Raw genomic sequence first — 144,179 nt, forward strand, 5'->3', positions numbered from 1 at the left:
GGATTAGGTTTCGCCATATGAATTTTGGGGGACACAAACATTCTGTTTATAGCAGTAAATAAAGTACAATGTGTAGATGTGAAAAAAATTTTTAAGATAATAATCCCAGCCCCAGGAGAGAATTTTGTTTATCTCTGACTTTTTCATGTATTTTCATATTTTTATGTTTTGACTATTTAGTTACGTGGTATAAAATAAAGTCAAATTAAATATTTAAATGAGGGGGTAAAACGTCATTGAAAAATATTTGTTTTTTAGCAAGAGGGTCCCTTCCAACCCTAGTGCTTATACTACAAGTTTTGTAAGACTGGTATCAATGTATGTACATTGTTTATTTGTTTTACTTAACATTATTTTATATATCATTTCCACATATTTATATGCTCCTAATATTTGTCATTTCTAATGGGAATATTAATCCATTGCCTAAACATATCACAGTTTGCCTAGCAATTTCTCCACAGTGATATTTCAGGTACTTTCCAGTTTTGACTGGAATACGATATGCAATTGTGTCTTTGTACAAGTGGGTCTTTTTCTTTTCTTTTCTTTTCTTTTTTTTTGAGGAAGATTAGCCCTGAGCTAACATCTGCTGCCAATCCTCCTCTTTTTTGCTGAGGAAGACTGGCTCTGAGCTAACATCCGTACCCCTCTTCCTTTACTTTATATGTGGGACGCCTACCACAGCATGGCTTGCCAAGCAGTGTCACATCCACACCCGGGATCCGAACCGGTGAACCCTGGGCAGCCAAAGCAGAACATGTGCACTTAACCACTGAGCCACTGGGCCAGCCCCTTTTCTTTTCTTTTGAAGTATTTCCTTGGTAAAGGATGCCCACATTCTATCAGCAACATATAAGAATATTTTTTTCCCACAACCCTGTCAATAATAACCTATTCAAATTGATTTATTTTTACTAATTAAATATAGTTAAGATCACACCTCATAGTTGCTCTAATTCACAAAATTTAAAATTCTTCTGGCAGCTTAACTTTTGAGTAAAATTTAATTATTCCATATATTTCTTCTTATATAACTGTACATTCACATTCTTTGACCATGCTTCTTAGAAAGTAGTTATTGCCTTTACAAGCCAGTATCTCTTTTGCTTACTTATTTTGGGGCTAAAATTTCTGTTCCTACATATCAATTACAAATATCTTTCTCACTCAGTGGTTTTCACTTTATTATCCATTGTTGTGGGAAAACATTTCGTTTCTTATTATATCCATTTTACCACAGATATTTTTTTAATATATTCATTTATTTATTTATTTATTTATTTTGAGGAAGATTAGCCCTGAGCTAACTGCCGCCAATCCTCCTCTTTTTGCTGAGGAAGACTGGCCCTGAGCTAACATCCGTGCCCATCTTCCTCCACTTTATACGTGTGACGCCTACCACAGCATGGCTTGCCAAGCGGTGCCACGTCCGCACCCGGGATCCGAACCAGCAAACCCCGGGCTGCCGAAGGGGACCGTGCGCACTTAACCACTGTGCCACCGGGCCGGCCCCAACCACAGATATTTTTACTACTTCAGGTATCAAGAAATTATCTCCCTTCCACAACCGATTTAAGATCTGTGATTCCATTTTCTTCTGGCTTTGTTTGTAGGTGGCTTTCTAATATTTAACTCTTTAACTAATTTGAAAAATATTTTGGATGTGATACAAGATATTGCTGTAAATTTATTTTTCTCCATATTCATATCCATTTTTAACACATTTATTAATGATTTCTTTTTATTCCTTTAGGTCACCTGATTTGCCATATATTGACATCTTAAAATATTATTTGTCTACTTTTTATTCTACTTCCTCCTTCTGTTTTCTCTACTTGAGATACTACCAGAAAATTGTGACAATCGTTTAGAACTTTGGCAGAGTAAATCCCAGGCTGTCATTTTTTTTCCTAAAAATATTGCTTGGTGGCATGGTTTACCATAAAAAGTTGACTGCAGATACTCAAGTTCTGTTAAGCGCTCCGTTGGGATTTTAATTGGTAATGTATTGAGTCCATAAATGAACTTCTAAAATACCTTCTTTATTATATTGTCTTCTCAGACAAGAGCACATAGATTTCTTCTTGTGTTCAGAGTTACCATTTCTGCTGTTAAAGCTGTTGAATCCTCCTTTATAAGTTCCAGATGTCCTTCATGAGACAAGTACCTAAACAGTTAATGTTCTTTTCTCCTCTACATTTCTAAAGCATGGGTCGTCCAGAATGTGTTTTCACCATATGATCACTTAACATTTCGTTGTTTACACAGTGCTTTCCCATTCATTATCTCATTTGAGCCTCACATTAACCCTGCAAGACAGGTTTGTGACTTCAGAGATGAACACATGTAGGAAGGTAGCCCAAGGTCACTCAGCCAATAACTGCTGGAAATAAGTTTTAAGCTCCAATCTAGAACCCTTTCCACCTCCTTATTGGACTGCATAAGAAAACAGTGAAATGCTAAGTTCTTTCTTCGTTTTTATTATTCCTTACTATCATTTTCTTCAGGTCAATAAAAAGTCTTGAAAGGTCACGTGGTACAGTAAAAAGCACAAAAATCCTGGCACAGTCATTTATTACTCTTGTGCTAATAAGCAAGGGCTAAACTCTTTGAACTTGGTTTTCTTATCTGTAAAATCAGAACACCACCTGTCATGTCTACTTTGCAAGGTTTCAAAGATAAAATGACATCATGTACATGGAAATCCCAAAAAAATGTTACCCGGCTAAGTCACCCAATTTTTCTTTATCTAATTTTAATGTAGAAAAAGGAGTGATCTCCAAGAGTTTTTCCAACACCAATAGTCCATCATTCAAGGCTGTTAATTAGGGGAGCAATTTGCATTTCATTTAAGGATACTGTATTCTTACTTGATAATTGCAATTTCCACCTTTTACTGAGGGTGGCAGTGCTGGTCTCTGTAGAGACCAGAAGTTTTGGAGTTACAGCAATCTTACTTGTTAGATTTTGCCAAACCCTTATTACCTCTCCTCAATGTTGTATATAGCACATGTATTTTTAAGTGGAAATGAAGTGAAACTTTGTTTTGAGTTAGAATATAGTGATATCCTATTATTTTTTTTAAAAAAAGGCATACCCCTGGTACTGAGGTTAGAATTTCAGTCAGATGATTTGTGCGACTCCAAGCCAATTCTGCACACTTGAATGTTATGACATTCTTGTTGGCTACCATCACTGTAACCACGCCAGTTCTTTAAGTAGGTTAGAGGTCATCCTACACTCACCCCGCCCCCTTTTTATTACCTATGCCAATAGCAGTGTCAACCATTGAAAGTAGAGAAGAGTCCACGGGAAGGGACTAAGGCACTCTGGTTTACCTGCTACACATTGGATTTTTGATACTGTATTGAGCAGAGTTAGTCCTGGGCAAAAACTGTGAGGGTTATGTCATTCATCCTCCAACTCCTAACATTTCTCCTGTAGCCTCTCCTTGACCTTTCGCCCAGTTCTCTCCTATCTGGAGGAGCCAGACCTGAGAGGCAGAATCTAGAGGAAAGAGCATGGCTTTGGCATCAGAAAACCTATGTTGTCATCCTTACTTTGCTACTTTGAATCTGATAGACTCTAAATTAATCACCCTGAGCATGGTTTCCTCATTTGTAAATTGGGATGAATAATAGCTTATTGAAGGTTGCCAGAAGATACAACAAATAGGAAAATATTAATGTAATTTATACATTTAGGTTAACTTACCAAGATCTAAACAAAAGTTTTTAATGTATTGCTCCTTACAGCAGCTTGTGAATAACCCCAGGGTCTTTCCATGTGCTGCTGGTTCTGCTGGAATGACTTCTGCCCTTTACCCTTAGGATTCTGACTCTAGCAGCTGATTAGAGTTCCTTTCTTAGAGGCTCCCATAGCACTTACGCTTACTTTTGTTTAGTCTTTATCACATGTTGCAATTCCCGTTTACCGGTCTGCGTCTTCCTCTAGACCAACTAGAGCCTTTTGAGAGAAGAGATTTTGAGGACATGCGTCTTAATAGGACCAGACAAAATATAGGACATCCAACAGATAACTAATACAGAGAGAAGAAGAAGGAAAAGATGGATAAAACAAGTACAGGTCAAATGACAATTCAAGGCACATTAGGAGTTGTACTACGGGAGTTCAAGTAGAAACAGGTCATATTTGCTTGAGGAATCCACCTCGTGAAAGAAGTGGAATTAGAGATAGGCCTTGAAGGATGAGAATAATTCGATAGGCAAAAACTGGAAAGACAGCATCCTAGATGGAGGAAACGGCACAAAGGCATAGAACAGGAAAAGAGCAGGATGTCTTTGGAGAACGGAAAGCACGCTCGTTGGCAGTAAGTAGAGTACAGATGGGGAAGTTGTGGGGAATGAGGCTAGAAAGGTAAACAGGAGCTTACTCTGAATTCAGAGATGAGGAAGTTTGAAGAGTTCCTATTGCTGCTTGGCCTTGGTCCATTTCTTCCCCTAAGTGCTTGGAGGAAGCTCCTCCCCCACTTCTCCTAACACACTCAGGCCACAGCCTCCTTTCGGCCCTTAGCAACTAGCTTGCATTAGGAGCCTCTTCTGGGACTATCACAGCAAACCCCTGCTAATGGTTTACCTTTATTGCCTCTTCCTCCTACCACCAGTTTCACTTACTGGGTCTCTGGACTTCATTACCCTGATTTCTACTCCTTGAACAATCAGAATCAACTATATGGGCATAGGCCTGCTCTGAATTTTATTTTTAAAAATAGTTTTATGATTTTTCACATGATCCACACATGACAAATTAAATAAACAGGTAAAGTGGGACATGATAAATTGCCAAATGAGTCATTTAGACAACAAGTTGTACGGTGGGTTGGGGGTGGGGGATGGTGGTTTTACAAGACAGAAAAAGCACTGTGAGCTAGCAGGATCTGGCCATATGTTGCATATGTTGGCCAGATATATGAGTACATATATGTATCTGTGTTGCTTTCTTTTTTTTTTTTTTTGAGGAAGATTAGCCCTGAGCTAACATCTGATGCCAATCCTCCTCTTGTTGCTGAGGAAGACTGGCCCTGAGCTAACATCCATGCCCATCTTCCTCTATTTTATATGTGGGACGCCTACCAGAGCATGGCTTGCCAAGTGGTGCTATGTCCACACCCGGGATTCGAACCGGTGAACCCTGGGACGCCGAAGTGGAACTGCACACTTTGCTGCGCCACTGGGCTGGCCCCTGTGTTGCTTTCTCGATGTGCACAGCAGTTTTCTCATTCCAGGGAGACTATCTCCACCCTGAACAACCTAACTGGCCCCTCTCCACTGTAGGGCCATGTCATGGCCAAGAGATTGCAGCTATAGCACCATATTGGATCTCCTGGAATAATAGTATTGATCCCGAGTAGGCCCATATCTAGGGTATCCCTTTAAACTCTGTCATTTTGACTGCTGATGATCTTAGAAGCCATTCCTATAGACATGTTTGTTCCTCTAGCCCCTGGACCCATCTCTTCTGGCTCTTCACCATTAGTCACCACCACTACCATCTCTGCTCGTCCAAAGATGGGCATACCAAGATATGAAAAAGGGAACATGTCCTAGGTTGTATTGCTGGCCCTAATTCTTCAGCCCTATTTCTCTGACCCTAATTCTCATCTTGGATGGAGTGGATTTCCCTGCCCCTTGAATTGGGCTTGGCCATGTAACTTGCTTTGGTGAATGATATCTGGATGGAAGTGCCAGTGTGACAATTTCGAGCCTTAATAGGCCTTGTACATTTCTGTTCATTCTCTTGCACTTTTATCATCACCATTAGATGAACATGACCAAGAACAAGCTATCTCATTGGTCTAAGAAAGAAGAGAACACAAATGGAACAGAGCCACCCTATCTAGTATACAACCTGCAGTGAGAAAAAGGGCCACCCTAGCAGTCACAGCCTGAGGCAGTGACACCCAGCTGAGCCCAGCCTAGATCGAGAACTCCAGCCAACCAGCAGATGCACAAAGTCTTCTTGCCCATCCTATCTGTCCCATGTCACCACTGCTGACCAAATCAGGGTGACCACTTGATTAAAGGGAAGCTTACTCATAGGCAACAGGCAAATGAGTTGAGCCAATCAGATCTTCTTTTTGAGAGTTTGTATTTGGAAAGAGATTGTAATCAAATGACACCTCAGTCTCTCCTAGACTTGTGCAACTTGTGCAACTCGATGACTCAACGGAGAAAGCCAGTCTTCAGAGCGAAATTGGAAAACAGAACATACGTTCAAAGAGTTTCAGAGAAGAATCCCAGAGAGAGAAAAAAAAGATGGAAAGAATAGACTCAGTTCTCAGAGGCTTTCCAGCACCAGCAAACATGAAGCCTGGCTGAGCTGCAGGTCTTGAGCCTAAGAAGTTGTCTTAAAACCAATTCTTACCTCCCACTCAGCACGTGTGCATGCACATATACACACACATATATACATACACAGAGTGTGGTTTTTAGCAAACTTAAATGGATTTTGTTCCTTGTAACTAAAGAACCGGGCTAAGATATTTTCCATAAGGGAAGAAGAGGAAAGATGAGCAACCAGTTGAGTGATTGATATTCCCTCACACGGTAGAAAACTGAACTGACCAGATGTGGGTCTGTGTATCATACAGTTTTTGCTGTATAACAAACCATCTTGAAATTTAGGGGCTTGGAACAATAAAATAATTTTTTTAAACTTCTTATTGAGATTATGATAGTTTACAACCTTGTGAAATTTCAGTTGAACATTACTGTTAGTCATGTTGTAGGTGCACCACTTCACCCTTTGTGTCCTCCCCCCACCCCCCCTTTCCCCTGGTAACCACCAATCGGTTCTCTTTGTCTATATGTTTAACTTCCACTTATGAGTGGAATCATACAGAGTTCGTCTTTATCTGGCTTATTTCACTTAACATAATACCCTCAAGGTCCATCCATGTTGTTGTGAATGGGATGATTTTATCCTTTTTTATAGCTGAGTAGTATTCCATTGTGTATATATACCATATCTTCTTTATCCAATCATCAGTCGATGGGCACTTAGGTTGCTTCCATGTCTTGGCTATTGTAAATAATGCTGCGATGAACATAGGGGTGCATGGGACTTTTGGAATTGCTGAATTCAAGTTCTTTGGATAGATACCCAGTAGTGGGATGGCTGGGTCATATGGTATTTCTATTTTTAATTTTTTGAAAAATCTCCATACTGTTTTCCATAGTGGCTGCACCAGTTTGCATTCCCACCAACAGTGTATGAGGGTTCCTTTTTCTCCACAACCTCTCCAACATTTGTCACTTTGTGCTTTGGTTATTTTTCCCATTCTAACAGGTGTAAGGTGATATCTTAGTGTAGTTTTGATTTGTATTTCCCTGATGATTTGTGATGATGAGCATCTTTTCATGTGTCTATTGGCCATCCGTATATCTTCTTTGGAAAAATGTCTGTTCATGTCCTCTGCCCATTTTTTGATCGGGTTGTAATAAAATAATATTTTATTCAGCTCACATTTCTGTGGATTGTCTGTGCTGGCTGGGATATTTCTGCTGGCTCTTCTGGTCTTGGCTGGCTGGGTTGAGGCTAGATGTTCTAGCATGGCCTCACTCATATGTCTGGTGATTATCAAACTGGTTTTTCTAGTAGGTCCTCAGTGGCAATGAGTTGTGTCTGCTCCGTGGGGTCTCTCATCCTCCAACAGGTTAGCCCAGGCTTCTCCACATGGTGGTTTAAGGATTGGCAAAGGAGCTCTAGCCCAAACGAAGAAGCTAGTTTTAAGTCTTTGCTCATGTCATAGTTACTATTGCCCCCTTAGCCAAAAGAAATCACCAGGTCAAGTGTGGAGCCAGGATGATGGAGACTAAGCAGGGGTTGGGTACAGGGAGGAGTGAACACATTGGAAGCCATTATTGCAACAATATACCACAAACTGCAATAGATAGGCAGGGAGAAAGGGATACTGCTAAAAAAGGGCCTGGAAGCAAAGGCCAAAGGTCAGGGGAGTGAAATTTTTAAGGGAATGAGTCTAAGAAAACCTCCAGTTTGCTATAACTTGACCTACATACCTTTGGAAGAGTACAAGATTTTAACTCAGGGTCTTGTGACTCTAAAGCCATAAAAACACTGGTCTAAACTGTTGTAAAATATAAGTATCTGGAGTATTTTCACTCTCATTGGAATATAGAATCTGCCTTTCCTCCTTTAGAAAAAAGAATTTCGGTAGAATTAACAGGAGGAAAAATATCAAAAGATTGAAAATAAAGTCTTTCCTGAATACAGGCCACGTAACAAGCTCTGTTATACTTGACAGCAGAGAAATTTCTCAAATAATAAACATAATCATAGGGGAAAAAACTATTCTGCTGCAAAACACTTCACTGAGGGCGAAGGCACAAGAAGAAGGCACCAGAGAAGGCACCAAACCCTTACTTGAAATGGACTTTTTCCTTTAAGCTTCATAACCACAAAGCTGTGAATCATGAATTGAAAGTAGTCACTGTTCCCTATTTCTGAACACATATGCCAGTCTGGGTGTCCATATCTGTGAGACTGGCAGACCGGAGATCGGAGATCTCCAAACTCTGAAGCAATATGGACTCTCTCACCTGTGGAATATGCAGGCATCCCAAAGTGTCTACACATAGGCACTACATCAAAGCAAGTTCTCTTTAATAGGCAGAGATGTCACATCACCCCATCCAGAAGAAGAGGGAGTCATGAGAGGAGAGTCATATAAATATGTGGTTTCCTCATTGTACAAATACTAGTTTACAAATAGAAGTTATTTCCCCTTTAACCAGGTTCCTCTTACTATGTTGCCTAACTGCAAACCGACGATTGTGACATCACCATCATTTCCAGGCAGCAAGACACAAACTACATAGCGGAAATTTCCATTTGGAGACTGTAGTGTCATTAAACAGCAATTAGAGAAAAGGGCATGAAGGCAAGTGGAGAAGTTAAAGTATATTTGAAAATGTAAGTACAAAGTGGACTTGAAATCTTCCTGAAGAGCAATTATTTGGGGACCAACTGTTTTTAAAAGGAGAAAAAATATCTCTATTCTCCATAAGTTACTGATTTCATGTTGTGCCAATATTTTACAAAATTTTAAAATAGTTTAGCTTTAAAAAATTATTAAATTCATAAGCTTAAGTACAACTAAAAGGAATTCTAATAAAATTTATTTTATCATAAGCAAAGAAATACACCAGTGCAAGCAATGTGGTGAAAAGTAAAGGAGGTTGAGAGCAGGGAATCAAAATGGCAATGGGAGAGAAAGAGTGGGGAGTTCTCAACCAAGGTAACGAATGCCCAGTGGTGTGCAGTCAGCCGAGGAGGACGAGCAGGGGACAGAACTATCCAAATCCATCAAAACTATCTCTACAGTTTTAAAAATAGATTTCATGGTTTTAGAGTAGTTTTAGGTTCCCAGCAAAACTGAGTGGAAAGGACAGAGAAATTCCCATATGACCCCTGCCCCCATTCCCACAGCTCCCCCTCCATTATCAACATCCCCCAGCAAAGTGGTGCATTTCTTACAACTGATGAGCCTACATTGACCCATCTTTGCGACCCAAAGTTCATGATTTACATTAGAGTTCATTCTTAGTGTTTACATTCTACGGGTTTAGATAAATGTATAATGACATGTATCCGCCATTATCGTATCAATATAGAGTAGTTTCACTGCCCTAAAAATCCTCTGTGCTCCGCCTATTCACACCGCCTGCCACACTGCGAGCCCTGGCAAGCTCTAATCTTTTTTTCCCCCAGTTTTATTGAAAAATAATGGGAATACATCACTGTATAAGTTTAAGGCGCACAGCATGATGGTGTGATTTACATATATTGTGAAATGATTACCACAAAAGTTTCAGCTAGCATATATCTTCCATATAGATACAATAAAAAGAAAAGAAAAAAAGGAAAAAAAATTCTCCTTATGATGAGAACTCTTAGGATTCACTCTCTTAACAACTTTCCCATGTATCATACAGCAGCATTAACTAGAGTCATCATATAGTACATTACATCCCTAGTACTTATTTATCTTATAACTGGAGGTTTGTACCTTTTGACCATTTTCCCCCAATTCCCCACATCCCCACCCTCCATCTCGGGTAACCATAAGTCTGATCTCTTTCAAGTCTGATCTCTTTTTCCAGGAGTTTGGGGGGTTTTTTGGTTTTCTTTAGATTCCACTTATAAGTGAGATTATACAGTATTTGTCTTTGTCTGACATATTCCCCTTAGCATAATGCCTTCGGTCTCCATCCATGTTGTTGCAAATGGTAGGATTTCCTTGTTTTTGGTGGCTGAATAAATATATATTCCATTGTCTATATATGTATATATATATACATATATATACCACAACTTCTTTATCCATTCATCCATCAATGGACACTTAGGTTGTTTCCATGTCTTGACTGGTATAAATAATGCTGCAATGAACATGGGGATGCAGATATCTTTTCAAGTTAGTCTTTTTGTTTTGTTTGGATATATTCCCAGAAGTGGAATTGCTAGATCATATGGTAGTTCTATTTTTAATTTTTTGAGCATCCTCCATACTGTTTGCCATAGTGGCTGTACCAATTTACGATCCCACCAACAGTGCACAAGGGTTCTCTTTTCTCTACATTCATGCCAGCATTTGTTGTCTCTTGTCTTTTTGGTGATGGCAAATCTAACAGGCATGTTAGGTGATCACTGTAGTTTTAATTTGCAGTCAAATTTCATTTGTAGTTTAATTTGTTTAATTTGCAGTTTTAATTTAATTTCCCTAATGACTAGTGATATTGAACATCTTTTCATGTGCCTGTTAGGCTTTTGTATATCCTCTTTGAATAAATGTCTATTCAGGTCCTTTGCTCATTTTTTAATTGTTTTTGTTTTGTTTTGTTTTTGCTATTGTGTTGTATGAGTTCTTTATCTATTTTGGACATTAACTTCTTGTCTGATGTATGGTATGCAAATATCTTCTCTCATTCTGTAGGTTGCCTCTTCATTTTATTGATTGTTTCTTTGCTGTGTGGAAGCTTTTTTAATTTGATGTAGTCCCACTTGTTTATTTTTTATTTTGTTGCTTGTGCTTTAGGTGCCATATCCAAAAAAATCATTACCAAGACCCATGTCAAGAAGGTGTATTCCTATTTTTTTCTTCTAGGAGTTTCATGGTTTCAGGTCTTATGTTTAAGTCTTTAATCCATTTTGAGTTAATTTTTGTGAGTGGTGTAAGACATGGGATCAGTTTCATTCTTTTACATGTGAATACCCAATTTTCCCAGCACCATTTATTGAAATGATTGCCTTTTCCCCACTGAGTATTCTTGGCTCCCTTGTCAAATATTAGTTGACCATGTATTTCTGGGCTCTTGATTCTGTTCCGTTGGTCTACTTCTCTGTTTTTATGCTTGTACCATACTTTTTCGATGACTATAGCTTTATAGTATAGCTAAAAATCAGGAAGTGTGATGCCTCCTGCCTAGTTCTTCTTTCTCAGGCTTTCTTTGACTATTCAGAGTCTTTTATGGTTCCATATAAATTTTAAAATGTTATTTCTACTTCTGTAAAAAATGTTATTGGAATCTTGATAGGGATTGCATTGAATCTATGGACTGCTCTTGATAGAATTAACATTTTAACGACATTTATTCTTCCAATTCATGGACACGGAATACTTCTCCATTTTTTTGTGTCTTCTTTGATTTCTTTCATCAATGTCTTGTAGCTTTCAGAATAGAAGTCCTGGGGCCGGCCTGGTGGCGCTGCAGGTAAGTGCACACATTCTGCTTCGGCGGTCCAGGGTTCGCCAGTTCGGATCCCGGGTGCGGACATGGCACCACTTGGCAGGCCATGCCGTGGGAGGCGTCCCACATATAAAGTAGAGGAAGATGGGCACAGATGTTAGCTCAGGGCCAGTCTTCCTCCGCACAAAGAGGAGGATTGGCAGCAGATATCAGCTCCGGGCTAATCTTCCTCAACAACAACAACAACAAAGAATAGAAGTCCTTCACCTCCTTCGTTAAATTTATTCATAAGTATTTTGGTTTTGATGGTATTGTAAATGGGATCAATTTCTTTATTTCTTTTTGAGTATACCTTCGAGTATGATGTTAGCTGTGGGCTTCTCATACATGGCCTTTATTATGTTATGTTCCATCCATGCCTAATTTGTTGAGTTTTTATTATGAATCGATACTGAATTTTGTCAGATGCTTTTTCTGCATCTATTTAGACGGTCATATGATTCTTTTATTTCATTCTATTAATGTGATGTATCACATTGATTGATTTGTTGATGTTGAACCATCCTTGCATCCCAGGGATAAATCCCACCTGATCATGGTGAATGATCCTTTTAATGTGCTGCTGAATTCAGTTTGTTAGTATTTTATTGAGAATTTTTGCATCTACATTCATCAGGGATATTGGCCTGTAGTTTCTTTTCTAGCAGTGTCCTTTTTTTGGTTTTTGTTTCAGCATAATGCTGGCCTCATAAAATGAGTTTGCGAGTGATCCCCTCCTTTTTGATTTTTTGGAGGGTTTGAGAAGGATTGGTGTTAATTCTTAAGTGTTTGGTAAAATTCACCAGTGGAGCATTCTGGTCCCAGGCTTTTCTTCATTGGGAAGCACTGATCTTTTTATTATCTCCACAGTTTTGCCTTTTCCAGAATGTCGTATACTTGGAATCATACAGTGTGTAGCCTTTTCAGATTGCTTTCTTCCACTTAGAGTATACATTTAAGGTTCCTCCATGTCTTTTCATGGCTTGATAGCTCATTTCTTTTTAGTACTGAATAATATTCCATTGTCTGGATGTACCACAGTTTACTTATCTATTCACCTACTGAAGGACATCTTGGTTGCTTCCAAGTTTGGCAATTATGAATAAAGCTGCTATAAACATCTGGTGCAGGATTTTGTGTGGAATTAAATTTTCAACTTACTTGAGTAAATACCAAGGAGTATGATTACTGGATCGTATGATAACAGTATGTTTAGTTTTGTAAGAAACTGCCAAAGTGTCTTCCAGAGTGGCTATACAATTTGCATTCCCACCAGCAATGAATGAGTTCCTGTTGCTCCACATCCTTGCCAGCATTTGGTGTTTCTCTACAGTTTTTATTTCTTCATTCTCTAACGTAGAGAGATTGATGACAGAGAAGAAGACCTAGGTTTTGTGTACAGAGGTGAGGAATCGGGCTTTGTGAGAATGGAATGTAAAAAATATAGTAGAAAAACTCTCTGGAAAAAGGCCACAATTTTTTTCAGTGATGGCTCAATTATTTATACATAGAATGTTTATATGTTTACAGTATCTTTGGGAAAATAGTACTGTTTGTTGACTTGTAGGTTGGCTTATACTCTGAGCTCTTTTTCTCATGAATAGTGATAAATTCCTAAGACACACCTGTGCATCTTACCACTTAGTGACCAATTTCGTACATTTCAGTGACCTTGGACAAGTTACCCAGACTCTTGCCTTTATTATCTTCAGCTCTAATACGTGCAGTTGAGCTAGGAAATCTGAAAAGTTCTTTCCAATCCTTTAATTTAAAAAATTAAATCCATATGTTCCGTCACAAATAAGACGTGCCCCCCAAAGACACATGTGATTTCAGTGGAATGTTTCAAAAAGGAGTAGAGTTTCCCATTAAGAAGACAATGAATATACTTCAATTAAGATGATCATTCCTCTTTCCTTACATGTCATTACTGAGTGATCAATGAATGATACATTTTCTTCCAATTTTTTTCCTAATCAAGCTTAAATAGGGAGCCTAAAAAATAAGCTGTAAACTTACCTTTTCTTTCAAGAGGTCACATTCTTTTTTTTTTTTTTTTTAAGATTTTATTTTTTTCCTTTTTCTCCCCAAAGCCCCCCGGTACACAGTTGTATATTCTTCATTGTGGGTCCTTCTAGTTGTGGCATGTGGGACGCTGCCTCAGCGTGGTTTGATGAGCAGTGCCATGTCCATGCCCAGGATTCGAACCAACAAAACACTAGGCCATCTGCAGCGGAGCGCATGAACTTAACCACTCGGCCATGGGGCCAGCCCCAAGAGGTCACATTCTTTTAGAGAATCAGCAAATGAGTGATTGTAATCTCATTGACATTAGTAAATTCTTTTTATGCATTCAACATATATTTTGTGCCTACTATGTGACTTGTCAGATAAGGCACTGAATAAATTTTCTTTTCTTTGTATAACATGAATGTGTGAATGGAGCACTTGAAAAGTCAGTGCCTATGATTATAAATGTAATACATAATTTATAATTAGATGTAATTTAATAATTATATGTAATAATTATATGTAATTTATAATTATTAACATAATTGAACATAATTTTGATTACTTTGTCTTCATTTTTTGTCAGTATCCATATTTTGTACATCTCTATATAAAATAATAAAAGGCAGAAAGTAAAAAGGAACATACATCTTTGTCTCTCTTCTGTTAGTTCCTGGAGGCTTGGAGGTAGGCATATAAGAAGGGAAAGACAAAACGAACAAGCACACAAAAGAGAAAGCATGAGGAAAATAAGGAATCCGAGGCTGGAAAGCCAAACAAATGCTGGGGGAAGGAAATAAAACCTGCCCAAGTGACAATGGTCCCACCTTACACACCACCTTATCCTTAACAGATCCAACCAAGACCTCAAGGGCCTTCCAGGTACCATCCCTGGCCCAGAACCTTCTCAGGATCAGGTTTTCAAATTGAAAACCCCTCAACTTGCACCAGTTGCAAGTTTTCCAAACATGTTTGGAAAATGAGAAAACTTCTGGATGTTGATACTTCGATTTTTCCAAAAGACCCAGTGTCCTGTTTGTGACCAAATATGATCAAGAATTAAATTCTGTGAGGAACAGACATCACATCAAAATGTGCTCATTGTGTCATTTATTGTCGCTGCATAACAAATGACTCCAAAACCAAGTGGCTAAAAACAGCAGCCATTTATTATTTCTCACGACTCTGCAGACAAGCTAGGCTCAACTGGGTGGTTTCCCTCCTCTAGGTGATATTGGCTCAGGTCACTCATTCAACTGGGTCACTCATTCAGCAGCCGCAATCAGTTGGGAGCTCTGCTGGGGCTGAAATATTCAAGATGGTTTCATTCACATATCTGGAAGTTGGTATTGGTCAACTAGAGTGCCACCCTTCTCCTTCACATGGCTTCTCATCAGCTAGTAGGAGCAGGTTAGGTTGGCTTTCTTATGGTGTGGCCAGTGGGTTCCACGCAGGAAAGGTCCACTTTTGTACAAGCACTTATTAAGTCTGCTTGCATCATGTTTGCCAATGTCCCACTGGCCATGCAAGTCACATGGCCCAAGCCCAACCTCCTCTGTGCCTATGAATGAACAGAAGTGAGTTGTGACTAATAAGAGTGAGACTGGACTAGGTAGAGTAGTTACACGGAGATAGAAAAGTGTAAGGTAATGGATGGCTTTTGTGTGCTTGTCAAGGGAAACGTTACCCTTTTATACCAAAGGAATTAACATGGGCGGCCCTTGACACAATGCCTTCCAAAAACACAAGTTTATGGGCCAGCCCAGTGGCATAGCAGTTAAGTTTGCACATTCTGCTTTGGCAGCCCAGGGTTCACCGGTTTGGATCCCGGGTGTGGACATGGCACCACTTGGCAAACCATGCAGTGGTAGGCGTCCCACATATAAAGTAGAGGAAGATGGGCACGGATGTTAGCTCAGGGCCAGGCTTCCTCAGCAAAAAGAGGAGGATTGGCAGCACGTGTTAGCTCAGGGCTAACCTCCCCCCCCAAACAAAACAAAACAAAACAAAAAAACACGAGTTTATATTTTGAAATGGTTTTTATAGCTTAGACTTTGTATGTACAGCCTGTCATACTTGTGACAGTTGTTATGACTTTATTTTATATCCAGCAGCCAAGCCTACAATAAAACTTTAAACCATCGGAAAAAAAATGTGGGAGTGTACAACACAAGGACATTATTACCAGAAGGCACGATTCATTGGGAGCCACCTATCTAACAGTCTATCACACTGACCCATTCATTCATTCAGCAACCTCTTATAGAACACCCAGGCCCCTAGGGATATAATAATGATCAGGACAAAATCCTTGGCATCGAGGAGACTACCTCATGCATTTGAGGGGTCTGGGTAGGGAGAAGGTGGCAGGAATCTGCATCCTTAACAAGCGCACTAGGTAATTCTGACACGCCTAATGTTTGAGAACTTCTGCCTTAAGCCTTTATCTACTAATATTCTAACTGGATTACTTGACTATAAGCAGAGAACTAAGATTTGGGAGAAAAGGGCACTAACAAGTCACAAGCCAGATTTCTCTGCTTTCAGTTTTGCCACAGTTTTGTCAAGTCCTAGAAAGATAGAGATTCCAGCATCCCCATAGCCTAGAGGTTCTCAAAGTGTGGTCCCCACCAGCAGTATCAGCATCACCTGAGAACTTATTAGAAATGCAAATCCTCAGACCTCATCTACTAAACCAGAAATTCTGGGGTGGGGGCCTGGCAACCGGGGTTTTAACAAGTCCTCTAGGTGGTTCTGATGTAGGTAAAGTTTGAGAATCACTATGATGAGGATTTTTAGGCTGCTTAATTTTAAAACGGTTTATGATGAGGATTTTTAGGCTGGTTACTTTTAAAACTACAGATGAGAAGCAGGCTCCAAGGAGTGGAATTTGCTTGTCCCTTTGTTGGGAAAGATTTACATTTCTAAGGGAAACCTCTATCTGTGAAGATGCCTCCCTCTCTGTGCAAGGAAGAAGGGGGATGGCCTTATCTCTAGAAACTCAATGCCAGAGGCAAGAACTTAAGTTGGTTACTGTCTGGCAACCTAATGTAACTGACCCCGCCCCCCCCAATCCTCCTTTGTCTTTAGCTGAGGGTAATATTCAAGCGGTGACTTCTGCCATTTACTCAATCCGGTTTGATTCTTATCTAAAAGTTGTGGGACCGCCAAATGGCCGGACCCTATGGGCACTGATACCATTTTAACTTTTTTACGTATTCCTTTGTCTTGTAAAGAGATAACTCACATACCTATGCCTTAAATTTAGCCTTACTCTCCACCCAACTTTGCAGCAGAAGCAGCAGCAGCAACATGCCGGCAGCAGCTCTGCCTGCCCATGGTTCCTGTCCCCATGCCAGCGGTGGCAGCAGCAGCTCCCCATGCCAGCAGCATCTCTGACTGCCCGTGGGCCCTGTCCCCACGCAGCAGCCTGACTGCCCATGGGTCCTGTCCCCATGGCGGCAGCAGAAGCTCTGACTGCCCATGGGTCCTGTCCCCATGCTATTCTATTCTCTAAATAAAAGAGCATTACTGCCAGATCTTAAGAGTCTAAGAAATCTTTCTTTTGACTCCTTGGCTCACCGACCCGGCATCAGCTATATCTGTTACAAGTGCCACACTACATAAGGTGATACATAATTTTAGGTGGTTACACTTAGATTATTAACACATATGAGTGGATTCTCCAGGTTGCATGGGGAGGGGGGAAGGCTCCCCGTTTGGCTATTTTTATCAAGTATACTTAAATTCTTAATCTGTCTTTAACTCCCTCTGCTACTTTACGCAAATCACTACGCAAATCACTACGTTTGTCTGCCTAAATCATCCCAGTCCTGTAAAATAAAGTGCTGATGCTATTTATTGTAATCCTTTCCAGCACTAACTTTCCATTGTATGCGTTCCATATGCATATCAATCCATACCCACGCAATCATTACGATAGCAAGGAGAGATTAAGGAAAGGCTGGTTTTCCACATAGACTAGGCTAGAAACAAATTAGTCAGGCAAATATGAGAAAACCAAGAAGCATTACAGGACAAAAAACGATTTTCTAGGGAAACGTAGCCTTTCCGCTTACATAAATTCTCTGTAAATTAACAGGAAAAACTGGAGGAGGAATAAGGGAAACACCCACAGACTCTCCAAGGGTTGACTTCTTGCTCTACCAGTCAGAAATCATCACAGTGAGCTTTAGATGAGTCAAGCTACTTAAATCATTTGCATGAAGGACTTTGGTCTTTACCTCTGGGTTTCTTTGGTGCAAACAGACTTGTCGGTGAGACTGTGTCTCGCCTTTCAGGAACCATGCTGCTTGTAGAGCGCTTTCACAGGCATTACATCGTTTATGTCTCACATTAACCTGTCCACGTCAGTGACGTTTCCCGTTTTACAAACGAGCAAAAGGAAGCCGTGGAAGGAAACGAGTTACTCAAGGTGAGGAAGATGAAGTGTTGAAGGGCAGGGCCAAGATCAGATCAAGGTCCTCAGCTTTCCAATCTGGTGTTTCCTCCACTGCTTTGCCTTCAAATCTGGGATGAGCAGCAGGGAGATCAGCGTGCACCAGTATCCTACCTTCTTCCTTTTTATCCATTTTCCTTCCTAATTTTCCTCAGCTTCCATTCCCTCAGGCTGCTGTAAAAGGGCACTAGGCTTGATATCAAGAGATGGAAATTCGAGTTCTAGTTCTACCACAGAAGGCTGGCTGGTCCAGACAAGTCACTTACGAGCTCTGGGCCTCAGGGTATCCCATTGTTATTTCCAACTCTGCCTCAATTACAGTCTGAACAGTGGAATCAGCATATCTGTTGATTGATTTTTACATTTGTATAGATTTGAGTTTGCAGACTGTAGCTGAGGCTTAAAGAGATGATAAAGGGCAGGCAAACTGGAGCAATTCCAAAAGGATAAGAGAAAATAGATCTACAAGAGTGCGAGTAAATATTTAGGGTGTGGAGTTGAGGTGGCCTGAGCGGGACTCTTTCATTTAAAACCTTTCCCTTTGACCTTTCCAGATCTCTATGAGAGAGCTTAGATATGTGTGACTTCTGAAAGCTCAAATAATATCTTGACCTTTCCATTTTGTTTTTGGTGAAAGGAATGAGGATTTGGAATACAGACTGTTGTGGGAACCACAGAATCAATGCATTTTAAGAATCTCTCATGTACATCTAACCCTACTTATTCTGAAATGTCTGAATTCTGATCCCACTATACTGCGAAACAAATAATCTGCTGTCCTGTTGCAATCTGAGTCAAAAATATGCGAAAGTTCGAACGTGATCAGGGATTTTTTTTTAATGGATCAGTGTGGCAGGTGTGGTGGCTTTCTTTACTGCCTGCTAGAGTCAAGGAAATCCTTATCTATATGATTCAATTAACATCTTTCACTGTATTTACAGGCAAATTAGCCTAGATCTTTTACATTTGCCTGTATGCCTGTCTGTGTCTTTTCCTCTTCCAAGAAATTCAGAAATACTGATTATCTGCACTCCAATCCTAAAGCAAACCAGTTGCTTAATAGTTACAAGTCCAGCATCTCCAGAAGCAGGCCTCATCTAGAACACCAGAGTCTGATTTCTGGACAGAGTAAAGGCAAATTTGCTTCCAGAGCAAGTGTGGTAAAACTATAAACACAGAGATGGACAAGTAAGGTGGTGTAGAGTAAGGCAAGAAGGGGAAAAAAGCAGAAATGATGTTCCAGAATACTGCGAGATTGGGGAAAGGGGTGGAAAGAAATGAAAGAGTGGGAATAGAATACTTCTGAAATTGATAGAGAGCATGGTGGTTTACAAAATCAATTTAGCCATTTTTCAACCAGCAGTTTGAAAAAACGATATGCAATAGGATAAAAAAATACAGAATGCATACCATGGAAGGATAAGTACTGTTTTGGAAACATTTTTCAATATATGTAAATATATATAAAATGCATTTATATATGTAACTATAATATGTAAATTATAAATAAATGCAGGCGCACACGTGCGCACTTGCCCCGGGTTCTTTTGTAAACTATTTCTCACAGTGGGTCTTGGTCTAAAGTTTGAAAACCCCTGGAACATAGGATCCAAAAAGATCCTGGCAAGATAAATTCCAGGTCAAACGAGAAAGCCCCTTTTCTTTCCTTTGCAGTCCAGAGCAGTTAATGGAGGGAAAGGAAATGGCGTGTGAGGGAGGGGAGACCAGAGTGAGATCTAGGAAGCGCAAGGGCGCATCGGGACAGAGAAGTGCTGGGCGACTTCTGCTGGGATAGTTAATTGGGGGACCAGGGGAGGTTGATTTTGAGAGCTTCCCTTCCATGCTAAACAGAACGAACTTCACATTCCTTGTCCCAGAAAAGCCTACAAAGGCGAGGGATTCGCGTAGCTCCTGGAAGTGACAAGACACAGGGTCAGTCCCTGTAGAGGGGAGGATTATCGTGAGCGGGGAGCGGGCAAGTGGGCGGGGCGTGGGAAGCGCGGGAAGGCCAGGAGGGGTCGGTCGACTCACGCCGCGCTCTGCATAGCCCACCAGCGGAACAAGCAGTTGTGCACTTTGGAACCCATCCGCGGGCGGGAGCCCCAGGGCGCGGGTGGGGTTGTGCCCTTTCGGCCGGCCAGCGGCGTTCCCTGCCAACCTGCAGCACCCGCCTCCGCCCCGACCCTGCAGCAAGCTGACCGCGCCGCCGGGTCGCCGGGCCCCACGTGACCTGCAGCGCGGGCCCTTGCCCCCGTGACGTCTCACCGCCCTCGGGTTGTCGGAACGTTCCGCCTCTTTCCGCGTTAACTGATTGGCTGGCCCGGCAGACAGCGCCCCCCTCCCCCCCGCTACTCCCCCGGAGCCGTGGGGAACGCGGCTGGGGGCGGGGCCTGGGCCGGAGGGGCGGGGTGAGAAGGCTCGGCGCCCGTAAAGGGGCCGCCGGAGCGCGGCCGAAAGTTCTGCCGGGCAGCGCCGCCTTGCCCTACCGACTCGCCGCTACCCCTCCCCTGCGCGCCGCCGTCACCCGGGAAACGGGCCGCGATTGCTCGCCGACCCGGAGCTGGTTTCATGGCAGCCACGAAGAAAGCAGTTTTGGGGCCGCTGGTGGGGGCGGTGGACCAGGGCACCAGCTCGACGCGCTTTTTGGTGAGCCGGGGGTGACATTTGAGGAGGAGCTGAGATGGGGCGGGAGCCCGGGGACGCCGGCGCTGGGTATCGCGTCCCCATCTCGCGCCTCCCCCGGCCCCGGGCCCCTGCCGTCAGGCAAGGGAAGGAGGCCAAGATCCCCGGAGCGGAACGGGACCTGCCACGCTGGAGCCGCCCCGCCCAGGCCTGGGGTACCTCGGCCTCTCGCGACCCCCGGAGGCCGAGCTGAGTAGCCCCGGCCTTAGCGGTGGAGCCGGGTCACCTACTAATGGGAGGACTCCTCCCCCAAAGGGAGCTAGGACTCGCCGAGCATCTGTGCAGAGCGGCCTGCCTGCAGCCGGGGACAGGTGGCCACATTGACCGCTGCTGCGGTCTTCCCCGGGAGCATTTGGCCTGCGGGGCGCAGGACGTCCTTGGATGGGGGGAAAGCTGTGTCACGGCTGTGGTAGCCTAACACTGCGTCCTTTGGAGCAGTAGAACGAATATAGTATTAGCGTAATGATGCGTTGTCATCTTCTCCCGTAGAAATTGCAGAAGGTAGAATGCTAAGGAAGGGGGCCGGGGGTGGCAGGACACAGTAGGAAAAAGTCACACTACACTGCTTTTACCAGAATCTTTATTTAATTTTGAAGACTCGCAAATTTCAGTTCTGATGCTTTGCCCATTACGAACAGATGATTGTCCTTTCCACGCTTCACAGCATAAAGGGACAGGGAAATTCTGTTTTCTCTTTTTATTTACCGTATATGACAGCAGAGTTTTACCATAACAGTGCTATTTAAGTGGCTCTGCTTGTTAATTTGTTTTGTGCGATTACGAAACTTGCGCTTAACGGTGATCTAGTACTGAGTTCAGTAAGATAATTTAAAAGTCATTCAAATAAACGCTAGTTGGTCAAGAGCCCGTGCTTTCAGTGGACGGTTGACTAACCTGGCAAGTTGCTGTAAATATTTATTGATTATTTAGCTCCATTCTCACTGCTTTACCTCAAATCGTTTTTTCGTGCATTATTTAGTATGTGTATGTATACATCATATGTACAGTATATATATATTTTCAAAGTTCTGTTTAGCTGACCACTTGACTAAAACCTGCAGTTATGTCTTTATTTTGATACTCGTCTCTCTTGTCTAAAATGGAAAGCTTTCAGTCCAATTGTAGTTTGAGTCTTCTTTAATGACTTACCCTGGTTTGAGCCGCCAAGACACGGTTCTTCCATCTCTTACATTGTTTACCTTTTGATCACCCAGGGCAGGTATCACTTTGTCTTATTTTCATAAATGTTTATAAAGTAATCCTGAATCATAAGGAAGAAAGTCTCCCTAACTGGATTTGATCACCACATAAAATACATAATCATCATTGTGTATTTAAAATTAAGAAAGACCATTAAGTCGTGTGTGCTGACTAACTGTGGGTTGATTTTTGAAGGCATATCCAAGAATGGCCCACACAAATGCTTGCAGGGGCCGGGGCAGGCAGGGGGAGGGGGTCAGACTGGAGAGCAGACCCAGGCCAAGGGAACAGCCTATAGCTGCCAAGCAGGACACAAGCCTGGTGTTGCCAGATCTTCAAATTCTTTAAGAAAAACTGGTAGTCTAGAGTTTTCAGTGAAATCTTCCTTTTTTTTTTGGTGAGGAAGTTTGTCCCTGAGCTAACATCTGTGCCAATCTTCCTCCGCTTTACATATGGGATGCTGCCACAGCGTGGCTTGATGTGCAGTGTGTAGGTCCATGCCCGGGATCTGAACTCGCAACTCCATGAAACCCAGGCCACCAAAGCAGAGCTCAACCACTCAACCACAATGCCACCCAGCCAGCCCCGAAATCTTCCTATTCTTGAATGTTGGCAACTAGTTCATAGTTTGTCGTTGTGGGCGACAAACCAAACGTGGTGATTGTTGCCAAGTTGATACAGCCTTTGCCCTCTAGAAAGTGGGTAAAATATTTCATAACTTTGTAGTCTGCCTTTTTAGGAGCCAGCCTTACTGTGCTTGTCTTCCTTTCAGCTCTTCACTGTTGCTGTCCGTATAGCCCAGCAATCTTCTTTATCTACTGCAGGTTGTTCCTGGTCCCTCAGTTTCTGTTGTCCAAGAGGCAGCTTTCTGCATTGATGCGGAAGGAATAAATCAACTTCATATTATCACAATCAGTTGTTCAGTGTGTGACGTGAACAACATGAGCCTTCAAAATTTGGGTTCTGTTTACTGGGCTCTGTATGACACGTTCTCAATGAGTAAGCTAAGATGGAGATTCAGAAGACCCCCATCCTGCTTATTGAAGGACATATAAAAGTTGATCAATAATGTTTTCTGCTCTTTGAGAAACAACTATGAAAGAATGCTTCAAGGGTAGAGAAAAAGACTTAGCCATCCTGTGGGAAGTAGAGGAGAACTTGGGAAAGGTTTAGCAAGGTATTTTTTCCTTTGATCATAAGGAAAGAGATTGCTAAACCACTCCCTCCAAAAGGCAGATAATAGATGTGGTGAATAAGTGTTTCAATCACAAGGTGATTCCCAGGAGTTGTTCCAGGCGTATTGTTCCATGTTGTAATTATGACTCAAAAAATAGTTGCTTACCTTCTCAGGAAAGAATACAGTGGAGAAGAACTCTCATAAGGAAGCTTACAAAGTTAAAGGTATTTAAATAATTTCCTGACGATTATTCGTCAAGTTTGCATGTCGAATTCAGCTTTCACAAGACCAATAACCTCTCCAAGCTTTCTTCTTCCTTTTCTATGCTAATAATATTAGCTTTCTCCCATAAAGGACACAAGATTTCTTTATTCGTGCTCTTTCATCCAAGGGGAATGCCTCCTCCCCTGTGCCACTTTGCTTCTTGAAATTCTTATCTACCTTACATAAGGGCTCAACTACAGTCTCAGTAGAAGTCTTCCTCAAATTCTTAGAATTTCTCCCCCTTCCTATAGCACTCTTCTTCTGTCTCTATGAATAGCTCTTATCACCTACTTTGTATTATATGCCTGCTGTACTTGAGAGCAGGGACCTCCTTTTAAGCCTTATTCATCTTTTTATTCCTTAAAACATCTTGGTCAACACAACAAATGAACACGTGTCTGTGGGGAGCACTTTACAAATGTTTATTGAATAGATGATCATTTTTCTTTAATAGGTCAACAGATTTTTAATTCTGGTTCTCTTTTTTACCTTGTGAAAAAATCTCATAACTTTCTGACTTGGATATGTTTGATTACTTAATTTCTGCTATTTTAGTAATAGACCTGCCATTTTAGGGGATCTATTCCTTTCTTCCTGCAGTTGTCGAAGAATTAATCTTGGGACCCTATGCATATGCTTTGTGCTAAAGGAAAATTTCCAGCTTGTGTGATGGGAAAGCGAATTGGGGTTGGCACATGGTTACTCAGATTGCAGAGTGGGAACTTCCTGGAAAGAGAATTAGTCTAACAGGTTTCAAGGAGGGGCCGTTTCTTTATAAGACGAAAGTTTCAGCTTAAACAGTCAACTTCCTTCTTGAGTTTGGTAACTTTGTTTTTTCCCCATTAAGTTGAATGCTCAAAAGAAAACCAAAGGCTTAGAATGTGTTGTCGCTTGACATGTGTCGGGTACCGTGTTGAGGACTTTTCCAGAATTATCTCATTTAATCCTCATAACAACTATGATGTAGGCAGTATTAGTAAGCTCCTTTACACAGCTGATTAGACTGTGCTGAGGATGGTGGCCAAGGTCGCACAGTAACTGGTGGAGCTAGGACTCAAGTCCGGGGCTGGCACCCTCAGAAGCCTGTCCTGACTCCTGCCTTAGGCTCCTGGCTCCCTGGAGTACTGTGAAGGGAAGATGAGAGGCTGGAGAAGGCCACTTACTCACCTCTCACTCCAGTGTCACTTCTGATTATAGTCACAGATGAATCTTCACCAAGAAAAGCATACTTATACATTGGTTTCACAGTCTGTAAAAAATGTTGCCTTGGAATAAGTGATGCTGGTTTTGATGATCTTGTAATTCGGATTCAGCAAGTCCAGGGCAGGGCGCAAGTGTAGTCACCGTGGATAATGGTTGCGTAACCATTTTGTTCCAATAGCTGGTGTCTATGAAGAATGACTAGAATTGTAGTTCCGTGCTTATTTTGGCAGGAAACATTGCCCTGGCCCCAGTTGTCTCATCCTACTTAGAGATCTCGTAAGGCTTAGGGACGAATTTCCGCTTGCTTTGTTTCATTTATTTATTTGACACATATTTATTAAGTACCCATTAGGGGCCAGGGACTAATGAACAGCAAATTTGGTAAAACTAATTTGGCTCATAGCTGGAATGGGGCCACTCTTGTAATAGCTATAGTTGTGATTCTTTTGTGTGTTTTTTTTTTTCCCACAAAGTTGGTTTGTTTTCTTGCCCATCACGTTACGCAAATGGCAAGGACACATTCTCATCAGAGAGCTGTCACCCTCTCGTCCTCTTGTCTGTCACAACCCTAAGAGTTAAGAGCTTTCAATTTTGAGCTCCTTGAGGGGCAGAATGATGTCTTTTCTTTTCCCTCCCCAAAGCCTAACACAGCATGTGGCATGTGGCAGGTGCTTATTATATGGATAGACATCAGCAGAATAGACATTGGCCTACAGAGATGAGATGTGTTGACTAGGATCAAAAGACTAGGAAGGTACACCTTGTGGGGTCTTGGAAAAAGTCGAATTCAGCATTAGATATATGTATATTAGCTGTATTAGATATATGTATATGCTATTTAATACAATTTCACTTTTAAGAAAAATATAATGCCATTTGCTAAGTTTTCTTCTGTGGCTTTTTGGAAGACACCATGACGCCTTTTGTGGTCAAGTTTGCGATGTAACATATTTAGCTAGTATTTTTATTTTAGGTCATTCAGTTTGATATAGTATCATAGTGTTCTAGAGCGGGAGTTCACATTCCTGAAAAATGTCTTATCACATAGTACAGTGTGGCATAAAAGAATAGGCTGGAGGGGAAATCACGTGGGGAGGGGAATGAATGTGCGTGTTTATGATGGAATAGCTGAATTAGTCACAGGAGGAGTGAGGCAAGCCTAACGGACAGTTACTTTGTAAGGACAGCATTTTGTCTCTCCACTGCTCTCCTTCTAAGATGGAGGAGGCATGCGTTGTTGCAGAAAGTCCTTTTCAAACAATTTTTTATAAAAATGATTTTCCCGACTTCTTCCGTTTTCTAACTGTCCCCCTCCTCCAAATCTGGAATTGAGTCATGATTTAAGCATAGTGGTGAATATAGAGCTGGTGACTTTTTTTTTTAAAGATTTTATTTTTCCTTTTTCTCCCCAAAGACCCCCGGTACATAGTTGTATATTTTTACTTGTGGGTCCTTCTAGTTGTGGCATGTGGGACGCCACCTCAGCCTGGCTTGGATGAGCGGTGCCATGTCCGCGCCCAGGATTCGAACCGGCGAAACCCCGGGCCTCCGAAGCGGAGCGCGCGAACTTAACCACTCGGCCACGGGGCCGGCCCGTAGAACTGGTGACTTTTAATTCTACCACTTATAGGTAATGGTAGTAGTAGCCGCCGTAAGAATAAGAACAAGAAGCAGCAACGGCAGGAGTAGCAACAGCAGTAGTGGTAACATATTCTGAGCTTGTGCTATATGCCTGTGCTGTGCTAAATTCTCTTCCTGCATGAACTTGTTTCTTCAGTTTTTAATTGCCCTCCCCCCACAACAAAATCTGGAACTGAGATGTGATTTGGGCTTAGAGATGAATATAGAACTGGTGATTTTGAATCCTAATTCTATCACCTATCAGTAGTGCTGGTGCTGGTAGTAATAGTAATAATAGTAATAAAAATAATAGTCGTAGCAACAACAGTAATGGTAACATCTTCTGGATGCATACTCTGCCTGCCCTGTGCAAAGTACTGTCCATAAATTATTTTATTTAATCCCTTTACAGATGGAAAAGTCGAGGCTCAGAAAAGTTAAAGTCAGACAGCTGACACGGGCAGAGCTGGGGCTTGATCCCCACCCCGCTCTGTGTGCCTCCCAGGCCTGTGCTCTTTGCCTCCATGTTACACCAAGTGTGAAGTTCTCATCTGCCTTTCTGGCCTGCACCAAATTCTGAGAACGCATCTCTTTCTTTTTTTATTGAAGTCTAATTGACATATAACATTGTGTAAATTGAGGTGGACAATGTGTTCATTTCATGCATTTATGTACTGCAATAAGATGACCACTGTAGCGTTAGCTAACATCTCTATCATGTCACACAAGTATTTCTTTTTTGTGGGGGGATCAATTAAAATCTAGTCTCTTAGCAACTTTGAAGTTTATAATACAGTATTATTGACTATAATCTCTATGCTGTGCATTAGATCTCCAGGACTTATTTATCTACTAGTTCCGAGTTTGTACCCTTAGTGGATCTCTTTCTTTAAGCTTATGACCTAAACTATAAGCAACTGATTGCTGGGCATCTGCACTTACATGTCCGAGTAACACCTCAAACGCACATTATCTAAAACGAAATTTGCAATCTCCTTACCTCTTTCTGTACCCCAACTACTGTTCCTACCCTATCCTTTGTCTTGTAAACACTGCCTACCCTAACCTATAGCCCGTCATCCTTGAGTGTTCCTCCTTTTTCTCGCTCCTCCCCATCCAAACCCTTGATGAGTCGAATTGCTTATATCTCCTAAATTAAATCCCTCTCCGCACACGCACTTCACTCCTTTCAGTCCCCACCACTGCCGCCCCCAGAGTGGAGCCCTCCAGGTATCTCACCTGGATCACTGCAGACACGTGGCAGCTGCTCTCCCTGCCTCAGCCCAGCCTCCCCCACCCATTCCTGGTCCCACATGGACTCCCTGCTATTTAACCTGAGGTCAGTCTAGAAGTTCTCTTCTGCGAGTCCTTCTCTGACCTCCACAAGTCTGGGTTAGGTGTCCTTTCTCCTCTTCATAGCACTGGCAGCCCGATGTTATACAACTTCTTTGTATTTGCTGCCACTTAATGGATGATGACAAGATCATAATTAGTGTTAGTAGAATCTTGTACTGGAAAAGCACTGAATTGGTATTTAGAGTACCTAACGTTTAGCCCTGTTTGTCAGCATTATCTAATCTCTTGGAGTAATGCTCTGTAAATATGAGCATTACATTCAGTCCATGGGTTTCAATTTGTGTTGTCCTTTGTTTTTTTCCTTGGGACGCCTTGTTAAGCTTTTGACTGGAAGGGTTTAAATCTGGAAGCTGAAGTCAATAAAATGTGAAATCTAAGGTGGGTGTGGTCCAGAGGCTCAGCTGGAGCTCCCTGACCCTCCTTCCCAGCTTCTGAAGGGCCACAGAAATGCAGGGAGTACATTTTGAAAACACTGGCCCAGAGCATCTCTAGGATCTCTTCTAGCTCCCATAGATTCATTGTATCTTAAAACATTCCTTTTAATTAATTTTATTTTTTCTTTTTTTTTTTAAGATTAGCACCTGAGCTAACAACTGTTGCCAATCTTCTTTTTTTTTTCTTTCTGCTTTTTCTCCCCAAATCCCCCCAGTACATAGTTGTATACCTTAGTTATGGGTCCTTCTAGTTGTGGCGTGTGGGGTGCCACCTCAACGTGGCCTGATGAGTGGTGCCATGTCCGCGTCCAGGATCCGAACCAGCAAAACCCTGGGCCGCCACAGCGGAGTGCGCAAACTTAACCACTCGGCCGCCGGGCTGGCCCCTAGTTAACTTTCTTAAAGAGAGTCTTCTCTTCTGTGCCGTTGTGCATCCAAAGTTTTACCTGTTCAATTTGGTGAATTTCAAACTTGAAAAGGGAGAAAAAGATACTGAATATCTGTAATTCTAAGGTGTTTCTCTGTTGCCATCTAATGATTTTTTCTCTTTTTTTTGAGGAAGATTAGCCCTGAGCCAACTGCCGCCAATCCTCCTCTTTTTGCTGAGGAAGACTGGCCCAGAGCTAACATTCATGCCCGTCTTCCTCTACTTTATATATGGGATGCCTGCCACAGCATGGCTTTCCCAGCGGTGCTGTGTCCGCACCCGGGATCCAAACCAGCGAACCCCAGGCCGCCGAAGTGGAACATGCGAACTTAACCGCTGCACCACAGCGCTGGCCCCACCATCTAATGATTTTTAAACAAATGACCATGCTAGACCTTTTATAAAGCAAACTGTATAGCCACTGCCATCTTTAATTGGCAATGGCTTTTGAAATCTACTTGAAAAGAACAGACTAGCATTCTTGCTACTGGGCAATGTGTTCCCATATGGAATTAGTTAACCTCCAGCCATACTGTCTTGTGGAAACATCTTTAGCCTCCTTTGTATACTTATGCATCTGCAGACAAGTGGTTGGCTAGGAGGTTTCATTATGATTCTTCACACAAACCTAGATATATGAGAAAAAGAGTACTCTAGAACTTCACTATCCAATATGACAGCCACTAGCCACGTGTAGCTGTTGATCACTTTAAATGTGATTAGTACGAATTGAGGTGGACCATCGGTGTGAAATATATACCCGATTTCAAAGACTTAGTACTAAGAAAATGTAAAAGATTTCATTAGTAATTTTTATATTGATCACTGGTTGAAATGATAATTTTTTAGATGTATTGGTTTAAATAAAATGTATTATTAAAATTAATATCACCTGTTTCTTTTTATTGTGTTTTATGAGAAAACTTAAAATTACATATCTGGCTTGCATTTGTGATTTCCATTATATTTTTATTGGATAGTGCCGCACTAAGAAAGTTTTGCAGATTCTAAAAATATTAAATGTAAAAAGTGTCCCACAAACCTGGGAGTGGTGCACAGGGTCAAATTCTAAACACCGAAAGGTGATGTCCATTTTCTCCTCAGATTCAGAGCTCTAAAGAAGTAGGGAGGTCCAGGCTCCATCTGGGTATGTCTAAATGCTGTGTGATTAGATGGTGTCATTCTCTAATGTGGCAAATAGAATTTACCAAAATCCTTCCCTTTTCATTGCCTATTCCAAAGGCCTATAAATTCATTTTTAGTGTGAGAGTCCTGAAGTTAACATAGTTAAGGCTAGGAAGTGATGGAAGAAGGATCTCATTCTATTCATAGCCCCATAGGTCTGCTATTAAGGTTTTTATGAATCCAGCCAGCATAAAGGATCACCTTTTTCCTTCACCCCTAGTCCTTTGGCAATTTGAGAGAAGACCCTGGGAGCAGCAGTTATATGAATGGAAATAATACAACCATAGTTTCCTATTAGAGTTTTTCTGCCGCATAACCATTTCTCATTTAATTTGATAATTTTTCTCCTAGTAAGTACTGGATAGACCATATTTTTTCAGACATTGAACATATATTTTTTGAGCATCGACTCTGTCCCAGGCACCATTCTAGGCCCTAGAGATACTTCAGCGAATGAAACAGGACAAATGGGGTGGACATCCTGGAGACATACCCCAGTGCTAAGTTGTAAATTACCAGAATATGACGTGGGATTCTGCCAAGTGCCTTTTATTTGTGATGTGTCCAGTTAACCTTCGGCTCATAAGATATCTTCTCCCCTCAAAAGACTTGAGAATTTGTCTTTTTGCTTTCATTATGTTTCTCACTCCCTCCCGGAAAGGAGGTGTATGTGTGGAGAATTCTGGAGGGGAGCAGTGCCTCACAATGTGTTTTCTCTTGTTACTTTCTCTTTCTTAGTCTGCACTGAGCAGGAAATTTTCTCCCACAGGAAGCCTAGGCATGGAAACACTTTCTTAACTAATTGGACGTTACTTTATTGCTGCAATTACAGTGATTTGGGGAAGTTAATTTTAATTAAAATATGAATCCTTACTCTGAAAGACTAAGTATTTTGGTACTCCAGTATAGGTACTCCCAGGTGAAAAATAATATATATGAAAAAAAGTTGCTAAGTTTTAGAAAAAATATTGTTTTAGTAGTATTAAAATTGTGGAGAATTGCACAGCACTTCTTGGTTAGCTTTCATCCGTTGGTTTCAGTGTTTTGTATCAAGGGGCAGGAGTTCCTGACAGGTATGCCACAGAGAGCATTGAGCTGAATGCCAGGGTATACTTCCCCCCTGCTGACACGGCTCTTTTTACCTCTTGTCCTTCAAAGGGATTTACACAGGACGCTTCCCCGCCTGGGCATCTATGACTCTTTCTGTCTCCACTTCTAAGGTGGATGCAGAATGGAACCTTACGCCATCATTATCAGCATTTTGCCAGCTCTCTTATTCTTGAAAAGAAATTCATACTATTAGCTGGTTGATGTATTAACTTTCCTACATCTGGAGCCATTCTTGTTTTTTTTTTTTAAAGAATAAGGAGTTGCCTCTTTAATTTGATCTTCAATAGATTTCTCTTTAAGAAGAAGTTATTATTTCTGAAGCTACCTTAGAACTTTGATGATTCTGTCTGAAGAGAAGGTAGATCGTCTTGTATGGCATTTTATCTAAGTGGACTTTTTCTATCAATGAATAAGAACTTCAGTGGCTGAACAACTTTAAACAACTTTGCTGTCTACCTGCACTTGCACCCTAATGTTGCAATGTGTTTTTCAGGTTTTCAATTCGAAAACAGCCGAACTACTTAGTCATCATCAAGTGGAAATAAAACAAGAGTTTCCAAGAGAAGGGTATGTTTCCTAATTTAATATGTAAAGATACATCATGTTTATTAGTTCATCGCACCCCACCTACCCTGTGGCTTTGTAAACTTGAGCAAACACCCTCTGGAGAAGACTTTTTTTTTTTTGAGGAAGATTAGCCCTGAGCTGACTGCTGCCAATCCTCCTCTTTTTGCTGAGGGAGACTGGCCCTGAGCTAACATCCGTGTCCATCTTCCTCTACTTTATATGTGGGACGCCTGCCACAGCATGGCATGCTAAGCAGTGCCATGCCTGCACCCGGGATCTGAACCGGTGAACCCCGGGCCCCCGAAGTGGAACGTGCGCACTTAACGGCTGCGCCACTGGGTCAGCCAAGGAAGACTTTTGAGGAATAGGTATTAGTCAAGAAAAAAAGCTAATAACTTGGTAGCTCAGCAAAAACATGTGGGTAATTGATGGCTTAGGAATTCAGGGACGGGAGAGGAAGGGATAATAAAGTAATCAAGCAAAGAAGTATTAGATATCAGAAATTCTCCATTGGCTTTGAAGTCATTTAGTTCTGTCGTCTTCATTGCCAAACTTCTGCCTTGTTGATTTAAGTGTAAGGGTTTGTTTCTTAAAGATAGATGTTTTTAAAAAAGCATTCACACACTATCTAATGCTGAAATCATCCATTTTGGGTATAATGTTCATGTGTAGTAATTGTGATGAAATATAATGTTAAGTATATTATTTAAAATTTAATGGTGTTTATGATACAAGCACTTTGCAAAACTGTGTGGCAGTTTCTTATAAAATTAACCATACATCTGCAGCGTACAACTCTTAGGAATTTATCCAAGAGAAATGAAAACATATGTCTCTAGAAAGACTTATACATGAATGTTTATAGCAGCTTTATTCATAATAGCTCCAAACTGGAAATAACCCAAATGTCTGTCGTCAGTAGAATGAATAACAATGAAATACTATTCAGCAGTTTTTAAAAAGTGAACTGAGGGCCAGCCCCAGTGGCCTAGTGGTTAAGTTCAGCACACTGTGCTTCTGCAGCCTGGGTTCAGTTCCCCGGGTGCGGACCTACACCACTTATCTGTCAGTGGCCATGCTGTGGTGGTGGCTCACATACAAAAAGAGGAAGATCGGCAGCAATGTCAGCTCGGGGTGAATCTTCCTCAAGAAGAAAAAAAGTGAACTGATAGACACAACAACATGGATGAGTTTCGTTGATATCATGGAAAGTGAAAAAAGCTGGATGCAAAAGAGCACGTACTACATGGCTCCATTTATCTGAAGTTCAGGAAGAGGCTAAACTAATCTAGGATGATAGAAATCAGACAAGTGTTTGCCTGTCACATATGCAGTTGACTTGAAAGGGGCGTGAAAGAACTTTCTGAGGTGAGGGAAATATTCTGTGTCTTGGCTGGGGTGTTGGTTAGATGGGTGTATACATTTGTTAAAACTCAACAAATTATGCACTTTGGATTTGTGCATTTCACTGTAAAGTTTACTTCAATTTAAGAAAGAGAAAAAATTGGTGTCTTACCAAGTTTTGTCATGTTCTTCCCATGAGAAATGTGCTCCTATGTTTTAGAGAATTCCTTTGTTTAATAATAAAAGCTTCTGATATGTTAGCATCATGAGAATGCCTGTCCGCAGGCCTGATCCCAGTGCAACTTGGAGAAAGGATACCTGGGTCTTGGAAGGACGAAAATTCGAAATATGTGGAAGGAGTTTGGGTCTTTGGAAGAAGAGAATTTAGAGACAGAGCTCAAAGCTGAGAAAAGGGAAGCATTTAGCCAGGCAGGCCTGAGGCAGATGGAGAAGAAAGGCATTGGGAATTCCCTTGCTACTTCCAGATCCTACTGTAGGATTCCTGTAACTTGTGTCATTTCTCCTTCGAGTTTCTTCAAATCACCATTTGTTTCTCCTCCTTGTCATTTGTTATGAGCCTTTTATCCTCCTGACGCCCTGTTACCTTGCCAAAAGCACACTGGGATTGAGTTTGAAAACTTGGATTAAGCACTTGTCTACATGAAATAGTTATTGAACTGAATTTAAATTTTTTCCCTAAATTCTAGCAACATGTTTTAGGGGAAAATGGCAAAAGAGAGTAGTATACTTATTTGATTTTTCAAAATTCCTTTTGCTTCATAAGTAAACAACTAAATAAATACAATGAACAAATAAATAAATAAAATATGTGTATATCAGTCTACTTAGAAATAACTAGTGACTAGTGAAACCTGCAGAAAGTTTATCAAAATTCATCAAACCCACAGGATTTAAAGAACTGGGGGACTAATTTCTTATTGGATTTGAGAAAATGATTTTAAAATAGATAGAATGTTTGCTATTTGTGACCTGTTATTACTTGCCTCCTTTCAAATAATTAACTATTGTATGAAGAATAATAAAAATGTAAGGGAAATAGACTTTTCTTTAAATCATTTCTTTAGAATACTGGATATGTTTTGCTTTGTTTAGCTGATTTTAATTTACGTCCCAGCCACACCCTCATAAGTGATCATTTCTAGAGAAATAAATTACAGTTGTATTGCTTTCTTGTGGACTAACCAGATACATTCCTTTGTTCAAAGGTGGGTGGAACAAGACCCTAAGGAAATTCTGCAGTCTGTCTACGAGTGTATAGAGAAAACCTGTGAGAAGCTTGGACAGCTCAATATTGATATTTCCAACATAAAAGGTATTTTTAATAGAATATTTTACTCCATGGTGTGATTATCTCGATCATATTCATTCAGCACATAATCGAGTGCCTATGCAGTGGCAGGCATTTCTGCGAGAACTGAGGATACAACAGTAAACAGGAAGATTAAGTCCCTGTTCTAATGAAGCTTTGATTTTGGTGAGCGTAAGACCAACAATAAGAGCGGACAAATACAAGCTAATTTCAGATACTGAGAAGTCCCATGCAGAAAATAAAGCCAAGCGATATGGTAGAGTATGCCTAGAGGGGCTTACTTTAAATTGGATGGCCAAAGAAGGCGTCTCTGAAGAGGTGACACTTTTGCTGAGGTCTCAAAGGCCAAAAGGGGCAGCCAGGCAAATATCTGGGAGAAGAGTGTTTGAGGAAAAGAAGGCAGCACATGCAAAGGTCCTGAGGTGGGAATAAGCTTGGCACATTCCTGGATCAGAAAGGCCAGCATGTCAAAAGTAGTGTAAAAGAGGGATGAGGGTGGGTGAGTAAGGAGTTTCAGTAGGAGCTGAAATCGAGGAAGTGGAGAGGGGCTTGTTGGCCATAGTTAGGAGTTTGGATGTTATTCTTAGTATCACAAGGAGCTGTGAGAAGGTTTTAAGCAAGGTGGCAGGAGATGACAGGATCTGACTTGCAGTATAAAGACAACTTCCTGACTGCTGTGTGGAGAGTGGATTATAAAGGCGTAAGTATGGACACAGGGAGACCCGTGTGCGGCTGCTGTGAAAGTCCTGAGAGAGGAGGATGGCTGGACTGACAGAGGTAGCGGTGGAGGTGGGGAGAGAGGGCCAGAACTTGCTGATGGATTGGATGTGAGGGTAGCAGAGAGAGTAGCAGGGTGGAAGGAAGAGATGGGTCAAAGATGGTGCTTGGGGGTTTTGCTGGAGCTCCTGGATAGATACGGATGCCTTTTGCTGAGGAGAGAAAAGACTAGAGTAAGGAACAGCTGGGGGTTTGTGGGGGTGGGGGGGAGGTTGTTTGAAATCAAAACACTCTATTTGTAAAATCTCCCTGAAATAGTTGAGAGTGTTGGATTATTACAGATCTCTCTGTTAATTCCTAGTAATTTTAATAGAATGTCTACCTAAGTTTGGCTTTGCATCATTCATAGGAGAAAAAAAGTATCCATCCAAAATGGATACGCTAGTGTAAAGAGTGGAAACATAATGCGGTAATCGCCATTTCTTTATAGTTTAAATTTTTCAACTTCATCATTCAAGGGCTATTTTTTTCTTCTATAGGTACTTTGACTCTAGATAGGGGGAACCATCAGTTGGTGGTGATGGTGTCTTGAAATTCATGTCATCTTGGCTCTGAGTCTTACCAGCATTCCTGAGTTGTTTGGTTTTTTTTCCCAGACTTTCCCCTATTCGTATGGATAAAACTCACTTAAAAGAAGACTAAACATAACCAAAACCATTCATCCAACAAACCCATAGAGTGCCTACCATGTGCTAGATGTGCTACGGATACATACAATGGAGCACAAGGAGGGTTGTGCAGCTAACGGTCAAGTGGGGCAAATAGATGTTAATCCAGTAATCACAATAATTGCAAATTAATGGAAAATTGCAGCAATAATATAGTTATTTCTGTTGTCGCCGATTTTTAAAAGAAAGAAACACCCACGTATGATTTGATATTTGGTTAACAATTTCCTAATATCTTACGCTTGTTTTATCCCTCCATTTGGTGGAGGTGCTTCAAACTTCTTTTAGAGTTGCATTCACCAAGATTTAGATGAATTGTGCACCCAAGTGATTGTCAGTTGTTTCCTTGAATTGTTCTCCCAGCTTTCACAGTCTAAACAGAGGAAATATATGAGGCATTCAGTATCACACTCTGTTGTCAAAATGCCCATTACCAAAGGCGTGAATAATCTAGCTTCCTGAAAGCCGTGTTCAGGAGGTAGATTCCAGGATGATTGACCATGATTTTGACATCATTTTACCTCCCTTACAGGTGAGGTAGGCTGCGATGTGTTGGCCTTCTGGACCCACTCAGGTGCCATTCGTTTTCCTCTTGTTTTTGTGGTGTATGTGAAGGTGACACACAACTCCTGCCCAAGTGACTTGTCTTCCAGTTGTGCTAAGTGGTCTGTAGGAATACTGAACACGCAGCTCTCTGTTCTGCACCTCTCCATGTCTGGCCAGTGTGAAACCCATACCTGAGCCAGAGTGACCCAGCACTTCCTTCTCAACAACCACCAGCCTATGGCCAAGGAAGAGAACGTTCCACAAGCCCCTCCATACCAGGCCAGTTGTACTAAATATTTTTTCCCAGATAATTTATTGAATTGGCACTGCCAAGGGCCAAGCTTTTGCTTGCCTATATGGAACTCTGTGTAGATCACAGAATGCTAACACTGTAAAGGATCTTCTGTCACCTAGACCCAGCTGCAAATGAGGGAAAGGGACTTCTTGGAGGTTGTAAAGCTCTTTAGTGGTGGATAACGTTAAAGCACAGCCCCCCTGTCTCCTGGGCCAGTGCTCTTTTTCCTGAGCCCCACGGATGATAACCTCACAAACCACTTCAGTTTTTAGTTCCAGTGTGGCAAGTCAATGGGCTTTCCAGCCGAAGAGCAGTTCATTTATAGTCTTACCTGAGAATCATTAAGAGTTCATCATATCTGGTTGTATTTCTTTTGCAAATTCCAGTTTTATTGGTTTAGTTGTCCTCATCTTCAGAAAGTTTGTTGATCTCAGGTTCCTATGAACAATTCCTCCAGAAGTAAAACTCACTCTCCAGCTGAACGGCACACGTGAGCCCAAGACAAGTATATAGGCTGCTGCTTTCCTTCTTGATTTAGAGAGTTGGGCAGCTGTTTGCCTGTCACTGGACGGAAGTACTACAAAGTAGAAAGAAATACATTATTCATTTTATTTTAAGAACGAGCACATATTTATGCTAATCAAAAGCCTATACTGTTATCTATGAGAAAATGATGCCAGATTAAAAGTGAAGTAAACTGAAATTTACGTTATGTTGATATATTCTTAACTTAGAATTTTCACATCTAAAGTAGTGTTCCTAACCCTCATTAAGCCCATATGGTGTGATTAAATTACAGTAGTATTTGAATTGGAATCACCGATCTGGACTATTTTGCGTACTTAATTATTCTTCTTCAGAAAAAAAAAAAAAGAATGACCATACCATATATTTTCATCCTCTCTCATGTGATTCAAGCAAAACACAACATAAACTGTTTCAAAGCTGAGAGCGTAAAATCCTCAGCATTTATGTATCAGAAGTAGTTATCTCATGATTAGAGAAAAGGGAACCCCTACATCAATTCCTCCACCGCCTTGCCCTCCCCAACATAGTCACACACACGTCCCTCACTTCTCAGACTCATATTCTCAGGGGCCTTTCAGGGGTCTCAGAAAGGCGCCTCATTCTCCGAAATAACTTAGCAGCAGTGGCCACATGTCATTTGCGATTGTTGTAGCTTGCCTCAAGCACACGTCTTCCGGAGACTGTTTTCTTAAAAAGCTTTACACCTCTTCCCACTTTTAGTAGCCCCACAGCCTTCCTCTAGGGCTCTTATTACTGTGCCATGTCTGTTTTTAGTTCTTTTTTCAAAACTGTGTTCGAATTATAAATTATGATTTTATTTTTAAATAAGGATGCATGTCATCTGTAATTCTACCAAGACAACAATAGTAACATCCTAGAGTATTTCGAAAGGCTTTTTTCTAAGTATATTCTAACTAGGATTATAACTTTTCACAGAGAATTCAAAGCAAAATTTAACCAGAGATTTTGAAGGTAGCATTTAACTAGTTAATTTTACTAGTGACACTCAGTGTAAAGAAAAACACCCCCTGAGAAAGAGTATGTAGGTAAAGCATGAACCTGCTAGATACGAGAGTAATACATTAGGTTTTATATATGCCAATGGTTATAGTATCCGTAACTAAAAGACTGCTAGGCCGGGAAATACATACTTTATGCATGTAACTTTCATATACTCCTAAATGGTAGATGATCTAGGGTGGAGGATTACAAAACTTGACTGTGTTATTCTGACAAAGAAGGAATTAAAATTAGGAACTATTAAGAGAGGCACATATGCTGGGATTAGCAGAAAAGTTTTATTTGAAAAACATAGAGGGGGGGCTAACCCAGTGGTGTAGTGGTTGGGTTCTCACGCTCCACTTTGGTGGTGCAGGGTTCATGGGTTCAGAATGTGTTTATGGCTGGAAGAGAATGCTGAGAAGCTATTTTGCTGGACTTTGATTGTCTGCAAGAAAAGCAATTTTACTTTGCAGGAAGGAATCGAATTAAGAAAGAGGGGAAAGAAGGAGTGGTAGGGCAGAATCTGTGACTAATGAATCAGCTAGAAATAGCTCTAGATTACATTCTGAAGACAAGTTGGAATGAGCCAATAAAGAAAGGTCCCACGAGGGGCATAGAATAGCAACTCAAGGATTGCAGCTAAGGGAGCAGCCAGCCCGTTTATGGAAAATTAATGCGGTGGGGAGAAATAGGAGATTTTAGTAGACTGTGCATGCATGGTGAGCCCACATTGTAAAGTTGGCGCTAAGAGTATCACGTTCACGATACCCAACTTTAGCAACTCATTGCTGAGGACCCACTGAGGTCCCTGGCCTCTGTCATGCCCAGAGTGCTGCTGGGGAATTCCTTTATGTGTCCTGGTTAGCTGAGTCCCATTCTCTGCACCTGTTACTCCACTCTCTCCCCAATAATAATGATGACAATGAATGGCAGCAGAAGGGAACATTAATTGAGTGATCACTGTGTGCCAGGCACTGTTGTAATATGCATTAACTCAGGGATTGCTCATTATAACCCTGTATGGTGGGAACTGTTATTATCTCCATTTTACAGAAGATAAAACTGAGACCCGGCGTCATGCTGCTGGCAAGCAGAGGAATTGGAATTTGAACCCCAGCAGTCCGGCTTCAGAGCCTGCGCTCTATTGAAGAGCACCCCGAACTCATGATCCTACTTTTGCTTGGCCCTGACTCAGCAGATAACCTTGCATCCTCCTTCACAGGGAACGTTGAGGCTCTGGGGCCTTAATTCTTCAACTTCCTGTTCCTGTACTTAATGTCTGGATCTCATGCCCGCTTCGCTCCATCACAAGGGAAGCGATAGCCTCCTGCCCTACTTGAGGCTCCTCCCTTCACCTGGGCATTAATCCCATCCCTTCCTGTCACTACAAGGATCAGGACTGTCCCATTGATTCCCAGCCCCTCTGCCCCGCACATTCTCTTTTCTCTTCCTTCTTTATTCCTACAAACATTTGTCTTCTATTTTTTAAAAAAACACGCCCAAATCTCTTCCTCTTATCTTGTGTCTCTGTTTCCTGGAGTAGAATCTCAGTCATCTTTACCTCTAGAAAGGGTGTTAAATAAAGGAAGGAAATCTGCATTGGATAAAGATTATCTCGAACAAAGTTGCTGCTGGTTCCCCTCCGCTCTGTGTTGGTCAGAACATTCCTATCGTGTTTTATTCTGGGAGTACAGTTTGAGTACTACAGACAGACAGTCGCGTCTTCCTAGGAAAGGTGGTGAAGGGATTTTAAACCGTGCCATATGGAGGTGGGGGCCGCGGAAGGAAATCGGATTATTTAGCCTAGACGGGAAGAGAAAACTTGACGGACCAAACAGCAGCTTCAAGCTCGTGAAAGACTGACGTGTGGAAGAAGGGTCAACCTTATTCTGTGTATCTCCAGAGAATATAGCTGAGACCTACAGGCAGAAGCTAGAAGGAAAAGGAGCTTTTTGGAAACCAAGGCTGTGCAATAGAGATTGGTCTGCCTTGACAGACTTAGTATCTTGTCCCTAGATGTGCTGTCTGAATGGTCACGTGACGAGCGAGTCTAGAAGAGATTTGAGCACCAGATGTGTTGTTGATTATGTAGCCTTTAAAGTCTGCCTAACCTTAAATTCTGGAAAGACCTCAATCCTTTAGTCCAGTGTGTTCAACCCGAGCTGCACAGTCGAATCACCTGGGGAGTTTTAAGAGAAAATAGAAATGTTCAGATCCCACCCAGGTCAGTTAATTGGAATGTTAGGCCAGGGCCTGGGCAGTGCTATTTTTAAAAGCTCTGCAGTTGATTCTAATGTACAACCAAGTCTGAGAACCCGTGATTTAGCTGAATCAAGCTGAACTGAATAAGATGGTATGCATTAGTATTTTACTTATGGTAACTTACTGTGACTATAGCACTTAGCTGTATGTAGGTCAGTATAATGTAAATGCCATCACATATTGTATTTATGCCTGATTCAAACTCATATGTCTTGTAACATATTATTAAAATACAAGAATAGAACTAAATTTCTAGCTAACCATAATATGACATTGCCCAGCGTGAAGGATTTTATCTCTGGCTATTTTCATTAAAAAGAAGGTATGCGGGTGTGTGCACACACATACACACACACACAGAAGGAAATTTTTTGTAGCAATTAGTAAATAAATGAATGAAATGATTGTTGGTCTCCTCAGAATAATAAATTGGGTATTCTAAATTTGTAAAGTTATTGTATTCCCTTTTTATAGGGCAACTTGGGAGCCTTTCAGTTGGATATTGATCTGGGTCCTTGTCATCACGCGTTGGTAATGAAGCAGGAAGAAGTCTGTAGAAATAAAAAGAAACACTTAGCATTGAGTATCCACTTTTCCTGGGGCCACTCAAAAAAAAAAACTCAATACCACTACAAACGTTCCAAATGTTTGTTCGAATTGTTATGTTTAGTTGTGCCTGTAACAAAAAAAAAAAGAGAGAACTATTCTCCTAAAGTCGTTTTCTACTTGTTTAATTTTCTACTCCTTTCTGTTTAACTTTCTCTTTAAAGCTATTGGTGTCAGTAACCAGAGGGAAACCACTGTAGTCTGGGACAAGTTAACTGGAGAGCCGCTCTACAATGCTGTGGGTAAGCTGTCGCACGTGGATGTCAAATGCAAGGCCTTTCTCCTTTTGCAAGTGTCATACTAAAATATCTGGCTAAGAAAGCGTGCAGTCATGTTTCCTGTAATCTGATGGGATGGGTAGAAGAGTCCTCTAAAAAAATCAGTTTCTATATATTTACCATTTTTAGATATTTATTCACACGTTGAATGAACTCTTTCTCATGTTCTCCCCTTTTCCAGATTATTTGTATTATACAAATGGGTGAATGTTGCCGGAACTGTTTCATAAACCCTGCTGTTTCTGACCCCTAAAAGAGATCTCGTTTCCTTCCCCCCTCGAAAATCAGAATCACAACTGTTCACAGTCATCTCTCTATAAAGTACTTGTGTATTTGTTCTTCCCATCTAGGAATTTGAATGGACTCTTCTGAGATTATGAAAATAAAATCTCAAAATTTTAATTCCTTCTGCTACAAATTTAGCTATTTCAGCAGGGGTTCAAAAACTCAAAATCTCAAATATACCACCATTAACTGTCACTTAAATGTACATGACCATGGGTATGTTTTAGCATCACTCTTTGTACTTGACAATTGAGCACTGAATGACACTGTCACTTGCTAAAAGGAAGATTTTGTTTTACATCTGCAATCACTAAAAGGTGTTGTTTTGTCACAAATAGCAAAGCACAATTTTTTGTCAATAAAATAGCAGGTTGTGGGGCGGGCAATGGAGGCAGAGAAATTGTCAGAGATGGGCTGATTTATAGAGTGAGCTATGTTTACTTTACAGTTACTTTGGTAGTATAATTACTTTAGTATTGATTGGTAGGAAGTGATATTCAAGCAAAAAATATACTAAAGAGCTGCCTTGTAAGAGTAGCATGAATTCTTTGGAAATACTCTTTGTAAAAAATTAAGATATTTAATGTTATTGTGTTGTAAGAAAACATATAGTATGTCTTCTGTGTGGTAAAAAATTAAAAACTCAAAAAATGTCAAAGAATTGCAAGCAAAAATCCTATTGCACAAAAGTACATCTTTTAAATTTTTATTTTGTTCTCATTCTCGTGAGTAGCTCATTTTGAATTTGAGTAAAGCAGGATGTTACGGTTTTAATGACTAGTACCTAGGAGGGTATTCTTTGACAGATCAGTGTTAGCTAACTTCTTGAACTAGTTAGAGTTTTACTTTTTTTTCCCCCTGGTGAAGGAAAGGGCCTACTCAAAGGAACCAGAAAGTTCCTGTTAAACTCTAAACTTTGAATTGTAAAAATGCCACTTTGGACTTTGAGTTGTCATTTTAAAATAATGCAACTAGGTTAGTTGAAGTTATGCTTACAGTGAAGGATTTAAGTAAATATTTTACCAGAAAAGCTTTTTTTCTGTCATGTGCTTATATACTCATTTCCTTTTCTTTTACCTGTGTCCCTCTGCACCCCTCCCTCATTCTGTGTGCTTTGGAGTTTCAATTCAAACTGTGCCTATGGAATATGAAGAACTTTTTTCTATACATGTGTGTTTTGAGAACCTCTTATGTGTTTGGTGCTACACTGGGTGTGTTATAGAGGATATGAATTCTTGGCTGTTTTTATAAACACTTTATAATCTAGTTTTGGAAAGACACTAATACAAAATTAGGGAATAGTTGATAAATTGTGCTGCTAAGTTGAATAAGAATTAGAGAGGTACACGTCAGTATGGATTTTGAATTTGTGGTGTACCTTTGGAAGAGGTTGAACTCCATTTTGGGCCTTGAAGAATGTATTAGATTACATTAGGAATAGAGAGAATTGAGGGATAGTCTGAACAAACTATGAAGGTGAAAACCCATACATGCATTTCACCAGAGTGAAGAGACTGATCAGATTTGAGCATAGGATGACTTATTTATTAGTTTTCCTAGAACTACCGGTGAAAATAATGCTCAGTAAGTGCTAGCTGCTATTACTGTGTCCTAGGGATTATGCTAAACACTGTCTCATGTTATTTAATCTCAGTGACCTGTGAAGCAGGTTTTACTAGCCTTATTTTATTAATGAATTATGGAATATCTATATAACTTGTCCACTGTCATGTAGCTATAAGAAGAGGTAAAACCACATTGAACATAAACCTCTCCAACCCCAATTTGGATAGATAGGTGTTGGTGAGGATATAGAGGGCACTAAAAGCTATGTACTGGGCAACATGGGACAAAATGGATAATAAAGGGGAATTTAGCTTTCCACAGTGGTGGAATGGGTTATTTCAAATGTGCCTGTCGGGGCTGGCCCAGTGGCATGGTGGTTAAGTTCATGTGCTTTGCTTTGGTGGCCCAGGGTCCACCGGTTTGGATCCTAGGCATGGACATACACACCACTCATCAAGCCATGCTGTGGCGGCATCCCACATAGAAGAACTAGCAGGACTTACAACTAGGATATAGGACTACGTACTGGGGCTTTGGGGAAAAGGAAAAAATAAAAAGAGGAAGCTTGGCCACAGATGTTAGCTCAGGGCCAATCTTCCCCACCAAAAAGCATGAAAAAAAATGTACCTGTCTGCTGACAACAGCTTGAAAAGCTGGACCAAAAAAGAAAACTCTGTCTGAAGGACTGGAAGGCTACCAAGGCAGTGAGGAGTTGTGGGACCAAGATGAAGGAGAGAAGGAAAGCCCAGAGAGGTAAGCCCAGAATTTGGTGTTGCTTATTCCCTAGAGATATCTGTAGATTCTGAAAGGCATATCTCAGAGGCTAAGCAGCACTTTCATAGGTTCATGAAGATAGAGAGGCAAAAGGTGGAGTCACGGGCTCCCAAGGGTGGGGATGATATTGATAAAATCCCAGCCTTTCAGTTGAGATTGTGAATGGCCAATCCTAAAAGTAAGATAAACTGGAAATATACCAACCCTCACAGGAATTAAATCTCAGATTCAAATAATTTTAAACCCTGATTGAGTTAAGAAGATCTGAGATTGCTAATACTGCTAGCTGAACTTCCTTTCAGAAACAAAAGTGAACCCTTCCTAAAGGAAAAGTATCTCTAGAATTTTTCCTATACAATATCTAGTTTTCTATAAAAAACAATCAGGCATACAAAACAAGACATAACTAAAAACCAGTAGAAAATGACATTAGAAACAGACCCATAGGAAATTCTGATACTAGAATTTTTCAGAGTTTAAAATAATCGTGATCAACCTGTTCAAGTAATTAATTGACGATTGATAATCTTAGCAAAAAACTAGAAATTTAAAAATGGAAATTCTAGAATTGTATTAAAAACTCAGTGATGAGTTTTACGTCAGATTAGACACAGCTGAAGATGAATGAGCGAACAGGAAGAGTGATCAGAAGTAAATATCCACACTGAAGCACAGAGACAGTGGTTTAGAAAATACAGAAAAGAATCTATGAGAAATATGGAGTAAGGTGAAAAGGTCCAACCTGTTTGTAATTGGAATCCCAGAAGAACAGGAAAGAGAAATGATAAAGTTTTTGAAAACTGATGAAAGATATCAAGCCACAGATTCAAGGAGCACTATGATCCTCAGGCAAGAAGAATACACAGAAATCCATACATAAACATATACTGAGACCTGAGGATAAAAGGAAAAATTTTGAAGTAGCCAGAGGAAAAAAGATATATGACCTTCAAGAGAGCAACACTAAGACTTTTATCTGATTTCTCAATGGAAGCAAAGTCAGTCAGAATACAATGGCATGAAATCTTCAAAGTGCTGAAAGGAAATAACTTCCACCTAGAATTCTATATCCAGTGAAAATATTCTTAAGAAATGAAGGTGAAATGTAAAGGCAAAGACAACCAAAAATTGATAGAAATTATTACAAGCAAACTCCCACTAAAAGAAAAACTAAACGATGTTTTTCAGATAGAAGAAAAATGTTCTCAGATGGAAATTTGGCAATGCAGACCCCTAGAAAGGGTAAATTTGTAGGTCAGTCTAAGTGAATTTTGACTATATGAAACAATAATATATTGTGATGTTCATATTAAGAATTAAAATACATGGCAACAGTAGTACATGAAAGAAATTTGGGATAGATCAGATTAAACTGTTTTGAGGTCATTGTATTGTCAAGGATGCATGTTTTAATGTCTAGGGTAAGCAGTAAAAGAGTAAAATAATGTATAATTAACTAGCTTATAAAGGGGGAAAATGGAATGACTTAAAAAGTCAAGAAAGGAAAGAAAAAGGAACATGAAACAGGAAGGAAGGACAAGTAGAAAGCATTTACCTCCAAATATGGGAGGAATTGTATGAAAAAGATTCATCTCTACAGTAAAATCTAGCAAAGGAGTTCATTGAGACTGCTAATGAGTTGATGGGATTAGTGCGTGGAGATGGGGACTGGAGAGGAGAAGGCAAATTGCTGAGACCTTTGGGAGGAAACATACAACCTGTATGTCTGTAAATTGCATAGGGCATAAACATGAGGGAAAAATAAAACAGGGCTGCGAAATTTTCAACCTGAGAAGACAGAAGGAAATTAAGTAATGTTTAAGGGGTGCCAACCTGGAGGGAAAATGGTGTTCTTTTTTGGACAAGGTGAGTACGGGACTTGCAATCAAAGCTAATTTCTGGGCAATTAGAAATTTGTGGCTCTATTATAAAGAGATTGTTCAAAATGTAGACTTGAAAGTTGATAACACAGAGATGATAGTCTCAGTTTATTATAGATGAACTCACTATAGGAATGAATGAATGAATGCAAAATTAATCCAACAGAAATGTAGGTGCCCTTCTATGTGCCAGGTTGTGTGATGACTCCTAGGCATATAGTGACAAATCAGCCAGGCATGGCGCTTGCCTTTGTGACACAGAAGGCTAAGGCTAAGAATTTAGAAGCTAGAAGGAGGAAGGGGAATAGAGCAAGAGAAAAGGAGCAATTAGTTTGAAGAGACGTCACTAAGTAATGACAAGGATAGATTCTGCCTCCAATTTGGTTTCCTCCAGGAAACACTCAGGTGTCGTATCTCCATGCAAGTCTTCAGTTGAGAATATCAATGTAATATTAAATCTTTAGCAGCTTTATCTTAAAACAATACAAGGTGGGATAGGTGGAATCAGAATCAGAATTTTCACGTGTTATTTGTCTTTGAGCTTCTTTGTTTATATCACAGTCTATGGGTTTTATACTTTTTCTCTCTCTCTTTTTGTATGTTTTCTTCCTTCCTTGTACCTTTCTCTTGTAAATCTATTACTCTAGGCCCGTCCTTCTCTTCATTTTTTTCTCTCTCTTACTAAATTATATAACTGATGAGCAGTATTTATTATAGACAAGCAAATGAGAGGAGCAGTCTAAATTTCTCCTTTTAAAAAGTTGCCCTTTTTTGTGGCCTTCTTTTTATGGCTCAAGGGTCCTTGCTAAGCAGTCAGCTCACTCGCTCCCAGTACAGTAACAGAGATAGGAAAATTTCAGGGTGCTATTAGTGGACGTGAAATACGCTTTTTGAGGAAGTTGAATACTGAAAAAGGCGGTTCATTCTTGCTTGCAATAAAGATGTGTTTTACTGACGTCTTTTATAACACATGCAATTGAAAGCATAGAAAAAAAGTTTAAATGGATCCAGGAGGCACACATGGCCGGTTTTAGAAGTTTCGTATAGTTTTAGAATTTGTGTGTGAATTCTGTGATGAGCGAGATAAACATTGGTGTGTTGTCTAAAATGGAGAAGTATCATTTGCATCTCTGCTTCCCAGTCACTGTGCCATGACGCAGCCGTTTACTATGATGACCTCACAGGTGCATTGCAGGAGCTCTGTGGCCCTGGATCTGAAGCAGGCCTTTGGCTTCTCCCGCCTCTCCTCAGTTATCCTCATCCCTCTGGTACTTTTCTCTCTCCCTTTTAGCATTATCTTCATCAATGTTCTTTTCCAAAGAGTTTTCTCCACCCCACTCCTCGCCATTTTTCTAAGCCTTTTTTCCTTCCCCAAACAACTTTTATTAGTGATCTCCATACCTTGCTGTCTTCTAAGTATTACTCAAAAAAAAGTGTGAGTTTACCAATACACCACAGACTAAACTGATAAAGAAGCACAAAATTATCCAAGTGGTTCAAATGTCGAGTAGACGAAGTCTTGAATCGATGATATCTAATAGGTGCGTATGCACATTTCACTGATGCTACCAGTGAAATGTTCTGGCCTAACTAGCATGGCCCAACTATTTCCCCTCTTCTTGGCCATGTTTTGCCACTCACTACTGCAGTTGATTGGTGTGCATGACAAACCTAGTGCAATATGACCCTCACTCTGGTAGCTTTCTGTAGAGCGCAATTCATGATTTAGTATAAAAGTATTGTTCATAGTAAGGACTAATATCCAGGGAGGCAAGAGTCACTGATTTAAGACCTTTAGTATATTAAAGAAGACCACCAACCAAAATCAGTTGCTCTGAACCATTTTTCTTTATTTAAATGGTATTGCAAACATTTTTTTCTAAGATGTTGAATTTAAAGTTCCGTAAGCCATATAACTCTTTATGCAGAGTGTTGCAATTTTCAACATTGCTCATCCTCTTTGCCTTTTTTTATTTTTACATACTGGTTAACCCTGGGCTAATGATTAAACCTGTGTAATCATTTGTTGAGATCTGAAGGAACCTTGAGCTCAATCCTGTTATCTTTTCTGGAGCTGGCTTATGTTTCAAAGTATCAGCATGCAAGATTTCCATAGATGGCAAAGTACCTAGAACTCCTAGGCACATTTGCCCTTAAACAGTACAAGTGTGGTGGTGTTTTTATTGTTTTGCTTTGAAGGGAGCAGACTTTTATTTTTGTAAAATCTAAGATATTCAACTTTATCAACTTATTTTTCATTATTTCAAGTCTTTTATTACACAGTTCTTTGACAACCTTGCATCTCCTTAAATCCTGGGTAAAGAATATGCTGTATTTTGCAATGAGTGAATTCTTCAACTCTGGCCAGTTTAAGTAAAAGGAAACGGAATTAGATTTCAACTGTGAGGTCTCCAGTCTTTAATATTTCATCATATTCTATTTAAGACTGTGAATTCATCCTGGCTGTACCTACATCATAGAAGTTTAATTCTAAATTCAAACTCTGGGTTCAAATCCTGGCTTTTCCACTTACTATCCTTCTGTGCTTGTTCCCTCGACAGTTAAACTGGAGAAATTAAAAGTATGGACCTCATAGACTTGAGGTGAAGATCAATGAGTTAATACATGTAGGGTACTTAAAACAGTGCCTGGCAGACTATAGGGCATCAATAAATGTTAGCCGTGGCCACTCTTCTGAATTGGCCAATAGCCTTTTTAACCCAGGAATGCCCGATGAAATGATTGATATATACATGCCCAGTGTTCTTAGGGGAAGTGCCGAGATTACCTGGGTTCGCACACACTCATGTCAGTCATCAGCATTTTGATATTTGTACACCTGAGAGCTGAAATAGGTTTCAGCCACCACATTTGAGTATGTATATATTATATTATATTATATTATATTTGTTTTAACTAATTTCCCTCCCCCTCTTAATTTTTCTTTTGGTCCCACCTGATTCCTGAAAATGTCATCAGGTGAGGGACAGTCCTTGATATAGTCTCTTCCCCTGAGCAAATGACCTCTTACCCAGCTTAATGAATAGCTTAACCCTGGCAAGTGGTAACACATAACAATTAAATCTGGTTTACTATTATTGTGTCTCTTGTGGGAGGAACAACCTGACAACACTTTGTCACTTTGTGTAACTGTCAGCAGTCCTTGCTTAGGGTGTGTTCCATAACGTGGAGCCTCACCTTTGTCTCGCTTCCTGTCAGGCCAGGAGCTCTCATAACAAATCTTCTCAAAGGAGATGTATTATTTGCCTTTGCTTGTAGTCAGCTGAAAATAATTTAGATTATCTCTAGTGTATTTGTTCTTTTTTTTTCTAGGTACTTTCCCCTTCTATTGTTATGACTAACCAAAAATAATGCAAATTTCTAAATATTCTAGAAATAGTTTCTCCCTCTGTACTGTTACTACATAACTAAATTAACCCTGGCCCATGGGCGTTGAGGCAACTGCATTTCTCATCACTCTTAAAACTTTGTTTTTCAGAACAAACTAAATCTACCAGACATACGTTGGATGTGACTTTATTTAATACAAATGAAAGCTTCAGATCATCCAAGTTTGGTTTTTATTAACCTATTCATTTGATGGTCTGAAGCATTTAAAGCTGATTTACTTGGTCTAAATAAGGGGTATGCTGGGGCTGGCCTAGTGGCGTAGTGGTTAAGTTTGCACGCTCTGCTTCAGCGGCCCAGGGTTCACTGGTTCGGATCCCAGGTGCGGACCTATACACCACTTATCAAGCCGTGTTGTGGCAGGCGTCCCACATATAAAATAGAGGAAGATGGGCACAGATGTTAGCTCAGGGCCAGTCTTCCTCAGGAAAAAGAGGAGGATTGGCAGTGGAGCTTAGCTCAGGGCTAATCTTCCTCAAAAATAAAATAAAATAAATAAATTAAGGGACATGCCTTCTGGATGCAGGCTGTATGGTGTTCGGGACTCTGTAGTGTCTATTTTCCTTATTTTTTTCCCAAGTCGCTTTGGAACTTAGCAATTCCCTGTTCCCTCTAGATATGCTGTTCCTTTTTGTGGAGGTGGGCTTCATCTCCTGCCACCCGACTAGGGAAATGCTTTCTTGGGACCCGTGCCTTCCCAAAGCAGCCCTTCCATGTCTTCTGCAGTTGGCCCCAACAGAAATTGTGGTACGCTCCTTAGCATTCCTTTCTAACATCTAGGAATGTGCTCGCTCACAACATCACACAGCATTTCAAATCACTGGTTGGGAGAGCAGTCAATAACCAACTGAGCAACTTTTTCTAACTAGGACGCAGATATGTGGCCAGGTAGGGAAAAATCATCCTGAAGAAGAAGTAGGTATTTACCTGGTCTTTGTCCAAATGGAAATACCATTGAACCAGAGACTCCGACTGGACTGCCTTTGCTCGCCTCTGCTCCATGTCTCTTCCTTTTCTTTTTCTGCGCTCAAATGTGTAGAAAAACGTTCATTCCGATGAACTTCCCAAGTGATCTACCATTTCCTAAGTGGTCAACAAGAGAACACAGACCTAGAATCTGGCCATCTCTAGCATGAATTGCCGTTATTTCTTCTAATGCTCTAGCCGCTCCAGTTTCTCCTGGCCCTTCAGATCCAGTTGCCGTTGTTCCCTCTGGCTCTTCAGTTCCAGCTGCTGGCACTTCCTCAGGTATTGGTGCTCTGGCTCTTGCTCACTTCCCGGCCTTCCAACTCAGACATGTTGGGAGAAATTGACTACTGTTGCTGGATCTGGATCTGGCACTTCTTTTGATTGTTCTCAGAAATTACCTCCACAAGGGGCTTAGTCTTCCAGCTTGGGGTCTTCTCTTTGGCTTTTGGTCTCTTATTCTGCAACTCTAATTCTGCCATCTTAGCTTCTTTAATGAGTTTTCTAATTTTTTTTGTTCTTAATTCAATTAATTTTGAGCATTTGTGAATTGCTTGGTAGCGTACCAACCACTGACATTTTTCTCTTTGGCAGTTTTACTAATTCATTCTATGTATTCTAATTGCCTTAAATTCTTGGGCTATAAAAACAAAGTAAACATGATGCCAGCCTTCTGTGATCATGGAATAATGGAAGGAGAGGGACATTAGAGACCATCTAGTCCAACTGCCTTATTTTATATTCAGGAAATCCAGGCCATGAAGGGTAAAATGACTTGCTTGAGTCACATAACTTGTTGGTGGCAAAGCCAAAAGACGTAGAACCTTGGTCTCTTGATTTCACATCCAGTGTTTTGACTCTTTTTGGTAAGGTGTTAATTCTGCGGATACCGCTGTGGATACTTACAGGCTTTCAAGTGAGGGGTAAAGTACCCAGTTACAAAAGTGGTCTTTGTCAAGGAGCAATAGAGTCACAGAGCCACTGGGACTCAGGGAGCCACCTGATCTTCAGTTTGTCTTTAGTTTTGTTTTAAAATAAACATTTGGAACAAATCCAGTATCCTAAAGAACATGCGCTAGAAAAGAGGTCCTCAAGTTCTAGTATGATACTGAATAACTTGGGATGCTTATAACAAAAGTAGGAAGACTCAGGCCTTCCTTGCCTAGACCAGCCACCAGAATCCTGCAAGGCAGGGCCTGAGCTGTGTGATTTCGAAGTTTTCCAGGTGATTCTGGTGTGCTTTCTGGAAAAGAACCACTGCTGTGGAGTCTAGCAGTGTTTCTTAAAAGGGAGCACCTATTTAAAAAGTGTATTTTGGGGCCCCCTCCCTAGACCTCTTATCCTAGAATTTCTGCGGATGGAGTCCATCTTTAAGCTCCCTAGTGATTGTTATGTCCATTAAAATATAGAAAGAAACCCACTGACCTAGAAGGCTTTGAGTCATTAAACAAAAAGCCTAGAGCAATGGCTTTCATGTTCCTTGGGAAGAAATATATTTTACACCAAGATTCATCAAACCCACATAATTAAAACCAAAAAGCCAATACTTCTCTTACCGAGTTCAGTGAATTCTGATTTTTCCGCTCCATCTTATTTCATTTTTTTAAAGTAGGTAATCGAAACTCACTAGAATGATTTTAAACCCCTAGCCCACTGTAGTTTGAAGCACTGAGACTTGAGATATACGTGTTAATTCTACCTATCACAGATTTAAAACTTTTCTCTCAAATTTCTCCACTTTTCCCAATTAGCCTGTTAAGCCATTCGCACCTGCTGCGGTTGCTTGCCCGAGGAGGGTCTGCTTTTGTCACAGGCACAGGACACTGCCACTGTGTAAAAAGTGGACTGCCCTTGTTCCCTGGACATGGGAGATCTTGCTAACTCCATGCTGCTGCTGCTAATGGCTTCTTCCAGTCATACTATAAGTAATAGAAAACTCGACTCCAGCTAAATGAAGTAAAAAAAAAAAAGAATTCTTTTGCTCATGGAGCCAGCGATCCAAAAATAGCTTAGTTCCGGTGCTGTTTGATTCCAGACTCAGACAGTATCACCTGGATCCCTCACAAGTCTGTCTTTTCTGGGATGGCTCCAGATGTGGCCAGTTCAGCTCTTTCTTCCTGAGGGCAGCCACACGCTGCCCAGCCACACACTGCCGAGCTGAGCTGAGGCGAGGGGCTCTTGCAGACTGAGCATAAATCTCAGTTGGGCTGATTAAACCACATGCTCTCTCTGAGCCCGTTACCGGGATCAAGACAGTGGGCTGGCAGTAGGGTCAAATCTCAGGCAAACCGCACGGCTGAGGATGAGGGAGGGGTGATTTCCTAAAGAGAATTTGAAGTACTGCTCTCAGAGGCAGGAGGAATGGATGCTGGGCGGCAAATGCAGATATCGCCTATCGGCCATACATTGCCTTGGTCTTCCTCTTTGTTCTCCTGTTTCCTTGGTAGTGATGAGCCCTTTTTTTTGCTGCTTTTCACACCTGTGGAAACCGGTGTAGTGTCCTGAAGTCCCCGATTTAAAGCTCAGTGTGAAGCAGCTACTGTCAGGATCAAGCACAGATAGCTCTCAAGGGAAATGACAGTCTAAGTAATTAGGAAGAATTGATTAAAACTAACTGGTTTTAAATGAAGAGAAAGAAATAGTATAGTTCAGGGTGAACCAAACTGGACAGTAACTGCCAGCATTCACGTGTAGTGGGCAAGTGTGTATAGTCTTCCCTGGTGCCCTTTAAATAGCCCGTGGGCCTGAGTCTTTTCAGGAGGCATCTGAGCACCGTCAGTGCCTAAAAATAGCGAATGACCGCTAACAGATTAAAAGTTAGGAAAGTTAAGTACAAAACTTAAATCTGACAAAGCTCGGCTAATCCCATTGATTACCTTTCATAATTGCTTTATGTACCATTTAGTGCCTTCTCTTTTCTCAAGCCTTCTGTCATGAAGCAGAACAGAAGTCCTTTCTACTAGGGGATCAGAAAGCGGACAATAGTTAAGATAACGTTCATCTGTTAAAATGGAGATTTTTTAATAATCCAGCGTGGAGAAACAATGGTGACCTTTAAATAACTCTTTTAACCCTTCTGGGTTCTAACCTATTTTGAAAGAGCTTAATGTAAATAAGCATTTCATACATGAGAGACTGAATCTTATTTTTTTTCCCCTCAATAATAGTACCAGATTCTCTACTTTGTCGCAAATTGCTCCTGAGTTTTCTAAGATACATGCTTTATACACAGTACAGTGATCCTGGGCTGTGCATTCTGCACTGGCAACTAGCTTACTTAGCATTTAGATTTTCTTTGCACTCATGTATGCTTAGGAAATCCATATTCAAAACATTTTTTCATTGCTTTTTTTCTATAAAAAGGATACAAAATAAGTGCCCTAAGGTTTGTATTGTTCTCCTAATTTGGTCTGTAATTTTGTATGAAAGCTTTAAATTCTCCCTCATAAATTTATTCTCTTCTAACAATATGTCCATTCATTTCTAATTTTCTAATTTCTGTCTTTTGAAAACTATAGCATTTTAATTGCTTATGGAAACTAATCGGTCTCCTATCCCTGACAGTGATTTCATTAATATTTGATTCTTTTAAATGAAGTTTTTCATATATATTATTATATTTTGGTCTGTAGTGTGGCTTGATCTAAGAACCCAGTCTACCGTTGAGAATCTTAGTAAAAGAATTCCAGGAAATAATAACTTTGTCAAGGTAAGAGATCTCTTCAAAAGTATACTATAAGAATGCTTGTTTAAAAAAAATAAGTTTAGCGATTTCACCAGAAAGACTATTTGGGCCTTACGTCTTATTGCACAATAGTTATTCGATACAATTTATAGAATATTTCTCTGCAGATATTTGAGGCCAACTCAAGTCTTTACCTTCCTGTCTTTCTTGCCCTGTGCTGCATTGGAGCACTAATACTCCAAGGTTGAAGGCTGGAGGGGATTATAATGTGACCCAGGGGCTTAAGCCATACTCCCTAGGAGTACTTCCTGTAATTCAAGCCTGCTTTTCACATCCATCCCTCTTATTTTCTACTATCCATCAAACGAAGTTCTGGGTGCTTTTGAGTTTTTAGACATCAGCATTCAGGGAGGGTGGAAGACATTCCAACCCTTTGTTGAACTCCTCTTCTGCTTTCTTCATATGAAGAAGGCTAAGAAAAATTGCCTAAACGTCAGTCCTTATATAGATCTCTCTTCAGATAAAAGAAGGGAGAAAGAATTTTTGAAACGGGCAAGGCGTGTTTTTCGTAGCAAGGCCAAGGCAGAGTTCTCCTAGTGTCCAAAAGGAAGTTCTGTTTTTTGGTTTATGCTCTTAATGTTTGTCCATGGGGCTCTTATGGCATTTTCTTGTAGTTCTTTGTTCTGAAACTAGTGTTCAGATCCCATTAATTGTAGCAATTTAACAAACCATTCCTGCCCTCACCCACCCAGATAACTTCAGGCTAGTCCTGAATATACCCTTACTCACTTCCTGTTCTGTTCTCTCTGTCACCCTGCTTAACCCTCACTCCCACCTCCAGCTGCACTTTGCTTCAAAGGATGCATGTTTTTCTCTCCAATGCCATTTTAAGCAATGTTTACACTTTGTACCAAAGTCATGAAAATGACATGTACTACCTCACTATTGACTTTGTGGGACGACCCTTGGTCCTTCAAATCAAAGAAGAATATTCTTATAAATTATTTCCTTTCATTATTTTTGAGCATTGATCTTTTTTTTTCCCTAGGAAAGCTAGAAACCATGAGTTAAGATTCTTAACTTAGAGGTTGCATTAAAGTAGTAAATCCTTTGGTTTGAGTTTTCTTATTAAATGTATCCATAGGAGATAAGAAGCAAAAAAGGTTATCACTTTCTGTAGTTAGGTGATAAATGAGGAGGGTAGAGATGGGGGAGGAGAAAGATAGTTGCATTATTTTGATGTATGTATTTTCTTAACCACTTTCATCAACCCTTATAAATAAATTTGATGTTTAATATACTAATAAAAATAAGAGCTGGACCTGATCCATTCTCAAGGAAGATTGATAAGCCCATATGTGTTTCACTTTTATCCTTTAACTTTTATTCAATCCACCCTCACTTTGTTCAATGTATTTGCTGAATTTAGGCAACTACTTTCTTACATAGAGCAACTCTCTGTTGCTTTTATCTGGCGTGTCTTTGACCTCTACTTTATTCTCCACTAATTTTATATTATGTTACTTTAACATGTGTGTGTGTGTATAAATATATATTTATTTATAATACGTATTTTTTACACAGAAATATTATTGTTGTTTAGTCATATGTTTTAAAACAAACTTTCTGGTTAAGGTTATTAGTTTATGATTTGATGTGCTCTCTGATTTTCAATAGTTTACATGTCACTTTCGTGGAATATAAAATGAAAAGCAGAGTTTTGGAGTAGGTTCTGCATATAGTACTGACTCATCCCAAAAGTTAACATCCGTGTCTTCACTATCTAGGTTACAGGTCATTGTGTCATTTATTTTTCTTTTTACCTTGCTACGTGGATGTTCTTTGACCTGCAAACATGTCACTCTGATCTTTGTTCGTGAGCATGCTTTCCTGTGCCATGAGATAGGAGAAGTATTCTTATCCATAATACTGTGGGGTTGCCTTTAGGGCCTTTGAATATTTTGGGACTTGTTGAGTTTTTTGGTTTGGTGTTTTGTTTTATTTTAAACTGTTATGAATTTACTCTGCTGGCTGAATTTCATGACTGTTTTTAGTCCAAGACAGGCCTTCCGCTTAGCACTTACTTCAGTGCGGTGAAACTTCGTTGGCTCCTTGACAATGTGAGAAAAGTTCAAAAGGCTGTTGAAGAAGATAGAGCTCTTTTTGGGACTATTGATTCATGGCTTATTTGGGTATGTTTAAATATAATGTGTGTATGGAGAAATTTTTTTCAGAAATTTTCTAGATTGCTTTGCCTGCTATCTATTTTCTACTAAGAGTTCAAGCTTTTTAGTCGGCAGCATTGTTAAGAAAAGCCACTCAAGAAACAACAGAACGTTTCAGCCTCCATTTGAGAGGCATTTTTGCCTGCTTCCTCTTCATTTTTTCTTGCCTTACTTCAGTAAAAATGGAGGATGATTACCAAACCCATATCTCACATCTATTATCTTTAGAATAAGTAATTTAGCTAATTAGTAATTTAGATAGCCTTTCTCTCTTGCCTATCATGTACTTCTTTTCCACTGGCCATTTCTTAGAAGAAATAGCTATTTAACATGAGAAAGCACCTAGGCTGTTTATATTATTCGCTTTCAACATTACACAGCTGTCTCTTATTTAATTAAGCCATAATATGAAAAATTATAGTGGAAATATTTGATCTATAATCTTTTTGCCTAAGCTGAACATGGAGGAGTAGAAACTAACATTTCAAACATTTCCCGGATATATCTTAAAAGTACGAGTTCTCTTTCATTATGGGCATTTTCAAATATACCCCAAAACGGAGAGAATGGTATAATGAACCCCTCCAGCAGTGAGCCAGCTATAGCGATCAACTATGGCCAATCTTGTTTCAACTATACTCACGTATTCTTTCTCCCCACAGATAATTTTAAAGCAAATCCCAGACATATAATTTCATTTGTAAATACTTCAGTAAGTATGTGGTTATCTTTCTCAACATTCAAGGGAGCATCAGGAGGATATTGTCCCAGTCTCACTTGCCAGATCCACAGAGCAGATCTTCCAGAACTGCTGTGGGGAAGCAGCGCCTTCTCCACCCCTCCCTGTGCTTGGCCAGTGCAGGCTGTGCTTTGTGCTCACAGCCAGCAGTTTTCACACATGTTAGTCACAGTTGAAATAGTTCTGACAATAGTTCTGACTGTTGCCTGGAACCAGAGTAGCGCAGGATGTGGGAACTGAGCTGCAGAAGACCCAAGGGCACACATTTGGCTGTACCTCCATGTGATGCCGTTTCTTCATTTTTGTTCCTTCCTTCCCTCTTACTGCTTCCACATAAAAGAAGGCAGCAGTGCTTCCAGTTCAGGTCTGAGAGTATTAACATGAGAAGGTTTGAAACTCTGCTTTCAGGATATGCGCTTGCGTCAGCACAGGCACAGCCCAATGAACTGTTATTCCAAAAAACAAAGAAACAACAGTAACACAGGGTTCAGTAAGATCCTAAAGAGGCAGGCGTTTCAGTGGATTTCACTTTGCCAAATTTAATAAGACTCTGCATTTTCCAAAAATAAGATGATGAAAACAAAACCGATTTTTTGTTTAACCATCAATTAACTAGAACTGTGCTGTTTAGTCTCGTAGCCACCTAGCCACAAATGACTGTTGAACACTTGAAATGTGCTAGTCTGAATCAAGATGTGCTGTGAGTATAAAATACACACCGTCATTCAAAGTTAGTACCAAACAAAGGTAAAATATCTCAGTAATAATTTTTTATATTGACAGGATATTTTGGATATATTGGGTTAAAGAAATCTATAGTATTATGAAAATTAATTTCACTGCTTCTTTATACTTTTTAAATGTAGCTGCTGGAACAATTTAAATTACATACATAGCTCACGTTATAATTCTACTGGACACTGCCGAAAACTAGAAAATGAAATAATTGAAATGTTCCATTCTCCTGCTTTGTGTGCTCTGCGACTGAATGTGGCCTTTGAGAAAATGTAAACTGAATTGCAGATAGGTACAAACTTAACATGTCCTGTTTATTCTGTCTAGAGTTTGACAGGAGGAGCCAATGGAGGCGTCCATTGTACCGATGTAACAAATGCAAGTAGGACGATGCTTTTCAACATTCATTCTCTGGAATGGGATAAAGAGCTCTGCGAGTGAGTTGTGTTTCGCCCTAAGGATAGTTTCCAAATGTGTTACCTATTTATAACCTACATCTTACTACTTTTAGATGTCGGGGAAGCACGAGACTTTAATCCTTGCTATTTCAACTACAATATGCAAGTCTGTGTTGTATATTCTTTTAAGAGAGGCTGTTGTTGCATATATAATAAACAGGCCAAATTAAGTAATTGTCTTGATTATTCTTCGAGGAAGATTAGGTTCCTTTAGAAAAGTACTTTGGTTTCTTTGTGCTTTTTATTTTTTATTGATTTGTTTCTATAAAGTTGAAATGTTAAATATGCAAGCATACAGCTATGTTCTGCTGGCTTATTTATTTGTTGCTATTTAACTCTATAGTCAAATGCATCCATTTCTAGTTGCTATTTACATTTTTTGCCTTTAAATACAGATAAATGTTTCCAGATGTTTATTTAAAATAGTGTTATGTACCCAGTCTTATCTTATTGTTTTTCAGATTTTTTGAAATTCCAATGAAAGTCCTTCCAAATGTCCGGAGTTCCTCTGAGATCTATGGCCTAATGGTAACAAAAAATTTTCATTTAAAAAACGAAAGCTTTGTTATTCGGAATTCAAAAGTCAGTTGTGTTATGTTTTGTACTTTGAGAGTTGTGACTTTTCTGTGAATGTTGGTAGTATGTAAAATAAGAATTTAGTATTGTTTAAATAGTTTTATAACTTAAAAATCTTAGAGTCCTTCCTACCAATTGATTTTACTTTTTATAAACTTTAATTGGCTTTTCTTTGCGTATTACTACTTCTAAAGTATTAATGGGATAATCTACCTACAGTGCGTGACGTGGGAACGTTCGAGCCAAGTTTATTCTTTTTATCCAAACAACTATTTCGTAGTTGTGGGGTCTGCTTCTAGTTTATAGGAGGGTTTTACTGTTTTACTGGGGTCCTTTTTCCTGTTGAGTCTCTTGATGGCCAAACCATGTTTTTATATTAGATTCTTTGTCAACCTGAGCAGAACTTTAGCAAAGAAACTGAAAGCGAAGAGTCTTTTTCTGATTTGTGATCGCTAATGAAACTGGTTTCCATGATGCACATTTTTACTGTTGCTTTCAGTGAAACCCAGAGAAAAAGTAGTTTCAGCAAAAAAGTGTGCTTAGCGTCATTGAGTATCTCTGTTGACACATCAGGAATGAAAGCCTCTAGGAGGATTTGAACTGGTGTTTGAGCACAAAAACCTGGAATTTATGATATAACTTAAGAATACATCTAAGATAAATTGCAAAAAATATTGTTTAGACATTTCATAACAAATATTAGAAACTCTACTTAGAGAGTTATAGAGTTGAACTCTAAGTACTCTGGATCAAGCTTGAGCGTGAATTCTTAAATGTTTACAATAAAGCCTTTTAAGGCAACATGGAATCTTTTAAGGGAAGCATGGTTGCTACTTATCTACAATAAAAGTGCTTCAGTGATTCCATAGCTTTCTACAAACTGACTTGGGTCAGAGAAAAAACTATTCTTAAGAAACGGTTTCAGAGAATGGTTGAAAAAAACATTTAACTGGCCTAGTTTTCTCTTGCGTTTAAAATATTGTGCTTCTGTCCCCCTTTTCCCCCCTTGCTGACTATAGAAAATCTCTCATAGCCTGGTGAGTAGGTTGCCCACCAATTATGCTACCCATTCATTTGGAAAAGATACAGTGCATTTCTGTTTAGTTTTAGACAAGCAGAAGTCCATTTACTAAACAGATTTTTCTAGAATCTCCATGAACCTCCAAATTATTATAAGCTCTAGTCAAGCTTTAGGGTTTTTTAAAACTTAATCTTATTTGTCTATTTTTAAGTTAACGTTTCGAACTAAAAGACTAAGGTAGTTTTCTGGAATGAGAAATTCTGACGTTCCCCGTTACAAAGTACAGTTGCGATATGCTTTGGGCTTAAGCATAATATGGAAATCAGATATAGCTTTTAAATGTCTGAAACATCTATCTTGATAGATAAATGTCTGAAACATGATATCTTGACCAACTTCTCAGACCAGGTAGTTGGAAATGCACTGTCACTTTTTCTGCATGCTTCACCGGAGGATGTTCCCAGGAGTCCTCCAGAGACCCCTCACTGTGAAGAAAAAGGAGAGCTTTATGTGCCTGACCGCACATAGTAGATCCCGCCGGCAGTTTGTTAGGAACTTCAATAGGATAAGCAAACACTTCCTTTAGTCTTTAAATCTGTTCAAATATACAGCCTCTAGGTTTCCTACTGCTTCACTTTCAGCCCTTTATGAAATTTACCCTTCCCTTATTATCCAGGTTCAGATTTTCTAAGAATATATGCAGTAAATAAAAACAGCAGGTCTTAACCGGAACGCAGGAAAGAAATTAAATAATACCCGCTATCTGGGGAGTCTTTTCTGTTTTGTAAAGGGTTTCCACATATATGCTCTAATTTCCTTATCATCATAGCCATGTGAGGTGGCTTCTCTTCCTACCCTCGCTATAGCAGATAGGAAACCTGAAGCTCCCAGAGGCCGGGAGACCGGCTCGCAAATGGCAGACTGAGGGGTCGGTCCAAAGCTCGTGTTTGGTGTTCTTCCTGCTGCGTTGCGGATCACATTCCTTTCCCCTAATTCCTGAATACCAGTACAGATTTCTCTGTATGAGTGTATGTTTTTTAAAACATTAAGTTTGGTAAAGTACAGTCAGCCACTTAAGTCTCGTTTTTCTTCCTAGAATGCTTGGTCATACTTGATCAAAATAAAAACCACTATTCATGACATGAATTAACTCTTGCTTATCTAATCTTGCAGAATGATGTTGGCTCTGAACAAATAATACCCAATACCTGAGCACTCTTGTGTTTCTTACTTACCTTAAGAGCAGTTCGGGTCGGAAGAATAGTTGGCAAAACACAGCCTTCTAAAATAAATATGTTCCATGCTGGTTTGGTAGCTATTTATATGTTCATTTTAAAGAACGTGTTAGTCTGTTCTTAGTACTAGCGATAATAGCAAAGAGCTAATAGACTTCGGCATTTATGTAGCCCAGGTTCCATTTTGTGAGATAAATAAATTGAGGCATAGAGAAGTTTCAGCGGCCTGCTCAGTGGCTTAACACTAACTAACCAGGACTCCATCTCCTGACTCCCAGTCCAATGTCTCATGTCCATTCTCCAGCGCCACGTCTCTTCTTGTCATTCTAGGAATACTTCTAGTCTCTGTCTCTGAACCACTCACATAGTTAAAGCACTTGCTCTGTCTTGTCTGCCCACATGCTATGGCACGTTGCTATTCACGTTCATTCCTGTTGCAGTTATGTTAGTAGAGCCAGCAGTTTGTGATTATTCATAATCCTTTTTTAAAATTTTATTAGAAAGCTGGGGCCTTGGAAGGTGTGCCAATATCTGGGGTAAGTTTCATCAACAAACATCTCCCTGCTACCTCCCAACCCACCCCCCCTTCCATGTATGGCTTTCCTCCTATATCTTAATCAATCTGCTCCTTCCTCAACTATAGAAAACAAGAGCCGAGAAATTGGCCAATTCTTGTTCTTATGTGACACAGTGTGGGCCATTGAGAATCTTTTGAATAAATTAACTCTAACTCTCCCTTCTCATACCTGTTATCTCATGGGGGTATTAACAAATGTGAAAATGGCCACATGGAAGCAATGCAAAACACATAAGACACTTCATTCCTTGATAAATAAAATAGGAAAAATAAATCCTATGGCTCTCCTAAAAGGGAAATTCATAATGTCATCTTTGTCAGTGTTCTTTATTGTCATTTATACGTTCAGTGTTTGGGAGACCAGTCTGCTGCATTGGTGGGACAAATGTGCTTCCAGGATGGACAAGCCAAAAACACGTGAGTTTAAGAAACAGTGGTGTTTTGTTTGTTTATTTTTCCCTTTGTTGCTTTGAATGAGGAAAAGCTTTTAAAGTTCATCCAAGCTGAAAATCAATAGCTTAAGAATTCCAATACGGATATATAAATTTCTTGCCATTGGTTTTTCTTCATCTCCTTCAAATAAAATACATTACGCATAGGTAAACACACTGATGAGGCTTACGAAGACCTTAATTTATAAAATTCAATACTTTTTCCATCCAGAAACTAAGTTTTGGTTTAACATATTCATGCCTTTTTGGGGGAGGTTGGTGGAGGGTGGAGGATGGCCAAGCGGCTGAGAGAAAGAACCATTATTTAAACTACAACTTTGAACATATTGTTCTTGCCCTAGACTTTCTCACTGTAACGATAACATCATGTTTTTGTGGGATTTTCAATGTTATTTTTCTGGCACTGTGCTTTCTCCCCACTGCCTGGGGTTTCTACTTTGACAAGAAGCAGAAGGAATGATGAAAGTAGAGATTTGGTGCATTTTCGCCTAATCTCGTGTTCCTTTTTTTTTTTTTTTTTTTTTTTTGTTGTTGTTGAGGAAGATTAGCCCTCAGCTAACTACTGCCAGTCCTCCTCTTTTTGCTGAGGAAGCCTGGCTCTGAGCTAACATCTGTGCCCATCTTCCTCTAGTTTTATACGTGGGACGCCTACCACAGCATGGCTGCCAAGCAGTGCTGTGTCTGCACCCGGGATCCGAACCAGCAAACCCCGGGCCGCCGAGAAGCGGAACGTGCAAACTTAACCGCTGCACCACCGGGCCGGCCCCCTAATCTCGTGTTCTTACTACGCACACAAGCAGAGTCTGTAACAAAGCCCCATATCTAAGAGTGATAATATTACTCCCACTTTAGGATGAGAAAACAGATGCTCAGAAATGTTAAGATAGTAAGTAAGAGAAGTCATTGCACCCAGATCCATCTGATTCGACTTAGCCGGGGCTCTTAACCTCTGCACTTTACTGTCCCCTCTGTGGTAAAGCTTTCCAAAAAGCCAACAGGAGACTGTTTACATTTAATTGTGCTGTTCTTGAGGATTTCCTAGTTCTCTCATCAATTTTAACTTCAGTGGCTAAACTCTTCTGTGAATAAGGGAATGTCTAACATTTTCGATGGAATGTTCTTGTAGTCTAGTAGGGTCAGCAGTCCTCATGCAAGAGTGTGACATTATTGATGTGAGAGTTTTTTGGAAGGAGATTGGGAGATATGGAAATTCTTTGCAGGTCATGGTATCCCAAGGGTACAATCAAGATAGCTTGAGTCAGCATGAGTCTGGAAACATATTCCTTGAACTCTGAGCTCCAGGCAGCTGAGTCAGGAGTCAAGAGAAATGATAGAAAAGTAGGCCGTTTCTGTCCTTCTTTCCTCCTCCGCCAGGCACACTAACGCCAATAAATCAGGTGCTCTCTCTATTTGTCAAGTACCTAACACAGCAGAGAGCACAAGGGAGGTACCCAATAAAATTGCCTCCTGTTTCCTCCTCTTTCTGCTCCCCTTCCCCTTGAGCATTCTCAGCCAAATCCTAAAATGGAGAATTGAAGTTAGGGAGGGCTCGTTGAGTATCTCTGCAGCCCCTGCAGGTTGGAGGAGGGAAATAGCAAATTGTAAAATCTTAGGGCTCATATTTCTCTTCTCGAGGGGACGGAACACAAACATACAGTTAATCATATTATACATCAGAATTTACGTGCCGTAAGAAACTTTGAAGTACTGCTATTGGATTTCAAAGGGAGGGGAGAAAAATCACAAAAGATTGTTAGTAATGAGATGTTTTGAAGAATGAGTGATATTGGTGAGGGCACAGAACACTGAATGAGGATGTGAATAGGGAAATGGAAAAACTTGTTTAGAGAATGGCGAGAACGTTTGGGTAGGGAAGTGGGAGGAAATAAGGCTAGGATCGTGTTGTGAAGCCCTAAAGTTCTGACTGAGGAGGTTTTTCGTCATAGGCAGTGGGACACTTCAGAAGGTTTGTGAGCTGGTGTTCAGAGATGACTGGAGCTGGCCATTAATGCTATGGCAGTCCTAGGTCAAAGGGAGGAGAGACTAGAGGCAAAGAGGCCGTGGAGGAGGCCACTACATCATCCCAGGAAGAAGAACAAGAGCTGAGCAGGATGGGGACAGAGGGACGCTGTGGGTGGATGTCCACAGCACTGCAGAGAGAGGAGAGACAGGAAGTAGGTATGGAGTCTAGTCACCTGGGCCCAGTGGTTGGGCTTAGCCAAAGTAGAATGGGCCTGGTTTGAAGAATATCTGTTTGGGACATGTTTGTGGTACTGGTAGGCCAAATATTGCACACATTTAGAAATGTAGAATGAGTTCAATATAAAAGTAGAGACTTTGAATTTCCCTCATTTAGAGGTGATTTTGAATCAATAGGAATGGATAAAATTACCAAGGAGATATTTAGAAGTGCAAGACACAGGGGTAAAGAGTTCAGAAAAATAGAGTGCAGTTATTCATTAATGTGGAAATCTAGGGTAGAGATATTTAAGAGGTCAGCAGTGCAAAGTACTCCCAAAATGTCATGGAGGCTGAGAATGTGAACAGACCAGTGTACATAAAAATTAGGTCTTCAGTGGTGATCTCCAAGAATGAAGCTTTTGTGGAAAGAATGTTCAAGATAAAAGCCAGGTTGCTGATGGTCAAAAAAGATGTGGGTAGGTAGAAAATAGCGACAGCAGGACAGAATTTGCTTTGCAAAAATGTAACCATCCAGGAATGGTGAGCAAAGTAAGTAGTTCTTTAGGTTAACAAGATCATGCCAAGCTTGGGGAAATTTTTTTGTTTGTGTTTTTAAGTTAATGGCAAGACCAGAGAATGTTTCTTTGGAGTCTGAGTAGAAAACAGATGGAAACTGTAAAATAAATGGGGAGATAAGTGATAGGCAAAGTGAAGTCCTAAGAGGTTAGAGAGATTGGGACTGAGAATTTAGGTAATCTCTCTGAATCTCAGCAGGGAGAAAATGGCAGTCAGCTCAGAATTCAGTGGAAAGTTTCCCTGTCTCTGTTTTGGGGTAGAGGAACAGACTATGGGTGATTCTAATTCTTTTTTAGTCTGTTTGTATTTTCTAATTTTTCCAGAATGAACAAGGATTATTTGAACATTAAATTTTGCTTTTAAGAAAGAGAACCCAAGGGGCTGACCCAGTGGTGTAGTGGTTAATTTCACGGGCTCCGCTTTGGTGGCCCAGAGTTCCCTGGTTTGGATCCTGGGTGCGGACCTACACGCCACTCATCAAGCCATGCTGTGGCGGTGTCCCACATGCTAAATAGAGGAAGATTAGCACAGATGTTAGCTCAGCGACAATCTTCCTCAGCAAAAAGAAGAAGATTGGCAACGGATGTTAGCTTAGGGCCAATCTTCCTCTCCAAGAAAGAAAGAGAGAGAACCCAAGATAGATGCCTTCCCTCCCCAGAGGTGCTGACTAAGTGTAATAAAGGAGCCCTTTTGCCTCCTTCACAGCTTCAGCCTGGGCCACTCACCCTCCCCCCGTGCACAGTCTTTGGCACACTTCTCCATGATGAATAGCAAGCAACCTTTACCTTCACAGAGGTTAGAAAAGTCAGGCATCTTTCTGGGATGTTAGAACACAGTACAATCTTGAGGAAGGGTAGGTAGACCATATAAATGCTGAAAGCTCCATATATGTTTGATGACTGTGAAGAAAAAATAATAAAATTTAAGAGGAAAATGATTGCCTGTGTACTGCTTTGAAAGCTGTGACCTAAATGTAGCAAGTGAGTCTCTTCATACATTGATGATGCTCCTTAATTGTTAAGAATACTAACTTAAGAATTCACTTTTATTAAGTGCCTTGAGCCTTTGTATCAATTTTGTACTTTAAGACTTGTACACTACTGTTTGGTACACAGTGTTTTTTGGGCTTTTTTGTTTTTATTATTTATTTATTTATTTTTTGGTGAGGAAGATTAGCCCTGAGCTAATATCTATTGCCAATCTTCCTCTTTTTGCTGAGAAAGATTGTCCCTGAGCTAACATCTGCTCATCTTCCTCTATTTTATATGTGGGATGCCTCCACAGCATGGCTTGATGAGCGATGTGTAGGTCCGTGCCCAGGATCCAAACCTGTGAACCCCAGGCTGCCAAAGCAGAGCACACGAACTTAACCTCTACACCACTGGCCCAGCCCCTACAGAGTGTTTTTCTGGGGGCTAATTGGTACAGATTTCTCCTTCAAAAAGCATGAAAGAGATAATTAACTTCCATTTTTATGAATATTTAGTAAAGGAGATTAACTTAAAATACAAAGCATTTTCAGCATCACGGAAGTAAAAAGGTATAGTGATTTATGTGTTTTAATTTGTAAATATGTTATTACCTGTACCTAGTGTTATTTGACTGATGTCTTTTAAAACTTAGACACAGTAGTCCCCCTTATCCACAGTTTCGCTTTCAGTAGTTTCACTTACCCACAGTCAACCGCAGTCCAAAAATATTAATGGAAAATTCCAGAAATAAACAATTCATAAGTTTTAAATTGCACGTCATTCTGAGTAGCGTGATGAAATCTCACGCCATCCTGCTCCGTCCTGCCCGGGACATGAATCATCCCTTTGTCTGGCGTATCCACGCTGTATACGCTACCTGCCCATTAGTCACTTAGTAGCCCTATTGGGTATCAGATCAACAGTAGTGGTGTCGCAGTACTTGTGTTCAAATAACCCTTATTTTACTCAATAATGGCCCTAGAGCACAAGAGAAGTGATGCTGGCAATTTGGATATTCTCTTACTGTGCCTTATTTATAAATTAAACTTTATCATAGGTGTATATGTATAGGAAAAAACATAGTATATATAGGGTTCGGTGCTGTCTGTGATTTCAGGCATCCAGTGGCGTTCTTGGAACATACCCCCCGTGGATGGCGGGGGGACAACTGTATTCACTAGTCCCATGCTCTGTGAATGTGTTAGCTGTTCATAATGCAGGCCAAGAATATGTTTGGGTGAGAAAGGATAGAATATTTGGGGCTAATTCTTATTCACAACAGTGGTGCCTGGAAAAATGTTTATGGGAAACAATAGCCCTTGGTTTCTGTTTGCTGCACAAGACAAACGCAGCTGATGTCGCAGAACACAGCCGCAAGGCCTGTGGAGAGGGAATCCCAAGCTCGGGCAGGGCGGCTTGCGGAGAGCCAAGGGTGGCAGTTGCAGCCAACTCAGTTGAAAACTATTTCACTGTGACCCTTACTGGTATCAGTTTAGGCTGCTTATCTGCCTGGCCTAAGTCAAAACTCCTTCCTCATGTCTAAATGGCACACTTGTTGCGGGGTCTGAAGCTTATACCGATAAGGCTGCCACGACAGAAAATTCGGTTCTTCCATGGCAGCTGTGTTACAGTCTGGCTCTGACTCACGCTGTTAGAATGCCTCTCCTGCAGGGAGACTGGGAAAGCGAGGCCTTAATTAGCCTTCCCCTCTATGTCACCCCTGTCCCTGTGGTCCAGCTACATTTTCCTGCACTCTGGACGGAGCTTCCTCTCTGTGCCAGAAGAGAGTGGCGTTTCTCAGTTGATGACTGACTAATGGCAGAGCTAAGCTGGCCAGCCCCATTGGTGAATGGCCCTTAGTCACAGTGCTTCACTGCACGTGGATTCGTAGCAGCCTAACTGTGACTGAACATAGAATTTGTTGTCATTCAGCAATATTTTCTTAACACAGCCCTGGGCTATGACTGACGAAGCGCTAAATACTTTACCTGCATTTTTCCATTCAGATGGTACTAAGTACGTTTCCTTCTAGATTTATCTTGAAAACAGTATTCCAAAGAGTACGCGATGTTTATTAACTTTTGGAACTTTTCTAAAACTTTAATGACTTTTGTTGTACAAAGTTAAATGTCAGTTTAAATGATTTGTCTTATTAATGTTTCATCATTTACTTTTAATAAAATTGTTATACTGTTCATTCTTCCCCCAACTATAGGTATGGAACAGGCTGTTTCTTACTATGTAATACAGGCCGTAAGGTTGGTTTTTTCAAATTAAAACATTGATGAAAGTCTTCTTGAACTTCACATAAATAATGCTTGAGCATAATTGGCTATTAAGTTACTTTGGCGTCTACAGCATTTATTTACTCTTTATCAGGATTAAATTTAGAGCTCAATAAAAATGCTGAAAATCGCTAAATTTGAATGGTTCTAGTAAGAACCATTTTAGGTTCTTTGACTTTTATATTTGTGTTTTTAATTGTGTTGGTGGGATAGCTACACTAGAACCTTCCAGATTCTTAATGGAAATCTAATTTGGAACAAGGGATAAAGTTTTTGTTCTGTTTAAGTGTATTCTTAATGCTAGAAATTTTGACTATTAAGATTTAGTTTTTAAATTGGTGTATTTATTGAATTATTTTGTAGCTAGGTCATTTTAGCTTTCAAAAATATTCTTAGGCTATCTTTTTATTTGCCTGGCTACTGAAATCTTTTTCTCCTTCCTACAGTGTGTATTTTCTGAACACGGCCTTCTGACCACAGTGGCTTATAAACTCGGCAGAGATAAACCCGTATATTATGCATTGGAAGTAAGTTTTTTCCGATCAACATGGATAATATGACAAACTGTCAAAGCTGATGAAACTCACAGTGTTTTCTAACACCTTTTCTGATAAATCTGAATAGATAGGACTCAAAAAACTCAGTTTTCTTCTTGGCATTCAGTTAGGTAGAAGGACCCTGAGACTGAGCTGGTGTCCCAGGCTCCCAGGAGTCCTGGATTATTTTGTATCGGCTCCTCAGTTCTTTTACCAATTAATTGTGTGACCCTGGGCGTGTTACTTAACCTCTTTGCAGTGTAAGATTTTCTGTCTCTAAAGTTTACTGAAGGCATCGACTTATTCGCTAACATTTTTTTCAGCATTTCATTATAACCACAAAGCCTCAGTGTTCCAGAGAGAACCGCTGGGCCCAAAAAAAAACAGAGCAACTCTCTTCATGTGTATCCTCGTAAAAATAAATTTTCTGTCACATTTTGATGGGAGAAAGAAAGCGAGGAGATTTATGCCATTTTTCACTCAAGCATTTGTTTCAGACATGTTTGCAAATTCTAGTAGGAATGTGTCAGCCTAAGTCTGTAGGGCAAGGTGAGTTTGCATTAGAACCTTTATTTATAAAGTCAGTGAAGCAGTACTCTTTGTGTAAAATCGGAAGCATTTCTTTTTTTTTTAAGATTTTATTTTTCCTTTTCTCCCCAAAGCCCCCCGGTACATAGTTGTGTATTTTTAGTTGTGGGTCCTTCTAGTTGTGGCATGTGGGATGCCACCTCAGTGTGGCCTCACGAGCGGTGCCATGTCTGCGCCCAGGATCCGAACCGGTGAAACCCCGGGCTGCCAAAGTGGAGCGTGTGAACTTAACCACTCGGCCACGGGCCGGCCCCAGAACAGAGGGGATTTTTAAAGTGCAAATTCATCATTTCTGCTGATGTGGACCTCTACCTCGTTTTCATCACCAAGAGAGTTCTTTTTTTCTCTCCCTACCCCCTGGCATGGGATTCATCTAGGCCTGATATTTTGACATCTCTAGGTTCCTATTTTCGTTATCAGTAAAAAGGAATTAAGGCACAGGATCCTTTAGTTGTTCTAAGACTTTAAACTCAATTAAACTGTCTCAGTTTGTCCCACTCTTTCTCGGTGGAAAATTTTTCTTAGTGGTGGAAGAGACTGAAGCAAAATAGAGCAGTCAATTAGTTCCGTCTTCCCTCTGCCGTCTGTTAATAGCGCACTGTCTTCCCGAAGCGGTGCTTTCCCCTTTCCTTGTTCATCTTCTTTTTCTAAATATTATTTCACAAAAGAAAATCCTTTTGGGAGTTTTTAATATGATTATGAACTTGAGCTTACTTAGGATTTGAGACTTGCATGTTCTGTGTTCTTTCATAGGATGTAAGTTCCCTGAGGCCAGAGTACTTGTCTGTCTAGTTCACCACTCTGTCCCAGCAGGCTGGCATGTGGTAGACACTCAGTAAATATTGGTTACATACCAAATCCTATTTTCTGCCATATTTGTCTATTTAAATATGAGCTTCAAAGAGGGTTCGCTATATTCCCCCATTGGTTTCTTTTTGTTTTTTTTAAAGATTGGCACCTGAGCTAACATCTGTTGCCAATCTTCTTTTTTTCTTCTTCTTCTCCCCAAAGCCCCCCAGTACATAGTTGTATATCTTAGTTGTAGGTCCTTCTGGTTGTGGCATGTGGGACACCACCTCAGCGTGGCCTGACGAGCGATGCCATTTCCGTGCCCAGGATCTGAACCAGCGAAACCCTGGGCCACCAAAGCAGAGCACGCAAACTTAGCCACTCAGCCACGGGGCCAGCCCCCATTGGTTTCTTTAAATGTCCTTTCTCCCCTCTCTTCTTTGGTATGATTTATGATTATAGTGTAAGGTTTTCCTTAGAGTTTTTCATCCCTCTTGAGCCAGATATTCCATTTTAGATATAAGCCTGTATATTAGTGAACTATTGCTGTATAACAATATTACCACAAATGTAGGTGGCTTAAAACCACACCCATTTGTTATCTTACAGTTCCCATGGGTCAGGAGCCCCGGAACAGCTTAGCTGGGTCCTCTGCTCAGGGTCTTGCAAGGCTGCAGCCAAGGTGTTGGCTGAGGCTACAGTCTCACCTGAGGCTCCGTCTGCTTGCAGGCTCACTCAGCTTATTGGCTGAATTCAGTTCCTTGCGGTTGTAGGACTGAGGGCTTTGGTTTCTTGCTAGCTGTCAGCCAGAGGCTGCCCTCAGCTCCTAGAGGCCACCTTCGTTTCTTCCCATGTTAGGGCTCCTAGCATGGCCCTCTGCTTCCTCAGAGCCAGCAAGGGAGACCCGGAGTCCAGAAAACAGGCATGATAATCTTATGCGATATAGTCACGTACACATCATCACATACATCCTGTCACCTTTGACATGTGCTACTGGTTAGGAGCAAGTCATAGGTCCTAACCTATGGCATGAACACCAGGAGGCGGGGCTCATGGGGCTACCTTAATTAAGAATCTATCTGCCACAGCCTATAAACATTGTTTATGGAGTTTTGTCATGTACTTTCTTAGAAAGTATACTTTCTGAGCAATAAATAGTTTGTTTTTTTGGTTTTTTTTTTTTTGATGAAGATTAGCCCTGAGCTAACTGCTGCCAATCCTCCTCTTTTTGCTGAGGAAGACTGGCCCAGAGCTAACATCCATGCCCATCTTCCTCTACTTTATACATGGGACACCTACCACAGCATGGCTTAACAAGCAGTGCCATGTCCACACCCAGGATCTGAACCGACGAACCCTGGGCCACCCAGAAGCAGAACGTGCGCACTTAACCGCTGTGCCACTGGGCCGGCCCTAAATAGTTTTAATTTTAGTTCCCTAACTTGTTACTGAAGTATTGATGATATAGATTACATTTCAAAAATAATGCTCCCCCAATTCAACTCTGTTCCTTTTCTCTTTTCTATGCAATTAAAAATGGTATAGAATTCAAGTTTGCATTTATAATCTTATAAAATTAAGTACAGTATAAATGTGTATGTAGAGATACCTATTACTGTAGCATATACAAAATTGTGTTTACTATGCCTAATGCATGATTTTAAGCAATTTAAGGATAATCTTAGTTTTATGTAATTTTTCTCCACTCCTACTGATTTTAAGTGTAACGACCTTGCAAGATACAACTCTCCTCCATCCTGAAATATTTGCTTTATACAGATACTGTTCGTGGCAGTGGCAATCATGTCAAGGAGCTTTTGAGGAAAAGTATGCTTGCCTGCTATGACATTACATCAAATCTGCTTGATCTTCCTTTTTTTGAGGAAGATTAGCACTGAGCTAACATCTGCTGCCAATCCTCCTCTTTTGCTGAGGAAAACTGGCTCTGAGCTAACGTCTGTGCCCATCTTCCTCTACTTTATACCTGGGACGCCTACCACAGCATGGCTTGACAAGCGGTGCCATGTCCGCACCCAAGATCTGAACCAGCAAACCCTGGGCCGCCAAAGCAGAACGTGCGCACCGCTGTGCCACCAGGCCGGCCCCTGCTTGATTAGTTTTAATCCAGTCTTCCTGTAACCTCTTTCTTAGCCTTTCACTTTCCAGGCTATGTGTCTAGTTTTTATATAATTTAGTCCCCTTATCCTGTTATCATTGAATTTATTCTTTATGCCCTCTCATTTCTATTATGTCTTTCTTAGAGTACAACCATTAGGCTTGCGAGCACCTTTCCCCGAGGATCATGACTTAGGCCAAGGGTTGGTTCTTATTTGTAGATGATGCACTTAACTATTGGATCTTGATATTTAGGATATAATTGACAAATATCAAATAACTTATTTGATAGCAAGTAGACAGTCACTTTCTGTCTATCATTTTAGGTTTCCGTTCCTGTACTCTTTTTCCTGCCCATCTCAAAGCATTATACCATCTTCCACTTTATCTCCTGCTTCTGAATTCAGAAGACCACATCTTTTGTGAATTTGGAGGTTTCTCTCATTTTTATTAATGTTTTTAAAGGCTAACTAATACTATGTGTTATATCCTTAGACCAAAATTATATATTTCTTTCAGATAAGTATTTTGAATCTACCTTTTATTTTCTTATATTGACTCTATTTCTTCACTCACAACCAAACTCTCCTGTACACCTCTGATGACCAAATTTAGAATACTTTTTTTCTGGAGCCTTAATGGTAGCTTTGTATTTTTTTTGTTTTAATCTAAGTAATGCCCTCTGGTTCTCAACCAGTTACCTTTAAGTAAAACCTTAAATTTGCTGGGGCCCGCCTGGTGGTGTAGCAGTTAAGTTCGCACACTCTGCTTCAGCGGCCCGGGGTTCACAGGTTTGGATCCTGGGTGCAGACCTACACATTGCTCATCAAGCCATATTGTGGCAGCGTCCCATATACAAATTGAGGAAGATTGGCATAAGTGTTAGCTCAGGACCAATCTTCCTCACCAAAAAACACCCCACGAAACACCTTGATATTCCTTTTGCTAAAACCATATTGCTTCCTCTCAAAAAAATATTGTCTAAGCATGTAACATCCTGCCCTTTTCAATGGAAATGAGGCACATCCACATTTGGTTTCCAAAAATATAAAGTTCCACTAGCTGATAGTCAGAAAACCACTCTAATAGACTTCTAGCACAGTGGCTTTTTTTTTTTTTTGGTGAGAAAGACTGGGCTTGAGCTAACATCTCTGCCAATCCTCCTCCATTTTATGTGGGATGCCACTGCAGAGTGGCTTGACGAGTGGTGCTAGGTCTGTGCCTGGGATCCGAACCTGTGAATCCTGGGCCACCAAAGCAGAGCATACAAACTTAACCACTACGCCACTGGGCCGGGCCCCACAGTGGCTTTTTTATTTTTATTTATTTATTTATTTATTTTTGTTTATTTATTTTTTTTATTGGGTTAATGATAGATTACAATCTTGTGAAATTTCAGTTGTACGTTAATGTTTGTCAGTCGTATTGTAGGTGCACCATTTCACCCTTTGTGCCCACCCCCCGACCCCACCTTTCCCCTGGTAGCCCACAGTGGCTTTTTTAAATTCATAGTTTACTCACCTAAAACTATTGAAAATATATACATTTCTTAGCTAGATGCCATTTAGAGCCAGTATCTTTTGAGAGTATAAGGAGAAGGGACATCTGTTTTTTGTTGTCATTTTTTTTTTTGAGGAATATTAGCCCTGAGCTAACATCCACTGCCAATCCTCCTCTTTTTGCTGAGGAAGACTGACCCTGAGCTAACATCCGTGCCCATCTTCCTCTGCTTTGTATGTGTGACGCCTACCCCAGCATGGCTTGCCAAGCGGTGCCCTGTCCACACCCGGGATCCAAACCGGCAAACCCTGGGCCGCCAAAGCAGAACATGGGAACTTAACTGCTGCGCCATCAGGCGTTTTTTAAATTAGATCTAGAACTGTGCTATCCAGTATGGTAGCCACTAGCCACATGTGGCTATTGAGCACTTTAAATGTGGCTAGTCCAAATTGAGATGTGCTGTAAGTATAAAATATATACCCAATTTCAGACTTAGTACAAAAAATAGATAAAATATCTCAATAATTTTTATATTGATTGCATGTTGCAATGATAATATTTTTAATATATTAGGTTAAACAAAATACCTTACAATTAATTTAGCCTGTTTCTTTTTACCTATTTAATCTGGTAACTAGAAAATTTAAGTCATATATGTGGCTCACATTATATTTCTATTAGACAACACTGGTCTAGAAAATCTTATATATTTACTAGTCTTTAGCAACTACTGTCTCTGAATTGTTTGCTTCCAAAGGAAATTTGAAAGTAAAATTCTTTTTTTTTTGTTTGAGGAAGATTAGCCCTGAACTAACATCCACTGTCAGTCCTCCTCTTTTTGCTGTGGAAGACTGGCCCTGAGCTAACATCTGTGCCCATCTTCCTCTACTTATCTTCCTCTACTTTATATGTGGGATGCCTGCCACAGCATGGTTTGATAAGTGGTGTGTAGGTCCATGCCAGGGACCCAAACCTGTGAACCCTGGGCCACCAGAGCAGAGTGTGTGAACTTAACCGCTACGCCACTGGGCCAACCCCGAGCTTAAAGTTGTTTTGTTTTTTTCTTTTTGAGGAAGATCAGCCCTGAGCTAACCACCGCCAATCCTCCTCTTTTTGCTGAGGAAGACCAGCCCTGAGCTAACATCCATGCCCATATTCCTCTACTGTTTTGTATGTGGGACGCCTGCCACAGCATGGCTTTTTGCGAAGCAGTGCCATGTCCGCACCTGGGATCCGAACTGGCAAACCCTGGGCTGCCGAGAAGCGGAACGTGGGAACTTAACCGCTGCGCCACCGGGCCGGCCACCCGAGCTTAAAATTCTTTAATCTCTCTAAGCAAAAAATTTATTTACTTCCTCTTGATGGTCCCACTAAGTACCTAAATATGTAACATATCAAAGTTAGGAAGTGTGTTAAGAACTTCTTTTTTGTGGGGAGACATGGGTTAGAGTCCCTTTTGTTGTTGAATTTGAGAGGTATTTGTTGAATTGTCTTTGGCCCATTTTTTTTTTTAAAGATTTTATTTTTTTCCTTTTTCTCCCCAAAGCCCCCCGGTACATAGTTGTATATTCTTCATTGTGGGTCCATCTAGTTGTGGCATGTGGGATGCTGCCTCAGCGTGGTTTGATGAGCAGTGCCATGTCTGCGCCCAGGACCCGAACCAACCAAACACTGGGCCGCCTGCAGCGGAGCGCCCGAACTTAACCACTCAGTCACGGGGCCAGCCCCGTCTTTGGCCCATTTTTAAAGCCCAGTTATATTTGCACAGTGATGTCATATCTGTTCCTCAAATAACTTTTTGTAGCTAAAAGACCACTGTATAAAGAGAGCAATTGTGGTGTTCCGCAGCTTTGCAGTAACGTATAGTTACTTGTTGGTTAGAAGCTATGAATAATAGAATGTATCAGCATATGCAGCATCTAGTTTATGCATCCTGAATACTAACAGCAAGAGGGGCGGTCATTTATAATTCAGTTAACTGAACTGGGGACAGGGAGGTAGGCAACAGATAAAAAACGTTGTGCTCCCTACAATTCATGTCACCTGACTTTTTGGTTTGGGCTGACTCTGTAGACGGAGTTTACATTAGTAATCTATATGAATGAAACGGCAGAACCAAAAAGCTTATTTTGGAATTCCTAATGGTTTGTGCTGATACTTTTTTTACCCTCGTGATCTTTTTCTTTTTTTAAGATCGGCACTTGTGCTAACATCTGTTGCCAATCTTTTTTTTTTTCTTCCTTCTCCCCAAAGCCCCCCAGGACATAGTTGTATATTTTAGTTGGGGGTCCTTCTAGTTGTGGCATGTGTAATGCTAGCTTAGCATGGCCTGATGAGCGGTGCCATGTCCGTGCCCAGGATCCGAACTGGTGAAACCCTGGGCTGCCAAAGTGGAGCACGCCAACTTAACCACTCGGCCATGGGGCTGGTCCCCCTCATGATCTTTGTATAACAGCTTTATTGAGATATAATTCAGATATCACATGATTCGCCCTTTTAAAGTATATAATTCAATGGTTTTAGTATATTCACAGAGTCGTGCAACCATCACTACAATCTCACTTTCGAACATTTTCATCACCCCATCGCCCCAACCCTAGACAAGTACTGATCTACTCTTTGTCTCTAGATTGCCTATTCTGAACATTTTATATAAACAGAATCATGCAATATGTGGTCTTTTATGACTGGCTTCTTTCATTTTGCGTAAAGTTTTCAAGGTTCATCCATGTTGTAGCAGAATTTCATTCAGTTTCATGGCCAAAACAATATTCCATTGTGTGGATATTCTACATTTTGTTTATCCATTCATCAATCGATGGAATTTGGCTAATACTTTTTTAACACTTAAAAAATTAATGAGTTTCTGGGTTGGCCCAGTGGTGCAGCAGTTAAGTGCACATGTTCCGCTTTGGCGGCCCGGTATTCGCCGGTTCAGATCCCGGGTGTGGACATGGCACTGCTTGGCACGCCATGCTGAGGTAGGTGTCCCACACATAAAGTAGAGGAAGGTGGGCACAGATATTAGCTCAGGGCCAGTCTTCCTCAGCAAAAAGAGAAGGATTGGCAGCAGATGTTAGCTCAGGGCTAATCTTCCTCAAAAAAAAAAATTAATGAGTTTAATATTTACAATCAGTAAGAATCTTCCTATATGTCCTCATATTGAGCCTCATAGTACTTCATTTAGGTAGATGTTATTAGCGTCACCACCATTTTATAGGTGAAGAAATGGAGGCTCAGAAAGCCTAACTAATTTCCCTAAGATCACATAGCAACTCAGAACTAGAACTCACAGTCAAACCCAGTTCATCTGACTCCAAATTGTATGTTTCCTTCCTTATTGCCACAGCACACCCCGCCCTCAGTCCCTTGGTGATTTTGTTGTAAAGAAAAATTACTTTGTAGTTAGCATCTTTGCTAACTATTTGTTGTTTTTGCTTGATTTAATATACTGTTAGATATGGGAAATGGACTTGAAAATAACTTTTTTTTTTTTTTTGAGGAAGATTAGCCCTGAGCTAACATCTGCAGCCAATCCTCCTCTTTTTGCTGAGGAAGGCTGGCCCTAAGCTAACATCTGTGCCCATCTCCCTCTATTTTATATATGGGACGCCTGCCACAGCATGGCTTGATAAGTGATGTGTAGGTCCACACCTGGGATCCGAACCGGCGAACCCCGGGCTGCCGAAGCAGAACATGCAAGGTTAACCACTGCGCCACTGGGCCACCCAGAAAATAACTTTTAATGTGGCCTCTCCCAATAACTTTGTGGATAAGATGGGAATGTATATACTGAGGTGGTAACATACCTCAGTAGCTTAGCAACAGATAGAAGAGTTATCCGAGAAGCAAACCACTCAATGCATTGATGTCCACCTGTGGGGACGGGGCCCAGGGTGTGCTGGAGGGCTGGCTGCTTTTCCCTGTCACATGAGAAACGTCTGTAATGACCTAGATAAAAATATGTTTGTATTAGAAGACCTAGTTTATGATATTTGTAGAAACCCCAAAGTTGAAATTTTTGAATTTTATCCATCTGGTAGGGTCACGCATAGAGAATACACTCAATAAAAACTTTTTATAGTGATAACATATATTGTCTCTCGGATTCCTTTTTTCCCTAGGGTTCTGTAGCTATAGCTGGTGCTGTTATTCGCTGGCTAAGAGACAATCTAGGAATTATACAGACCTCAGAGGAAATTGGTGAGTATGTTCTAACAAAAGGTTAGAATCTCAATAAGGAAAATTTTTAATATTTTACTTTTACAATCTGTTAATACTTGTGCTTTGCCCCATATGTGTCATTAAATTATATGGATCCCTATTACGAGTTTGATTTATACATAAAAGACTATTTTGTGAAGACTTATAAAACAACAAATGGACATGATTAGTGGTGGATTAATAAACTGACAAGGTAGGGCATAAAAATTACCCAACTGTAAAATTGAACACCAAAGATTGCCAGAATCTGCAGGTGAAGTAGTCCAGTTAAATTTAGCGGATGACAAAGAGCTTTAACTCTTAGAGTGAGCATTAAAATGCCAGTACCTAATCTATACAATGAAAACTAAAAGACCTTCTTGAAAGAAATCGACGACGACATAAAGAGATGGAAAGACATTCCATGCACATGGATTGGAAGAATAAACATAGTTAAAATGTCCATACTACCTAAAGCAATCTACAGATTCAACGCTATCACAATCAGAATTCCAATGTCATTCTTTACAGAAATCGAACAAAGAATCCAAAAATTCATATGGGGCAACAAAAGACCCCGAATTGCTAAAGCAATCCTGAGAAAGAAGAACAAAGCTCGAGGCATCACAATCCCTGACTTCAAAGCATACTACAAAGCTACAGTAATCAAAACAGCATGGTACTGGTACAAAAGCAGATGCACAGATCAATGGAACAGAATTGAAAGCCCAGAAATAAAACCACACATCTATGGACAGCTAATGTTTGACAAAGGAGCTGAGGGCCTACAATGGAGGAAAGAAAGTCTCTTCAACAAATAGTGCTGGGAAAACTGGACAGCCACATGTAAAAGGATGAAAATCAACCATTCTTTTTCACCATTTACTAAAATAAACTCAAAATGGGTCAAAGACCTAAAGATTAGGCCTTAAACAATAAGTCTTCTAGAAGAGAATATCAGCCACACACTCTTTGACAATCAGCTTCAAAAGAATCTTTTCAGACGCCATAACCCCTCACATGAAGGAAACAATAGAAAGAATAAACAAATGGGACTTCATCAGGCTAAAGAGCTTCTTCAAGGCAAGGGAAAACAGGATTGAAACAAAAAAACAGCCCACTAATTGGGAAAAAATATTCACAAGTTATTTATCCAACAAAGGATTAATCTCCATAATATACAAAGAGCTCACACAACTCAACAATAAAAAATCAAATAACCCAATTACAAAATGGGCAGGGGACATGAACAGACATTTCTCCAAAGAAGATATACGGATGGCCAATAGACACATGAAAAGATGCTCATCATCACTAATCATCAGGGAAATGCAAATCAAAACTACACTAAGATATCACCTTACACCTGTTAGAATGGCAAAAATATCCAAAACCAAGAGTGACAAATGTTGGAGAGGCTGTGGAGAAAAGGGAACCCTCATACACTGTTGGTGGGAATGCAAACTGGTGCAGCCACTATGGAAAACAGTATGGAGATTCCTCAAAAAGTTAAGAATAGAAATAGCTTATGACCCAGCCATCCCACTACTGGGTATATATCCTAAGAACCTGAAATCAGCAATTCCAGAAGTTCCATGCACCCCTATCTTCATTGCAGCATTATTCACAATAGCCAAGTCATGGAACCAACCTAAATGCCCAGCAACTGATGATTGGATAAAGAAGTTGTGGTATATATATACAATGGAATACCACTCAGCCATAAAAAAGGACAAGGTTGTCCCATTCACAACAACATGGATAGACCTTGAGAGTATTGTGTTGAGTGAAATAAGCCAGACAGAGAAGGATGAACTCTGTATGACTCCACTCATAGGTGGTAGTTCACATATGGACAAAGAGAACTGATTGGTGGTTGCCAGGGGAAAGGGGGTCGGGGGAGGGCACTAGGGGTGAAGTGGTGTACCTACAACATGACTAATAATAATGTACAACTGTAATTTCACAAGGATGTTAACTTTTACAACCTTAATAAAAAAAAAATGCCGGTACCTATAATTTAAGTACTAATCTGGCTATTTTCAGTCTATGGATAATTATTTTGAACTCACCTACCTGCTCTGTCATTGACTTGCTTAATTTTGCCTGAAGGTGAGACAATCAGAAACACATTTCTGATCAGGGGCACACCGGAGGCCACTTCTTCGTCTCCTAGTCAGCTACCTTAAAAATTGTGGAAATGAGCTAAAATACCTTAAAACTAATCCGGTTCCTCTATTTTGGGGGCTGGGTTTCATTTTAGTGGGGGTGTTCAATGTGGGGAAATTTGTTTTGGTTGCTCGTGGCATTCTGCTGTCATTAGGAACAGTTTGCTGTACTAATGAACAAGAAACCAAAAGCCCCATCCTAATTGTTTTAAACAGATGTGTTTGTTAACTAAAGTAAGTAGGAGATATTAGAGTGATTTTTGTTTATGTTTTTGTTTAATATTAGAAAAACTTGCTAAAGAAGTTGGTACTTCTTATGGCTGCTATTTCGTCCCAGCATTTTCAGGGTTATATGCGCCTTATTGGGAGCCCAGTGCAAGAGGGTAAGAATTGAAAATGAGGTATGCTTTTGTGGGTTCTGATTTATTCACTAAATTAGCTGATAACATTAGTTAATAGTTTCCTATCTATTTTCAAATGATTTTAAAGTGTTGAGGAAACCTTTTCCATTTGGAGAGTATAATTTCAGAACTTTTAAACTCCAAGAAGTTATAAATAATCTGACAATAAGCCCCCATATTCATATTCATGAATTTATATCCATATTCATATTAGTATTGTTATCTTTTATCTTCAAGGCATCTGCAAGTTATGTATCAAAGGGACATCGTCGAGCTGAATACTGATTTGGTTTTATATTATTGTCATGTATTCAGATGGATCGTGAACTTTTTCCTATGTGGATGCAGAATTGTGGACTCGAAGGACTTTCCAAGCTACTTAATGTTTATTCCAGTTTGGGGGGTTTTTAATGTCCTTTTTTCTTCTGCACTTTTCTGTCTACAAATTCAGTCTTTCCATGTTCAGGACATTTCAGATTGATGACTCGTTTTTTCCACTCTAATCTTAAAATCTTTGTGTATGTCTTTAGGATCATCTGTGGGCTCACACAGTTCACCAATAAATGCCATATTGCTTTTGCCGCATTAGAAGCTGTCTGTTTCCAAACCCGAGAGGTAATAAATAGAGGCCTGTTTTCTTGTACTTGATCCTTTTATCACTCTTAAACAAATTATATACTAATGCCGGAAATTTATGAAGTACTTTGTCGAAAGTTAAGCCTGCCTAAACACTAATCTAATAAATGTAAGTGTTGGTTCTTTGTCCGGCTGTCATTACCTTCTAAGTTCCCATTATCTGCCAGGCGCTGGGCATTTTACAGTCGAGGGCTGGGATGCTGAATGGTACATATTAGACAAAGGGAATAGCACAAACAGGCATCAAGGCAGGAAACCAGGGTGCAAAACAGAGTGGTTTGGCTTGGCTCGATATAACGGTGAGTGCAGCGGTGTCGTGAGAGAAAATGTTGGTTGTGACCAGATCAACGAGGGCCTGGAAGCCCAGAATAAGAAGTCTAAATTTTATTCTGTAGGCTTTGGGAAGGTCTTGAGGGTTTTTAAGTAGAAGATTGCCATTTTGAGAGATGTTACTGTGAAGTCGTTTCATTATGTTCATTGCGTTGGTTTGTTTAAGATTTTGGATGCCATGAACCGCGACTGTGGGATTCCACTCAGTCATTTGCAGGTAGATGGAGGAATGACCAACAACAAGATTCTTATGCAGCTCCAAGCTGACATTCTGTACATCCCAGTAGGTTAGTGAGCCTTCTTTCCTTTAAACTCCCAGAGTAACATTTCCCTCAGCAGAACTGCTTTTTTAGGCATCGGTAACTGCAAAGACGTTGACGTGGCTCTCTCCCCTCAGTGAAGCCCTCGATGCCTGAAACAACGGCTCTGGGAGCTGCCATGGCTGCAGGCGCTGCAGAAGGCGTCGGCGTCTGGAGTCTCGAACCCGAGGATTTGTCAGCTGTCACAATGGAACGGTTTGAACCCCAGATCAATGCTGAGGGTACATTTAAAGAATGAAACTTTTAACGGCATACCGTGGAAAGCACCTTAGTGAGAGAGCGTTGGCCTTTCTGTTGATTCCTAAGTTAGGAAACTAAGTAAATAGCCAATGCTGCTGTTTCAGATTTGGCTCCTCAGCGTGTTGGGCTACACTCAATGAGTGTAAATGAGAGAAATCCTTATAAAAACACCTCCTAAAATCTCTTTTTTTTCCCCCTGCGCTTCTATTGTTTACAGTCCTTTCATGTAGAAGGAGAACACTGCCACGCTATCAGTTTTGGCTTGTTAGCACAGCCGTTTTTAAAAGCGAGAACAGAGATATAGCAGCCACCAACCCCTAATGTCTACACTGGATCATCTTTGGTTCCAATGGTCTGGTTTTAGAACATGATTACCTGGGCTAAGGGACATTCTGGTAACTTGAAAGCATAGCAGAGCTAGCCTGACAAAAGCAGCAACAATTTCAGTAAATGAGCATTAAATGATCTATTCACTGTCCTAACAAACTAAGCTAAGCTGCAAGCTCTGACCGACACCTTTATTAAAATACAGTGATGCAGCTCTTAAATTGAAATAAATGTGAGTACAAAAGCAAGGTTTTTTATATACTGAATTTAGTTTTATAACTTTTTTTTTTTTTGAGGAAGATTAGCCCTGAGCTAACATCTGCTGCCAATCCTCCTTTTTTTGCTGAGGAAGACTAGCCCTGAGCTAACGTCCGTGCCCACCTTCCTCTACTTTATATGTGGGATGCTACCACAGCATGGCATGCCAAGCGGTGCCACGTCCACACCCAGGATCCGGACCAGTGAACCCTGGGCCGCTGAAGCAGAACGTGGGCCCCGCTGCGCCACCAGGCTGGCCCCTGGTTTTATAACTTTTAAAAAACCTATGTATAAAATAGCATCAAAGTGGATTTTGAGCTATTGGGAAATAAGCTTTCAAATTCATTTTTGTTTAATTTTCTGGAAGACTATGCCAGCACTTCTTAATTGTATTCGTTCTTTTCCATATATAAGAAAGTAGATCGTAATGCTAGTAATTTTATAGTCAGACAGTGTACCATGTACCCTGATGTAGAAATGTGTTTCAAAATCTGATATTCTGTCTCTAAGTAATGTTTAACTTTTGCAATATTAGATAAAATATGAAGTTCAAGAATTTTTCTACTTCTGAAAAGAACTGCTTTTTAATAAGCAAATAATGTTCAGAGCAAGTATATGGTCTCAAGACACGAATCCCTCTCTTAGAGCAAGGAACTTGTGTGCAAAAAGTTAAGGATTAGTTTTCTGATTAGAGCCACCCGTGCCATTTTTAGGCCTTAGCCCAGAGTTAATCAATTGTGTCAGTTGTCCTTCCCTTCACCAACCCCTCTTGTCTCCCCACAACACACACACACACACAACAAAGAGAGAACAGATCAAATGGGATTCCCCTTTCTAATTCGTCACCACTCATTTGTAAATGGCCTGGTCTTAGCAGGTAGCCCTCTCCCAATCTCCCTTCACCCTGTAGACCCAGCTGAATTTCCCCTCCAACTTCCAAGCAAGCGTCTCTTCCGGTCACTGGCACTCCCTAGCAACCATACTCTCCCAAATATGAATCCTGGTAAAGTCCCATGTCAGTTTATACGTGTAACAATTAGTCAAGAATGCTGAGTGAACGTAAGTGTGGTCCTTAGAACATCTCAGTAAACCACCTTTCATATGTGTGTTTTTCCTACCTTCTATTTCTAGAAAGTGAAATTCGTTATTCTACGTGGAAGAAAGCTGTGATGAAGTCAATGGGTTGGGTTACAACTCAGTCTTCGGAAAGTGGTAAAAATGTTTTTAATATTATTGCCACTTTTTCTTAGTATGTTCAATATCTTATTTGAATATCTGGCCATTTATACTTAGCAAGGCTGCTCTGAAGAAAAGCATTTTCATATGTCCGAAGTTTCTAACATTTTAAAAACACTTTAAAGTTCTATACATAAAATGTAAATTATCAGGTTGATATACATCCTTAACTCTGTCCTACTATATCTTTTCTTATTAGTTTATTCCTGGTACTTCAATTGATAACTTAGTTTTCTAAAAGTGAAATTATTTCTAGTTTCTTCTTAATGAAAAAAAATCAACTATAGTCTTTTTTTTCTCTTAATATCTTACTTTACCTTTTTGGGGGGCTGTCTTCATGACCTGAACCAGCTGAAAGCTGTATTAATTTCAGGATATATTGCGCCACTTCCTAGGCTGATTCCAAGTTCTTAGTGGGTGTATATTATGGGAATTCACTGGAATCAGAAAGGAAGAAATATATCCAACACAGTAGAGTGTCATAATAGATTTGGAAATGCTCTTGGCAAAAAACAAAGGACTATTGTTTTCACTCACTTAGGTAGGAAGGTATTCAGCTTAAGTAAACCATTTAGTTGTAAGCAGTCTTAAGCTGTCTTTAATATGCTTTTGATATTCAAACAGCCTTAAACATGCCTTTAATATGGCATAATATTTTAATTCTTTGCTAAATGCAAGATATGGAACATAATGGATGGAACAATGGCCAGGAATGTATTGAAGCATATGCTTTAATGGAGAAGAGTTTATAAATGAAAGGTAACCTGCCTTCCAACCCCAAAGTGAGTATAGAACCACTTTTAATGTATCTGGCTCTTAGGAGAAGCTTCTGGAATCATCCACTACCATAGATCACTGTGATCTGTATTTTCAGTCCTGGATGTTCCTATTTGAAGCTTTTGTTTTTTCTCCTAAATAAGCTTAATATCCTTTTTCTTTAATCTTTTGTTCTGAGACTCAACTTCCTTTCCAAGATGGTGGCAAAGCTTTTCATGCTAAGGCTGTTTGCAATTTTGAGACCGTTTATAATTAAATTTCTCAATCATTTTTCTACCACAGTGCTAGTTTCTGTACAAGATATAACAGATGTGTGCCACCTCATCTAGTGGTTGTATTTTTTTAACTCTAGGATGTTAATTTTTTTTTATTGCAGTAATGTTGGTTTATAACATTATATAAATTTCAGATGTACGTCATATTTCAGTTTCTTTTTAGATTATATCATGTTCACCACTCAAAGACTAATTTCAATTGGATGTTAATTTTGAATACACTTCTTATTTAAAGAATGTTAAATATTCTAGATATATAGTTTTCAATTCAAGAAAAGCATAGGGGTTGGCCAGCCCCGTGGCTGAGTGGTTAAGTTCACGCACTCTGCTGTGGCAGCCCAGGGTTTCACTGGTTTAGATCCTGGGCGTGGACATAGCACCGCTCATCAAGCCATGCTGAGGCGATGTCCCATATAGCACAACCAGAAGGACCTACAGCTAGAGTATACGGCTATGTACTGGGGGGCTTTGGGGAGAAGAAAAAAAACGAAAGCGTAAATATAAGAAATATTCTTTAAAGAAAGAGATTCCAAGAGAATCCAGGTTAGAAAATAATCAAAGAAGCATGTTCTCAGGCAATTTTTGTAAGTGTAGGTTAACACAATTTAGCTTTTAAGTTACAGTAATATTAATTCTCGGGTGCATTTTCTTATACACCAATTTCTATTTAAAAAAGAAAATGAATCCAATAGGGTGTGAAATGCATTTTCAGTAGACTATAATTCTTCTCTGATAGCCAAAGGATCCATAATTTGAACTTTGGGGGAATTGGATTGCTCATTTAGCATCTTTTGGGGAACAATCAAGAAAGCTAAAGTCAGTAGCCTCCCAAAAAGTTCTCTCTTTGGCTTCGCCAGTGTAAGGCTTATGTTGGTCTATATGCACAATAGTAGTACCCCTTTATCTGCAGGGGACACGTTCCAAGACCCCTGATGGATTCCTGAAACCGCGGATAGTACTGAACCTTATATATACTATGTTTTTTCCTATATTTACATACCTATGATAAAGTTTAATTTATCAATTAGGCACAGTAAGAGATTAACAGTAGTAACAATAAAATTGAACAATTAAAATGTACTATAATAAAAGTTATATGCATGTCGTCTCTCTCTCAAAATATCTTATTGCACTGTATTCATCCTTCTTCTAACGATGTGAGATGGCACAGTGCCTGCATGATGAGCTCAAGTGAAGTGAAGTGAATGACATAGGCGTTGTGAGGTAGCATTATTTTGGGACCGCGGTTCACCGCGGGTAACTGAAACCACAGAAAGCAAAACCGCGGATAAGGGGAGACTACTGTATGTTCTTGGCTACTCGTAGCGTGCTATCTGTATTGTTTGTTCATTGTCGTAAGCCTTCAATATTGATTATAGTTTTGATTTGAAATAATAACTCTTTGCTAGCTTTTATGAATATACTATTTTTATAACTTAATTTGTTTTGCTGTCATGTGATTCTTAACACAAATATTGTAATTATGTGTCTCTCTTTTGGTTTGCTTGACTGGAATTCCCTTCTACTTGGATGACCACAGGTGACCCTAGTATCTTCTGTAGTCTACCCTTGGGCTTTTTTATAGTGAGTAGCATGGTAATGTTAATCGGAGCAAGGTACATCTCAGGTCAGTTACTCTTTAAATTAGACGATTTTATTAGTTAGCATTAATATATTTGTGTGTAACTCAGCAGAAAGTTTTCCATGTTTTTCGTTCTTCCTATGCTAAGGAACCTGGAAAATCCGTTAAATGTCTAGTTGGTTAGACCAGTTAATCTTTGGGGGCAGTCAGAATGAGGGACTGTGGCTCTGCTTAACCTCTTTCAATTTGCAGTAGATGATGAGGATTTGAGGGGCTCCGTTCTGCCCTCAGCAGCAAAAGTGCACGCGCTACTGTTAATGCTCAAATGGAAGGACTTTCTGAGTGACAGATGAAACTTAAAGTCTAATTTTTGACCATGATCAAATTGGCTTTCAAGCGTACATAAGCTGTTTCTCATACTTATGAAAATTTGCTACGCAAGTCTTAATCTTTCAATTCTAGTAAGAGTGTTGGCCAGAGTATGTTAGCAGAGTTTCTGTAAAACTCTAAAACTAGGGGAAATACATAGTCACTTTTATTTTAATTAAAAGAATACATTTTGCGAACTCATGTTTTTAAAATTGCTTAAATAAATTGGGGTTGAAACTAAAACTGAATTATTATTTATGAGTAAAATTGCTCAGCATATTATGAAATACATTGCATAACCTGTGTTATGTGTTAACTTAAGTGTAATAATCATTTTTGGAAGCCATTCTTGATGATAGCTCACTTTTTCTCCAAGTTAATGGCTTAAATGGAAGTGACTTAGTCCATATGTTGCCAAGAAAGTGAAACATTTTTAAAATCTTCATAATTAGGGAAAGAGTTTAATTATTTCTCTCAATTAATTAGATGGATGGCCTGGGTTTTACGTGTAAAATGTAAACTTTATTGATATGGCAGAAGATCTGTTTGTAAAAATCTGACAAGCCTTAATTTAGCTTGGCATCATCGTTTAGCTATATGTACATACATACATATATATATATATGTATATATGGAATGAAAATTATTTACATCAGCAAAACATTAGATTATCTTTTAATTAGTGATAAAATATAGGTTACTTGCATGAGAATTTAAAACTATGTTTCCTTCTTTTGTATTCTTCAATGCAGGATAAATGTTTCAGTCTTCTGCTTCCGTAATAACAATACCTTATGTTGGCATTAGTGCTTTACATCCTACAAAGGGCTTCTGTATACATAAATCTATACAGAATTAGCAGATGACTATTTTCTGTCTGCTTCTCAAGAATGTTTGTTGAAGGAGCCCTTATATTCCCCTGAAGAATTGTAACTTTAATTTATAAAGAAACTTATATGCTATTTTAGGAGAAGTTCTATTATTCTGTTATTATCCTGAGGGGGTTGTTTTTGGCTGCATAATGATGGTCTGGAAAAGGAAAGAAAAAAACATGGCAGCTGAATGTTTTCATGGATTCTTTTTTCCCTCTGTTTCCACTTTGGTACCATGACAGGATGAAAAAGCCTGTTCTCTATGAAAATTGAGACATGTAGCATATCTCTACACTAAAGGATACATTAAGTGTCCAAATGCCTAAGCTTCCAAAATGGATGATTGCCATCTTTAGGTTCTCTCTTGGTAACATATGCTGAGATTGGAGAACAGTGGGAATTGCTTGCCTTGGTAAACAATTAGCAATAGTGTTAATATTTGCTAATTTTGGAATTGGTCCAGTTATATTTCTTGCATTTTGACTGTGAAGCAGTATTTAGAGACCATATGGAATTTCTAGCTCAGTAAATGACTAGTAGTCTTCATTGCTTTAATTCCTGAATTTCATGTATGTTGCTATTGACATATGGTTTTTGTTCCCCATTTTAGGTATCCCGTAAATAATACCAACTCATGGATTCCAAAGATGCGACCTCTTTATCTAATGAGAGAATCCAGTGGTTGTCTCTAAATGTGATGACACTATTCATAGACTCTGATTTTATTTATAAGCCACTTGCTGCATGACCCTCCAAGTAGACCCGTGGCTTGAAATAAAGAAAATGCAGCAGAAAGAATGTTATAGAAACATTTGGTGTGTTTTTTAACATCAACAGTTAAGATTGGACCAGCCACCTTTGGGGCTGACCCCTTTTTTGCCATCACTTCCTGCCCCATTCCCTCTAAGATCTAAGAATTCAGATCCTGTCCATTGGAATCTTTCGTCGAACAAATTCAGACGCTCGTGGGCCAGGATGTCATTCTCTGCACTACACACACTTGATTAAAGGTTTCTTACTAACTGGCTAAAAATGAGCAACTTTTTGTTTGTTTCTTTTTAACAGACGGCCAAGAGTCCTCTTTTCTGCCTATTAGGGAGACCACAGCATCCTCACTGACTGTTTAAATGGAAACCTCTATTAAATTCTTAAAATGGAAATTTAGTGCTCTCATAGCTTAGATATTTTTCTGAAAAGTACTTGCTAGAGCTGAAACTCCTTGGACATTTTCCATGGTCTCACTAATTACGCCGAACTGCCGTCTGGATCTTATGGGGAAGGACACTTTGACCTTTTTTTTCCATCTCTCCTTTTTATATATTTTGCATTGCATGTCTAACATGCATGCCTATATACTTTATATATTGAGGGTAGCCCATTTATAAATTAAGAGTACATTTACATGGTCTCGCTAACGACACTGAACTTCTGTCTGGATCTTATAGGGAAGAACATTTCTTTTTTTTCTTTTCATCTCTCCTTTTTATATTTCTTACTTTGTATGTATGACATACATGCCTATATATTTTCTATACTGAGGGTAGCCCATTTATAAATTAAGAGCACATTGTATTCAGCAAGTTATAATGGGGCTGGTCTTAAGTGGACCACTATATGTATAAATATTTTGGAGAAAACACTGTATACATTTTTGGGCAACGGTTATGCATATTATTTACAAGGAGAAACTTTTTCTTAAAGAGCCAACATTTAAAATTTAAGTAAATGTTCTATGTCAATAAAAGAAAATGTACTTTATTGTGACTTCAACTGTATTTTTTATATCTTACCTTTTTATTTGTTTTAGCTGGGTATATGCTGAGAAAGAAAAAGAAAACAACTGTGGAATACTGTAGTAAATATTGCTTTAAACACAAGCACTAGTCCGTATAAAGTTATTTTCCTTTGACATAATTTTAGATTTATTTGGGATCCTTTTGGAGGGTGTCGAAAAAGCTTAAAAACTTAAGTCGAAAAAAACCTTAGAAATAAAGCCAAGAATCTCTTTTTATCTAAATACTTTATCAGTTGTGGATAAGCAATTATTCTATGTGGGATGACAGAGAATTATTTCTGCTTACTGTCATTACAACTGAAAAAAGGTTTACTATTAGAAATGGCTCCCAATGAAACCAAGAATTTCTCAAAATATTTAGTATTACGTATTATAAAAACTTACCTAATCTAGCTGCATAATGTCAATTTCAAAAATATTTTTAATTTCTGTTTACTATGAATAAAATACTGCCCCCCAATTATTTTCTTCAGTCAGAACTGAAAATGGGAAAATATTTATATATTAGTATAAAAGGTTTTATTTTGTTTTGGATTAATGGTAGCTTGCATTTGCAGTTCTATTTGTCCTGTTTCTATATTATTGAATCTGCTGGGTTTTATTGATGCAGCTGCCACTTTAGTGACATAAATATTATAGAAAGGTATCATGAAGTTATTACGTTGTGGCAAGGGTACTTTTTAACATAATTATATTTCTACAAAGATAGGTTGAATTAACTGTGAATAATGTGAAAATCACTGTTCAGATAATTTTAAGGTTACACTCATTTTCTACAAATTGCAATATTTATAAATGTTTGAAATTGTACACATTGATATTTAATGATAAATGTACTTAAAATAAATTGACCCCTCATTCTTACTTGCATTTCTCACTTAGAGACTAGAGCTTAGATCAAAGTTAAATTGAGAAAGCTATTTCAGGAAACGTGGAGCTCCCCTGCTAGCACTTGATCAGGCGCATTCTGAAGAATTAGCCAGCAGCTGAAGAAATCGTTTCTGAATGATGAGCACCTTAATCGTTCTGTTAGAAAAGACTACACTGTGCCATCTCAGCATCCAGGAAATGCCCTGGTGAGTTGAGCAGCCGTTATCAGGAGGGTCTCACGTGGCTAACCATGACCTTCTGCTGGTTTCTCTCCGCCTTGATTAGTCGGTGGAGTCAAGTACCCCGCTGTTCTCTCAACTTGCTAGCCAACACCTCAATCTTTTCTTCTCCAGCTAATCAGTAAAATACGTAATGCGTCTTTGCTTCTATAATGATATCTTAGAGTTTTTTCGTGTATTTCTTTTGAAGTGCCCAAAGCTCAGTTCTTTCATTGATGGGTGTTTTGTATCATTTGGGAAGGAAGAATGATAGCTATTTAGGAGAAACCACCAAACGAAAGCTGTCATAACATAGGAACTAGCAGCACTGACAGTAGAACAGGTAGTATTCACCTCATAGTGTCTACCTAATAGTGAATAGAAGTACCAAAAGTACAAAAATTGCTATTTTTTACAGCTTTAATGAGGTATAATTGATATACAGAAAACTGCACATATTTAATATATAGAATTTGATGAGTTTGGACATAGGCACACACCCATGACACCATCACCGTCATCAAGGTAATAAACATATCCATCACCTCCAAAAGCTTCCTTGTGCCCCTTTGCTTTTTTCTTGTGGTAAGAATGCTTCACATGAGATCTACCGCCTTAAATTTTGAAGCGTACGAGACTGTGCTGTTAAATGTAGGCACTACGTTGTACGGCAGATCTCGAGAACTGAGTCATCTTCCGTAACTAACTAAACCCGATGAACAACAGCGCCTGCGCTTCCCCCTCCCCCCAGCCCCTGGGAACCACCAGTCTTCTCTCTGTTTCTGTGAGGTTGACTTTTTTAGATCCCACACATAAGTGAGATCATGCATTATTTGTCTTTCTGTGTCTGGCTTTTTTCACTTAGCATAGTGTCTTCCAGGTCAATGTCGCAAACGGTAGGATTTTCTTCTATTTTAAGGCTGAAAAAACTCATAAGTGTTTCCTGAGATTTCCCTGTTATAAGATTTAGTGAAAATGACCCACTAAATTAAATTTGGGGACTATAAAGATAAATATTCTGAGAAGCAGAAGAAAGGTTAAAAGCAAGTTGCTCAACTAGACCAGTATCTTTATTTGCCAGTTTTCATCCTATTTCAGATAACTGGTTCTAACCTGACAGCATAATAGTTGAGAGGATGACAATATTTTATTTTAAAACGTAGCCTCAGGCCCTTTTTGATTTTCCTGTTGAGTGTTAAAAGTAAGTAGCTGCTTCTATTCTTCATTATTAATCCTGATATTATTTATCTTGTTGGTTGCTTATTGTATGACATTTACAAGTAGATTTCATAAATATCAAATCATTGAAATCATCACCAGAACATCCATCAAAGGGAGACTGGTTAAATAAACTGTGGTACAGCCACACACTAGAAAATGCATAGCTTTAGAAAAGAATGAGGACAGTGTCTAGAAACATGTGGAAACGAACCCAGGATAAGTGAAACAGCAAGGTGCAGAGGAGCGCGTAAGGTGCTACCTTTCTATTTAAAAAAGAGAGGGGCTGGCCTGGTGATGTAGTGGTTAAGTTCCCATGCTCCTCTTTGGCAGCCCAGGGTTTGCAGGTTTGGATCCTGGGCACAGACCTGCACACTGCTCATCAAGCCACGCTGTGGTGGCGTCCCACATACAAAATAGAGGAAGATTGGCACAGATGTTAGTTCAGGGACAATCTTCCTCAAGCAAAAAGAGAAGGTTTGGCAATGGATGTTAGCTTGGGGCCAGTCTTCCTCACCAAAAAATAAATTAAAAAGAGAAAATGTTTGCCTGTGCTGGAAGGACACATAAGAAGCTGTGAATAGGGGCTGGCCCAGTGATGCAGCAGTTCAGTGTGCACATTCTGCTTCAGCGGACCAGGGTTCACCAGTTCAGATCCTGGGTGTGGACTTGGCACTGCTTGGGAAGCCATGCTGTGGCAGGCATCCCACATATAAAGTAGAGGAAGATGAGCACGGATGTTAGCCCAGGGCCAGTCTTCATCAGCAAAAAGAGGAGGATTGGCAGCAGATGTTAGCTCAGGGCTAATCTTCCTCAAAAAAAAAAAGCTGTGAATAGTGTTTACTTACTGGGACAGAAAGCAGTGAAAGGCAGGTGAGAGACAAGTGAGAAAAAACTTTTCTCTATATGTATATTTGAACCATGTTAACTGTTAGTATGTATAATATTGAGCCATGTTAATGTATTAACTATTTACGAAACTAATTTTAAATTTTCAAACTTAAATTCAGAGGTCATTGTGCATGAATGTTCATGGCAGCAATATTCATAATAGCCAAAAAGAGGAAACAACCCAAATTTCTATCAGTTGATGAATGGATAAACAAAAGGTGGTATAGCCATATAGTGGAATATTATGTAGGCGAAAAAGGAACGAAGTACTGATCCATGCCACAACATGGATGAGCCTTGAAAAGTATGCAAAGTGAAAAAAGCCAGACACAAAAAGCCACATATTGTATGAGTCCATTTATGTGAAATGTCCAGAATAGACAAATCCATAGAGACGGAAAATAGATTAGTGGTTGCCAGAGTCTGCGGGGAGAGGGAAAATAGGAAATGACTGCTTATGGGTACAGGGTTTCTTTTGGGGTGATGAAAATGTTTTGGAATTAGATAGTGGTGAGGGTTGCACAACTTTGTGAATATACTAAAAACCACGGAATTTTACACTTATTTAAAGGGGTGCATTTATGATACATGAATTACATCAATAAAAATGTAATTTAGACGTCATAAGTTAGTGACCCACAGGCCAAATTCAGCCCACGAGCTTGTTTAGAACAACAAAACTATTTTCAATTTGTGTTTCTGTAAAATAAACATGTGACCAGCCCCTGATGGCATGGGAGCTTGTAATCCTTGAAATGAGCCCTCTGAAAGAAAGGAATTTTATTTACTCCCTGAAAAATGGAGGTTGGTAAATTTAACTCCTTTTTATTCCACTTTAACTGTTTCTCAAGCATTTAATATTGGAAATAAGAAAGGTGTTTTAGTCACTAACACATAAAAAATTATGGTAAAACAAGCTATGGCCTTCCATTCGTCTTCCCAGGGGTTTTCGCGGTCTGTCCAATAGAATATACCGGTATTATCAGATGCAGCTAACTCGCTTCCCTCAAAGACTTGATAAGTGAGGAGGCAGTCTTCTGAAAGTATTAACCAAAATATAGTACCATAATTAGCAGTAACTTGACTTTCCCCAAAGTGGAACCTTTCCACTATGCCATTGCTTAATTTTCTTAAAGGTTTAATTCCATCTGTTCCACATCCTCTTTCTCCCCAAACTCAATTTAAACCTTCAGCCTTTAATTAATTTACCACCACATCTTTTTCTTCACTACAGAGCTTATAGGAGGAAACAATAGGTCTGTTTGAAATCTACTCCTTCAGTTAGTGGTGAATCTAATTCAAATGGCAGTACTGTGTGCGAGCTCACACTCTACATCACTGGTCTCAGCAACCCAGGGAGCTCTTTTTAAAACAAGCATTCCTGTCCATTTTCTTATTTTGATCAAATTGTTTGGAAATAAGAGTAATAAGTGCTCTTAGAAAAATTGGAAAATAAAAGAGGTTAAAAAAAAGAGTGGAAAATCATTCCTAGTCCTAAAATAATGCCTGTAGTGATTTTGATTTTTTTTCCCAAACTTAAAGGGAGTATCCTCATAGATCTTGAATGTTCATAGACTACATAAAAATTTTAACATGCAGGGCCGGCCCTGTGGCACAGCGGTTAAGTTCACACGTTCCGCTTCTCAACGGCCCAGGGTTTGCCAGTTCGGATCCTGGGTGTGGACGTGGCACCGCTTGGCACACCATGCTGTGGTAGGCGTCCCACATATAAAGTGGAGGAAGATGGGCACGGATGTTAGCTCAGGGCCAGTCCCTCAGCAAAAAGAGGAGGATTGGCAGCAGATGTTAGCTCAGGGCTAATCTTCCTCAAAAAAAATTTTTTTTAACATGCAAAACAATGCAAGCTATCCTGTATGTGGACACACACAGGTGAACTAGAAGTATAGGACTTGCATAGGGATGATGGATACCAGGTTTAGGATGATGGTTACCTCTGGAAGGGACAGGATGGAATCAAGGAAGAAGACCTCACTGGAACCTGAAAAGTTGTGTTTCCTAAAAAATTCAAAGAGCTCAGGCAAGTATAGCAAAATCTTAAGATTTGACACTTCCGAGTGGTGGGTACACATGTATTTACTATATTCTCTACTTTTCTGTATGCTTGAAATGCTTCATAACAAAAAGATAAGGCATATTGCCCTAATTGTATGTATGTAAGTCCATCATTCACTGTCCGTTAGCACAGTTTTGTTATCCTGCCAGCCTTCCCAATTAAAAGGGTTGAAATCTTACTGATCTGGCACAATTATTTCAAGCACCTCGTATAAAGTATCAATATACAGAAGAAATGTGTATTCGAAATTGCGTTCTTGCCTAGCCAATCACTTGTTATGAACTGAATTTAGAAGACTCAAAAAAGAAATACCCATTTGTCTAATTTCCTATATAGTACCTTCCGCAAGTTTTAATAGACAACTGCGCTGCTGTAAGCCCACCACATATGCAGTTACATACTAAGGCTAGGAAATTTCTGGACAGAAAAGGCAACTCTCACTTTAAAGTTCAATGTCAAGGGGAAAAATCGTTGTGATCTTTATACTGGATTTTTAAGTAGGGCACAAGGCCTGTTTTATTGTATTCCAGGTCCTAGTTCATTACAGTTGAAAGAAAGCACTAAATGATAAAAGTGGATGAACATGTGTTTAAAAGACCGCAAAGCCATGGATAAAATAGAATGGTAGGGTGGCAATCGAAATGACCAACACCTGCTCTGGAAGGGAAACCCGGGCTCTGAAATGGAACTCTTGCTAGGTTCACCTGTGCTGAGGGGTTTTCCCATTATGCCTCGGTGTTTCACTTCCCTTTGCTCCACTCAGTGAGCTGTTACTGCTAGTTGTTTTATCTAATAGATTTTAAAGGAAGAGACATAACTAATGATGAAAACAAAATTGTTTAGATTCTTCTATGGCTTTTCAATATTATCTTTATGTATCCATCCCGCAGATTGGGTTAATTCTTTATTTGTTAAATATGTGTGTATGTGTGTATCCTGCAGGGTACACACCCACCCTCCAGCGCACACACACAGACACACACACACACAGAGACAGTACATATTTTTGTTCAGTATAATCACATTTGAGTATAGGAGAGATTATTTTCTATTAAGTGGGTACATTTAGAATAAACAAAAGCAGAGCTGTTCTTTTCTCTATGGGTTATAGACTGGATAATAAAAATTATTGGAGGGAAATTTGTGCCAGGTCTCTAGTGTGACTGTGTGTTCATCAGAGCCACCAGGCGCCCCTCCCCTCCGTCTCAGAGAGGCACATGTGCATGTCAGGCCCGGACAGGGCCATGCCTGTAACACACAGGGCTTCTCACACTGAAGCCTGTTGCTGCTTGTTCCTGTTTCCTAATTCACCTCAACGACTGTTTGACTAATTGAACTGTACTCACTGGTAACCACGTGGGTCTTCCAAAAAGAAGGCTGCCTGTCAAAACTCAAGAAAGAAAATTCTCACTGCATACTCCTCCCCAGATTCTTGGCTCGAGCCAAGTGACTGTGTAGTTCAAGCCAGGGATTTCTGTCCTGCAACTGGAAGGAGAACTGGTGAAGCTACAAGTGTTAACGTAGGTTTCTTTCATCTGGTGATGGTAGACTGGACTGCAAATTTAATGGTTGTGGGTTTTTTATAGAGTTATATTTTAGACCTGTAATGCCAATATGAAGTCATTATAAATGGACAAATGCTGAACCATTTCTGCTGAAATATCTCAAATTTATAATCACAATTTATTAAGTAATGTGTACCATACAACATTCCCCTATGTTTTCTAAGTCCATCACTTGTAGTCCAAAATGTTTTATCGGCTTGCTACAGGCCATGTAGAACAGGGTCTAGTGACCTGGTTATCTATTGAGAAGTCAGTTTCTTGTTAGAAACAAATTCAACCCCTAGGTGGCGCTGCTCTCCACAGTAATGCTTTCTGTCTTCTCAGGCATCCTTCCCATCAGCGTGTACTGCAAAAGTAGCTGAAGTACTCGTTTTTTGTAATCAGTTAAATGAAAGCATTGTGGTGACCGTGGGAGATGCCCAGGATGCTTTCATGCCAGGCTCATAAAAACTAAAGGTGTAAGTGAAGCCGTCAATCCATTTATACTTGCCTGCAGCTTAGATTTTGCAGCTCATCATAAAAATCAGATTTATAGATAATGCTCTTCATAATATATAATTTAACATTTAACAATTATTTACAAACTGGAATATCTCTGCTAATTGCACATTATATACTGTCCTAAATTTATTCGGTCATAAAGATCTTAATTACAGCCTATTTTCTTTTTTTAAAGATTGGCCCTGAGCTAACATCTGTTGCCAATCTTCCTTTTGTTTTTCTTCTCCCTAAGGGCCCCGCAGTATGTAGTTGTATATTCTAGTTGCAGGTCCCTCTAGTGTGGCCTGATGAGTGATGCTAGGTCCACGCCCAGGATCCAAACCAACGAAACCCTGGGCCGCTGAAGCAGAGCACACAAACTTAACTACTTGGCCACAGGGCCGGCCCCCAGCCTATTTTCTTAGAAGCTATTTTTAAACACCTCTGTTCATGGTTGACTCTTGGGATGAAATAGTAGAATCGACCAATTTGGAGGCAAAATTGTGCCCCCATTATTTTAACAATATCAACCAAATTATTTTTCATTATCATTTTTTTCCTTTTCACCTATTTGGTTCTAGAGAATTATAAAGAAAGAATCTCTTTTTAAAACAATCCACAAACATCAAATCGAGACAAAGTTTTGTTAATGGTACCTATGTTGGTGCCATCATTATTGTCTCAATACCAAGGAAATCTTTTTTAACTCTATTATCATTCTCATTAGCTTTTTACATATTAAATTTACAAAGTTATTAAGAAAATATTCTTTATTACTATAGTCCATCAGCATTTTGATCACGTTCTAAGTACCATAAGCACTTTAGCATCCAAATATGATAAAGCTCAACTAATTTGGAAAATGGTGAATAATCTAATTTATAGAATATTTTGTAGTAAAAACATTTTTCACATACAGTTGTATAAGGCAAAGTGTATACTCTGAAAAAACAATCACAATAGATTCATATCAATGTTAATAAGCTACAAATAGGATTAAATTCCTTTAATCATCAAACAGTCATTGAGCCAACAATTTTAACACCCTAATTCCTTAGGCATCTTTTGGGTAAGTGTATTTCAAATGGAATTCTTTTCATATAAATGAGACATTTTTAAAAGAAATTTCTTTGAATATGCTACTCTAAAAAGAATCATAAACCACTTTGGAATTGAGTAATTCAAATTAATTTTTGTCTAAGAGAAGTAATGATATTTTGCTTTGCATTGTACTATTAGTGGGAAATTTTGTTGTAACCGTATAGATGCTAAAAATACACAAGCAGGAAGGCATAGTCGAAGAGATTGTCTTGCTCCCAAAACTTTTTTTGGAGCTCTGCTGTAGAAAGACATTAAAAAGGTTTTTATCCAAAACATGTGAGTAGGATGTTAACTTGAAATAATGTGAATGGTCTTAGAGTTATACCATTCCTTTCTCTGTGCTCAGGTTTCTAGGTTAAAGAATAATGAGTTTTGTTTCTAAAATTGCTTTTAGCGGAGCTAATTTTAGTCCCCTCAGGGAAGGGAGTGGAGAAAGGAAGGTAGAGTTTTTCATATTATGCTTTAGCGATTGATTGACTTTAGTATCTCCAAGTGAACTTGGCCATTCTAACCATGTATGCTTAAAGGTTTCTCTGAAATCAAAAGGAAAAAAGGATTAAAATCCAATTCTGCCCTCAAATATTTGGTTACTAAAGTAAAATATACTTAGATTATTAGCAAACTTTATGTAAATACCTTCTCAAAATAATGAATAACAAAAAATTGATAGTGATGTTTTCAACATGACAATTTCAGTTTAGGGAGCTTGAAGTTCATGGTAGTGAGCTGGGTGTTATCAGTTATCTATTGCTGCCTAGGAGACTACTCCGAAACTTTGTAGTTTAGAACAACGGCCATTCTATTGGTCAGAATTCTCTGGACCATCAATTTGGCCTAGCTCAGAGGAGCAGTTCTTCTGTTGGTCCCATGGGCCTACAGTCAGATGACCAGTTGGCTGGGGGCTGGCTGGCTTGGTTGACTTCACTCACACATCTGGCAGCTAGCTGAGGCTGTTGGTCAGAGCACCTAAGTTGTTTTCCATGTTGTCTATCCAGCAGGATAGCTCAGACTTCTTCCCACGGTGGCTGGGTTCCAAGAGGGCAAGAGCAGAAGTTGTGAGACCTCTTGAGGCCTGGGCTTGGGAAGTCCCACACTGTCACTCCCAGTGTTTTCTATTGGTTAAAGCAAATCATAAGGCAGGCCTAGATTCAAGAGCAGGGAAAATAGACTCCACCTCTTGATAGGAAGAGCTGCAGATAATTTGTGGCCATATTTATGTATCACACTAGGTTATTCAGATCAACCTTCTCATTGAAAATGTCAAAATAATACCTTAAAAGTGTTGCAGAGCTGGGACTGGCCCCGTGGCTGAGGGTTAAATTTGCACGCTCTGCTTCAGTGGCCCAGGGTTTCACCAGTTCGGATCCCGGGTGTGGACGTGGCACTGCTCATTGGGCCATGCTGAGGCGGCATCCCATATGCCATAACTAGAAGGACCCACAACTAAAATATGCAACTATGTACTAGGGAGATTTGGGGAGAAAAAGCAGGAAAAAAAAAGATTGGCAACAGTTGTTAGCTCAGGTGCCAATCTTTACAAAAAAATTAAAAGTATTGCAGAGCTGAAAAGACAGTGGTAAACTTCCAGGCCAATTTTTAATTTTTGGATGACAGCCTGTGCTCAGAGATAGAAGCTATCAGAGCACCATCTTTGGATGAACAGGTTTCCCATTTGGGATTCAGAAGTCCAGGACCAAGATGCATTCAACATATAGTGAGTCTTGTAGGTAGGAGATTCTCCATCATTACAGATGGATCCCAAAAGACTTATACCTCCAGGATAAGGACTGGATCTACTCCCTCACTGTCTAGCCCGGGAGACTACAGAGAAGGCTTCCTTGACTCTGAGCAGAGCTAGAAAAGAAGAAAGAGAAGGAAAAGAATCCCTAAGAAGTTATTGGCACATGCCTGCCTCATTCAAATTTGTACCCCAGGGACTCACAGCCTCAATGAGCCAGGTCCCTCAAGCCCTGAACTTGATTGATGCAATCTGGACTAGAAGTGCCCCTGGGTGTCTGACCTAATCAATTCACAAAGCCTCACCATTCTAGGCCTCTGGAGGCCACCAGAAATAATTTTCCTAAGGTAATAACCAGCATGGAGTCAAAGACAGCATTAGAAGGCAAAGCATCATGAAAGAGAACCTGCTCAAATAACAGCAGAAAGATTTTCACAATTTTAGATGTTATCAGACAAGTTTCAAGAAATAAATGACAAACTTGAAAACATCTGCAAAGCAGGTTTGAAAAAGAATCAACCTGAACTTATAGGAAAGAAAAATTCAATAACCAAGAATGTCGTGGATGTGTTGAACAACAAGTTGGACACGTCAGAAGAGAGAATTAGTAAATTGGAAGATAGATCAAGACAAATTACCCAGTGTGGAGCACAGAAAGAAAAGAAGGTGGAAAATCTCTGCCAGCCCAATGGAGAGTTCTGGAGTGAAGATTGCCTGTTAGAGGAGCCCCACATGGGCAGAAATGGCCAAGCCAGAGTACCACCACCTGCTCAGTCATTGGCTAGGGGCTACCCCAAGAAAAGCATGAGCTTGGTTCAAAAACTAAGAAGGACCCTGAAGGAGCCAACGGCAGGAGCTATCAGCTAACCACACCCCTCACCGGTGGGCAGAGCCTCTTCTGTTCCTGCCACAAACATCATAAAATGTGAAAACACCAGAGAGTGGGAAAATATTTGCATCACACATATATGACCAAGAACTTGTATCTAGAATGTAAAGGAACTTCTCTAAATCAATGAGAAAATGGCAGACAACCCAATTTAGAAAAATGGTTAGAAGAATGGAACAGGTACCTCAACAAAGTGGAAAGCCCAAAGACTGTACTGTCTTTTTTAGGGAGGCATTTATGGGTAGTAAAAGTATTAAAAATGCAAGGGAGTGATTAACATGGAAGTCAGAATAGCAGTTGCCTCTGGAAGTCTGTAGAGGGGGTTTTGGTTGGGCAATGTCTTAGTCAGCTCACGCTGCTATAACAAAAATACCATAGACTAGGTGGCTTAAACAACAAACATTTATTTCTCGCCCTCTGGAGGCTGGGAAGTCCAAGGTCAGGGCTGCAGCAGGTTTGGTGTCTGGTGAGAGCCCGCTTCCTGGTTCATAGACAGCCGTCTTCTATCTGCGTCCTTGCAGGCGGAAAGGGCGAGGGAGCTTTCTGAGGTCTCTTTTATGAGGGCACTAATCCCATTCATGAGAGCTCCACCTCCATGACCTAATCACCTACCAAAGGACCCACCTCCTAAAGGCATCACGTTGGGGATTAGGCTTCAACTCATGAGTTTTGGAGAAATGCAAACATTCAGTGTATAGCAGGCAGTAACAGGTGGAAAGTTTCTAAGATAATGGCCTTTCTAGCTCATGAGTGGAGTGGTGGGTACATGAGTGTTCACCTTATAGTAATAATTTAACTACACATATATGTTTTATGTACATTTCTGTATGTAAATTATATCTCACAATATAAAAGGCTAAAAACCTAGAACATGTAACAGAGACCATAGAAGAAAATATCTGAAATGAGAAAAAAGCAACAAGAGCAAAATCACAAGCCTATCCAACACTCTTTACTCTCTTCCCTGATATTTTTCCTCCATAGCACTTATCATCATCTGACAGTACGTATTTTATTAAAATGGCTTTGCCGTCTATTTCCCTTATCTTTCTCTGGAATGTATGCTCCATGAAGACAGGAATTTTCTTCTGATTTGTTTCCTCAGCGCCTAGGAGTGTGTAGCACATGGTAGGTGCTGAACATATGTGTTGCGTGAATGAATAAATGAATGAATGAATAGTATTCTAAGGATTTACTGTTAGCTGCAAGAGAGACTGTTCTGGTAGGTTGGGAATGGCCATTTTAGCATGTCACTTTATGAATGATGGGCCTCCTGGTGGCGTAGATAATGACTTTCATCATGTGTGTGTTGATCAGTCACTGGCATGTTCAGCTTCCCACCGAGTTCGGTTTGAAGGAAGGCCCATTGGCCATTTTATCTCCTAGGAGTTGCCTCTGGAGTCGCTTTTCTTCTCACTCCTTCTCCTTTGAGAATGAGATAAAGTGAGGAAAGCGTAACAGAAATTATCAGAATGCAGAGAGCAATTCTGGACATAGTTCCTGCGTATTACAACCATCCTATTACAAACTCCATGATACTGGTTTTCTCCTACTATGATCATTGTGATGTCACTAGAGAATGCTGTTGAGGTTCATAAGAAAGGTCTACACTGGGCTCTTAACAGCGCTTTCCTAGTGGATTATGGGGAAGGGGACTTTTCCTCTGCTGTAAACGCATCTGTATTGTTTGACTTTTTAAAAGGTTTAGTACAGAATTACAACTCAATAGAGAAAAAAATTGAAAGCAAATCACAACTTGCAAGAACCCTGAAGGAAAAGAAAATACATTTTTAAAACATCAGAGGAAAACAGTGGGGAAAAGAGCACAGTGGTTAAGATCTTGGGCTCTCTGCCTGGGTTCGATGCACAGTAATTAGTTGTGTGGCCTTTGTCCAAATGTTCAACTTGTTTGCATCATTCCCTCTTCTAGAAAATAAAGATAACGATCCCCACCTCCTAGAATAGTGAAGATTAAGTGAAATAATGCATACAAATTGCTTAGAACAGAGATGTCACAGGGCAACTGCTCAATAAATGCGAACTGTTATCTTCTTATAGATAGGAAAAATAGCAATGATAAAAGGTTACAAAAGGAAGAGGGTTTACTGAGGTTTTTCTCCTTCCTTCTGCATCCTCCTGGTCCTTTCATGCCCTATGCCCATGTCAAAATGTCAAACGCCCACAGAGGCCAGACAAGAAATGGAAACAGGGAGGAGGGAAAGTAAAGAAAACAGACAGAGACAGACCTCTGTGGAAACAAGACCACATACCCTGTGCGAATGGGGATTGTTGCCGGGGGAGAATGCAGACCCCTGTTGCAGTATCTTAATTAGCATAATCCTACTCATATAAAGTAGACACATGGGACATAAGAGTAGGCTACATAATCCAGAAGCTCTTGGAGATAGAAGAGGTTCCCAAAGCCTGAAAAATATTGCATGTCTTTAAGAAGGAGGAGCCAGAATTTGCGTCTAGATCTGTCTTACTTGAAGGCGAAATGCCCAAAAGGGTTAATATAAAGTATTTACCCTCTGGTCTATAAAATGTTGCTCATGTGAGGTGATAGGTAGGCAATAATAATATTATTTATTGTGTTGTTACTGTATATCCAGTTTGGGTGCTTTACCTACTTTACCATGGATGATCACATTTAATTTTCATAAACACTCTTTATTTTTAATTTTTTTATTTCCTAACTTTTCATTATGGAAATTTCCAACATGCACAAAAAGCAGAGAAAATTGCGCAATGAACCCCCATATACCCATTACCAAGCTGCAAGAACTGGTCCATGTTTTGCCAACCTTGTTCCATTGTTCCCACCCAATGCCTTTTTCCTTCTTCCTCACTTCCTCCCTTCCTTCCTTTCTAGAATCTTTCAAAGCAAATTCTAGACACTATGTCATTGCATCCATAACACATCAGTATGCATTGCTAACCTAACGGTTTGTTTTTGTTTTGTTTTGTTTTTGAGGAAGATTAGCCCTGAGCTAACTACTGTCAATCCTCCTCTTTTTGCTGAGGAAGACTGGCCCTGAGCTAACATCCGTGCCCATCTTCCTCTACTTTATATGTGGGACATCTACCACAGCATGGCTTGACAAGCAGTGCTTAGGTCTGCACCTGGGATCCAAACCAGTGAACCCCAGACCACTGAAGTGGAACATGCGAACTTAACCACTGCGCCACCAGGCCGGCCCCTGTTTTGTTTTGCTTTTATATAACCTCCTTGCCTTTAAGTTAGTTAATACTATTTCTGCTTCAACTAGATAATTTATTGAGCAGTTAGAATGCCTTTTGTTCCTGCTGTATGTTTTTTTCCCTTTAACACTTGGAGGGCTTTATGCTTGGGAGGAGAGGAAAGAGATAAATGCTTCTGAGGGCAGTGAGTGAGGAAAGAAGGAAAGGGGACAGAACCCATTGGAGGGGAGACTCAAGTTCTTCTCCCCGCAGAGACTCACGGGGGGAACTTCAGAGGCCTCGTGGGTAGGCAGAGGTGGGGAGGAGCAGGTGGTGGAGTGGTGTTCAAGGAGGCTGGTCCTAAGACTGGAATCTTGCCGTGGAACAGACAAGCTCCCCGAATCCCTACAGGCGCCCCAGAGAAGCTGATTGGTTTGCCCGAGGTCAAAGAGCGAGTGATGGAACTCAGACTCAACCCCAAGTGCATCAGACTCTAAAGCCAAGACTCTTAACCGCTCGACCGGACTTCTTAGCATCATCGACTCTTTCCAGTCATGATTCACTGTTGTCCTGCCATGTGCATTTCTGGGGCCAAAAGCTCGGTGATGTACACATTCAGAAATGTTACCAAGAAACGGTAGTGGGAGAGTAGATGGTCACGTGCAGTACAGCCAACTGCCTTGACATTCTCCTGGGTTAGCTTTGATTCCACATTCTAGTCTGTGACACAGGCTTGCCTCCTACAACTGTGGCCCACTTTCACTCACTAAAGTTGCCACGATGAATATTTGCAGGTATATTTACTTGCAAGCCTTTATTTTCTGTTCAGTAACTTCTGCCATTAATATTTATTATTAATCTATAAAGCATACATAATTGTACCTAAGTAGGTGACCCTCAATTAGCAAATTCCTACCCCATCATCCACAGAAGATTTATTCATTCTAGAAGTAAGGCCTTTTTTTTTATCACGGATTCTCTGGGGGGATTTCAGAGCTTCTTTTCATGGCCATTCCTTCTCAGCTAACTGGCCAAATAGCCTGAGCAGCCTTTGAAAGCACTAGATGTTTGATAAATGTCTAGAACTTTCATTTAAAGTTAAGGACAAAGGTGATCCTTTCTCTGTGAATAATAATAGCGGAAAAGGAAAGAATGTCTTGATATACTTGGGATAAAAAGGACACAGCAAGTGATACACTTGATGGTTTAGTGAACAAATTTCTTACCCACCTGTCTGGCAGCTGATAGATACAGGAATAATAGACAAACTAAGATGTCTCGATAAATTTCATGGATAAAATGGATAAAAGAAAAAGCATCTCAGATAAACTATCATTTAGGGAAAAAATGTAAATAACAGTAAAAGAAATAATTTACTGTGTCTTAAAACTTTTTAAGAACCACATTTTAAACATGGAGGGTGGGGGGAGAGAGAAAACAAATTTAAAAACATACAAGCAAACCAACCAACCCAAGACCTCAGTGTGGCCAGTGGGTTTAAAAGATAAGTCATTATTGACAAACCTTTACTAGCTAACCCTGTAGATCAAGGATGATGAGAGACACATGGAGCTGACCCAGATCCAGCTTAGATCAGCAGACTCCCCAGTTGACCCACAGACATATGAGCAAAATCAACATTTATTGTTGTATGTCATAAGAATTATGTGTTTTGTCATTACATACCAATAGCGGACTGATACAATCATGTCTGTTAGAAAGAACATTTTTTAAATGGAAAGCTTACGCAAAGAAATGTATAGTGATCATGAAATACTTTGAGTCAAATACAAGATATTGGAGGCGGCCAGCCCGGTGGTGCAGCGGTTAAGTTCGCACCTTCTGCTTCTTGGCGGCCCAGGCTTTGCCGGTTCGGATCCCGGGTGCAGACGTGGCACTGCTTGGCATGCCATGCTGTGGTAGGCGTCCCACATATAAAGTAGAGGAAGATGGGCACGGATGTTAGCTCAGGGCCAGGCATCCTCAGCAAAAAAAAAAAGAGGATGACTGGCAGTAGTTAGCTCAGGGCTGATCTGCCTCAAAAAAAAAAAAAAAAACAACAAGATATTGGAGACCAGAAAATAATTCAAAGTTTCCTCACTAGAAGCACAAAACCCACAAAAAATGATACTGCAGTGGCTGGAGAGCCTGCGAGAAAATCAATGTTTCAAGGCCATGGTGATCCAGAAGGAGAGATACATTACGTCACCAGAGCTAGACACTAGGTCAAGAACACCGGGTCAAATAGTAGCTGCGCCTAGATAATAATGTATTGATTCTACATAAATGTAAATAAATCCCTGAGATCATAGGAAAGCCTCCTACAAGTTCTGAAGCCACTCACAGTTAAAACAATGAAACCATGGGTGGCAGATTGTTTCAGTAATTGTCCCCAGTTTGGTCACAGCTCATCATATCCATTCCCCTGAGTGATTCTCTTGTATGTCAACCTACAAAAACAGAAAACAGTGTAAGAGGTAAAATGTTTATTTGGGATCAAAGAATTGTAATTCAGGGAGCACAGATTCAGGCAGAAACCCAAATTGTGTCCCAATTACAGAGAGAGGCTTAGGGTTTTTATGGGATAAAGGGAGGACGACGTAAGTTGTATTAAAGAAGAGTTCACTGTTGCTACATGAGCTAAGGCTGGGTTTTTACTTCGTAGATTGGCCTGAGGTTCCATCATCAGGCAAAAGGCTGGACTTGTACTTCATTGACAGGTTCAATCTGGTCATCAGCGAAGGCCAGTTCCATGAGTTCTTACAGACAGGATATTCTTGTCCTTAGTAACTGCTTGGAATGTTGGCAGTTTGGTCCAGTTTGGGAGATAAGACAAGACGTGCAAGGCAATTCCTCTGAAATGGCCACTCCGATTCTGTTTTAATATGGCTCCACTCATGCCATCTTTCACATGTATAATGACTCTGGGCTTGACTGAGTGACTTGTTTTGTCCAATGGAACAATAGTAAATGTGGTTCAAGCCAAGGCTTGAAAAGAGATAACATTTCGGGCATAGGTTCTCATGTTATTCTTTGAAGCCCTGAGGTCACCATGTAAAGAAGCCAGGCTGGCCTACTGGAAGATGAGATCTCGTGGTGTTAATGAACCAGGTTCGTTTTTGCCCAGCGCCCAGAAAGCCAAACACCGAGACGATGAGATTGCAGCAGAGAGAGGGTTTAATCGCAAGGCAGGCATGTGAGGAAGTGAGAGCATGAGCCTCAAATTCGCTTCCCTGAAAATAGGGACTCAGGGATATTTATGGGATAGGGGGCAAGGTGGTCTGAAATGTGGAGACAGGTGATGGGAGGTGAGGTAATTGACGATCTGCGCAAGCGTATTCAGACTCCGTGCCTCTTCATAGGGCCCATGTTCACAAAATGGTGGCGTTAGCATGATCTGAGGATGGAGTTTTCAGCCTCTTGACGTCAAAAGGTCACCTATCAGACATCTGCATGGGCCCAGTTGATGAGTTTGTGGTCTCAACTGGCCTGAAGTGGACAAGGAGTTCTAATTCCTGAAAAATGGCTCATACACCCATTACCATGGTGACCCAGGCTCCAGGGAGATGTTATCCATAGGAGCCTAGCGGGAGTCAGATAGCATATTGCCTAAGCAGCACAGTTAACAATGGGTGCGTTTAACAGCTAAAAGCTATAATCAGTAATTGCAAAAAGGAAACAAAACTTTAGTTCCTAGCTACTTAATCATCAATGGTTAACTCTCTGCCAGTTTCAGTGGGACGGTCAATAAACCATCTCAGCTGAGGGCTCTTAGTCAGCTGAACTGCCAGCTGACTGCATTCACCAATGTGAGCCCAGAGGCTAGCAGCAGAGGAACGACTCATCTGAGCACAGCCGGGATTGCCCAGCCTCAGAATTGTGAGTGAATAAATACCTGTTGTCTTAAGCCATGACGTTTTGGGGGTTGTTTGTGGCACAGTAAACGCTAACTGAAACACCGTGGGAATGACTTCATGGGTTGCCTTTGCAATTCTTATCCAAGAGAAAGTGTGTCTTGTTTCCATCCCTAACAAGGTAGTAGTATGATATTATGATTTATAATGAGAAATATATATTTGGTCTTCATCCTTTCCTGGCACAGAGCTCCTAAAACCCTTGGAATTTCCTGTGATGAGAGGCATCAAGGCATCTCTTGTCATGTTAATGAGATGACTTTTGGAAAGCACCTAGGGATGGGGGCTCGTTGCCAGTGGAGCCAACCATTCAATTCGTGGATTGGAACTTTCAGTCCCGCCCCCAGACCTCCGGGGAGAGGGGAGGGGCTGGAGATTAAGTTCAATCAGCAATGGCCAACGATTTAATCAATCATGCATGTGTAATGAAGCCTCCATAACAACCCAAAAAGGCTGGGGTTTGCCGAGCTTCCTGGTTGGTGAACGCATGGAAGTGCTGGGAGAGTGGCGTGCTCTGAGAGCAAGGCAGCTCCGCGTCCCTTCCCTGTACCTTGCCCTGTGCATCTCTTCCATCTGGCTGCCCTGAGTTATATCCTTTTATAATACGCTGGTGATCTAGTAAGTAAGTAAAATGCTTCTCTGAGTTCTGTAAGCTGCTCTAGCAAATTAATTGAGCCTGAGGAGGGGGTTGTGGGAACCTCTGATCTATAGCTGATGAGTCAGAAGCACAGATGATAACCTAGACTTGTGATTGGCGTCTGAATGGGGGCTGGGGAGCAGTCTGGTAGGACTCCAGGTAGATAGTGTCAGAAGTGAGTTGAATTGTAGGACACCCACCTGGTGTCAGAGAATTGCTTGGTGGTGAGGAAAAATACCCACACCTTAGAATTGGGTGCAGAATCATAGGTAGTGTCAACACACATAATCCATAACTAATCTATAAATGAAAATTCAGATGAGTTTATTCTGAGCCAAAATGTGAGGACCATAGCCTGGGGCCTTCCTTCTCCAAGAAGGGAAGGGCACCAAAGAAGTGGGGTGTACAGAGTGGTTATACACCCTGAAAGAGCATGTTTCACATATGATTGAAATGTCCCTTTTACAATAGTCACGAGACTGCTCTGTCGGCACAGCGATTGATGGACACAGCAGGTAGTAGGTCTGCTGTCTTGGTGGACACAGCAGGGCGGCAGGCCTGTTGTCTCGAGCTGGGTGGTCACAGGTGAGCATAGCAATCAGTTCCCAGCCTAGGGAGAGATGCTTATCCTTAAGGAAATGCCAATGTGTGGGGAAGTTGCACCTTTATCTTAAGGGCATTTGTTCTTGCCATGGGTAATGCTTAAAGCGGATAGACAATGCATGCTCAATGGCCATGTCAGGCCCTTTTGGAAAAACAAAGTCAGGACGAATTAGGCTTACACCAAATGGCTTCCTCATATACTCCAATATATCCTATTACTTGCCATTTCTATTTGTCAGTAGAAACCTTACTAAAGGTATTACTGAACCATTTGGGCACCTAGGAGTCAGCTTTGATCCCTCCCTCCACCTCAGCCTGCATAGATCCATCACCAAAGTCTGTTTTTACCGCCTATGAACCTGAAATCCATCTCCTTTCCTCCATTTACGCTGGCACCGCCCTATTCTAGGCTCCCACCTGATCTACTAAACAGAGATTCCTCCTACTCATCTCTCTGCATCCACCCTGGCCCCACTCCGATCTGCTCTCCAACATTCGGAGCAATCATTTTAAAATAAAATCTGACAATGCCACCCCTCCCCCCCTCCCCGACTTCAAATCCTTCAGTCACTCTCAGTTATCTTAAGATAAAAGCGCATGTATTTACCATGACCTACAGCCCTTCACAGCACGAGCCACCTCCCATCGCCCAGCTCCAGCCTCATCTCCACAACTTCCCACCACAGTCTCTCTACCCCAGCCCTTCCTTCAGTTCTACTAATGGGCCGGGCGCCTCCTGCCAGAGCCTTTGTGTATGCTATCGCTTTTGCCAGGGATATCTCTTATTTCATTTTGTGATTAAATATACTCACGTTCATGTGATTTTAAGATTAATGTCTGTATTCTCAACTACACTATAAACTCCAGAAAGTAAAGAATGTGGAGCTTTCCTCACCCTTAGAACCCTAATGTCTAGCATAGTGCCTGGCACATAACTGACACTCAGTACGTATTTGTTGATTGAATGTTTGATCTGCAGAGTTATAATTGTATATGGCACATAAAACATACTCAGTACTGTAGATATTTGCTGAATGAATAAGGAATGATGGAATAAGCCTGGTCTAGGGAGAAGATAGCAAATGGGAAAAGCAAATCTTACAGGCATTTGCATTCTTTGCATATAATAAGCTAAATAACTATTTTTGGAATGAAGGAGTAATCTAATTAGAGGCTTTTGAAGGGACAAATAAGAACATGGACAAAAAGAGAACAAGAATTTGTTTCCTTTATACTTGAAATAATCAAGTGGTCTCCTTTGTGTAGCTATGGAATTAATTTGTAAGCAAAAACTAACTTTAAATGGGGACTCTGGATGTAGACGTGTGAACGGTAGTGAGGCTCTATGGAACAACGCTTTGTGATCATCACCTAATGTCCCTGGAGTCTACGGGGTGAGTTCTCTTGGTTTGTATGACACTCAACTCTTCCCAGTAGAGAAATGAGCATAAATTGAAGCCAGCTTTTCTTAAACATAAATAGAAATCAAAACAGAATATACAGGGGCCGGCCCCATGGCCGAGTGGTTGGATTTGCGCGCTCCACTTCCGCGGCCCAGGGTTTTGCCAGTTCAGATCCTGGGCGTGGACATGGCACTGCTCCTCAGGCCACGCTGAGGCGGCGTCCCACATGCCACAACTAGGAGGACCCACAACTAGAATATACAACTATGTGCTGGGGGGATTTGGGGAGAAAAAGCAGGAGGAAAAAAAAAAACAGTATACGTATTATCTTGTCTCCTGATCATCCTCCCTATTAACCTTGTTTAAAGCCTCATCATTTCTCAAAATGTACACAAGTGTAAGAAAAAAATCACTTAGGGCCATAGAAAAATCCATCCACAAGTTCGGAAGTAACTCACAGATGAAATCATGAAGCCGTCTGTAGCAGACTGGGGCAGTAATGGCCCCCAGTTTGCTCACGCTTTCCAGTATCCACCCCTTTGACTGGTCCCCATGTGCACTGAGTCGGGGCTTGGCCATGTGATTCACCTTTGCCCGCAGAATCATGAGCAATAAAATGATTGTTTCCTTAAGCCTCTATGTTTGGGGTTCATTTCTTTACACAGCAAAAACTACCCCAATCTTGCCGCTCTAACGGAGTTTTCTAACCACGAACCTGACATGTCACTCCACTACTTAAAAGCCTTTAAGATTCAGTAGTGGCCCTGAGGGAGGAACCCTCAACTCCGAGGGGTCAGGGGCCGGATGAAAGGGTCTCTCAGAAGCAAAGGGAAGATTCATTCAGGAGTTTGGTCAATCTGTGTGTGTGTGTGTTTGAGTGGGTCAAAGAATGACTCAATGTCCATGAAATTGCATATGTTTCTGTGGTGTCTAATCTAGGGGCAACCCCTCACCTTATTTTGAAAATTCAAAAAGTCTCTAAGATGTGGCAGCACGGCTTGGGGATTTTTTGCCACCCATGACACTGACCGAGCGTTCTAAGTCTCAGGGAAGGAGAGATGTCTGCAGTCATTTCTCTCCTCGCCAAACTTCTTTCCGATGCGTACTTAGCATCTGAATGCAGTACTCTGGCTAGGCTGCAACCCCTTCACTTCATCGTTAAACAGTGATAAATAGGTCCAGATGCTTTACTTCAAAAGGACATCTTAGTTAATGTTCCTTGAGGAGAAGCAATAGTAACCAATGTTGCCCATTTGTCTGGTCATCCTGGGCTCCAGATGGCCTCATCGATGCTTGAGGACATAAGAATGTTTATGGAGCTGGAAGATGAAAGCGTCCGTGGTGAGCCACTGCTGCCACTTGGGGAGCGATTTTAACTTTGCAGCCTCCGGCGTTTCTGGGAGGACGCACACCAAGTGTGACAAAGTAATCAAAACTGCTCCCTGTGGCAACGGGAGGAGTGAGCTGTTATTGTCTTTTCCACAAACAATGTATGGAACTGTCCCTCCTTGCCTACGAGCAGAAAAGCACTTCGGAGGATTACCAAGTTTACAAAGGAAGTCCTTTCGGGACAAAAAATATGTATATACAACGTGCATCTCTGAGATGGTTCAATAGCCTATCCCAAGTCCTTGAAAAGCAGATTACCCTGTTAAAATGCCGGCAGGAGATTGCTTTGAAGGCCCTGTTGGTTTATCAACTTCAAATATATTTCTTCTAAAGTTTGCCTGATTAGTTCCGTGATTGTTGTGCCAATGAGATATGATTATAAACATTATTCAGATTAACACTTTAAAAATTAAAAATAGTTTCTATCAGTAGTTGATCACGAGCGATAGGAACCCAATTTGAATGATAAAAAGCCCGTTTGAACTAGCTGTGGGAGATTGCAAACAAGGCCAGAATGCCTCCCTTCACCAGGCAGAGGCTATTTATCTACTTGAATCTGGGTTGACCTTGTCACTTGCTTTGGCCAATGCGACACTAAAAAATGTGATACCATCAGAGGTTTGAAAAGTTCTTGCACCTTGGGGCTTGCCCTCTCTTACACCTCACGGAACCCTGTAATTGCCATGTGCGGAAGCCGCGGCTGGCCTGCTGAGGACAAGTAACCACATGGCCCAGTCACTTTCACAGCACTCAGCCAACAGCTATCTACTTGCCAGACATATAAGTGAGGTCGTCTTCTAGATCATCCAGCTGTCAGCGTGAGTGGCACATGAGTTGAACTCAGACAAGATCAACCAGGGCAGCCCATCCCAGAATCACCCAGCTGACCCACAGTCTCGTGCGCTAAATGAATGCTGGCTTTCAGCCACTGAGTTTGGTAGTAGTTTGTTACGCAGTAAAAGTTAACTGCTACATAGCTTCAGCCAAAAAAGAAGATTCATTGGAAGACCCCTGTGTGTTTTGAGGCTGAACCAAGTGAAGGAAAGGACAGGATAAACTTGGGCCTCAGGAACAACCCGTACTGAGAACTTGAACGTCAGCACAAAATAAAACGTACCACCAACTGGGGTGAAGATATTTTTAAAGGCGTATATAGCTGGTAAGGAATACAAAACTCCAGTGTTGACCCAAATAGAACTGCAAATCTACCTTTAAAAATATTCCCTGCATGACTGGAGCAAAAGAAACAATCTGCTTTGACGGGCCCTTCCAATTTTCCCTGCCCACATTCACCCCTGCAGGTACTGCCTGAGGATACCAAGCAAGCCATTCCACCCTTCACCCGCGTCCTGGTGCTGGACTGGTTTTTCATGAAAGGCAAATCCGTATTAGCTACAGAAGCTATTGGCCCGTCCGAGTGTTTCCTTTGGATCTTCTCCATTGGGAAACACAAGTCACTCCATGGGCCGCCTAGACTTTAAACAATGCATTATGCTTTCAAGGACGGCCTCAGAATGCAAACATAAAACTTACATTCGTACTGCACACTAATGAATAAACGGGTGAACATTTCAAAGAGGGTGGGCTTTTATCATTTTAATTTTTAAATTTATTTTTATTGAGATATAATCGACATATAACATTGTGTAAATGTAAGATTTAGAGTGTGTTGATTTACTACATGTATATTGCAACATGATTACCACTGTAGCGTTAGTAACACTTCTATCATGTCACGTAATCATCGTTTCTTTTTTGTGGTGGGAACAATTAAGATCTAGTCTCTTAGCAACTTTGAAGGTTATAAAACAGTATCATTGTCTCTAATCCCTGTGCTGTGCATTCACTCTTCAGGACTTACTTACCTACTGCTTCCAAGTTTATACCCTTTGACCAACATCTTCCCAATTCCCCCACCCTCAGCCCCTGGGAACCACCATTCTACTCTCAGATTTTACAAGTTTGGCTTTTTTAGATTCCACATACAAGTGATATACTGTATTTGTCTTTCTCTCACTGACTTATTTCACTTAGCATAATGCCTCAATTGAGGTCCATCTATGTTGTTGCAAATGGCAGGATTTTTTTCTTTCTCATGGCTGAGAAACATTCCATTGCATATATATACACCACATCTTCTTTTTTTTTTTTAAGGAAGATTAGCCCTGAGCTAACATCTGCCGCCAATCCTCCTCTTTTTGCTGAGGAAGACTGGCCCTGAGCTAACATCCGTGCCCATCCTCCTCTACTTTATATGTGGGATGCCTACCACAGCATGACTTGACAAGCGGTACCATGTGTGCACCCGGGATCCAAACTGGCGAACCCCGGGTTGCTGAAGTGGCATACGTGAACTTAACCACTGCGCCATGGGGCCGGCCCCATCAAATGCTTTTTCTACATCTATTGACATGATCATATGATTTTTACCTTTCATTCTATTAAAGTGGTGTATCACATTTGTGTATGTTGAACCAGCCTTGTACCCCAGGAATAAATCCCACTTGTCAAAGTGTATAACTTTTTATGTGTTGTAAATTCAGTTTGCTAATATTTTGTTGAAAATTTTTGCATCTATATTTATCAGGTCTATAGTTTTCTTGTAGTGCCCTTATCTGGCTTAGATATCAGGGTAATGCTGGCCTCATAAGATGAATTCGGAAGTGTTTCCTCCTCTTCTGTTTTTTGGGAGAGTTTGAGAAAAATTGGTACTAATTCTTCTTTAAATGATTGTTAGAATTCACCAGTAAAGCCATCTGGTCCTGAGGTTTTCTGTGTTGGAAGGTTTTTCTTTGTTTGTTTTTTTTTTTTTTTTTTTGAGGAAGATTAGCCCTGAGCTAACATCTGCTGCCAAACCTCCTCTTTTCGCTGACTAAGACTGGCCATGAGCTAACATCTGTACCCATCTTGTTCTACTTTATATGTGGAATGCCTACCACAGCATGGCTTGCCACGCGGTGCCGTGTCTGCACCCAGGATCCAAACCAGCGAACCCCGGGCCGCCGAAGTGGAATGTGCGCACTAAACTGCTGCACCACTGGGCCAGCCACTATGTTGGGAGGTTTTTAGTTACTGATAAAATCTCCTTACTCATTATTGGTCTGTTCAAACTTTCTATTTCTTCATGATTCAGTCTTGGTATGTCGTATGTTTCTAGGAATTTATCCATTTCTTCTAGCTTATCTAATTTGCTGGCATATTATTGTTCATAGTAATCTCTTATGATCCTTTGTATTTCTGTAGTATCAGTTATAAAGTCTCCTCTTTCGTTTCTGATTTTGAGTCTTCTCTTTTTTCTTAGACTAGGTAGAGGTTTGTCATTTTTGTTTATCTTTTCAAAAAACAGTTCTTGGTTTCATTGATTTTGGTTGTATTGTCTTTCTGGTCTCTCATTTATTTCCACTCTTATCTTTGTTGTTTCCTTCCTTCTGCTAACTTTGAGCTCAGTTTGTTCTTCTTTTTCTGGTTCTCTGAGGTGTCAAGTTATTTGAGACCTTTCTATTGTATTAAGATATGCATTTCCCACTATAAACTTCGGTCTCAGAACTGCTTTTGCAGCATCCCATAGATTTTGGTATGTTTCCATTTTCATTTGTTTTGAGATATTTTTTGATTTCTCCTTCGATTTATTCTTTGACCCATCAGTTGTTCAGGAGTGTGTTGTATAATTTCTACATATTTGCAGATTTTCCAGCTTTCTTCCTCTTGTGATTTCTAGTTTCATGCCATTGTGGTTGGAAAAGATACTTGGTATGATTTCAGTCTCCTTAAGTTGGTAGACTTGTTTTGTGTCCTATCATATGGTCGCTCCTGGAGAATGTTCTGTGTGCATGTGAGAAGAATGTGTATTCTGCTACTCTTGGATGGAGTATTCTACAAATGTCTGTTAGGTCCATTTGATGCAAAGTATAGTTCAAGTCCAACATTTGCTTAGTGATGTTCTGTCTGCATGATCTATCCATTGCCGAAAGTGGGGTATGGAAGTCCCCTCCTGTTATTGTATTATTATCTAGTTCTCCATTCGGATCTCTTAGTATTTGTTTAATGTACTTATGTGCTGTGATGTTGGATATGTGTATATTTATAATTGTTATATTTTCTTGATGATTGACCCCTTTATCATTATATAATGACCTTTGTCTCTTGTTACTGTTTTTGGCTTAAGGTCTATTTTATCTGATATAAGTATAGCCATCTCTGCTCTCTTTTGGTTTCTACTTGTATGGAATATCTTTTTCCATCCCTTCACTTTGAGGCTATGTGTATCCTTAAAGCTGAAGGACTTTCTTGTAAGTAACATATAGTTGGCTCTTGTTTTTGTTTTTATTTTTGTTTCTGTTTTATCCATCCAGCCACTCTGTGCCTTTTAGTGAATTCAATCCACTTACTTTTAGAGTCATTATTATTATTTTTTTTGAGTAAGATTAGCCCTGAGCTAACATCTGCCAATCCTCCTCTTTTTGCTGAGGAAGACTGGCCCTGAGCTAACATCCATGCCCATCTTCCTCCACTTTATGTGTGGGACGCCTGCCACAGCATGGCTTGCCAAGCAGTGCCATGTCCGCACCCAGGATTCGAACTGGCGAACCCCGGGCTGCCAAAGCAGAACATGCACACTTAACCACTGAGCCACTGGGCCAGCCCCTAGAGCCATTATTGATATGTAAGAACTTACTAATGCCATTTTATTGTTTTATGGTTGTTTGGTCTTTCTATTGTTTCTTTTTCCCTCTGTTTCTGCCCACCTATATAAATTAGTGATTTTTCTGTGGTGGTATGCTCTCTTTCTCCTTTCTTTGTCTTTTGTGTGTCTACTCTAGTCTTTTGCCTTGTGGTTACCATGAGATTTACATAAGATATCTCATAGATAAAACAGTCCATTTTAAACTAATAGCAACTTAACTGCAATTGTCTATAAAAGCTTCACCCTTTTACTCCTCCCTTTTGTATTTTTGATGTCATTATTTACCTCTTTTTATATTGTATATTCATTAACAAATTGTAGTAGCTATAATTATTTTTAATACTCCTTTCCTTTGACCTTTATACTACAGTTTAGTAGTTAACACACCATCCTATTACATAATTAGAGTTTTCTAAGTCTGACTGTATATTTATCTTTACTGATGTGTTGTATACTTTGGTATGTTTTCATGTCATTGATTAGTGTCTTCTCGTTTCAGTTTAAAGAACTCCTTTCAGCATTTCTTGCAAGGCAGGGCTAGTGGTGATGAACTCCCTCAGCTTTTGTTTGTCTAGCAAAGTCTTTATTTCTCCTTCATATATGAAGGGTAATTTTGCAGGATAGAGTATTCTTGGCTGGCGATTTCTTTTTTTCTGTCAACACTTTGAATATGTCATTCCACTCTCTGCTGACCTATAGGGTTTCAGCTGAGAAATCCACTAATGGCCAAATAGGGGTTCCTTTGTAGGTTACAATCTTCTTTTCCTTGGCTGCTGTTAGGATTCTCTCTTTATCTTTGATTTTTGACAATTTCATTATAATATCTTGGAGAAGGTCTTTTTTTTTTTTTTTTGAGGAAGATTAGCCCTGAGATAACTGCCACCAATCCTCCTCTTTTTGCTGAGGAAGGCTGGCCCTGAGCTAACATCCATGCCCATCTTCCTCTACTTTATATGTGGGACGCCTACCACAGCATGGCTTGCCAAGTGGTGCCATGTCCGCATCTGGGATCCAAACCGGTGAACCCCGGGCAGCCAAGAAGTGGAACGTGCAAACTTAACTGCTGTGCCACCGGGCCAGCCCATGGTCTTTTTGCATTGAGATAATAGTGTGATCTATTAGCTTTGTAAACTTGGGTGTCCAATTCTCTCCCCATGTTTAGGAAGTTCTCAGCTATTTCCTTAAATAAGCTATCTGCCCCCTTCTCCCTCTCTTTTCCTTCTGAAATCCTGATTATTCTAATATTTGTTCCTTTGATGGAATCCCACAGATCACATAGGCTGTCTTCTCTTTTTCATTCTTTTTTCTCTAACTAGGTTATTTCAAAATCTTATCCTCTCACTCACTTATTCTGTCTTCCATTTGCACTACTCTGCTACGGAATCTCTCTATTGCATTTTTCACTTCATTCATTGAGTTCTTCAACTCCAGAACTTTTGCTTGATTCTTTTTTGTGATTTCTGTCTTTTTGGTAAATATCTTATTTTGAACATGTATTTTTGAAATTATTTTGTTCAACTGTCTTTCTGGGTTTTCTTGTAGCTCACTGAGTTTCGTCAAAATAGCTACTTTGAATTCTTTATCAGCTAGATTGCAAAATTCCATGCCTTACAGCTCGGTTGTTGAAGAATTATTATTGTCTTTTGGTGATGACATATTTCCTTGATTTTTTTGTGTGTTCCTTGCAGTTTTGCATCACTGCTTTTGCATTTGAAGTAGCAGACGCCTCCTTAAATCTTTGCTAGTTGCCTTCAGACGGGATATTCTGTTTGTTGGTGCTGTTATTATCTGGGGTTTTCTTCACTTTTGTATGGGTACACCTGCTCCACTCTTCTTACTCCCTCTTGTGGCAGAATTGTAAGCTTTTATGTCTTCTCTGGTTCTTGCAACTCACCAGGCTGGCTACTGGGAACCTATCTTTTGTTTTCCAAAAGGTGGCGCTATAGCTCAAGTTTGTGGTTTCTCTCTTGCCCATAGACCTTGGCCTGTTTTCTGAGCATACTCTCTAACTACCAGAGCCAGCTCTGCTGCTGCACTCAGGCGTATGCACAAGGAGCCAGCTGCAGAGTGGGGGAAGGTGTGGATTTAGTACCCAAGGTGTTGTGGGTGCCAGTGAACCTGGTCGGGAGATCCCCAGGTGTGGTACTCTCAGGTGTGGGTGGAATTCCTGCTGAGTGGAGTCAGCAGGAACCATGTCCCTTTTAATGTCCTTTGATATTCTTATCTGCCTCTTTCCTGTTCTCTTCCCTTCTAATCCTGGAGGTCCTGCCTCTATACTCTGGGTGCTGCTGGAGAGAAAGGGATTCCTCCAGCTGCATCTCTCACCACTGGAGTAGCAGGCACTCCCTCACTGTTCTCCTTTTCAACTGTGAGAGAGGTTGGGAGGCGAGGTCAGTACTGCCTGATAGTTCAACCCCATGCAGTGTTTCCTTGCGGGGTTAGAGGGGAAGGGGTGGCACTCGTAAAGTTCTCACTATCTCTCCTGCATCTAAACTCAGACTTTTTTTTTTAAATTTTATTTAAAATTAAGATTATGATAGTTAACAACCTTGTGAAATTACAGTTGTACATCATTATTAGTCATGTTGTAGGTACACCACTTCACCCCTAGTGCCCTCCCCCCAACCCCCCTTTCCCCTGGTAACCACCGATCAGTTCTCTTTGTCCACATGTTAACTACCACCTATGAGTGGAGTCATACAGAGTTGGTCTTTCTCTGTCAGACATATTTTTTTGCTCCAGTGGCATGCTGGAATCTCCCCTCGGGAAGGCTGGACTTGCACAATTTCTCTCTTGTCTGTGGGGTTTGCCCAGGTCAGCACTCTCCAGGTTTTTTCTTGACTGCCATGAGAGGGGTTGGGGTGGGTTTGCTGCTCCGCTGGTTTTACCGCCTATACTGCTGTCTGTCTGCTTACTACCAGATGCACAGTTTGGAGAGGTTCCTCCTGGGTCCCTTGGCATATGGTGCTGGATCCCACAAGTCCCACAAAGGTGCGGTGGTTCATGGATAGATGTCTAATGCTTTGAAAAATGGCGATGAAAAGAAAGGACATCTTATGGTATCATGATGCTCTTATAATTTCTTAATAAAAATAAGTCTTATTGGGAAAAACATAAATGTATGTCTTTACGATTTTGATATACAGATATCTAGATTAGGTTGAGATTTAGAGGATCATAAGATGAGAAGTATAGGCTCTGGAGTGTGACAGATAAGGGTTGAAAATCACCTATGACACTATCTAGTTCTATGACGCTGGGCATTGTACTTAACTAGCTAAGCTATCGTTTCTTTAAGGTACTTAGCATAATGCCTGCAACAGTAAATACTCAATACATTCAGCTACTGTTCTAATTAGGGCATTAAGAAAAGAAGCTTTCGTCTCTAAATTAAGTGAGGGAAAAACTTCACAGTCTACAAGAATATGCATTAGGATAATTCAGAGGAGAAGGAGTCTACATCTCCACGGGATTTATTTCCTCTGGAGTGAGATGGCAGTGTTTAGCTCCATGCACAGCCTGAGCCTATAATAGCAGCTCACTGTACTTAGTACGGAAACACGTGGACTAAACAGTGTTAATGAGGTGGGAAAGCTTTTGGTTGTAAGCATCAGAAACTAGCTCTAGCCAAAGAAAAAAATGCGTTTATTGAATGGACCTTAAGGTATATCTTAGACCCCAAGGACAGGAGGATATCTCAGCCTCAGGTTATGTTATAGCCAAAAAGTAGATCACTATCAGGTCTCTGTCACTCTCTTCATCTCTCTGCAGTCAAATATTCTTCTTCTCTGTCACTTCTAATTCACAGGGTGCAAATTATGACTACCACAAGTGCCCAAGTGTTAGGTGTTACATTTAATGGCCAGTAGGAGACACTGAATCACTCTCTTCCCCATGCTGTAGTAATGGTAGAACCAAGTGTCATGTTGGATCCTCCCTCAGGCTCAGCTCCTGGGGTGACCATTTTGAGCAGAGGCCAGAAACAAATGTTTGTTGTGTTCAGCTACTGAGATATTGGGGTTGTTATTGCAGCATAAACTAACCTATCCTGACTAATGAGAATATCCTTGGGGGCTGGCCTAGTGGCACAGCGGTTAGGTTCACACGCTCTGCTTCAGTGGCCCGGGGTTCACTGGTTCAGATCCTGGGTGTGGACCTATGCACCACTTGTCAGGCCATGCTGTGGCAGTAGAGGAAGATGGGCACAGATGTTAGGTCAGGGCCAATCTTCTTCAGCAGAAAAAAAAAAAAGGAGGCTTGTTGGTGGATGTTAGCTCAGGGCTAATGTTCCTCAAAAAAAGAAAAAAGAATATCCTTGATGTTCACAGCCCTTGTAGATTTTCTCCTTATCCTTCCATGACAGAAATACATGGGCAATTTGGGAAAAGAGAACTTAGGCTGAAAAATAATTGGCATCCTCTATACCAAAGCTTGCTTTCTTAGTGATCTTAATGCTATGAATAGCAAATCCACAAGTAGAGTTAGCTAGAAACTGCTAAAAATGATCTTTCCTAGGAAATTAATTTAGTTGTTACAGAATATTACTTTTAAGGGATATTCTTGTCTACTAGTATAAAACACAGTATTTGAAAGTTGCGTGCAAAAAAAAAAAAGTTTGATTCATACAACCAAGATTTTAATAACTTAATGCAGTTGTTGCTTTAAATAGATTATAAATAGCATATTTCTGTGATTTCAGTTTATCTAACATTTCTCCTGTGGCAAAAACCGAATGGATGAAAGTGACCAGGTTTAGAAGCACTTCCAGGTCATGCGTTTGACTAAGTTCAAAGCAATTACTCCAGTATGGCTCTAGTCTAGCGACTTGCTTCTCTTTGTCTGATTTCTCTTTCTTTGAGATACAATAGAAGGCCAAAAATAAAGGGCAGGGAGAATGTGATTAAAAGCAAGAATCATTAGAATATCAAAATTGGGCTTATAAATATTTGGTCATGTACCATTAACATAGACAAGAACAAGAAAATAAAATAATGTCTTTTTATCACAAATTTACCGAGAAGTTTTCTTTGTTTATTTCCTCTAGTAGAGGGAACACTCATACACTCCTGGTGCAGTCATTATGGAAAACAGTATGGAGATGTCTCAAAAAATTAAAAATAGAAATACCATATGATCCACCTATTCCACTACTGGGTATTTATCCAAAGAACATGGAGTCACTTGGCTATTATTTTGAATAATGCTGCAATGAACATATGGGTGCAAAAAGAGGTACATACTCGTATGTTCATTGCAGCATTATTCTGAACAGCCAAGACGCGGAAGCAACCCAAGTGCCCTTCTACAGATGAGTGGATAAAGAAGATGTGGTACATACATACAATGGAATACTACTCAGCTGTAAAAAAACAAAATCGTCCCATTTGCGACAACACGAATGGACCTTGAGGGTATTATGCTAAGCCAAATAAGTCAGACAGAGGAAGGCGAATACCATATGATTTCACCCATATGTGGACGATAAACACACAGACAAGGAGAATAGATGAGTATTACTAGAGGAGCAGGGAGGGGGGAGGGCAAAAGGGCTAAAGGGGCACATGTGTATAGTGACAGATAAAAATCAGGGTATTGGTGGTGAACACAGTGCAGTCGATACAGAAGCTGAAATATAATAACGTATACCCGAAATTTACAATGTTATAAGCCGATATGACCTCAATAATTTTTTAAAAAAGTAAATTATTCTTGAATTAAATATTGTGTGCTAAAAAGAGATAAATCTAATTACTAAAAAGCATAACGTACTACAGAATTTACTTAATAATGTGCTGAATAGATGTTTTGCATAAGGTAGTTAATTATTTTCAGTATTTATTCTATGAAAAGTATCTATCTGTATCTGCTACTATTGACTATAGTTTAAAATTAGTGATTCTGATTTCACTTAATAGATCTGTCCTTTTTAAAACAGGAAATTTGGCTTCAGACAATATTTTCATGATTATTATTTGCATATTTTATGCCACCAGTAAATTAAACTTTGGCCTCTTTGTTCATATGCTGATTACAGAGTTTACTTATGAGAAACTTATATCATCTAGGCTTTTTTTCTTTTTCCTTTTTCTCCTTAAAGCCCCCGGTACATAGTTGTATATTCTTAGTTGTGGGTCCTTCTAGTGGCATGTGGGATGCTGCCTTGGCATGGCTCAATGAGCAGTGCCATGTCCGCGCCCAGGATTCGAACTGACGAAACACTGGGCCGCCTGCAGCGGAGCGCGCGAACTTAACCACTCGGCCATGGGGCTGGCCCCTCATCTAGACTTTATTTCTTCCAGACTGTGGTATTCTATCTTTGTGTGGCCTTCGTGTTTATAAATGACATCATTGCCTCACCAACTGCATAGAGTCATACAAATATTATTTTAAAAATTAACTTATGACTGTCTTCTTGGTTAAATCAATATTTTTTCTGCAAGTCATTGCCTAGAATATTACAAGTTATGTGTACTCACACATTCAGGTATATTAAATATTTTAAAGCTTTTATCACTGTATTTCTGTAAGTGTGAATACTTTCATTATTAAACAGAAGAGCAGTTCTTTCTTTCCAAACAACATTGTAGAAAAAAAATAATAATGATGAAGACAGCTTTGGCTGGCACACTATCTTCTTTGGCCAGAATTCCAGAGCACTGTTTAAAGCACTTCATGAATGTGTTAATTGGGGATATTCATTGCAACAGACAGACCAAACTACATTATGGGGGAAAAGCTGGAACAGAAATTTATCATCTCATGTAACGAACCAGCAGGGGACTTAGAGTCACAGACCCAAAGTCATTAGTGATGTCTGCCACCCCTGCCAACACACGCACACACACACTACATTATCTCTGCTCCTCTGTGCCTGCTGGTCTCATTCTCTCCCACAGTAGAGAGAATTCCCCAAAGAGAAAGTACCTGACATGGAAGCCCTGGGCACCTATTTCTACAGTGTTCTCACTAACAAGGAAGGAAAGCTTCCTCTTCGACTGCAATCCAGAAAAGTCCAGGGAAGAAATTTGGCCCACTTGGGGCCATTCACCCACCCCTCATACTACTTCCTGTGGATAAAGGGATGGAGAGACTATGGTTGGCAGTTCCAGAAACACCTGGATGAAGTGAGGGAGGAGCAGCTCCTTAAAGAAGAATACCATTGTTCTGGTGAGATAGATAATATTCTCCAAATCAAGTCTATAATCTGACTGTGAGCCAAGACATCTAAACACAGAGAACAGAATACAATGTAAAAAGCCTTTCCAAAGATTTATAAAAATGGTCATCATATTATGATAAAAGTTTCAATATGTCAAGAAGTTATAACAACTATAAATTTTATGCATTTGATAATAGACCCCAAATGTATAGAGCAAAAACTGACAGAAATATAAGGATAAATAGACAAATCCACAATCATGGTGAGAGATATTAAAATACTCTTCTGGTTTACTATATCAAGAAGATAAAAATCATTAAGGATACAGACAATTTGAACCACACAATCACGTTGGATCTAATAGTAATACTGCACCCAATAGTGGCAAAATACATGTTCTTTTCAAACACACAATTTACAACAATTGGGCCATAAAACAAATATCAACATATCACAAAGGATCAGTATCATACAGGTCATGTTCTTCGAGCAAATGTAGTTCAACAGGAGTTCGACTTCCGGTGCGGCCAAGTAGGCTCCTAAGAAAGTAATTCTGCAACAGAGAACTAAAAACTTGACAAAATATTAAAAAAAACAACTACCTAAAGGCTCCAGAGAGTGAACCAAAGCAGGCATATTTTGGATGGGAGTAAAACTTGAAGGAAGGGGTTAGCCTGGAATGATTTCACCATTTTTATGGATTTTTCACTTTAAACCATTTTTTTGAAAAACTAAATGATGCACAAAAACTTTTGGCCGTGCTCCTTACTTATCCACAGATTGCTTCATGGGGGAAACTGATGAACTTGAAGTAGAGGTTTGGTAACTGAGTAGGACCATATAATCCATATGGTTGGCCAACAAAACCTCCGCCCCCTTCAAATTAATTCTGGTCTATGATCCCACCCCTTAGGGTGTCTGGACTCCCTGAACCTGTCCACCAGGATTGTGATACTGAAAAACTGAGCAGTCCTAGCTCACTGCATTACCTTCGAAAGTTCGTTCCAAAAAGATACATCTTTACGTAGACTCTATAGAAAAATGACCTAAACCTTCATGACAGGGAAGCTAGAATTCATTTACTGTCCTTCCTCCTTTTCTCCTTCCTCCCTTCCTGCTTTCCTTCTAACAAGTTCGTAAGGAATGTAATTCCTCTGAAATCATCCTGGTCCATTAGCAGCAGATCGCTAAGTCAATGGTGGGTTTGGAATTAGGGTAAAGTTCTTTCTATTTGCCCACATTCCTCTTTAACCATGTGTAAAGTCGCAGTAATGAAGTAGAAATCTGGTAAATTGAGACAATTTAGACTGCATTCATGTGGCTCATGTGTATTTGTAACAATTTTGAATGGGAAAGACCCCAAGGACACACTGACACACTTGCTAAAAGTTCAACAAGAAAGTTAACTGGAAATTGATGAGGGCAGCCAAGAGCTGCGCGAGGAGCGCATGGAAAACCAGAAACTGCTGAAAGACTAGAATACAGTGTGTGTCAAACAACAAAACCTCTTTAAAAGGTGGAGCTGCTTTTCACGGCTGCACGGAGGAGGTACTCTTGGCAAGGGCCCTTGTAATGAGTCAAGTAAAGGAAATGTTTTTGACTCAATGTGGAATTTTTTTAAGAAAGAAAATAGGATATATTTATTTATAACTTGTTAGTAATTGTGACTTTTATGGCTGTGACTTCTTGTTTGCTGCCAAATGAGCAAGAGAATGTTTTTCTGTCTCCTGGCGATCTTTCAGTCACCATTCCTGATGCCCTATTAACAAAAATTAATATGTCAGTGAGTTGCGTTTTATTTCAACACACAAATGTTTTGAATACGTTTTCAAAGTGGGAAATAGTTCAATCCATTTGCTCTTTGCAGAAGATGTTTTAACTTTGCTTGTAAGCTATTAGCGAGATTGAAATCCATAGGAAAAAATCCATAGAAAACAAAGTTGAAGAGGAATCTGATGAGATGTTAAAAGTGGGCCTCTCTGAGGAATGGGATTTTAGTTAATTTTACTTTTCTCTTTGTACTTTCCTATATTTTTCTACCATGAAGATATATTTCAAGTCAGGAGAAAAAAAGGCTTTAAAATGGAAAACATCTCTGACAAAGGCCGTGTTAAAACCAGTCCATTTCTCACGGCAAGCACTTCATTTATATAAACAGCAGATATTTACTGACACCCCTTGTTTACCTTTATATCCTCCGTAGTTCCTAGTAAGGTAACATAACAAAGGGTTTAAGTGTAAGGCACAATACTAAGTGCTGTAAGAGGTAAAAAGAATTACAGGGGCCGGCCCTGTGGCACAGCGGTTAAGTTTGCACGTTCCACTTCTCAGCAGCCTGGGGTTCGCCAGTTCGGATCCTGGGTGTGGATATGGCACCGCTTGGCAAAAGCCACGCTGTGGTAGGCGTCCCACGTATAAAGTAGAGGAAGATGGGCACGGATATTAGCTCAGGGCCAGTCTTCCTCAGCAAAAAGAAGAGGATTGGCAGTAGTTAGCTCAGGGCTGATCTTCCTCAAAAAAAAAAAAAAAGAATTAACATGTATTTACATGTTATTGATCCTTACGAGCACCTTATGATATAAATGGTATCTGTATTTTACAGATTAAAAACACTGAAGCTCAGTGGGGTAAGTGACTTACCCAATGTCACATAAGCCAGGAAGTTGCTGGGCTAGATTGTTGCAGTAATGTCCCCCAAAGAAGTACACATCCTTATATACATGCCCTTTTATCCACGCTGACTCTAAGCCATGTGACTTGCTGTATCCAATGGGACATCAGCAAAGAAGACACAAGCAGACAATGTTATATGTCAATTATATCCCAATGAAAAAAAAAGACGCAAGCAGAGGCTTGAAAGGTGCTTGCACTCTGGGGCTTGTCCGCTCCTCTTGCTCTTTGGAACCCAGAGTCGACCATGTGAAGAAGCCTGGGCTAGCCTATGGGAAGATGAGACACCACGTGGAGCAGAGATGGGCCATCCTAGCTGAGGCATGTTAGAACAACTAGCCTGACAACAGCCAGACACATGAGACCACCCGAGACCATCCTAGACCATCCAGTTTCAACAGAACCTTAGCTGATTGCAGAGATCAGGTGAGCCGGCCAGACCAGAACTACTCAGCAAATCCACAGAATTGTGAGAAACAAAAGATTATTGTTTTAAGCCACTAAGTTTTGGGGGGTTGTTTGTTACTCAGCAAAAGGTAACTGATACAGTGACCAACCATGCATTTGATCTTTCTCCTGCTGAAACTGTGGTCTTTCCTGTTAGATACCACTGCCTACCAATTCCTGCTAGCTTTCGAACAGGTGAAAGGGATAGACATGGTCCAAATAAACACAAAGAGTCCATGTCACACACATGTAATTTATAGCCAACTAAATACATATGGCAAGAAAAGGGAGAGAAAATAACTAGTGTGGGTGATTCTGTCTGCTATATACAGTTCAAAGTGGTCCCTCTGAAAGGAAAGAATGCTTTTTGGTCAGTCCACAGGAAGAAGATTGACCCCTGGTTGGGGCTCAGAAGAGACTTGGTGAGGGGCCGGCCCCATGGCCGAGTGGTTAAGTTCACGCGCTCCACTGCAGGTAGCCCAGTGTTTCGTCGGTTTGAATCCTGGGTGCGGACATGGCACTGCTCGTCAAACCATGCTGAGGCGGCATCTCACATGCCACAACTAGAAGGACCCACAACTAAGAATGTACAACTATGTACTGGGGGGCTTTGGGGAGAAAAAGGAAAAAAAGAAAATCTTTAAAAAAAAAAAAAAGAGACTTGGTGAGAAGATGGCTTTGGAGCTAGGCTTTAAGGATGAGTAGGATTTTGGCAGAGGAAGTAGAGTGAAGAGACAAGAGATCATGAGGTACGTTGAGCACAGTGGAATGATATACACTGGTTGAGTTTTAAAGTCAGCCTATGAGGCTAAATCATGTAGAATCAAAATTATGCTTAAAAACACCTTCAGTCCAGGCATAGGGAACAGCAAGTGCAAAGGCCCTGTGGGAGGTAAAAGATGGGCTTGGAGAAGTAGGCAGGGCCTTGCAAATTATGACTGAATAGCCATGATCAACAAATGCAACAAACTAAGAATGGGATTTTATTTTTAAAAACACAGATGTAGATTTCTAAGAAAATTGTAGTAAGATGGCTCAAAAAGCAAGCGATCAGAGGAAGGAAGAAGAGATGGGGGATCATTGCAGCCATTTAGGGAAGAAGCAAGGTGATGACCACATTGATGGAAAGGATGCACCAGACTCAAAGCCTGCTGCAGAAGCAGGATTGTCAGGACCTAATGACTAAGATGTGGAGGGTGAAATCCAGGGAAGAAACATGGGTGACTGATATTTTGACAAGAGTATGGAAGGAGAAGTAATTTCTGATACCTGCTGTGCACCAAACACTTTACACTTAATGTCTCCTTTAATTTTTACACCAATCCTAAATGAGGTGATGATTATTCTTCCCATTGTACAAAGGAGAAAAACCGAAGCTTGAGACAATTTGAAAAACGTGCCCAATTTCAAGGGGTGGTGAAGTCAGAATTTAAACCCAGGGGCCGGCCCTGTGGTCCAGTGGTTAAGTTCGCGTGCTCTGCTTAGGCGGCCCAGGGTTTCGCAGGTTCAGATCCTGGGTGTGGACGTGGCACTGCTCATTAGGCCACGTTGAGGCGGCATCTCACGCCACAACTAGAAGGACCCACAACTGAAAATATACAACTATGTACTGGGGGGCTTTGGGGAGAAAAAGGAAAAATAAAATCTTTAAAAAAATGAAACAAGGGGCTGGCCCCACGGCCGAGTGGTTAAGTTCGCGCGCTCCGCTGCAGGCGGCCCAGTGTTTCGTTGGTTTGAATCCTGGGTGCGGACATGGCACTGCTCATTGAGCCATGCTGAGGCGGCGTCCCACATGCCACAACTAGAAGGACCCACAACGAAGACTATACAACTATATACCGGGGGGCTTTGGGGAGAAAAAGGAAAAAAAAAGTAAAATCTTTAAAAAAAACACAAAACCAAAAACAAAACAAAAAGGAATTTAAACCCAAACAACTGGTTGGGTGGGGAAATAGCGGCATCATCAGCAAACATGGGGCAGTCTGGAGGGAAGAGCTGAGTTGAGCATGAAACCTAGTGCATCTGAGGCACCGGCAACAGGTCACCGGAGAAATGGGGACTCCCGAGGGTCTTGGGAGAGGCCAGCAAGCAAATTAGTATCAGCCGCATTTGACTTGCCGCACACAATATATTCATACATACACGGATCGATTCTTCTTAAATTAAAATTTAATTCTAAGTCAAGCCATGCATCTCAATTTGGATGCTAGGGAAGTTATCCAAAAATCTCATCGAAGCGAAGCAAGTCAAGTCTTTATCACCTTGAACAGAGTCAGTTAATTCTCACTGAACCAAAAATAACTCATCTGTTAGTTGAAGTATTCTTTTAATGTTTTCAAGCCGACAGCGGCAGAAGGAATCAAGGTCTTATATATCTGGTGTCAGTTTACTGTCTGCTGAATTTGCAGGAAGCCAAACACCAGGGAGTGAAGTGCAGGTAAACATTTGGAGGACACGATGAACTAAATCACAGTCATCTATATCTTATACAAAATCCTTCTTTTCCCTCTTGAATAAGGGATTGGCAAACTTTTTCTGTAAAGGGCCAGATAGTAAATACTTTAGACTTTGCAGGCAATGATGGTTTCCATCACAACTGTTCAATTCTGTTGCAACTACGCAACTCTGCCTCTGTAGCAGGAAAGCAGTCATGGAAGATATGTAAACAAATGGGTATGGCTGTATTCCAATAAAACTTGATTTATATCCAGACAGAAGGCTGGATTTGGCCCGCAGGCGACAGTTTGCCAACCTTTGCCTTAGATGATTATGTAAGCTGGTAGTGATATTTTCTGATATATGTGTACATTCTAAACCTTTTCTTGGAATGCGTACTTTATTCACTTTTTTTTTTTTTTTTTAAATGTCAAGGAACCACTGCTTTAAAGATTTTTTATTTTTTCCTTTTTCTCCCCAAAGCCCCCCCGGTACATAGTTGTGTATTCTTCGTTGTGGGTTCTTCTAGTTGTGGCATGTGGGACGCTGCCTCAGCGCGGTCTGATGAGCAGTGCCATGTCCGCGCCCAGGATTCGAACTAACGAAACACTGGGCCGCCTGCAGCGGAGTGCGCGAACTTAACCACTCGGCCACGGGGCCAGCCCCTTCACTTTATTGTTTTAAAAATTGTTTTATAATTATGTTATCTGTGAATCTGGAATGTTAAAGATCATTCCAATTTGGAGGGAAGAAACTATTTCTTATTTACCTTTGTATCTCCTGCACCTCGCTCAGTGCATGGAATATATTAAGTGCTCAGTTAATGCTCATTTGGACGTTGCTGAATTAATTGCATCTAGTCAACCCCCTTGTCTCAGAGGTGAGGGTATGGTACCTTTGAAGAAGCACTGTGGCTAGTAGGGGGCTCAGACTGTACAATGAGAAGGTGTAGATTCTAGTTCTGATTCTGGCCATAACACTAAATTGCTGCGAGTCCCTTCCCCTCTCTGGACCTATCTTCATCGCCTGCAAAACCAGGCAGTTGGATTGTGGCAGACTCTGTTGGCTGCCTAGCTGACTGCCATTCCCAACCTTCTTCCTTGCCTATCTCTCTCTAGAGGCTGAAAATGCCAAATCCTCGCTTATCCGGCTGCCTTTGCCGTCAGAATTGACCGCAGGACTCAGTTGTGGCCAATGAGATGGAAGGGGAATGAGAGGAGGCTTCTGGGAAAGATTCCTCTCCCCTCATGAAAAGAGCAGGGCGCGTAAGGAGAGCTCCTTTTCCCTTCCCGCTTTGGACATCCTGTCATTGGAGAATATAATGCCTGAGCTGCGCAGCTGTATCAGAACCATAAGGCTGTAAGCCTTCAGGAAGCCGCAGACAGCTCTAGCTTGGTACTGCTATTTTGTAGCCAAATTCATTTTAACCAACGTGATGAACTTTACGGTACCTTTTAGATTTGTGACTAAAGTCATATATGCACTTAAAGAACTGAGCTTGAATTCAGTGAGCTTAATTCATGTGCTTTCACTAGTATATGACTGCTTCTTTATATAATGTTTCATTTTATTGTTTACCTTTTTTTTAAAAGATTGGCACCTGAGCTAACAACTGTTGCCAATCTTTTTTTTTTCTCCTTTTTCTCCCCAAAGCCCCCCGATACATAGTTGTATATTTTAGTTGTGGGTCCCTCTAGTTGTGGCATGTGGGATGCCACCTCAGCATGGCCTGATGAGCAGTGCTAGGTCTGTGCCCAGGATCCGAACCAGCAAAACCCTGGGCCACTGAAGGGGAGCGCGTGAACTTAACCACTCAGCCACGGGGCTGGCCCCTATTTACTTATTTTTAATTGAGGTATAGTTGACATGCAATACTGTATTAGTTTCAGATGTACAACCTAGTGATTCGACATTTACTTACCTTACAAAATGATCACCATGACAGGACTAGTTATCATCTGTCATCATACAAAGTTATTACGATATTGTTGACTATATGTTCCATTTTATATTTGACTCATCCATTCATTAATTTAACTAAATGTATTGGGACTCGTCTACAACGTAGTTATTCTCTTAAGCAGACCCCGATACCCATAGTCCACAGATGGTATTTTGTATGGATGATCTCAAAAAGGATGGGCAATCGATTTAGACACACTGCAATAAAAGTTTGAGGGTTTGGGTTCTTTCTTTCTTTGTTTTTTCAGATATGTGAATTGATAAAAAATCATAAGCGATTTTTAAAAATTTAAAGTTAGAAAACACTGAGCCGGTGTGATTTGATATTTGATGAAAACCAAATGGTTCCGTTCTAATTAGGCCAAATAGATACTTCTAGCTCAGCTGGAAAAAAAAGAAGTTGCTGTGACAACCTGAAAAACAAATGAAAACTCTCAGATCACACCAGAAATATTTAGAAGCTATATGCTCATCAAAGTTTATTCAATTGCTCCCAATTCAGAATAACTATGTTTCATGAGGTATTTTCTTTATTTCTTTTCTCTATTTCTTTTCACTATGAAGTCGAAACTATCCTTGTATAATAGTGAAACATTTGAAACCAAATATTTAGGGAAGATTCATTTTATGCAGCCAATGGATCAGAGAGGATTGTAGAAAGCTGGGATAAATCTGAGAGCCAGAGGGAAATCAATCAAAATCTGATAATCCAGGTGGCTGATGGAACAGATGGCAGTGTCAGGAAATCAGAATATAAAAATAGTATTAAGAATTAAGCTGTTGCTTACTATTGAATTAATGACAATATGGCATTTTGGAATAATTTTACAATTTTTAATTATAAGAAGTTTATGAAATAGAGACCAAAAAATAAAAACTGAGAAAAAAGGACAGTAACAAGTTCATGATGTAAGTAGGAGTGACAAGTTAAATGTTTGGTTTTTTCTAAAGAATAAATTATTTAGAAAAAATTACTTTTTCTTTTAGTAGAGAATGATTTTTTTGGTGAAGAAAATATCCTAACCAGTCCATCTTTCAATAATGACTCAATTTTATGATTACAATAGTAAATTGTTATGTTTTTAGTATCTTAATTTTGTATTTTATATTATATACCAAAATATTATTTTGAACATTCATCTCCTGTACCATTTGTATTGTTATGGAAGGTCTCACTTTCTTTTTCTTTTTTTTTCCCCCATGGTGAATTGGCCCTGAACTAACATCTGTTGCCAATCTTCCTCTTTTTTTTTTTTTTTTCTTTTTTCTCCCCAGTACATAGTTGTATATCCTAGTTGCAGGTCCTTCTAGTTCCTCTGTGTGGGACACTGCCTCAGCATGGCATGATGAGCAGTGCTGGGTCCATGCCCGCCCAGGATCCGAACAGCGAACCCCGGGCCACCAAAGCAGAGCGCACAAACTTAACCACTCGGTTACGAGGCTGGCCCCAAGATCTCACTTTCAAATCATGTAACTAACCAAAAGTTATATGATGGATTAACATTTTCATTGACTCTCATATTTAATCTTACACCTGTCAGTCCCTAGATTTACATGGGAGGTTTCTATTTCAAAATTTAGAATATGACTACTTTTCTTTAAGCTTTTTTCTCTCCATATTGTACGCCAAAATGTAAGGGTACCTTTGTTATTATTGGCTTACACACTTGAACAGTACGAAATGAATACTATTTAGGCTAGCTAAATTTTAGTCCAGATAATTTTATGTTATACAAATAAAGTTCTACATCTCTGCAAACTTGTCTTTATTCTCTGGTGCATATGTGGTAGATTGTAAAAATGGCCGCACTACTTTGCAGCTCTTCACACCAAGAGGTGAAGTCTGTTTCCTCAGCCCTTCAATCTAGGCTGGCCGAGTGGCTTGCGACGATGAATACAACACAGTGTGAGAGATGTGCAGAGTTCTGAGCCCAGGACTGAAGAGGCCTTACAGCTTTTACTCTCTTGTGGCTTTGGAACCATTTCGCCACCATGTGATCAAGCCAGGGCTAGCCTGCTAGAAGATAAGAGACAAAATGGAGATAAGCTGTCCTAGCTGAGGCCCCCCAAAACCAAGTAGCCCCCAGCCAACGTGGCAGCTAACCACAGAAACGTGAGTGAACCCAGCCAAGACCAGCAGAACTTCCCTGCTGAGCCTAGCCCAAATTGCTGAGCTATAGAATTATGAATTAAATGAATGGTTATCCTTTTAAGCCAATAAATTTTGGGCTGCTTTGTTACACAACAATAGCTGATTGATACAATCTCCCTCTAAGAGACTTAAGTAAAATACATTAGTGCATTTTTCCACTGTTATATTTCCATTTTGACATGTTTATTCTTTTGTAATTTGCTGAGCTTTAAAAAGTCATTTAAATTGTAGTCTTGGGTATGACAAAAATAGATGTGTATTGGAGTTTGAGGGGGATCAATAATAACCTTCCCGTCAATCTTCCACTCAAGTTTAGAACCAATTAAGTGACAGGTCCAGGAGTAAGGCAGAAAGAGAATAACTGTTGCTGTCATTACTGGTTAGGCCTGGCCTGGAGGAGATGGCGTAGATTATGAATCTGATGCTACTGAGCTACAGATTGAGAATTTCACGGCACTCACAGTCCCTGGCTGAAATGAATGGCCTCAGGCCACCCTTGGGGAGGTTGGGGGCAGCCCCTGTGAAACTTAAAGCAGGGAGGGACAGAGTAGACTACATGCTCTGTGCAGACAGAAAGTGCCTGAGGATAGGGAGGAAAAATCATCAAGATGGGCAATCCTCCCAGATTCGCAGACAGATAAGTCACCGCCCTCAGCAAAGGAGCAGAGAAAGGCCAGGAATTCTACTTTTATGGACTGTTTCTCCAAATGTAAAGCTACATTGGAAGCAAGGAGTAAGGACTCCTGCCTAACACTGCCACAAACTGAAAACGATACGGAAAACCTGAACCTTACTCAGAAGATAGTAGATTTAAAATAAGAAATACATCATCTGGAGAAAAGGCAGAAAACCAGTTTTCTATAGATAATAATAACAATAATAGTAATGATAATAGCTAATGGTTTTTGAGCAGTTATTATGGCCAGTGTTGTAATGAAAGTAGTTCATTCATCCTTGTAGAACCTTGTGATCCAGGTAACCTTGTTATCCCCTTTTTACAGATGGGGATAATGAGGCACAGACAGCCTGAGGAATTGGCCCCACATCAGACAAGATGGAATGCGGTTGGGGTCTTTTTTGGTTTCCATCCAAGAGTAAGAAGTATATTTTGAAGGACAAATAGCAAGTGTTGGCAAGGATATGGAGAAATTGGAAGCCTCACACATTTTTTATGGGAATATGAAATGTTGTGATTTCATTTCCTTTGTATATATACCCAGAAGTGGGATTGCTGGATCAAATGGTAGTTCTCTTTTTAATTTTTTGAGGAACCTCCATACTGTTTTCCACAATGGCTATACCAATTTACATTCCCACCAACAGTACACAAGGGTTCCCTTTTCTCCATGTCCTCGCCAGCACTTATCAGTCTTTTAGATAATAGACCTCCTAGCAGGTGTGAAGTGGTGTCTCATTGTGGATTTGATTTGTATTTCCCTGATGAGTAGTGATATTGAGCACCTTTTCATGTACTTGTTGGCCATTTGTATGTCTTCTTTAGAAAAATGTCTATTCAGGTCCTTTGCTCACTTTTTAATTGGGTTATTTGGTTTTTAGCTATTGAGTTATATGAGTTCTTTGTATATATTGAATATTAACCCCCTATTGAATATGTGGTTTTCAAATATTTTCTCCCTTTCCGTAGGTTGCCTTTCCATTTTGTTGATGGTTTCCTTTGCTATGCAGAAGCTTCTAAGTTTGATGGAGTCCCACTTATTAATTTTACTTTCATTGCCTTTGCTTTTGGTGTCAAATCCAAAAGCTCTTTACCAAGACCAATGTTAAGGCGCTTACCCACTATGTTTTCCTCTAGGAATTTTATGGTTAAAGGTCTTACATTCAAAAGTCTTTAATACATTGAGATGATTTTTGTGTATGGTGTAAGATAGGGGTCCAGTTTCATTATTTTGCATGTGGATATCCAGTTTTCCCGACACCATTTATTGAAGAGGCTATCCTAGCCCCATTGTATATTCTTGGTTCCTTTGTCATAAATTAATTGACCATATATGCATGGATTTATTTCTGGGCTCTGAAGTCTGTTCCATGGACCTATGTGACTGTTTTTGTGCCAATACCATACTGTTTTGATTGCTATAGATTTGTAATATAGCTTGAAATCAGGAAGTGTGGTCTCTCCAGCTTTGTTCTTCTTTCTCAAGATTGCTTTGACTGTTCAGGGTCTTTTGTGGTTACATACAAATTTTACGATTATTTTTTCTCTTTCTGTGAAAAATACCATTGGAATTTTGATAGGGATTATATTGAATCTGTGGATCACTTGGGTAGTATGGACATTTAACAATATTAATTCTTCCAATGAAGGCACACAGACATCTTCCCATTTATTTGTGTCATCTTCAATTTTTCATCAATGTTTTATAGTTTTCAGTATACAGATATTTTACCACCTTGGTTGAATTTATTCCTAAGTATTTTCTTCTTTTTGATGTTATTGTAAATGGGATTGATTTTAAATTTCTTTATCAATAGTTCATTGTTTCATTGTTAGTGTATAGAAATGCAACTGATTTTTGTATGTTGATGTTTGTATCCTGCAACTTTACTGAATTCATTGAGAGTTCTAATGGCTTTTTGGTTGCATCTTCAGGGTTTTCTATATGTAACATCATGTCATCTCCAAACAGATAATTTTACTTCTTTCTTCTGACTTGGCTGCCTTTTATTTCCTTTTCTTGTCTGATTGCTCTGGCTAGGACTTCCAGTACTATGTGGAATAAAGTGGTGAGAGTGGGTATCATTGTCTTCTTCCTGATCTTAGAGGAAAAGCTTCCAGCTTGTCACCATTCAGTATGCTGTTAGCTGTGGGCTTGTAATATATGGCCTTTATTATGTTGAGGTCTCTTTGCATTCTCTTTATACCCAATTCGTTGAGAGTTTTTATCATGAAAGGGTGTTGAATTTTTTTTTTAAAGATTGGCTCCTGAGCTAACATCTGTTGCCAATCTTTTTTTCCTTCTTCTCTCCAAAGCTCCCCAGTACATGGTTGTATATTCTAGTTGTAGGTCCTTCCAGCTCTGCTATGTGGGCACTGCCTCAACATGGCTTGATGCGTAGCGCTAGGTCTGTGCCCAGGATCCAAACTGGCGAAACCCTGGGCCACCAAAGCAGTGTGTGAACTTAACCACTTGGCCACAGGGCTGGCCCAAGGATGTTGAATTTTGTCAAATGCTTTTTCTAAATCTATTGGGATGATCATATGATTTCTGTCCTTTATTTTATTAATGTGGTGTATCACATTGTTTTGCAGATGTTGAACCATCCTTGCATCCCCAGAATAAATCCCACTTGATTGTGGTGTATGATTCTTTTAATGTACTGTTGAATTCGGTTTACTATTTTCTTGAGAAGTTTTGCATCTATGGTCATCAGGGATATTGGCCTGTAATTTGTTTTTTCTTGTACTCTCTTTGTCTGGCTTGTCTATCAGGGTAATGCTGGCCTCATAAAATGAGTTTGGAAGTGTTCTCTCCTCTTCTGTTTTTGGAAAAGTTTGAGAAGGATTTGTATTAGTTCTTCCTTAAATGTTTGGCAGAATTCACCAATGAAGCTGTCTGGTCCTGGACTTTTCCTTGTAAAGAGGTTTTTGGTTATTGATTTAATCTCCTTACTAGTAATTAGTCTATTCAGATTTTCTATTTCTTCATAATTTAGTCTTGCTAGGGTCTATGTTTCTAGGAACTTATCCATTCGTTCTAGGTTATCTAATTTGTTGGCATATAATTGTTGAGAGTAGTTTCTTATGATCCTTACTATTTCTGTGTTATCAGTTGTAACGTGTCCTCTTTCATTTCTGATTTTGAGTCTTTTCTCTTTTTTTCTTAGTCTAGCTAAAGGATTGTCAATTTTGTTTATCTTTTTTAAAAAACAGCTCTTAGTTTTGTTGATCATTTCTTTTGTCTTTCTAGTCTCTATTTTATATATTTCCCATCTCATCTTTGTTATTTTCTTTCTTTTACTAACTATAAACTTAGTTTGTTCTTCTTTTCCTACTTTCTTGAGTTGTAAGGTTAGATTGTTTATTTGAGATCTTTCTATTTTTTCTTTCCTTTTTCTCCCCAAAGCCCCACAGTACATAGTTGTGTATTTTTTTTTCAGTTGTGGGTCTTTCTAGTTGTGGTATGTGGGACGCCACCTCAGCATGGCTTAATGAGCAGTGCCATGTCCATGCCCAGGATTTGAACCTGTGAAACCCTGGGCCACCGAAGCAGAGCACTTGAACTTAACCACTCGGCCACGGGGCCAGCCTATTTTTTTAATATATGCATTTACCACTATAAACTTCCCTCTTAAAACTGCTTTGCTTCATCCCATAAATTTCGGTACATTGTGTTTGCATTTTCATTTGTCTCAAGATATCTTTTGATTGCTTCTTTGACCCATTGGTTGTTCAGGAGCATGTTGTTTAATCTCCAGATATTTGTGAATTTTCCAGTTTTCCTTTTGTCATTGATTTCTAGTTTCATACCATTGTGGTCAGAAAAGATACTTGATATGATTTCAAAATTCTTAAATTTATTAAGACTTATTTTGTGGCCTAACATATGATTTATCCCAGAGAATGTTCCATGTGTGCTTGAGAAGAATGTGTATTCTGCTGCTGTTGGAGGAAGTGCTCTGTATATGTCCGTTAGGTCTAGCTGATTTAACATGTAGTTTAAGTCCGTTTCCTTGTGGATTTTCTGTCTGGATCGTTTATCCATTGTTGAAAGTGGAGTATTGAAGTCCCTTACCATTATTGTATTGCTGTCTAGCTCTCTCTTTAGATCTGTTAGTATTTGCTTAATATATTTATGTGCTCTAATGTTGGGTGCATAAATATTTACAATTGTTATATCCCCTTTTTTTTTTTCCTGAGGAAGACTGGCCCTGAGCTAACATCCATGCCCATCTTCCTCTACTTTATATGTGGGATGCCTACCACAGCATGGCTTGCCAAGAGGTGCCATGTCCACACCGGGGATCCGAACCAGCGAAACTCGGGCCACCAAAGCAGAACATGTGCACTTAAGCACTGTGCCACTGGGCCGGCCTCTTTATACCCTCTTGATGAATTGACTGCTTTATCATTATATAATGATCTTCTTTGTTTCTTGTTACTGTATTTGGTTTAAAGTCTATGTTATCTGATATAAATATAGCTACCTCTGCTCTCTTTTGGTTTCCATTTACATAGAATATCTTTTTCCATCCCTTCATTTTGAGCCTATGTGCGTTCTTAAAGCTGAAGTTTCTTGTAGGCAACATATAATTGGGTCTTGTTTCGTTACCCATTCAGCCACTCTGTCTTTTAATTGGAAAGTTTAGTCCATTTACATTTAAAGTAATTATTGATAGATCTGGACTTACTGTTGCTCTTTTGTTCATTGTCTTCTGGCTGTTCTGTAGTTACTTGTTCCTTTCTTCCTCTCTTGCTCTCTTCCTTCATGATTTGATGATTTTCTGTAGTGGTATACTGTGATTCCTTTCTCTTTCTCTTTTGTCTACTATAGTTTTTGCTTTGTGGCTACCCTGAGTCTTACATAAAATGTCTTATTAGTTATTACAGTCTCTTTTAAGCTGATAACATCTTAACTTCAAACATATACAAAGCTCTACATTTTTACACTCTCCCCAAGATTTTATGTTTCTGATGTCACAATTTACATTTTTATATTGTGTATCTATTAACAAATTATCGTAGTTATAGCTGTTTTTAATATTTTTGTCTTTTAACTTTTGTAATAGAATTAGTAGTGATTTACTCACCACCATTACAGCATTAGAGTATGCTGGATTTATCTATATATTTTCCTTTACCACCAGTGAGATTTCTACTTTCATATGTTTTTCTTTTTCCTGAGGAAGATTTGCCCTGAGCTAACATCCATTGCCAGTCTTCCTCATTTTATATGAGAGCCACCACCACAGCATGGCCACTGACAGACAAGTGTTGTAGGTCCACACCCAAACCCAGGCCACCAAAGCGGAGCGTGCCAAAATTAACCACTAGGCCATGGAGGCTGGCCCTGAATTTAAATATATATTTACCCTTACCAGTGAGATTTCACCTTTTATAAGTTTTTTTGTTACCAGTTAGCATCCTTTTGTTTCAGCTCAAAGAACTCTCTTTAACATTTTTTGTAAGGCTTCTCTAGTGGTGATGAACTCCTTTAGCTTTTGTTTACCTGGGAAACTCTCTCTCCTTCAATTGTGAAGGACAACTTTGCAGGGTAGAGTGTTCTTGATTGGTAGGTTACTTTCTTTCAGTATGTTGAATATCTCACCGCACTGCCTTCTGCCTGAAAAATCCACTGATTGTCTTATGAGGATCCACTTGGACATAACAAGCTGCTTTCTCTGTGGCTTTTGGTTCCCCTTTGTCTTTAACTATAACAATTTAATTATAATGTGTCTCAGTGTTGGTCTCTGGATTCTTTTTTTTTTTTTTTTAAAGATTTTTACTTTTCCTTTTTCTCCCCAAAGCCGCCTGGTACATAGTTGTGCATTTTTAGTTGTGGGTCCTTCTAGTTGTGGCATGTGGGATGCCACCTCAGCATGGCCTGACAAGCGGTGCCATGTCCTCGCCCAGGATTCAAACCCATGAAACCCTGGGCCACCAAAGTGGAGTGTGCGACCTTAACCACTCAGCCATGGGCTGGCCCCATGGATTCTTATTGAATTCATCTTATTGACTCTTTAGGCTTCTTGGACCTGGATGTCTATTTCTTTCTCCAGGTTAGGGAAGTTTTCAGCAATTATTTCTTTGAATAAATTTTCTGCCCCTTTGTCTCTCACTTCTCCTTCTGGATCCATATAACATAACATTATTCTATATTATTATATAATATCATGTAATATTATATATCATTATAATATATTATTATGATATATTGCTCCACTTGATGGTATCTCATAAGTCCCTTAAGCTATCTTCACTCTTTCTTTTTGCTCTTCTGATTGAATGAATTCCATGGCCCTGTCTTTGAGTTCTCTGATCCTTTCTCCTACCTGTCTAGTCTGCTTTTGAACCCCTCTATTGAATTTTTTATCTCAATTATTATATTGTTCAGCTCTATGATTTCTATTTGGTACTTGTTTTATATTTTCTATATCTTTATTGAAATTCTCACTTTGCTCATGCATTGCTCTCCTGACCTTGGTAAGCATCTTTATGACTGTTATTTTGAAGTCTCTATTAGGTAAATTACCTGTATTTCATTAAGATTAGTTTCTGGACATTTATCTTGTTCTTTAGTTTCAAACATATTCCTTTGTTTCTTCATTTTCCTTGAATCTCTGTGTTGGTTTCTGCACATTAGATAAAACAGCCACCTCTACCAGTCTTGATAGGCTGGTCTTGTGTAGGAGATAGACCTCATCAACCAGCCCAGCCAGAGCACCTGGTTGCCTCTCAAACCTTTCTGCCATCTTTGTTCTCAGTGGATCCCAGTAGTTGAGGGTGTAACACCCATCAATGTTCCAAAGGGGAGAATATCTTTCAGCACCTAGGTGCAGGCCGTTTAGAAGCTGGATGCTCAGCAGCTTGTAAAGTATGCTGTCAGACCCCTTCCTGGGAAAGACTGGTGGTGGGCACTTTTTCCTGCTATGTCTGCATTGAGCCCTGGTGTGATATCTGTGGCAAGTGCTTGCACACCCATTAGCAATCACTTCTTTCTTTGCTGTAGTCCTGTGGGACTCATGAAATGCAAGCCCCAATGGTTCTCAGAGCTGGGTTATTTGAGGGCCCATCCTTCAAGTGGCAGTCTTTAAAGTTGGTGTGCTAGGTGTGTGGACAAGCTCCTTCCAGGGAGATGCTGGCAATTTGGCTTTATTGTTGGAGGAAGCTGGAGGGGGGAGGTTGGGGAAGTGCCCTTCAGCTCTTTTGGACTCGGGAAGATCACAGTCAACACTTAGATCCATGCTGATTGGAAGCTGGACTGTTAGGCAGCAGCTTGTAAAGTATACAGTCAAACCCCTTCCAGGGAAAGATTGGGAGATGGGTACATATCTAGAATGTTTCTAGATATGACACCAAAAGCATAAGCAACAAAAGAAAAATAGATACATTGGACGACATCAAAATTAAAAATTTTTGTGCTCTAAACAATACCATCAAGAAAGTGAAAAGAGACTCCAGACAAAGATGGTGACATAAGAGGCTCTTGAATTTCTCTACTTCCATAGATACGTTGAATATACAGCTACACACAGAATGAATTCCCAGGAAACACATTCCCTCTGCACTGAGCCCAGGGGGATAGCTGCAACAAGTGCCCATGAGCCCATAACAACTGCTTTTTTGTTTGCTATGATCCCATGGGACTTGTGAATGCAAGACCCATTGACTTTCAGAGCCAGGTGGTTTGGTGACCCATACTTTGAGAGGCAGCCTTCAAGTTGGGCCATTAAATGTGTGGTTCAAACCTTTGGCTCCTCGGGGACAAGCTGGGAATTGGGGATTCCCTCCCAATTGTATGGTGCTGTGCTGGGGGTGGGACTTATGGTGAGAGACTGTCTCAGCCATTCTTACCCATTTCGATATGGGTATTTCCTTAGCCACCCAATGTGTAAGAGTCACTCAACTAGTTTCTGGATTTCTCTCGAAGGGAATTCTCTCTGTGTGTAGCTGTATATTCAGTGTATCTATGGAAGTAGAGAAATTCAAGAGCCTCTTATGTCACCATATTTGTGTGGAGTCTCTTTTCTCTTCCTTTTTCTTTTTTCTTTCCTTCTTTCTTTCTTTCTTTTTGTTTTTTTTGAGGAAGATTAGCCCTGAGCTAACATCTGCTGCCAATCCTCCTCTTTTTGCCAAGGAAGGCTGCCCCTGAACTAACATCTGTGCCCATCTTCCTCTACTTTATATGTCGGACGCCTACCACAGCATGGCTTGCCAAGCAGTGCCATGTCCACACCCGGGATCCGAACTGGCGAACCCTGGGCTGCCGAGAAGCAGAACGTGTGAACTTAACTGCTGCGCCACTGGGCTGGCCCCTCTTTTCACTTTCTTGATGGTATTGCTTGGAGCACAGAAGTTTTTAATTTTGATGTCGTCCAATGTATCTATTTTTCTTTTGTTGCTTATGCTTTTCGTGTCATATCTAGAAACAGTGGCGTAATCCAAAGTCAGAAGGTTTACTCCCATGTTTTCTTCTTCTAAGAGTTTTATAGTTGTAGCTCTTACATTTAGGTCTATGATCCACTTTGAGTTAATTTTTGTATAGGTTGCAGGGAAGAGGTCAAACTTTATTATTTTGCATGTGGGGATCCAGTTGTCCCAGCACCGTTTGTTGAAAAGAGTATTTTCCCTTGTTGAATTGTCTTGGCACCTTTGTTGACAATCAGTTGACCTTAAATGTAAGGGTTTATTTCTGGACTCTCAGTTCTATTCCATTGATCTTTATGTCTATCTTTATGCCAGGACCATGCTGTGGCTTTGTAGTAAGTTTTGAAGTTAGGAAGCGTTAGTCCTCCAACTTTCTTCTTTTCAAAGTTTTACTGGCTTCTGATCCCTTGCATTTCCATATGAATTTTAGGATCAGCTTGTCAATTTCTACAAAGAAATCAGCTGGGCTTCTAATAGGTACTGCAGTAAATCTGTAGATCAATTTGGGGAGTACTACCATTTTAACAATGTCGTCTTCCCATCCGTACACATAGGATGTCTTTCCACTTATTTAGATCTCTAATTTCTTTACACCATGTTTTTTAGTTTTCAATGTACAAGTCTCACACTTCTTTTGTTAATTTTACTTCTAAGAGTTTTCTTCTTGTTGATGCTATTGTAAATGGAATTGTTATTTTAATTTTCATATTGTACATTGCTAGTGTATAGAAATGCAATTGATTTTCTGTATTGATCTTGTATCCTTCAACCTTGCTGAACTCATTTATTTTTTTGTTTTTTTTGTTTGTTTGTTTGTTTGGCTTTTTTTGAGGAAGATTAGCCCTGAGCTAACTGCTGCCAATCCTCCTCTTTTTGCTGAGGAAGACTGGCCCTGAGCTAACATCTGTGCCCATCTTCCTCTACTTTATATGTGGGATGCCTACCACAGCATGGCTTGCCAAGCAGTGCCATGTCCAAACCCAGGATCCAAACCAGCAAACCCCGGGCCGCCGAGACAGAACGTGCTTAATGAAGCAGAACTTAACCGCTTCACCACCGGGCCGGCCCTGAACTCATTTATTAATTTGAGTAGTGTTTTAGTAGATTCTTTAGGACTTTCTGTATACAAGATCATGTCATCTATGAATAAAGATAGTTTTACTTTTTCCTTTGCAATATGGATGCCTTTTCTTTCTTTTTCTTGCCTAACTGCTATGGCTAGAACCTCCAGTACAATGTTGAATAGAAGTGGTGAGAGTGGGCAGCCTTGTCATGTTCCTCATCTTAGGGGGAAAGCATCTGATCTTTCACCATTAAGTATAATGTTAGCTGTGAGTTTTTCATAAATGCCCTTAATCATGTTGAGGCAAATTCCCCTTATTCCTATTTTGTTGAGTGTTTTTATCACAAAAGCGTGTTGGATTTTGCCAAATGCTTTTTCTGCATCTATTTAGATGGTCATGTTGCTTTTGTCCTTATTTCTATTAATATGATGTATTACATTGATTTTGATATTAAATCCATCTTGCCTTCCTGGGATAAATGCTGCTTGGTCATGGTGTATAATCATTTTTATATTTATTTGGATTCAATTCGCTAGCATCTTGTTGAGGCTTTTCGCATCAATATTCATAAGGGATCTTGATGTGTAGTTTTCTTATGATGTTTTTGTCAAGTTTTGATATCAGTATTACTAGTCTCATAGAATGAGTTGAAAGTGTACCCTCCTATTCTGTTTTTTGGAAAAGATTGTGAAGGATTGGTAATAAATCTTCTTTACATGTTCAGTAGAATTCTCCAGTGAAGCCATCTGGGCCTGGGATTTTCTTTGTGGGAAGTTTTTAATTTTTTTATTTGTTACAACCTTATTAAATTTTTCTATTTCTTTTTGAGTTAGTTTCAGTAGTTTGTGTTTCTCTAAGAATTTGTCCATTTCATCTGTTTTCTAATTTGTTGCCATACAGTTGTTCATAATATCCCCTTACAACCATTTTTATTTCTGTAATGATGTCAGTAGTGATGGCCCCTCTTTTGTTCCTGATTGAGTGATTGGAGTTCTCTCTCTTTTTATTCTGGTCAGTCTGGCTAAAGTCTTACCAATTTTGCTGATCTTTTCAAATAACCAACTTTACATTGATTTTTCTCTAGTATTTTTCTATTCTCTCTTTCATTTAATTCTACTCTAATCTTAATTATTTCCTTCTTTCTGTTTGCTTTGAGTTTAGTTTGCTCTTCTTTCTCCAATGTCTTTAGGTGGAAGATTGGGTTATTGATTTGAGATCTTTCTTTTATAACGTAGGTGTTTACAGCTATAAACTTCCCTCTAAGCCCTGCTTTAGCTGCATCCCATAAATTTTGATATCTTTTGTCTTTATTTTAT

At 40.1% G+C, this 144,179-nt stretch overlaps 1 protein-coding gene across 8 annotated transcripts; it reads left to right on the top strand.

The window, feature by feature from the left end:
• The first annotated feature begins 20,487 nt into the window (after nucleotides 1–20,487).
• On the top strand, nucleotides 20,488–88,976 carry GK (glycerol kinase). 8 transcript variants are annotated; one of them, XM_070605671.1, is made up of 22 exons: nucleotides 20,502–20,886; nucleotides 31,392–31,465; nucleotides 34,036–34,142; nucleotides 40,988–41,065; nucleotides 50,179–50,262; nucleotides 53,613–53,689; nucleotides 55,720–55,857; nucleotides 57,692–57,801; nucleotides 58,284–58,350; nucleotides 59,418–59,435; nucleotides 61,155–61,190; nucleotides 61,581–61,648; nucleotides 67,627–67,669; nucleotides 68,143–68,223; nucleotides 77,349–77,427; nucleotides 79,882–79,978; nucleotides 80,527–80,611; nucleotides 81,129–81,249; nucleotides 81,360–81,503; nucleotides 83,239–83,319; nucleotides 85,936–86,022; nucleotides 87,829–88,976. In XM_070605671.1, the coding sequence occupies exons 1-22, from the start codon at nucleotides 20,809–20,811 to the stop codon at nucleotides 87,837–87,839; spliced, it is 1,764 nt and encodes a 587-aa protein (XP_070461772.1). In that variant the 5' UTR covers nucleotides 20,502–20,808; the 3' UTR covers nucleotides 87,840–88,976. The 8 variants fall into 8 exon arrangements, with proteins under 8 accessions (XP_070461776.1, XP_070461778.1, XP_070461780.1 ...); XM_070605674.1 differs by lacking the exon at nucleotides 85,936–86,022; XM_070605672.1 differs by lacking the exon at nucleotides 59,418–59,435.
• The last annotated feature ends 55,203 nt before the right edge of the window (nucleotides 88,977–144,179 follow it).

Source organism: Equus przewalskii, chromosome X (assembly GCF_037783145.1).
Source record: "Equus przewalskii isolate Varuska chromosome X, EquPr2, whole genome shotgun sequence".
Classification (NCBI taxonomy): domain Eukaryota; kingdom Metazoa; phylum Chordata; class Mammalia; order Perissodactyla; family Equidae; genus Equus; species Equus przewalskii.

Excerpts from the sequence above, each read along its gene's own strand:
- GK (XM_070605671.1), top strand. The coding sequence starts at position 20,809 with ATGGCAGCCACGAAGAAAGCAGTTTTGGGGCCGCTGGTGGGGGCGGTG. Across the intron at positions 77,428-79,881 it reads ACAGACCTCAGAGGAAATTG|AAAAACTTGCTAAAGAAGTT; the intron begins GTGAGTATGTTC and ends GTTTAATATTAG. Across the intron at positions 80,612-81,128 it reads TCTGTTTCCAAACCCGAGAG|ATTTTGGATGCCATGAACCG; the intron begins GTAATAAATAGA and ends GGTTTGTTTAAG.